Below are 143216 nucleotides of genomic sequence, written 5' to 3' on the forward strand. Positions count from 1 at the left end.
GACTGGCCCATGCACCTGGCCATCCAGCAAGGGACCTGCCCTGGGTACCTGAGTGCTCTGCTGAGGATAGGAGCTTCAAAGCCCCCGGCCGAGTTCTAAGAAGTCCTCGGGAAGGTAGACCAGTTATCACCCCGTTATCACTGAGTGATGGGACTTCCGAAGACTTCTGAAGTCTCTAAGTCACTCTCGGTGTCACTGCGTGTGCGTGCCAGTGAGTGTGCAGACTGCCTTGCTCACCTCTTCAGACTCTTAACTTTCCTCCTGCTCTTCCTTAGCCATGATCCCCAGGGCTGTGTCCTCATCCCTCTGCTCCTCCTGCTCCATGTGCTCTCCTGAGCCACACTGGCCACCCCAGGGCTTCAGGGATGCCCTCCACAAGAAGGTCCCCTTGTTTCTGTGCTGGCCTCCCCCTCCCACCACCTTTTCAAGTCCCCTGCACCTGTTGTCCCCTGCTCAGCCCCACTCGGAGGTACCGCCATCATCACAGACTCCCTGAGCTAGACCAGTCGTTACCCTCTCTACTCCTGGTCTGCACTCCCGGTGCTCCTTCCCCAGGAACAGGAATCTAGCTCATTCCCTGCCTCTGCCCTTCAGCTTTGTTGTTGTTGTTGCTGTTGTTGTTGTTGTTGTTGTTCTTCTTCTTCTTCTTCGACTTTATTTATATGTAAGAGAGAGGGAATGGGAGGGAGAGGGAGAGACAATCTGAATCAACTCTGCATTGAGCACATAGCCCAATGCGGGGCTCGATCTCATGACCCTGAGATCTTGACCTGAGCCAAAACCAAGAGTCAGACGCTCAACCGACTGAGCCATCTAGGTGCCCCTAGTTTGCGCCACTTCTTCCTCCAAAGTCTTTCACCGTCTCTCGTGCTCCTCTCTGTTCCCACGGCCAGTATGGTTGCCTTGGCAACAGCTATCCTTTTCCCTCTTCTGGGGTCCACTTTCCTCTAACATGATGAGGGCTGTTCTCCTGCCACCCATTCTTTCTTCTCTTGCTCTGCCATCTGTCTGTCCGTCCAAAATGCTGTGGAGGGAGCTCTGGGCTAGAGGGTTGCGTTCTCTCCCCCAATCACCGCATCCATTGCCGCTGACCATAGTCACCCTGAGTCTACCATGGTTCTTGAGCTAGGTCTCCACTGATCTCCTGCTTTTCCAGCCTACAGCCCCTTTCGCCTGCTCATTCCCACTGGCCATCAGAGGCCTGACATGGTGCCCATCCTTGCTTCCAGATCCTCTCTCCTCCCGTAGCACTCTGGGTGCCCTGACCTTTGCCCCATCCCTTGGGCTTTTCTTCTTCACCCCCTCCCCAGGGCTAATACTCTGCAGGGCCCAGCCCTCCTCTTCCCACTCTGCCTGCTGCCCGAGGGTGGCTCCCCTTCCTCCAGGACATCTGTTGCCATCATTGTCCTTCTTGGCCATAGAGCTCTCTCCCTAACTGGAACCTGCACATCTGTATACAGGAGCAGGGGAGGAGGGGGCAGGGGCTCTTCTCCATCCCTTCCACAATGATTTTCTCTATTGCCCTCCCACTGCCTAGCTCCTCACACCTGGTGTAGGTGGACTGAGTTACAGGCATCTTCTTGACTCTTTCTGGCCACACCCAGTCCCACCCAGGGCTGTCGGGTCCCCTCCATGAAAACTGGGGACCCTCCTCTGCCTCTAGCAGACCACCAGCTTATCTGGATGCCAGTCCCCAGTCTTGCCCCCTCCCATCCACATCTGGTGAAGCTGCCCAAGCCACCTTTCCAAGTCTCCCATCTGGCAGCTTACCCAGCTCAGCCAGCACCCCACTGCCCTCCTGGTAAAGTTAATGTTCCATATTCCCTCTAGATTTGATCCTCACAACTTGTCAGACACCTAATGTCTGTGTGTCCCATTACATGTCCCATCACCTGTGGGTTCCTCTTTATCTTTTTTCTCATCCTAGTTCGCGTCTGCTGGGTGACTTCTACACACCCACTGTCCTCCCGACCACTCCGCTACCGTGGACACTGAGAATCTCCCAGGTATTGGAGCTGGGGTGGTTCATGCATGTGGATCTATGTATGTGCCCCTCAAATGTGCCATATCAATGTCTCTGCCCCTCTGGGGGGTCTGTCCCTCGGAGCCCTCTTCCCGCCCCACTCCTGTTTTCTCTGTCTCCATCTCACTCAGCCACGCTTCTTCCCACTCTCCAGAGGAGCCCTATTGAATATGCTGTTTGTGCATCACTCTTGCTGCGTGTGTGCATTTGTGCGTGCGCATACATGGACGTGCCTGCCCACCTTTCCTTCACTCCTTTGTGGACTTTTCTCTCTTTCTCTCTCTGTACCCTGCTGTGTGTGTCTGGGTGTGGATGCACAGGTGTACATGCAGGTGGGCCACGTCTCGCCGAGGCATTGTCAGTGGTGGCTCCCACATTCTCTGTCTCTCTCACTGTCATGGACTGTTCACCTGTCTGTCTGTCCATCCCTCTGTCCACAGCATGCTGAGTTAGCTCTGGGTGGCATCTACCTGTCTGTCTGGTCTCTTGCTTTCCCTCCTCTTCTCTCACTGCCCACACACTCCCCAGACAAGCTCACCGCCCCCCTCACAACTGCTTCAGCAGCCAGAACCCCGTCTTTTGTTTCATTTCCCTCAAGCCATAGACTCTGAGCCAGCGTGAGCCGGATCCATCCACAGGAGCCTCAAACCCGCTGCCTCATCCTCATAGCCTGAAACGTGTTTCTTTTCCACCTACCACTGAGCGCCTCTGTGTGCCAGGGGCTATGACAGCCAGGGGCCCCGGTCATCCCTGACTCCTTCTGCTCTGTCACCCATGGCCATCTGTCCCTACTTCCTGCCCAATCTGCCTCCTAGGGGCCGCTCTGAGACCCCTCTAATCCCAATCCCTTCAGCCGGGGCCTCTGGCCCAGGCCCAGCATCATGTCTGGCTCACTGCAGGGGCCTCCGCCGGTCTTCTGACCACCCTCCTCATCCTCCATGAACTTCCAGGGGGATCATGGATCTTCTTTGCTCAAATCTTCCCATGGCTCTTGTGTCACTCAGAGTAAAGGCTAATATCCTCACCACGGCCTATGTGCCTCTGTAGTCTGTCTCCCTGTTACCTCTCTCCCTTCATCTCCTGCTCCTTTCCCCTGGCTCATGCTGCTCTGGCCTTCTTGGGGTTCCTTGAACAACCCATACCAGGTTGCTTAGGGTGCCCTGATGAGGATGTGAGCAGAAGCCAAAATCCAGCCCTTATTCTGTTCCTCTAGGCAGGAGCTCTGGTTTGGGGTTACTTTTGATTAGAAGATAGATCGCCTTTTTCTTTCAAATACATGGATATAAAAGCCCCTTTAGCATTCTTGCCTTCTCACACCATCTCTGTTGTTTTTGGGTCTGTTTCTGTTTACTGATTTTTCTTCTAGTGGTAGGTCATAATTTTCTGTCTCTTGGCCTGTCTAGAAATTTTTTATTGGGTGCTGGATATTGTGAATGCTATGCTACTGCTGATCTGGGATTTTTTTGTTTGTTTTCCTTTAAGAAATGACATGAAAATAAGTTGCTTGCTAATTATTTTAATCATTTTAAGGCTCATTTTTTAAAAAGATTTCATTTATTCATTCATGACAGACACAGAGAGAGAGAGAGAGAGAGAGAGAGGCAGAGACACAGGCAGAGGGAGAAGCAGGCTCCACGCAGGGATCCCAACGTGGGACTCGATCTCAGGTCTCCAGGACCACACCTTGGGCCGAGGGCGGTGCTAAACCACTGGGCCACCGTGGCTGCCTTAAGGCTCATTTTTTTTTTAAGGCTCATTTTTAAAAGAAGATTTGCTTGTTTATTTTAGAGAAAGTATATGTGATTAGCGGGGAGGGGCAGAGGGAGAAGGAGAGAGACAAATCAGGCAGACTCCACACTGAGCACAGAGTTCAATGCAGGGCTCTATCTCACAACCCTGATATCATGACCTGCTTCAAAATCAAGAGTTAGACATTCAACTAACTGAGCCACTCAGGCACCTGTTGAGACTCCGTTTTTTAAAAAGATTTAATTTACTTATTTAAGAGAGAGAGAGAGAGATGAGGGGAGGGGCTTAGGGAGAGGGAGAGGCAGATCCCCCTCTGAGCAGGAAGCCTGACATGGGGCTCAATCCCAGGACTCGGGGTCATGACCCGAGCCCAAGGCAGATGCTTAATTGACTGAGTCACCCAGGTGCCCCTTGAGGCTCATTTTTAAGGCTCTTAGGGTGGGTTCACCGTGGCCTTCACTTATGGGATAGTTTATCTCTCTGCTAAGAGATGATTGAATGGCCCAGATTATCATCAAGCACTCAAGCTCTAGCTGGTCAGCACTTGTAGACATCCTTACCCTATGTAGGCTCTGAGAATTGTTCAGCTCAAAACTCCCCAGTCTTTCTTGGCCTGTCCTTGTGGGGTTTCACCCTACACATGAACAACATTGCATTTACTAATGACTCAAGGGAACTCCCCTCTAAATTTCTGGAACTAGTTTTCTGCAGAGCTTTTTTCAGTCAGGTAATCTGCCCCTCAATTTACAACTCCTTCTGCCTACCTGAACTTTTTGTCTCAAAGATCAACTCACCTCAGAGCCTTTGCATTGGCTGTTCCCTCCACCAGGAACACTGTTTTCGCTGATATCCACATGGCTAACTTGCTTACTTGCCACGTATTTGCTCAAATGTTATCTTCTCAGTGAATTCTAAGTAGGTGGCCCCCTACCTAGAATCACAACCACCCCAACTTATAATCCACATAATCCTAGGCATTTCTCTCCATATTTATTTTCTTTTATTATATATTTATTATTAAATTCTGCTCATTACCTGCTTCCTTCCACTAACATGAAAATTTGATGAGGGCAGGAAATTTTGTCTGCTTGTTCACTGCTACATTTCCCAGTGTGGGTGGCCAGCACAATGGGGGTCATGGGGGATTTAAGTTGAGCTGGGTTTCTATAAGTGTCCGACACATCCTGGAGCAACTGCTGGTCCTGATGAAGGCTAGAGTGGGAAGGGGTGGGACCCAGCCCTGAGCACCTCACTGTCTATCCACGCCTGTGCTAACGATCTCATTTTCCATCTGTACCCACAGCCCCTGACACTTGGCAACATCTGCCCTCCTTGACTTAAGCACACGCTGTTTCCTCTGGCCAGAGTGCAATTCCCTGACTCAGCCACCTGGCACAGAGACCCAGCTCCAGAGTCTCTGCCTCTAATGTTCTCTGGACCCTGTGACTTCCAATCCCTTTTCCACTCTGGGACCAAGAGACTTCTTCCTAAGTTCAGCTCTTTCCATGTCACTCCCTTTCTCTAGCACCTTCCAGAACTCCTCAATTTGTCCCTAGGACAAATTCCAAACTTCTTAATTTGGTGTCATAGCTTTTACTACATAACAAATTACCTCCAAACCAGGCAGCGTAAAACAACAAATATTTATTTTCTCGCACAGTTTCTGAGTGTCAGAAATCCAGGAGCAGCCCGGTTGAGTGATTCTGGCTCAGGTTCTCTCAGGAGGTGTGGTCAAGCTGGGACTCTGGTGAACTGAAGGTTTGGCTGGGGCTGGAGGATCTGCTTCCAAGATGGCATGCTGACATGGCTGTTGGCAGGAGGCCCCAGTTCCTTACCATGTGGGCTCTCCAGGGGGCTCCTGAAGTGTTTGGGGACATGGCAGCTGGATTCCCCCAGAGGAAGTGATGAGAGAGAAGGAGAGAGAAAGAAGAGTTGCAGTGCCTTTTATCACCTAGTCCTCAAAATCCTATATATCAGTTTTGCTTTATTCTATTGTAAGAAGTAAGTCACTAAGGGAGGAGTGTAAAAGAATTTATAGATATATCTTAAAACCACTACACCTGGCATTCAAGACCCTCTGGTATTTAGCCTTGACTAGCCCTCCAGGACTGGATCAAGGTCTTCAGGGGCTCCAAGATTATGGTCCTTCTACCTCAACAATAAATGAAAACAATTGATGAACTATAAAGTATAAGGGAAGTCCACATAGTTCTGGTTTTTCTCATGATGACAATTTTAATAATATTTTAAAATGATCATAGCTTAAGTTATATACAATGAAATGCACCCAATTTAAGTGTCCATTTTGATGAGTTTTGACAAACTCTATAGCAATGTAACCACTACTATAGTCAAGATATAGAACATTCCATTCCCCCAGAAACTTCCCTCAATGTCTCTTTACAAGTAATCTCTCACCATTTGCTGCCTGAAGTAACTAGTAATCCCTTTTCCACCATTATGGATTAGATTGACACTTTCCTGGGGTTCATATAAATGAAATGACGTAGTACACATTGTTTTGCTTCTGGCTAATTTTGCTCAGCATCATGTTTTTGAGATTTTATCCTTGTTGCTGCACGTAATCAATCATTTGTTCTTTTTTATTGCTGAGTACTATTCCATTGTGTAAATATATAAAAATTTCTCTACCCTTTTGCATGTTGGTGAATATTTTGTTCTTTCCCCCATTTTTAGGCGATTATTAATAAAGCCACTATGATGTTTGAGAGCCAGTTTTCGTGGGGACATGTGTTTTCATTTATTCTGGATGAACTGAATGGTTAGTGCATGTTTAACTTTATAAGAAACTTCCAAAATGTTTTCCAAAGTGGTTGTACTATTTTATACTCCCACTAGCAATGTATGAACGTTCCAGTTGCTCTACATTATTGCCAACGTTTGATATTATCAGTCTTTTTAGTTTTAGCCATTTTAGTGGGTGTACAGTGGCAGCTCATTGTGTTTTTTTTAATTTTTATTTATTTATGATAGTCACAGAGAGAGAGAGAGAGAGGCAGAGACACAGGCAGAGGGAGAAGCAGGCTCCATGCACCGGGAGCCCGACGTGGGATTCGATCCCGGATCTCCAGGATCACACCCTGGGCCAAAGGCAGGCGCCAAACCACTGCGCCACCCAGGGATCCCATCTCATTGTGGTTTTAATTTGCATCTCCTAAATAACTAACAATGTTGAGCATCTTTCCACATGTTTATCTGCCATTCCTATATCTTCTATGGTGAAGTATCTGCTCATATTTTTGCCAATCAAAAAAAGTCAGGTTGAATATTGAGCCCAGTATTTACTCCTTCTTTATATATTCTGGATATGGTGTGAGGTCAGTAAGAGTTGAGGTTCATTTTTCTCCCCTATGGATTTCCTATTGTTCCAGCACAGTTTGAGGAAAATTATCCTTTCACCATTGAATTGCCTTGGCATCCTTGTCAAAAATCAATTGACCATATATGCATGGTTCTATTTCCAGACTCTATATATTCCATTTCTCCACAGGCCAATACCACATTGTCTTGATTACTGTAGGTTTTAGCGAGTCTTGAAATTAGATAGTGCAAGTCCTCCTACTTTGTTCTTCTTTCTCAAAATTGTTTTGGCTGTTCTAGTTCTTTGCATTTCTTTATCCACTTTAGAGTTGGCTAGTCAATTTCTACAGAAAGCCTACTAGGATTCTGACTGCAATTGTGTTGAATCACTACATCAATTTGGGGAGAATTGACATCTTAACAATGCTGCGTGACCCCGAACCAGCCATGTGCCATATCTGTGTCCCTGTTTCCTCCTGGTCCCTCTTGGAGAGGTTTCAGTGAGTAGGTGAGCTGAGCAATTCTGGGAACACAAGGCAGCGGGCTCCATAAGTATTTGGGTCAGGGGCCAGGGGGCAGCCACAATGCTCTTCACAGTGTGTGCCAGCAAAAGTTTGCAGGAAGTCCAGCTGCCACTTACTTGTTGCAACACCTGGGCGTGTGGTCTCCCTGCCCTGGGCCTGTTTCCTCATCTGTAGGCCAGAGGAGGCTGGCTTTGCCGGGTAGACTAAACTCAACAGTAGACAAGCAGGAGCTCAGAAAACCATCTGTTTTCTCCATCCGGCCTCTGGGCCGCCAAGTGTGGCCAGAGAAAATCACATCACCACGCTGATTGACGCCAACACAGATTAATTTTCTTCAACCTCAGCTGGGTCTTAAATGCAGTGCAGCAGCCTCTCGAGTGGTCCCCAAACTCTTTCCCATCCCCTCTTACAGCAGCTGTGCCCCCTGAGCCCCACAGCTCCCCCCCGCTCCCCTGGGCCAGGCAGGCGACCTGGGCCCCACTCAGTAGAGAAAACAGAGGCCTTTGTGGGGTGCTGGCTCCTGCCACTGTCCCCCCCGCCCCCCAGCTCCGGAGAGAGCTGCCAGCACCTTCTCACGTCTGAGGCCAGCTGTCCCTTGCCCGTCTCCTCCCGGGCCTCACCCCCCTTCTCCTTCCTCTGATTTCTCCCTCTCTGCTGGCTCTTTTTCCTCTGCCCAGAACAATTCTCAACTGCTCCCAACCCACCACCTCTGCCTCCACCTCTCCCTCTTCTCCTCCAGAGGCTGGCTTCTCCACCAAGCTCCCCCTACCCCTGCCCCCCTCCTGCCTTCCCCCACCCCACCTCCAATCTGGCTTCCAGAAAGCTCCCAGGATCTTGCCTGCCTGCTCACCTTTCTGGGGGCTTCCGATGTGGGCCGCAGTTTAAGTGGCACAACCGCTGGGGACCCCAGGGCAGGATGCAACCTGCCCTTCCCCGGGAACGTTCGGGACCCCATGAGGTTCACCCGGGACACGGGGATAGTGTTACCCGCTGAGGACTTAATTAATTCACCTCAGGCAGCTCAGCCCAACACTGAGGTATTGTTTAAATCTAATCCTTCCACTCGGCCTGGATCCTGTCAATGTGGGCCACCCCCTCCTGGCCCCCCACCCCACAACCCCCCAGCCCCGTTCTTCTTTCTTAACACACCCTCTCTTTCTCCTCTGCCCACAGGCCTCCTCCTTCCCAGGCCCATCTCTGGCTGCCCCTATTGGTCTCCCTCCAGGCCCTCAGGCAACTGTAGCCTCCCTGGCCGAAGACATCGGGGTGTTCCGTGGGGTCCTTGCCAGGGCCTCTCGCTTGGCAGAGTCATGGATGACCCACTGCCTTTCTTCCTCAAATCTGTCTCTCCGGGCTCCCTCCCTGTCTCTGGGCACCTTCTCCTCACCTTCAGCAGCTCCTATTCCCTGGGCCCTAAGCCCCTGAGACTTCCCCTCCCATCTCCTCCCTCTCTTTACTCCCACTTCCGGGGGCCCTTCTTCTAGGGGCCAGACCCATCACCCATCACCACCTCAGAGTCATCAGGCCCCAAGCCAGTCTCTCTCCTTCCTACTGAACTGGCTCTTCTTCTGGGTTGTCCTGCCTCAGTGGCTCTTGCCACTCCTTCTGTCAACAAGGATTTATTGAGCATCTGCTCAGTGCCAGGCACTGTTCTAGGTGTGAGGTTGCAGCACTGGTGATGGGCAATGTCGACTCTCTGTCTCCATCTTTTCAGCCAGTTTTCTGTGCTCCCCAAACCCCATTTTTGTTATGTTTAGTTTCTTAGAGCTAGCACTCACAGTTGTGTGATGGAGGACTATTTTTAGGCTCCAGGACTTTCTTTCCATACAGGTTTTGAGAATCAGAAGTGTATGGGGATTTATGTCAGCCGCCTCCAGCCCTGCCAATGCTGACCAGTGAGGCAGGGTGCGAGCCCAGCTCCCTTATTGCCAGGAAGGGCAGCTTGGAGGGGCCTGACCCTCCAGAGCTCCCTGTGGGATCAGGCCGGGGCTGCCCCCTGTGGGACCTTGTCCGCCTCTTCCTTTCCCATCCTGCTTCCCCATACCTCACCTGTTTGTTTTGGGTTCACTTCTTTAATAAACCAACCACCTGTACCTAAATTCTTGTCGATGCACCGCCTCTGCAGACCCTGACCTAAGTCAGCAGTGACCACACAGCCAAGGACCACCAGCCTCTCTCCAACATCTTTGGAACCATGTTTATAGCCTCTCACTCTGCATCCTCAGGGCCACCCCTGGTGTGGCCTTGTCACTATGCAACAGGTTCCCTCCAGATCCCAGGGTACAGGCTCATCTGCTCTGGTCGCCTCCAGCCAGCCCTCGAGCACACATCTGATTGTGCCCTTTCTCATTCAAAACCCCTCTAGTCGGCCCCACAAAACAAGGGCCTGATACCTGAACCACTGTATAGTCACAAGAGTGGCTAAAATAAAAACAACAACAACAACAAAACCCACTATGAGGTGCTGTCAGGGATGAGGAGCTACCTGAACGCTCATCCATTGCTGGTGGGAGCACCAAATGGCTGAGCCTTTAAAACTGTTGGACAGTTCATTGCAGAGTTAAACTGGAGAACACATGATCCCTTCTTGGACATTTAACTAGTGAAAAAAACTTTCATCCACTTAAACATCCTATATGGATGTTTAGAGCGATTTTATTCACAGCTGTCCCAACTGGAAACAATTCAAATATCTTTCAACTCATGGAGATTAAAAACAACAACAACAAACATGTGGCACACCTACAAGGTAGAGCAGGTCTTAGCAATAAAAAGGAACGAGTACTGAAACAGCATGGGGGGAATCTCAAATGCATTATCATAAGTGAAAGAAGCCAGACCCCAAATGCTCTGTGATTTCCTTTTACATGACATTCTAGAAAAGGCAAAAACATAGGGACAGGGAACACACCAGTGGTGGTCGGTGGTGCACGAGGGAATGTTTTGCAGTGATAGAAATATTTTCTATCTCAGTTATGGTGAGGGCTATGCTACGATATGCATTTGTCAAAACTGCACACAAAAATAACAGTGAATGTCATTCCCTGTAAATCGTGTATCAATAAGCATGACCTTTAAGAAAACCTACCGTGTTGGGTGTAAATTGGTACAACCTGCTTTGGAAAACTGGCAATATCTGTAAAAGTGAAGCATACCCCTGCCCTCTGACCCAAACAGTCTGCTACTAGGACTACCCCGATGGGAAGTAGTGTGTAGGTCCCCCTAAAGATGTGCACAGAACATTCATGCATTTTCCTTTGTCATCACAGAAAATCAGAAACAACCCAAAGGAGAATGCGTAAATAGATCCATTGGCGGCATATTCACTTAAAGGAGCACCTGATGGCAGTGAAAAAGAACAAAGTCAATCTACATGCACGGACATGGGTGAGTCTCATAGATGTATGTTTAGTGAAAGAAGCCAGATACAGGGAACACACTGATTCTGTTCGTGTGAAGTTCAAGAACAAACAAAACCACTCGTGGGTGAAGCTCGTCAGGGTAGTAATCACTTCTGGAGGCTGGGTGCTAACTGGGAGGGGGTGCCCGAGAGCTTTCCAGGGGGATGAAAGCGTTGTGTATCTTGATCTGGGGGGCGGTTACATGGGTGTATGCATAATCAGACAATCACTGAGCTGCACACTTCACTGCTTGTATATGAGGCTTTAACGCAAAACTAAATATATGCAGCACTTGTCAGGTTTTTAAAAAAAATTTATTTATTTATCCATGAGAGACACAGAGAGAGGCAGAGACATAGGCAGGGAGAGAAGCATGCTCCCTGCGGGGAGCCCGACGCCAGACTCGATCCTGGACCCCCGGGATCACGACCTGAGCCGAAGGCAGGCACCCAACCACTGAGCCACCCAGGTGCCCCAGCACTTGTCAGTTTTACTGACTGTTGCAAGTGGCCTGGGGGATAGAAGGTGATCAATAACCCTATCCCCGTCTAGAAGGAGGATGGAACTAGCACCCACGTGGACTGCTGTCACCCGTGGAGGGGAACACAGGAGAGATGAGGTTGCCCAGGAAAGGTAGGCGGTTTCATGAAATCCTGTTTAGCCTAACACACATCTGTCTGCACCCTTGGTCCCGTATGGTCACTAGTTGCCACACCCGTACTTGCTGTGTCCCTGCTGCGTCCCCTCTGAAAACTAACTTCCCCAGATCTGATGTTGGAGACTGAGTCCCACTGGCCCTGCCTCCCTCCTCTCCTTCCCTTCCCGTCTCAGGAAGCTTTCCGGCTGCTGTGCCCGCCTCTCATGGAGGGCCCGGGCAGTTCTGCAGTCACCTGAGCCCAGGCTTTCCTCTCATCTCCATTCTAACCTTCGTGCTCACAGCCCACAGGTGACCGCTCCCGCCTTCTGGAAACGCCCTCCTCCTTCGCCTGGCAGCCTGTCCTCTCCTGTTCTCCCCACCACCCCGTCTGGGCCTTCCCGGTCTCCCTGCTGGGCTTCTCTTGCTGCATCCGGAGACTGGATCTGACCAGGCCCCTGGATCCCTCTCTACAGAGTGCCCTCAGCTTCGTGGACTGTCTCTTCCATCCCTGCCTGGAGTTTTGGGTTAGATCTGCCCCCGGAGCTGTAGACCAGACCACCGAAGCCCCCTGGCTGCCGACCATGCCAGATGCTTCTCAGCGCCCTCCCAACTTGGCTGCACACAGAGTGCTCAGGCTTTCTCGAGCATCTCCTCTTCTGTCCTCAGAGCCACTGGCTCCTCAAATCCTGCTGGCCCTCTGGCTTGTCCCACTGATGTGTGAAGCCGGTCCTTTCCATAACACGCTCTTGTCTCCCACTCACTCTTGCTGGGCCTCCTCACATCTCAGGTTCAAAGGACTCCCACGTCCAGACTCGCTCTGTGCCAGTTACTCTCCAGCCGACAGCCAGAAGGATCTGTACAAATGGAAGTCGTATCTCAGACTCACAGTGCTCCCCACTGCACTTGGCATAAACGCCAACCAGGCCCTATGTGAGGTGCCTACCTGTCCCACCTCCACATACCACTCCCTGCCCCCTGCTCTCCCTTGCAGCCACGCTGGCCTCTTTGCTGTTCCCGGAACACACCAGGCTTGTTCCTACTGCCAGGCCTTCCCTCTAGAGACTCTCTGTTATGGGTTGAATTGTGTTCCCCCAAATTCATATACTGGAGTCATAACCCCAGTAGCTCTGAATGTGGCCTTATTTGGAAATAGGGTCACTACAGGTATAATGAGTTCAGTTAGAATGGGGTCATGCTGGAATAGGGGGAGCCCCTAACCCCAAAAAACTGGTGTCATTATAAGAAGGAGACATTTGGACACACACTCACACAGAAGAACATGTGGAGATGAAGGCGAAGATTGGGGTATTGCATCTGCAGGCCAAGAAATGCCAAAGATGGCCAGCAAACCCCCAAAAGATAAGAGAGAGGCCTGGGACAGACTCTCCCGATCAGCCCTCAGACAGAACCAACCCCGCCGGCGACCTGATCTTGGACTTCTGGTCTCCAGACTGTGAGCCAATGAATTCCCATTGTTTACATTTGTGGTACTTGGTACAGCAGCGCCAGCAAACTAAGGCCCTCCCTCTGCCAGGCATGCCTCCCGCCCCTGTCCTCTCTTGACTCCCTCCCTCCAGTCACTTTGGCCTCTGATGGAATGCCACCTCCTCGGAGGTCCTCTCTGACTCTCCCACCTGAAGAGGCTGGTCTGCCGCCTGCCACGGCAAGGAGAGCGATGGGTGCAGAGGCTGTGAGTGAGCAGAGCCAAGGGCTCTGGGGGCCACCGTGAGGGACTTCAGCATGTGACGGCTGAGGAGAAATCCTGGAAAGGGACATGGAAAGGGAGCCCCGAAAGGCAGGGCATCAAGGGGAGACAGGAGAGGGTGGCATTGGGCACCGAGGCGAGGCTGTGGATGGGGCGGTGGTCGGCAGTACCACTCAGGGCCTCAGTGGGGCCTCACTGAGACACCAAGCAAGGTGAGAGTTGAGAGATGGCATTGGGTTTGCCAGGACCTGGCCACCAGTGGTCTCAAGGTCCCACGGGGAGTGGATCCGGCTTGCAGTGTGGGGGGCAAATGGGAAGTTTGCCAGGACTTTGAGAGAAACGGGAGCTGGTGGGGCATGGGGTCCAGGGAGCCTGGCCTCAATCAGCTTTGGATGGGATTGGGGTCCTTTGCAAGGGCGTGAGGGCTTGGAGATTCAGAGGGGAGGGGTGAGCTCAGGGAAGGCTGGCGGGGGTGGAGGGGGTGGGTGATCTGGAGCCTCAGGGAAATACAGGCCTGCTGATATTGGGTGGAAGGGCGATTCCCGCTTTGGAGGCTACAGGGTCTGAGGCAAGACTATGGCCACCCTATGGCAGGACAATTGGTGGGAAGCGGGCCAGGTGGGGAGGAGGCCAGTGTTCTACAGAAAGTGGACAATGTATGAAATAGTTGCTGGGACCGTGCAGGGGAAGATTCTAGAGAGACAGGGAAGGCTGGTGAGATGTACCTGGCCAATCTGCTCTGCCAGGCAATTTCTTCCCTGACTTTTGGGCCTCCCAAAGTCCAACGTGTCTAAACCCAATGAGTTGTCTCTCACTGAGAATGTTCCTTACCGATTGCCCCCATGGGAGCACTGCAAACACTCACTGTCTCTCCCAGGTGGGAGCCTGGGCACAAGCACCCCCATTGCTCCCATCCTGTCACCCCCACATCTGATGGGGAGCCTCTCCTGTGCACCCCCAGTCCCTCTCCTCCACCCATCCCCGATAAGGCCTCAAGGATTGGTAACAGCCGGGTGACAGGTGGCCTCTGAGGAGGGAGACTGAGGCATTCACCCCATATATGTACTAATTTTCAATTAAAAATGTATCTAAGAGTGTTAATGCCTCATAGCAGTTTCCTGGGTGCCCCCTGCTTAGGGGTCATTGCACTGAACGAGGCTGTCGAAGGCCACTTTCCAAAGCAGGAGGAATGAAGGGCCAGGCAGTAGGGAGCACCGGCCACACACACCCCCCGCAACATGTGAGCTGTGTACAGCCCACCTGTGACCTTGTGACCCAGCCACCTCTACTTGGCTCTCCCAGGATGTACCACCCAAGGCTCAGGTGGGCCCTAGGGCCCAGCTTCAACTCCTCCAACATAGCAGAAGCTAGTCTTCAGGTGTGCCACCGACCTCATGAGCCCCCATGATCTGGATCCATGATGCTGGTGTGTGCTGGGCAGTGGGATCCCCTCAGGCCCATGGGTGGTGAACAGAGTCTTGGGTGGCTGCAGGGGCATCACTACAGATAAGGAAGGTGAGCCATAGAGCCCGAGAGTCCACTGTGGTCAAGGCCCAAAATGGTGGCAGCAAGGACAGGTCATCCATGCAAGCTCTCCCCAAGACCCCTCCATCCATTTCTACAGCCAAACAGATGCAGAGAGAAGTGCTGTCTGCCTGGAGTCAGAGAGTGAGGCAGAGGAGAGGCACCGGGGAACACAGTGACCCCTGACCACGAGCCCAGCCCATAACCCCTTGGGCTTCCTCCTCAGTCCAGGCCTGCATCCTCGTCCTTGTAGTCAGGGACTGTGGCAAGGGGGGGCGAGCTCCCCTTCCCTACTGTGAGGGGGCCCCAGCGCCCCAGGAATGACGGCCCCCCTGCAGGCGGCTTCTTTTCCCCAAGCCACAGGCAGCTGGTGCTCCGGAGCCCCCCTGCTCACCCCCGCGCTGCCCCCAGTCCCTGCCACCCTTCCCTCAGCCCCGGAGGCTCCATTCATGTCTCCTGGACACTCCAGTTGGTTTCGATAATTAAAAAGAAAAAAAAAAAAAGATTGAGCTGCCTTTCAGACATTTCATTTTGTGTCAGGAGACACTTCTTCAGCAGCCACCGGGATTGAGGCGGTTGCCAGGGGCAGAGAGTGATTCAAAGGCCACCCCGGATCTGGCCGTGGGGTGGGACAGACTCCTCAGAGTGTGAGCTGCCACCGGGCCAGGCGGCCAAGGGGGCCCGGAACACCGAGCTCCCCATACTGGGTACTTGGTAGCGGGAGGATGATATAATTTTGTTCCACGCAATGAAACACAGGCTCTTGTCCAAAACTAATATTCCACTACCATTTGGGACCCCCGTGGCTCCAGCTTGGGGGTCCCTCTGTTCCATCACTGGCTCTGTAAGGCATTCTTCCCCAAAGAGCTTCAATGTTCTGAAATGTATTTTCTGTGTGTATTTACAGAAATGGAGAATCCCAAATTGTGAATTTGTATTCTCTGTCTCTGGGAGGATAGGCTGGTTGCCTTGAAGAAGGGAACCTGGGGGACGGGGAGAGGCGTGGGAGGGAGCCTTTTCACTGGACCTTCTTTTGTAGGTTTTAAATATTGAACCACATGAATGCATTTTCTAATTAACATTTTTTAATTAAAAAATCATTTTCATTTAAAAATAGTACCTTTCTGGACTCTATTCTCCTCCCTAGCACTCCTCCTCCCTTCTTCCTTCACAGCCAGACCTTTGACTGCTTCCTTTGTCGGGGTTCCTGTCTCTTCCCCTGAGACTGACCTGGCAAAGATTCTTAGAAGCGTCTGTGGCCCGGTCACCTCCCCTGACCTCTCTGGACAAGGCCTCCCATTGGCTGCCTCCTGCAGGGACAGCCTTCCCCACATCTGCCCTCTGGTCCTGTCTTTCCCATCTCCCTGGTGGGCCCCTCTGAATGCTGGCATGGTCTGGGCCTTCACCTGGACCCTCTCCCACGGTATCACTTGTCCATGAAGCTTCAACCCTATTCTAGACCCAGGGACCCCAGCATGAACCTCCCACTGGCTTGAGGCAAGTCAAGGTCCTTCCCCACATGGTGGCTGCTCTTACACCTCCAGCCAGAACCTCCCCGCCAAGCCCTGGAGCCTGGGTCCACCTGCCCCCTGACGCCCCATTTGCTTATCTTGGGGACCTCACACCAACATGTTTGGTTTGCCTGGCTTCACATCCCTACACCGCTCCTTCCTTGCTACAAGCAAGTTTCTCTCTGTTTCTTTATGTCTAAATGGTGGTAAGTGTGGTAGCAGGTACCTTATAGGATAATTATAAGTATAAATGAATTCATATAAGTAAAGTTCTTAGAACGATATCAAGCATACCGTCAAAGCAAAAATGTGTTTGTTAGATAAAAATGTCCCACACAGAACTCCTGATCTTCCTCTTGCAAACCTGATCCTTCTACAGCATTCCCCACTGCCATCGAGTCCCTTCTGAGCACCAGAGAACCGGGGGTCTTCCTAAACACCACCCTCCTGCTTCTCCTCCTCCAGTATGTGCCCCATCACCAACTCTGGTCCGTTTTACCTCCTAAATCTCTCTCCATCTCCACCCCCTTGCTGGTCCGCGAGCTCCTGAAATTGCTCTTGTTAAGCTCATCAATGTTCTACTAATTGCCAAATCAAAAGAAAATTTTCAGCCTTCATCAGTTTGGAATTTTATGCTACATTTGGTCTTGCTGATCCCTCTCTCCTAGAAACGCTTCACGAGCTCAGTTTCCATGACAACCTGCTCTCCGCTCTGCTCACGTGGCCACGTGGCACTGACATTTCCTCCTCTCTGCTGCTTTTGGAGGCGCCCCAGGCTCTGCCAGCCCCTGAAATGATGGGTTGGAGGTCCTCAGACTTTGGCGGGGCTCGCTCTACCTGTCAGCCTTCCCCAGCCATGGCCATGGGCACAGTGACCACCCCAGCTCTATGTCTCCAGGGGAGATGTCCTCCAGAGAACCGGAGTCCTGGCCCTGCCTCCCTATCGGTCATCCCTCCCAGGTGTCAGCAGGCCCTTCAAAGTCAGCTCTCAACTGTGCCAATGACCCCTCCCTGGTCCACCTGCTTCTCCAGGTCCCAGAGACAGCTCCTTCAAACAAAAATCTGTCCATGGCACTTGACTGCTCTAAACATTTCCATGGCTCCCCATCACCAACAAGGTTAATTCGGGCTCTTTAACATAGCACTAGCTACTCCCTGCTCTTTCCCACCAGTCCCTCTCTCATCCCAAATTCCAGGAACACCCAGCTGCCTTCAAGCACACACCTCATGTCCTGTCTCCTATCCTCCATGACTTTGTTCACGCTGCTCCCTCTGCAGCGTGAGACCTCTTTGGTCTCTTCTACCCTGGTCCCCACTCCTTGAGAAGTCAACTGAGGTATTACCTTCTTGGGGTGCCCACCCTTTCCTGAGCATCCCTTCCCACTAACTGATTCTGAGTCCCCAAGGTGAGGTTATAAACCCCTTTTTGTGTTCTGATAATGCTCTAAGCATTATCTCTATGTTAGCCCAGAACGTTTCTGGTTGCAAGCAATGGAAACCAGGTTTGAAACAACTTAGGCAAAAGGAAGGGCAGGTATTCATCTGGATTCCTGGGAAACTGAACATAGAGATGACAGCTGGGGCAATGTCCCTGATCCCCTGCTGGACCAATATAATTCCTATTTTGTTATTTATTTATTTAACAGTTTAATTGAAGTATGTTGACATATAAATAAATTGCACATATATGAAGTGCAACATGGTAAGTTTTGATACATGTATACACCCATGAAACCATGGGTGGTCAAGATAATCAACATACTCATTATTTCCAAAGATTTCTTGTGTCTTTTTTGTCATCGCCTCTTCCCTTCCCTTTCTACCTACCCTACCCTCTCCTTCCATTCCCCAGGCAATCCTTGATCTACTCTCTGTCACTATATGTTAATCTGTAATCCCCAGAATTTTATACAAATGGAGCCATCCAGTTTCGTCTGGCTTTTTTCATTCAGCAGATTTCGAGATTCATCCATGAGGTGTATTGATAGTTTATTCCTTTCTAAAGCTGACTCATGTTCCATTGTATGGGTGGACCGTAGTTTATTTATCCATTCACCTCTTGATGGATATTTGGGCTGTTTCCAGTTTGTGGATATTACGAATGCAACTACTATGAATGTTCATGTAGTAGTCTTTGTACGGACACACACTTTCATTTCTTTGGGATAAATATCTAGCAGAAGAATGGCTGGTTGTATGACAGGTGTATATGCAACTTTTAAAGAAATTTCCAAATTATTTTCTAAGGTGTTTGTACTGCTTTATATTCCCACCCATGATGTATGAGAGTTCCAGTTCCATCCTCACCAACATTTGGTCTGATCAGTCTTTTTTTTTTTTAATTTTTTTTATTTATTTATGATTGTCACAGAGAGAGAGAGAGAGAGAGAGAGAGAGAGGCAGAGGGAGAAGCAGGCTCCATGCACCGGGAGCCCGACGTGGGATTCGATCCCGGGTCTCCAGGATCACGCCCCGGGTCAAAGGCAGGCGCCAAACCACTGCGCCACCCAGGGATCCCTGATCAGTCTTTTTAAGATTTATTTATTTATTTGAGAGAGGAGAGCAAGTGTGCGGGGTGGAAAGTCAGAGGGAGAGGATCCTCAAGCAGACTCCCTCTTGAACGCAGAGCCTGATGAGGGCTCGATTTTGGGATCCTGAGCTCCTAACTGGAGCTGAAATCAAGAGGCAGGTGTTTAACTGATTCCGTCCCCCAGGAGCCCCTGATCAGGTCTTTTTAATTTTAAACATTCTAATAGATACGAAATGGTATCCCATTGTGGTTTTAATTTGCCTTTCCCCAGATGACTAATGATGTTGAGCATCTTTTCTTTCTTTTTTATTTTATTTTATTTTTTATGTTGAGCATCTTTTCATGTGCTTATTTACCATTTGTAGATCTTTTGTGGTGAAGTGTCTGTTCAGATCCTTTGCTCCTTTTTTTTATTGGATTGTTTGTTATTTGTATTACTGAGTTTTGCCGCTTCTTCATATAGTCTAGGTACGAGTCCTTTGTCAGATATAAAACTTGCAACTATTTTCTCCCAGTCTGTGGTTGGTCTTTCCATTCACTCACCAATGTCTTTCAAAAACCATGTTTTTTAAAACTTTGATGAAGTCCAACTTATCAATTTATTCTTTTATGGATCACGCTTTTGTTTTTTTTTTTTTTTGGATCATGCTTTTGTTGTCACAGCTCAGAAATCTTTGCCTAAACCAAGATCACAAAGATTTTCTCATATGTTTTATTCTAGAAGTTTTAGTTTTAGATTTTACCCTTTAAATTTTTTACTTTTATTTAATTTTTTTAAGATTATTTATTTGAGAGAGACAGAAAGCACACAAGTGGGAGAAAGAGAATCTCAAGTAGGGCGGCCAAGGTGGCTCAGTGGTTTGGTGCCACCTTCAGCCCAGGGCCTGGTCCTGGAGACCTGGGATCGAGTCCCATGTTAGGCTCCCTGCATGGAGCCTGCTTCTCCCTCTGCCTGTGTCTCTGCCTCTCATAAATAAATAAATAAATAAATAAATAAATAAATAAATAAATAAATAACATCTTAAAAAAAAAGAGAGAGAATCTCAAGCAGACTCCACACTGACTCCAGAGGCCGACATGGGGCTCAATCTCACCACCCCGAGATCCTGATCTGAGCTGAAACCAAGAGTCAGACACTTAACCAAATGTGCCACTCAGGCTCGTGTTTTACTTTTATTTTTGTGCCTGAGTAGTTTCAACTGGGTTTTTGCTACTGCAAAGAGAGTTCCTGCTAATACTGTAATCTATCTAAATGGAAAGCTTAAAAATCTTCAGGGCTCCTCACTGACCTTGGGATAAAATCCTAACCTCCCTGGCATGGCTCAATGAGACTGCGTGAGCTGCTCACCCAGATTTCCCACCATCCTTCTTCATTCTTTGCTCTGTGTGTACTGAACAAATGGCAGTTTCTTGAGCTCAATGCCCAAGGCAATTCTTTCTCCGAGCTTTAGGCAGGCTGAACCTCTCCCTCCCCCTCTCCTCCAGCTATAAAATTCTTTGGATTTGAGATGACAACCAGGACCCCACTTGGGCATCTTTTAGGACTTGACCACTTATTTCCCTGCCTTCCTCAAAGCTTATTTGTCCTGAACCCCCTCTGTTATCCTTAGGTTCAGGGTCCCAGCACATATCCTTTCATTAAAAAAAAAAAAAAGTTCTTGTTTCTTTGTTTCCATAGCTGAGATAGTATCCAGCATACCATCTGCACCCTGGTTTCTCACTTGTCTTCCCATTTTGATATAGAAAGGATTTTTCAGAGATTTTTTTTTAAAATCACAATTCCTTGATGAATACTAGTCCATTTGGATATGAAATAATTTGTTTAACATTTTTCCAGCGATTGGTTATTTTGGTTGTTTCAATTTTTCTGTTGTTGTTATAAACAAGGCCACACTAAATCTCTTTGTACATAAATCTTTGTCAATTTGAGATTATTTCCTTTTGATGGAGTGCTGTAAGTGTGATTACTGGGTCAAAGGCTGTAGTAATTTACATTCCCATCAGCAGTATTGTCTGTTTCATCACACCCTAGCCAGCATGGGGTATTCTCATTAAAATTTTTTTCTTTGCTCTGTACTGGGCAAAAAGTGTTATCTCATTGTTGTTTTAATTTACTTTTTAAAAAATAATTAGATATTGGAAAATAGGTTCAACCTATGAGCCATAAAAAATTAATCTCTGTTAATTGAGTGTTCCTATCCCTTCACATTTATCCAGCAGTGATTTGAATTTTTAAAACTCAATTTGTATGGATTCTTAAACACCAAGGATATTAACCCTCTGCATGACATCCTCCAAGTTGTTTTCAACTTTCTTATAAGGTCTAAAATTTAAAATCTTTTTTATTTATCTTTTCTTTTTGAATGCTTCCCTTGCTTTTAAGCTGAGAAGGTAACACTCACACAGGGTTTCAAATGGATATTCACTTGTGCTTTATTCGAGTGTGATTTTTAATTTAAATCTTTAATCCATCTGAACTCCATGTTGATGTATGACTCGAAGTGAAGAATGAAGTGGATTTGCTTTTCCAAACAGCTTAGTGATCTGTCCAGCACCTTTGATTGACTAATCTCTTCTTTCCTTACTGCTTCAGGGCACCCCCTTTTTAACTGTGTGGGGTATGGTAATGTTTTTCTCTTATGCTGTGTGTGGGTGGAATTCCCTCTTACCTCACTCCCTGCCCCACTATCCAAACTTCCTGGATGCACCGCTCTTGGGGGTAATGACATTTATATAGAGTCCCTAGCTTGGCCTTTAGCTGCTGTGTGGGCTTCTGTTAAGTCCATAGCACAGACAACGATCATGCAGACTTTCGTCCAGAGGGGAGCCTACATTATGAGAGCCACTGCCTTTCAGAACTAGAGTTGGGCCTTGAGAAAGGAAAGATTCTGGATGTCACTAAGCTTAGAGTCAAAATTAATGGAAGGGACAAAGAGTTTACGCAAAGACAGTAAGCAGATTGAGAAGACCATTCAGAGCTTGGGCCTCATGAAAGGGTAAATGTTCAACCTGTGGGTAGACGGAGAGAAATCCAAGGGCGTTGACTAGAACTTTGGCGTTGCCTGGTTCCCCAGCAGACTATCATGCCCCAGCCGCTAGGCTGAGTCCCAGCGAGGAATATGATGCGGTCCCAGAGAAGTTTGGCGGATCTCAGAACAGAAGTCTTGAGTCCAACCTGGTGCTTACATGAAATTGGACACAGGCTGACACCCTGGAGAGGTCTTGTGGGGGCCATGGAGCATCTGAGGGTGCCTGGGTGCCTGCCGAGAGCCTTCCCTGGCAGGCCCAGGGAAGCTAGGGAAAGCTGAGGAGGATGCAGAGCTTGTGGAACAGCGGCTGTGGCTGTTGGCACAAGGATGGAATCAGAAGAGGCAAGATTCTACCCAGCATAGCTAAACCGCATGGCTATCTTGCCTGTGACCATGTGCTGGTTCCAGTCCTAGGGCCTGGACCCGTACCTGGCCACTGTGTCCTCATTTTGAGTTATACATATATTTTTAAAGGTTTTATTTATCTATTTTAGAGAGAGAGAAAGAGCAAAAGAGCGAGTAGGGTAGGGTAGCCCCTCTCTACACAAGTAGGGTAGAGAGGGGCAGAGGGAGAAGGAGAAGCAGACTCCCTGATAAACAGGGAGCCGGATATGGGGCTGGATCCCAGGACCCTGAGATCTTGACCTGAGCTGATGGCAGATGCCCAACTGACTGAGCCACCCAGGCACCCCTTGAGTTATGTGTTGATATGCAGGAGGATTGGGTGGACCTCGAGCTCCAGGAAGCCCTCTGATGGACGGCTTCTCTTAAAGACGCACACACTGCTTTCATCTTTCTTAACTCTTGCTTCGGACTCTGGTCTTGGTTTCCTGCAGCAACCAACTTTCGAACAGGAGCTTCTGTGGGGCTCATCCTGGGGTGCAGAGGGGCTGGGTCGCTGGAGCCAAAGTTAGGAGAGTGGGCCATTAACACACCCCAGGGTCTTCCACAGGTCTCCACCCCCCCCCTACCCCCCCACCCCGACCCTGGCTCAGCTTCCTCTTCCCTTGTCTGTAAAATAGGTTGCCCAACCCTACCTGCCTCACGGGGTGTATAACGACCCACCACACGGAAATAATGGTTAGGACCCCACTGTGTAAACTGTAAAGACCCAAGCCCATGCTGGGGTGGGTTGTCCTGGTTCTGTGTCAAGGGCAGATTTCCTCTCCCCATATCCCTTCAGTCCTGCAGGCCAGGCTGCCAGCTACCTAACCCCCTCCCCTTCCAACTCTCCTAACCCTCATTCATTCTCCCCTGCAGGACTTCACACACACACTAAATGTGTTTGTCTGATTGTTTTATCGATCGCAAACTCTTTTTGGCTAAGAATTTTGACCTTCTGTTTCTGACATTTTATTTTAAGCCCCAGAATATATTTATTCAGTGCCCGGTTCATTGCCCCAGTCTGGGGATGATTCCAAAATGAATAAGCCAAAGTCTGGGCCATGGGCAGGATGAAATTCCTGCTACAGGGAAACTCAGTTAAGTCACAAAGGTCACAGACAAATTCCCTGAAAGAAAGTTGGAGAGAGTTTACTCGAGAAAAGGCCAAGTATTGAATTCTCTCTCGGGAGGCGGGATGCACATTATTGCCTAAGATGGCTCCCTCTGGCCCACATGGCCTCCTTCCCTCAGAGGCCTCATTTAGCTAATTGCCTTTGTTCTGCAATGGCTCATATCCCACCGGTGCCTTCCTCTGGGAAAATTAATATGTGAATATTGCTCTTTTAGTAAAACCAAAAACAAATGAAAACTTCTGCGCCCTCTATGTGCTCTTCTCCCTTCCTAGGTAGACTCTGGATCACTACCCCCTGCAAAAAAACCTGGTAAAGGGCCCCAAAGGCCAAGTGCAGGCAAGCCAATCAGCCTTTACCTCCTCCGAACTCTTGACCTCCTCAGCCCTAGCCTGCCAGGGGTCATTCTGTCCTTCTGGAAACTTCTCCCTAGGCTCCTGCAGAGTGCCTCTCTTGCCTTCCCCCTCTGGACCTTCTTTCTCAGACTCTTTTTCCTATATTGCCCAACCCCCTAAATGCAGGACTCAGCCCCTGTCCTCTGCTCATTCCTTTCATACTCTATTCCTTAATATCACCCCCTCCCCTGAGCTGCTTTGACATCCCCTCCACCCTTGAGCCCTGCCTGTGCCTGAAGCTGCTGAGTGCCTATCTCCAGCTGGAGCTCTCCTCTGGGCTCCAGAACCCAGGAGTCCAAAGGCACTTCATACTCAACACACTCAACAGATTGTCCAAAATCCAATCCTTCCCTAGAGTCTTGCATGTCCTAGAAAGACATCAGCCAAACGCCTGGCGTCTTGCTCCTCAGCTCACTTACATATACCCACATCCACAGTCCAGACTCCAGCCTTGGAGACTCAACCTCTTAATGGCTCCTGGGTCCTTTCAGTTGTCTTCACCTGCATCACCAACGTCCTAGCCCAAGCCACCACCAGCCCTAGTCTGAACGACTGTCTCCCTGCAGCCCTTTAGCACCCCAGCAATCCTTGCCTTACCGGCAGCCAGAGATCTTCAACATGCAAATGGGAACAAGCTGCTGGCATTTGTAAACAACACCAAAGCACCGCTCCCCAACCTCCATCGTTCTCAGAAGACAGCCCCACACCATCCAAGCCTGTCCAATTTTTTAGTTCATTTCCAGCCCTGTTCCCCCTCATCCACCAGCCCCGGGCTCCCTGGCCTTCTTTCCCTTTTTCCAGAACAGACCCTGTCCTGCCTACGGCAGGGCCCCAGGCCTATGCTGCTCCCTCTGCCTGCAATGCTCTTACCCTGCTTGATGCTCACTCATCTTTCAGATCTCCTCTGGGAAATATTAACAGATCCTCTCTTCCCTGACTCCAGCCCCCTGGAAGCTCTCAGCCCCATACACCTCTCCTTTGTGATTATCATTGTAATTATCCATGTGCTCCTGTGATTGCTTGCTTCACATCTGCTTCCCAACTTAGACTATCAGCTTCATGCGGGCAGGGAGATGTCTGTCCTACTCTTACCATTTCCCTAACGGTCAGCTGGCACAGAGGACTCACTCAAAAAATATTTGTTGAACTGAGTTGAAAACTTTCTCTTGACTTCACACTTCACTCTCTAGCTTCCAGACAATCCTCGAAACTTTTTTAATTATCTAAACTTAATTATTCAAACTTCTGTAAAAGGGGCGTCTTTGCTGACTATCTCTCACCCTCAGGCCCTGCAGTTGGGGTTCTGCTCTGTCTCACCCCAGAAACTGCTCTCACCCAGGGCTCCGATAACCTCCTAATTACCAACTGCACTGGGTGTTTTTCCATCCCTGGTTTATTGGAATTCTCTGCAGGGCTTGATATTGTTGATCACTCTCGCCTTCTTGAAACGCTTGGCTCTCTTGGTTTCCATGACAACACTCTCTCCTTGTTTTTAACCCGTCTCTATGACGACTTTGTCTTCCCAGTCTCATTAATCAGAGGCTCTGACTCAACCACCCTTGAAATGTTAGGGTCCTGAAGACTCGATATTGTTGAAGATGTCAATTCTCTCCAAATTAACGGACAAATTCAATGCCTTCTGAATCAAAATCCCACCAGGATTTTTAAGTGGAACTTAATAGGCTGATTCTAAAGGTCATATGGAAGAGGAGATCGGCAAGAACAACTAAGAGAATTTTGAGAAAGAAAAACAAGTGGTGGGCACATAGTAGGAGTAAAAGGACTGGATTTGTCCTACTAGGTAGCATCTGACAAAGCAACAGCAATTCAACAGCATGGTCAGGAATAGACATGCTGACCTAGGCAACTCAGAGTTCAGGATCAAATCCATGTCCAAAGGGAACCTGCCATATTCTAGGAAAGGCATTTCAAATGAAGAGCACCAGTCACTAGGAGCACAGAGGTCCTTGTATCTCAACTCTTTGAAAAAGGAACCCGCTGGGGTAGCCTTCCAGACCCTGGACCATTTCCTTTCCTTTCCAGCCCATCCTCCACCCACCTCCAAAACTTGCCCAATGCAGGTACCAGCAGTCCCTTAGGACCTGGCTCTTTTTTTTTCTTTTTTCTTGCTTTTCCTACTATGAAGGTGATACATGCTCTTGGATAGTAAGTATATTGTATATTGTGTTCATTATACTATTCCTGTTCTCTTGTGTTCTTTTGAAATATGTTCCCATAAAATAGTGATACGTGAACATTATGGAAAATTTGGAGCGTAACGAAAGAATGAGGAACAGAAAAATCTTGACAAGAATCCCAGGAACTGCCATGCTATGTGAAAATGCATGTGAAGAGCACGTTTCTTCAGAAATTTTTTTAATGCATTTGTTTACAGTAAATACTTATAATATATATAATCTTGTGCCACCCCTTCACACTGATTATATGCTAAGCATTTCACCATGTTAGTCAACATTCTTTGTAATTATTACGTTTAATGGCTGTCTGATAATCCACTTAATGAATGAAACATAATTTTGTTAACCATTCTTCTGGGGCTGGAGTTGTGGAGAATTTCTTTTTTCTCTTTCTTTCTTTTTTTCCTTTTCTCTTCTTTACCTTTATAAATCAAACCGCAGTGCACATCTTTCCGTACCAGGCTTGGGACAGTGTTTTAGATCACTTTCTTGGGATGAGCTTCCTATAAATGGAACTCCCAAGTCAAACAGTGTGAACCTTTTCGAGGCTTTTCACACATCTTAAGCAAATTGCTTTCCAGAAAGGTTTTGCTCCTTCAGAGTCCTGCCAGCTGTGTACAAGAAGCCCCATGCCACCAGGACAGAGCCAGCGCTGCGAGCCTCTTGTTCTATAGCATTCCTTCGACGGGCGCAAAGCGGTATCTCTCCATCCTAATTTACGGTTATTTTATTATGACTAAATTCAACATTTGCAACTGAATTTGCCTTTTGAACTTCATCTTTTATAAATGGACCCTTACCTCCTTTTATTGCCCCAACATTTCATTATGAAAATTCCTACTGCCTTCTGTGAATGTTTTATTTATGAGAATTTTCAACACAGAAAAGCTTTACATTTCCTATAGTCAATTATGTTTGTATTTTCCATTATAATTCTCTCTATTGCTATGAAAGCTACAATGGCCTCCCTTAATCACAGTTTGAATAATGAATCGTTTCCATTTTTTTCCTAGTGAGTAGTACGCTTTTGTGTGTGTGTGTAGGGGGGGGGGGTTAACTCTTTAAATCACCTGGCATTGGTTTTTATTTATTTATTTAAATTCCTGTTAGTTAACATACAGTGTGATCATAGCTTCAGGTGTACAATGTGGTGATTCAACTCTCCCATATGCCAGTGCACGTCACAACAAGTGTGCTCCTTAATCACCTGGCATCGATCGGTTTCAGTGTTAGTATAAAGGGAGGTAAAAATTGCTTTTTGTTTCCCAGATAAAAATCATTTTCTAGCCCCACTCAATGAGAAACCCTTCTAGTCCCCATTAGTTTGTGATGTCTCTGCTCTCATAAGCCACAGTGGGAAATATTGCAGGGATCTGTGTCTGGGCTTTCTAGCCTATTCCACTGAGATGTCTTTCTTTAAAAACAAAAACAACAAAAAACCCTGTTACTTTGTGTCATATCACGCTGCAATAGCTGTTGGGGTTAGAGCCCTGGACAGCTCTATTTCACATCAGCTCAGCTGCCCAAGCATCTGACGCCCACATTGAACCTCCGTTTGGGCATCACACAATGGATATCTCACGGCACCACTTTTTCACTCATATACCCACTTTTAAATTTTTTTTATTTTTAATTAATTAATTAATTAATTAATTAATTTTTAGTTATTTCTATTCCCTGGAAGTCAAATTGTATCATTGTGCTCCACAGAGAGAGTCGAGTGGCAGGCACGGCCCTGAAGTCTGAAGGTGAGGTCTGGAGACCTGAGTTTGAGCAGTGCCTGTGCCCACTGTGCACCGTGTCCCCAGGACCTCGGTTTTCTGTAAAACGGGTCTGGGGTGGTCAAGTGAAGTAAAGAACATCAACACAGCTTTATTCTCCCCTCAATAACTGTGTACAAGGTGTGGAAATACCAGAATGGGCAGGAAGGAGATGGTCTCTAAGAAATGGACTTCAGGGAGCTTCCAGGAGAGTGACTATGGCTAAGTGCTCTTTTAGGGGAGCGCTCTTCAAAACAGAGTGAAAAAAGGCAACTCCAAAGAAATGATTACAGGGGCCCCGAGGGAAAAGAACAGAATGTGGAGGAAGGGATGGGCAGGGGTCCTGCTCTGGCCAAGGGGCCGGGGAGAGCCTCTCTGAGAGGACATGTAAGTCCGAGAGGCTGAGAGGAGGGAGTTAGGGGAGAGCCTTCCCAGGATGAGAAACAGCTGAGCAGAGCTTCTAGGAGAGGAACAAGCTGGAGCACTTGAGGAACTGAAAGAATTCGCTTGTGGCCGGAGGGCAGTGAGTTGGAGCATCCCAGGGGGACCAACATGGCCAGCAGACCGGGTGGACTGCGAGGAAGGGACAGGATTTTGTCCTCAGGGCAAAGGGAAATCTCGGAAAGCTGCGAGTTTGCAGGACCATGATGTGATACTACTCGGGTTTTAAGAAGTCTGCTTTTACTTCTGTGCGACAAGTAGAGGGCTCCGTGGGGAGAATACTGCCAGGCCATGGCCGAAAGAAGATGGAATGTGGAGGGTGGAAGGTGGCGGAACCAGGTGGTGGCACTGGATGTGGGAACGGTTGGGCTGGGGATGAGACTGAGCTGCCCAGATTCTCTGGGACCGGGTAAGAGGGGAGGGCAGGGAAGTGTCAAGGATGACACTCAAAAGCCAGGTTTGGGAAACTGAGTTGAAGGCTGGGGCTTTGTAGAAAAGGGGAAAAAGACAAGGGAAGAGAGGGATGCCTGGGTGGCTCAGCAGTTGGGTGTCTGCCTTTGGCTCAGGTCCTGATCCCGGGATCTGGGATCGAGTCCCACATCGGGCTCCTTGCGAGGAGCCTGCTTCTCCCTCTGCCTATGTCTCTGCCTCTCTCTGTGTCTCTTATGAATAAATAAAATATTTTTATTTTTTAATTTTTTAATAAAATATTTTTAAAAAAAGACAAGGGAGGAGAGAAGTTCTGGGGAGAAGTGAGCAATCTGATTGGTTGTGGCAGGTTTGGGGGTGTCATGAAAGACATCCTGGTAGAGCTGTTGGCTGGGTAGGTAGGCATGCTGGTCTCTGGACTGGCAGGCGGGACATGAAATTGGGGTCGTTAGTGACCACCCAGGGTGAGAACACAGAGGGAGATAGAAAGTGCCAGGGCGTGAGTCTTGAGGGAACTCACCCCTTAGATGGTGGGTGGAGGAGGCTGAGGAGGAGTGGCCAGTGAGGGTAGAGGTTAACTTGGAGATCTGGTGTCACAGTGGGGTCATAGAGACCAGGAGAGGTGATTTTAGGAGGAGCGGTCGGTCGGCTGTATCAGAGGTGGCCATGAGGCCCGAGTGAGTTCCAGGAGAGAAGGGTATCTGCCGGGTTGGGCAATGGGGTCATTGAAAAGAACGAGGTGGTGGTGAACGGGTGAGATGGAGGCCTGGCCAGTAGGCTGTGCTGCCTCCTGGGAAGAGCTGGACTTGCGTTGGGAGGGATCTTGGCCCTTTCTCCTGTGCCACCCTCCGAGAACATCTGCTGGTCCCCAGCCATCAGACTAGCCTGGTGACTTTTCATCCCCTAGACTTCTACCCTCACCTCACCTACCCCAACAGCTCCTTCTGCCTGTAATCTCCCTCCTTCAGAGTCCTCACGTCTTTGTGCTAAAAAGAAAATTTTCTGAACCTCCATTTCAGGCATTTGATTTCAAGCAGAAGATAATTATTCTGCCTCTACCTAGCTCGCTGTCTGTTGCTAGGTGCCAAAAGGTACAAGAAACGAGGAAGACATGGCCCCAGACACGAGGCAGGATGAAACTACTGCTAATTAGAGCTGTAGTCGGTGCCCAGAGGGCAGAGAAAAAGCCTCCAGAAGAACATGGAGATCAAGTTACCTCGTAAGATGTACATGATTTAATTTTGCCTCTTTCCACCAACAAAGCTAATCCCTTCACCTCCACACTTAATCTCACGATTCCCGGGGCCCCTTGCGTGACCCATCCCTGCTCCTCAAACTTGGCTCCCACAGCCCTCCACCCTCCAAATATCAGCAGGTAAGACACAGCACCTTCCTGGGCCCTGCTGTCCCCCCCAGCTCTCCCTTTCCTCTCTTGCTTTCTCAGCCAGACTCCGGGTCATCCCTCCCCCAGAGTTGCTGTGGCAAAGGACCCCAAAACCAGGTGTGGGAGATGCCCTTCTCTCCCCTGACCTCTGTGCATCGGGCCCACCAGTGGCCACACTGACCTCTGGGCTTCTGAGAACCCCTTTCCTTGTCTTCCCCTCTTTTCAAAGACTCCCCTTCGCATGTCCATGGGTCTCTGGTCTTTGCTCTCACTGTGTCCCCTTTCCCTTGATCTTGTGCATCCCTAAAGCTGTACCTGCCTCCTGGGGTTGACTCCCCAAATCAACAATGCAGCCCAAGCCACATTTGAGCTCTAGACCAACATGCCCATCTTTCTCCTTAGTGACTGCTCTTCCATTTGCAGTCCTGATCTCTACTCCAAGCTCAGAACTCGACTACCAACCATCTACCAATATCTGATATCTTCACCAACATGACCCAATAAAACTCCTGGTCTGTTTTTCTTTTTCCACTTGATTATCTCTTTTTATTAAAATTCTTAATCTTTCTTCTCTGAGTTTGTCCTCATCTGGTGTTTCCTATTTTGAGGAGATGATACCACCACTTTGGTGGGAGACACTTAACAGTTGCCCTAGAATCTCCTCATCACCGACCTCATCCCATTGTGAGGCTTAATGTCTCCATTAGCAGCAGTAATTGCATAGTGTAAGCCACCATCTCTTGCTGCAGTTACCTACTGACCGGTCTCTCCAAATCTGCTCTTCCTCCAATCTTCCAACCCCCACAGAACAGCCCAAGTGGCCGTTTCAGAATATACATATTTTTTTATGCCTTCTTCGTATTGAAACCATTCAGTGATCTTCAAGAAAGATCAATTTTGATTTCTCCAGCTTCTCTCCTCCTGACAGTCATTCTCCTTGGTTCTTGCTAACAGAAGCCACTCCCCATGTGACACAGATTGATCTAATGTCAGTCACAGTGGTCAGGTCTACTTCTCTTGACAGTGATTGGTTTATGAGTGAGTAGTTGTGGCAAATCTGACCAATGAGAGGTGGTGGTGGTGGAGTCTTTTGGGAAAAGTTTCTTAGTTTTTAAAAACAAGTATAAGGAAGAATCACTTCCTTTCATCCATCTACGGACATCATTATAATGCCTGGAGTGGCTGCAGCCATCTTATGACCATGGGAACAGAAGCGCACATACTGAGGAACGGACAGAACCTGGGTCCTTGATTTCATTAGGGTTGCCTCCCGTGGAACTTCTCATTATGTGTGGCAATAAATCTCTTATTGTTTAAATGTTTTCGGGTTGAGTTTCTATCATTTGTTTCAAAATCATTCTTACCAATAAGTGCCATGGCCATGGTGGCCTTCTGGTTTCTGGAATGCACCACTCTCCCACCATGGAGCTTGGTGTATGCTGTTTCCTTATGTGCAACACTCTCCTCATTCCTAATGAACTTCCATTTCTCTGATCCAAGGTTACTTCTTTGATCTAGGAAGATCTCTTCATGGCACTATCAGAGTTTTTGATTACGGAGATCTTTATTTACCTGATTAATATCTGTCTCCCTCAATGGATTGGCAGCATATGCAGGCCAAGACCACCTCTGTCCTTACTCAGCATTGTACACCCTCCTACATGTCCGTCCCAGTGCTTAGAAGAATCAAATCCACCAGTTCATTCAGGGTCCTGGGAGGAAAGAGAGTGGTGTGCTCAAAAGGATTTAACTGAAACCAGTGCAGTGAAAGGACTATTCATAGAGTGTGGCAGGGTTCAGGGTTCTAGTGATGACAGAGGACCCACAGAGGAGTAACAGTTGGAACCATCACCAGTGCTCGCTTCGGCAGTACATATACTAAAATTGGAAACCATCACCACTTCCAGGACTGAAGAGATGAGAAGAGGATGTGGGTTCTCAGAACACATAGAGAAGGCGGTGCCTTTAAGAAGGGGACCCTACCTGTGGCCATAAGTAAAAGAATGCAATCACTGCCAACCCACATCCCATAGAAAGTCACCCAGGGGAACCTTTTTCTTCCCTCCCTCCACTCTCCCCACTGGTTCCTCCATTTGCCAAACTCAGTGAGAAGCCAGGGAGCAAGGAGCCTGGGGGTGTAGAGATCAGCCATCCAGGGCACAGAAGAGGATGGAGAAAGAGAAAGGCTCAAGGAGCCAGTGAGGAACATCCACAACAGTCACCAAATGACCCCCTAGCTACTGCAACGCAACTTTTTCCCTTAGTAATCTCAACTACCCTACAGAACTGGCCAGTGTAGACAATCTTCCCTCCAAGTTGTCAGGATTGGAAAGGGCACAAAAGGGAGTCTTTTCAGGTCTCGCCCTCTCCTCTTGAGACATCTCCAATCATATCTACTTGTTTTCCTTTCAGGTGAGCTCAGAGGATGAATCCCAACAAATCGTTCTTCTTTTCATCCTCTCCCTCTTTGCTGGTGCCCTTTCAAGATGAGAAAATTCTAGTGTCTCTTGTTTTGAAAAATCCTCCTGTGATCACCCACAATCATCCCATTGCCACCCAACTCCTGCCCTAGTCATTCAAGCTTTCTCTAAGGACCGGGGGTTGCATCTCCTCCACCCATTCCCTTTATTGCCCCCTGTAAACTAGCTATTACCCCTCATTCTTCATGCCAAGGTTCACAATAGCCTCCGATTGCTAAATTCAAAAGAGTTTGCTTCTTGCTTTTCTAAGACTCAGGCCATATAGCAAGTTGATTAGTTTCTCCTCGAAACTCTTCACTACCTTGGTTGCCATGGCAACTCCTCTCTGAGTTGTCGCATCTCCCAGGTCCTTCCTTCTCTTTCTCCTTTGTTGCCTGCCCACATCCCTGGGGCCCCTCAAATCTCCCTGTAGCTCACAATTCTGCCCTGGGCCCTCACCTGTTCTCTTGCTACACTCTTTCCCTGGCCATCTCACAATTCCTGAGGTTCCCATTACCCTCTATCCCTGGGTTGGCCCTTCCAATTGAATTTCTTCCTGAGCCTCAGATTCTAGGTCACCTGGCAGTCCCCCCAGCCCCTCAGCTCTACCTGAGACTGAGCCCATTGGCCTCCGTACCATGTTCCCCATTCCAAGAACCTCTCTACCATCCCCACCTAAGACACACAGGAGTCACCCTTCACTCTACCCTTGCTCTCACCCCAATAGCCAACAATCATCCTGTATTTCTGGCTTTGTTTTCTAAAGGTTTCCGGGTCCTGTCCAAACCCTCCCCCACCCCACCCCATCATAGTTTCAGGTAGGCCTCATCCTATCTTATCTAGACCATGACCACAGTCTCTTGATTCATCTCCCTACCTAGACACTGTCACCTTCCAAATCTAGGCTTCATGCTGGCTACCAGTGATTGTCCCAGATAAATCTGAAATGTCACTGATGTAAAAGCATTCAATAGTACTCACTGACTGCAGGATGGTGTCCAATCTCCTTGATGTGGGGGGCACCCAAGGCCCTGAAGGGCTTGATCTCTGTCCACTTCCTGTCTCATTCTTCCTATTCCCTCCTTCCTTTATATTTCAGGCATACCAGATGCCTAGATGCCTGCAAGCTCACTCTCGCTACTTCTCACTTGTGGGGCTTTGCTTGTGCTGCTTCCTTTACTTGAAATGTCCTTCTTGTCCCTTCTACCTTGCTCATTCCTGCTCATCTTTAAGAAGTCAGACCATTGGTCACCTCCACTGGAAAACTCTGTACGTACCTATGTTCCATTATTGCATTTACCATACTGTAATAGAATTTTTTATATACTATTTAATGTGCTTCCCTCCCACTTCCTTGCCGGTCACTGTTTTGCCTAAGAAATGACCCCAAACTCTAGTGGCTTAAAAATGCAATTTAATAGTCCTCATGGTTCTGGGGGTTGACAGGGCTCTGCTGGGTGGTTCCTGCTTAAAGTCTCCCTGCAGCTGCAGTCAGATGGCAGCCGGACTTGAGTCATCAAGGCTCAGCTGGGCTTGCTGGGCAGGAAGGTGCCTTTACACAGCTGGCCGCCAGCTGGGAGCTCAGCTGAAGCTGTTGACTGGAGTGCCCATAAGTGGATTTACCACACAGGATGGACTTCTCACATAGTGGCAGTTCGGTTGCAAGAGGAAATGTCCCAAGACCAAGTATTTCAAGAGTCCCGTGGAGAAGCTACAAAGCTTCTGATGATCTAGTCTCACAAGTCTCATAACATCCCTTCTGCTATATTCCTTTGCCCAAGAAAATCACTAAAGTCAGCTCAGATTCATGGGCAGGAAAAGTAGTCTCTACTACTTGATGTGAGGAATAGTATGTATATATAGGGAGGCAGGAAATGATGGTGGCCATGGTCACTTTCTCCTGATACAGTCAAAGCTTTGGGGGAGAACAGGGGTTATTACAGCATGAATGCAGCAAGATGGTCAATGGTTTCAAATAGTCTCTTGAAACCTACAAAGAGACAGGACATTTAGTTGTGGTTGCTGGCTTTTTGTAAAGAGGAAAGAACCCAATGGACTCAGAACTTGAAATTGATGTCATGAACAGCAAATAGGGTAGAATGCAGAAACTGTCTTTCGGCCTGAAGGGAAATAAAGGTTTCGCTAGCTAGTGAGAAGGGGAATCATATGGAGACATCAGTAATAGTAAATACTAGATCTCCCAAAAGAAGTAAAAGAATAGAAAGAGCTGTTGCCTGGCTTTTAATGGTGTTGACCAGAAGACCAGCTGCCCTCCTCAACCCAGCTTGGACTGGAGAGCCCTGATGGGAAGAAGTATCTGACAAATGGGCTTAGGGGTTCCCCCTGGAGTCCTGTATATCCCCATAGCAAGGTGCTGATGGTGAGGGTTTAGGGAAGTGGGAGAGTGTAGCTGGCGGACTTGCACATGCTTTGTGGTCAAGACAAGGACTCAGCGGGGATGCCTTGGCTCAGCGAATGGATCAGATGTACACCCCAGTGCCAGGGCAAAATAGGAGATCTCAGAAAAAAGACCACCCTTGAGGAGAAGGGAAGTAGTGGGAAGCAGAAAAGCTGGAAGCAGACCAAGAATTTGCTTAAGGGAGACTTAGGTCAAGTCCAGAAGTGATTGCATTTACCTTGAACTAAGTTTGTTTTTGCTGCTGATTAGAAAGGGGCAGGGGTGGTGGTAGAGTGAACTTCAATCTTGGAGAAATAAAGAAGCTATACTTTGGCCAGCCTCTGTTTGTGGTGGTTTCTGGGTCAGCAACCTCTCATTCTCTCTCATCTCTTGTGCTTGCTTGGCACCATGCTCCCTAGTTCTACCTCCAAAACCTCTCTTGAATCCACCTGCTCTCCATCCACTCTTTAGCTTAGGCCTGCAACACTTCTCAGGGACAACCGTGGTGGCCTCTTAGGTATCCTCTGTCCCTCTAGGCTTCTGAGGCCCTCTTCAAACACTTTTCTGCAGACAGCAGAGGAATAACAGGGCATATTCATTGTTTTCTTTACCTAGACCAGCACCAACTCTCCTGGTTAGTCACTCTGCATTCCAACCTATCTGTTTTGAATGGGATTCACCTTATTACACTTTATTGGCCATCACTGATTGGCCAAGGGTGATCGAGCCCCTGACCTAGGTTGGGCCAATCAGAGCCTGTCCCCAGATTTTTTAACTTGGGGGCAGAGAGAGCTCCTAACATTTATAGAACACTCACTACACACCAGGCTCTGGTTGAGCCCTTCACAGACATCATCTCCTTTGACCCTCATAAGACTAGTGTTAATGAGGCTGGTGCTGTTATTATGAAATGTGGTCTGAAGATGAGGGCGCTGAGGACAGAGCAGTTAGACAGTAAGTAACAAGGAGCACGACTCAAGTGAGGGAGGCCTGCTAACCGAACTCCTGAGCTTCCCCCTGGGTCTCTTTTTGGTCACAACTTGAAGGAAGTGAGGCGCTCCTAGCCAAGATGCTAGTATGTGGAAGAAGCGGGCTCCAGAGAGTGAGGCTGGCAGGCCAGGAGATGGGGCAGCCCGGAGACGAGAGAGAGGGTCTGATGGCCAAGTCCATAGCTCCAGGTGACCTAGAGGCCCAACCTGGCCTGTGGTTTGGTTATAGAAGTCAACTGAGTTCTCCTTCTGCCCAAGTGGATTTGAGTGGAGCTTCCCTCACTGCCACAGGAGAACCGTGACTGCATGAGAACAAGCTCACACCTGCCTCCCTGCTCTAGCACATCCCTGATTCATTACCCTTAGGATAAAAGCTCAAATTCATTGGCATGATGCCCTGCGTGTGCTGGCCAGCCAGATCTGTCACAAATCTCCTGCACCACGCATGCCCTGAGCCCATGGCGGTCCTTGTGGGGCCAGGTGAGAGGTCTTTGTTTAGGATTTCACCTCTGTTCCTTCCTTTTCCTGCCTCAAAATTCACCTCTTTCATGTGCCATCTCTTAAAAACCTGGGTCTTGGACTTTTTTTTTTTTTAACTACAGAAATAATTTGAGGACATCTTAGAAGGTTACTGCATACCCAAGGTAACCAGGGGCAGCCACTGGTTACATTTTGACACACTTATCAGAATTGTTTAAAAAAATATTTTTCTATTTATTTCCATGTAACACAACACATAGTCTTTTTAAAAAAAATCCAAGAGAATAGCAAGACTTTGATGAAGAGCAGCCTTCTCCATATTTTCCCTACCCCTAAACTCCCACCCTAGACTATGTGATCTGCTCCTTGAGATCACTTCCCCAACTCTAAAAAGCTCTTAGATCTCTTGAATTAGGAAGGATGCTTTCACCAGCATCTAACAGAACACCTAAAAGTGGCTTAAAGAGTAAGATCATTTATTTATTTCAGAGAATGAAAAGCCCAGATAGAAATCAATGGTTCCAAGTGACCAGGCTCTGAGTCAGTAGAGAGCTTCAACTCCTCGCCTTCCCCTCCTGGTCACAAGATGACTGTCCGAGCTCCATGCATCACATTATCCATCTTTTTCTTTCCTTCCTTCCTTCCTCTTCCTTCCTTCCTTCCTTCTTCTTCTTTCTTTCTTTCTTTCTTTCTTTCTTTCTTTCTTTCTTTCTTTCTTTCTTTCTTTCTTTCTTTCTTTCTTTCTTTCTCTTTCTGTTTCTTTCTTTCTTTCTTTTTTCTTTCTCTTTCTTCTTCTTTCTTTTCTTTCTAGAGAGGGGGAGAGGGGAAGGGGGGAGAGAGGGAGAGGAGGGGTAGAGGGAGAGAGAGAATCTCAAGCTGGCTCCCCTCAGCATGGAGTCCAATGATGCAGGGCTCAACCTCATTACCCTGAGATCATGATCTCAGCCAAAATCAAGAGTTGGACGCTTAAGTGACTGAGCACTCAAGGTGCCCCTCCATGCATCACAGTTTCACCCAACATCACCTAGGCAGAAGGGAAGGGGCAGGGCCAAGAAAGCTCTCCGGTGCATCACCTTAATCAGAGAATAAAATGCTTCCTTGACACTACCAGAAAAAGTTTCCTTTTAAGACCCTAGACAAAATTGGGTCACAGGAGTTCTCTGAACAGCATCTGCTACCCTCTATTTCTAGTTCATGAGATCCACTGATGTCCCAACTGGAAGATTAGGCTTTAGGACACTTGGAGAATACTCCTTCCATCCCTGATTCTCCCAACAATTTTAAAGTACCTCTACTAGTTATCTTTTCAATTTTGAGAAATCCACGTGCCCCTTCACGCCTTGATCCACTGCATGCCCACAGAAGCTCTTGCCTCCCCTCATCATTCCCATCAGCCCTCACCCCCAGGTCCCCCTCCAGGGCTGTCTTCTGACTTCTACATCTTTCCTTTCACATTGTGACAGGTGATAACACTGACATTTTATTCCTTCACCATAATAAAATCCAGGTCACTACAAAAATTGAATATCAATGAAAACTGGAAAGAAAAAGACACAATTCTCATTATTTGAGACAGCTATCACATATATTTCCTGTGGGTACCTACCCGTGAATTTAGAAGTTTTTAGAAAGTCTAGCAAAGTGCACAGTGAACCCATTACGGTGGTTACCTCTGGGGAGGAGGGAGGAAATGGGATGGCAGTGGGTGGCCAAAAGGGACTTCGGCATCATCTGCAATGTTCTATTTTTTAAAAAGGAGAATGTATTCATGTTCCGCTTGTGTTATTAAACTTTAATTTGAAAAAATTCCCATTCATTTTCAGCCAATTATGTCAGCTCCGTGTGTTTGGCAGCGTTTGCATGTTTGTGTCCAGGGAGGAAGAACGTCTATTTTGTGTGTGTGTGTGAATGAACTACAGTGATTAGTAAGTAGATTTTTAGAAAATGTAGCAAGCAAGAGCAAAAAAAAAAAAAAAAAAAAAAAAAGAAGTGCAGAACTTGTTCACAGCAATAAAAATACAGGAATAAACCCATTAGGAAATGGGTAGGTTCCTGATGGAGAAAAGTATTGTAACTGAAGAGATACAAGGCAATCAGAATAAATGCAGGGTTCTACTGAACTCGCAGATCAAAAGGCTCACTATTGTATTGATGTCAATTTCCCATAATTAATCTTGAAATTCACAGAACTTGACAAGCCATTTTAAAAATTCATGTGGAGGAGTTAATGTGCAGAGTGATAGTTCACTTAGATAATTGAAAAAGAAGCACAGTGAAAGGGGGCATTTTACTTAAAAGATATCAAAAGGTAGCATAAAGCCCTAGCAGATAAAATAGGAATATATAGACTGGTGGAACAGAACAGGGGCTTCACACCAACCTAGATGCTGTCACTCAGTGTGTGAGGCAGCTTCACTCTGGATCCGTGGAGAAAGGATGAACTGGTTAGTTTCTTGAGTGGCAACAGTCAGTTGTACATTTGGGGAGTGGTTAGATCATACCTCACTTCGACCTTAAAAATGTATTCCACATTCATGAAAGACCCAAATAAAGACAAATTTATTAGACAAGAATACAGAATATATTTAAGCCATAGGTGTGAGAAAGGCTTAAGTGTGATATATCCATAAAAGGAATAAAGGAAAAGACTGATAAATCTGGTTAGGTCAAAACTGATAACTTCTAAAAGAGCCTACAAAGAGTTAAAGGCAACAGATGAGCCAGAAGAAAATACTCGCCATGTATATATAAGAGATTAATATCTGGGTTATATTAGGAAATTCCACAAGTCAATAAGATAAAGACAAACCATCTATTTTAATGAGCAAAAATAAACAGATAATTCAGAAAAAGGAAAATACAAATGTCAGTGCCCATGAAAATCTCACTTGCAAACATATCTACCGACATATAAAAAATGCTTCCATTCTTCACCCATCAGATTGGCAAATATTTAAAACAGCTGCTTATGGTATGAGGATTTGAGTCCTCTCATATCCTCTTACTGGAAGTTTAAACGATACAGAAATTACGGAGGACACATTGGTAGTATCTGTTAAAACTAAAAATGTGGACACCTTGGGACCCCAAATTCCATTCTCAATCCCAGAAAAAAATTACAGAGCAAGCATGTGCAAGGCTGTTTTCTGCAGTGCTGCTTATGATGGAGGAAAGAAAAGAAAGCAACTGCGTTTGTCCAAGGATCTTAGAGAAGAGAAAATGTGGTATTATCAGAGGAATGAATACAATACAGCTACTAAAAGGAACCAGCAAGAGCCATTTGTATGAGTATATTCTAAAAATATATGATTGAGTGAAATAATTACAGTAAAATCCTCATAAAGTGGGATGATCCATTCAAAATATCTACATGACTACTATACATTTCTATGAAAGGAGACACATAAAGTTGTGGAGGGGGTAGGAAACCAGGGTTTCAGAGGGTGGCCAAAGGAAACTTTAGCTATATTGGTATTGTTCTACTTTTAAAAAGGAGAATGTATTCATGCTCTGCGTGTTTAATTAAAGTATAATTTAAAAAGGTTCTAATTTGTTTTCAGCCAATTATGCCAGCTCCATGTGTTTGGTTATGCTCATATGTTTGTGCCAGGGAGAAAGAACAGTTACTTTGTGTGTGTGTCTGCAAACCAAGCACAGTGATTAGTAAACAGGTTGAAATGGAATAAAGAAAAACAAGGGCCAAACAAACAAAGGAGAGGTCTATTCTCAGGTGACAGCCAAACCTAAGATAAATCCAGGAATAAATTTATCAAGAAATATTCAAGACTTTGACCAGAGGAACATGTAAAACTTCCCAGGAAGACATATAAGACCAGGCCTAAGAGAGGTAGCCTGGCACTGTGTACTGGTAGGAAGACCAAATATGCCAGAGATGCCAATTTTCTTCAAACTTACCCGTAAACTCAAAGTAATCCCAATGAAATTTTTCCTGAAACCCGGCAGACTGATTTAAAAATTCATGTGGTGGGACAAATATGCAAGGATGACCAAGGCAATTTTGCAAAAACAACAAAGAGGGTGGGATTTGTCCCGCCAGTTGGTAAAGCATATTATCAAGCTCAGGAGTAGACAAATAGATCAGTGGACCAGAAAGAGCTCTGACATAGACTCGCATTGGAATTTAGTGTCAGGTGAAGGTAGCAATTTTAAATCCGTGGAGAAATGACAGATTATCCAGTAAATGGTATTGAAAAACACTGGTTATCAGTTTTGAAACTTATTGAAGTTAAATACCAATTTCACACTAAAAATAAGCTTCATACATAGCAAAGACTTAAATGTGAAAATTGCAAAATAATGTAAAATAATGTGAGAAAGAAAATTATAAAAGCTTTAGAAAAAAGAGAGGAAAAATGGTTGTGATCTTAGTGTAAAGAGGGCCTTCTCAAAGCAAGGTTATAAATTTGACATAGAAATAAAAAGCTGTGTAGTAAGAGATACACTACAATTAAAAGACAAATGGTAGAGGATTCTGCATAATGCGTAGGGCAGAAAGGGAAGTACTATCAAGAATACATAAAGAATTCCCATAAATCAATATGAAAAAGACACCCAGGACAAAGATGGACAAGGTGGGGGGATGCACAATACTTTGAACATGACACAACATAAACAGCCAGGAGACCCATGAGGAGACCATAGCACGACCAGTCACTCAGGAATACACAAATTAAAGCAAGAAGAACCCATTTTTTACCCCTGAGGTTTGGAAACTTTAAACGCTGGCAATGGTCTGGAAAAATAAGGATTTACATTTACTTGTGGAGGGAGTTGAAATTGTCATAGCCACTCCAGGAAACAACTTGGGCTACGTCTATTAACACTACAATAGTGGGCACCAGAGAGGCCAGAGTTCCACTCTCAGTACCTACCCCACAGAAATATTTCAGGATGAGACAGGTACCAAAATGTTCTCCGCAGCAAACTTTTTAATTTTTTAAAATATTTTATTTATTTATTTGAGAAAGAGAGAGCACGAGCAGCAGAGTGGGTGGTGAAGGGCAGAGGGAAAGGGAGATGCAGACTTCTGGCTGAGCAGGGCGCCCAATGTGGGGCTCAATCCCAGGGCTCCGAGATTATGACCTGAGCTGAAGGCAGCTCCTTAACCAACTGAGCCCCCCAGGCGCCCCTCTCAGCAGCATTCTTCATGATGGGGGGCGGCGGCGGGGGGAGCCCTGACAGGGTCTTGGATGCTAGAATAGGGAAAACATGGTACAGTCATGTGACGGAGTACCACATAGCTGTTAAAAGAATGAACAAGAGCTGGTATGTCAACAACATGGGTAGATCTCAATAATGTGATAATGAGTGAAAAAATGCAGGATAAAGTATAATCCCTCTGATGTGGTATAATTAATTTAAAATGCTTCCATTAATACTACATATTTACTATGGAAGGCAATATATAAAACTGGGAATAGCGGCACCTCCATGGAAAGGGAAGGCACTAGGATCTCAGGTGGCCAAAGGAAACTTTAGCTATATTGATATTGTTCTACTTTTAAAAAGGAGAATGTATTCATGCTCTGCGTGTTTAATTAAAGTATAATTTAAAAAGGTTCTAATTTGTTTTCAGCCAATTATGCCAGCTCCATGTGTTTGGTTATGCTCATATGTTTGTGCCAGGGAGAAAGAACAGTTACTTTGTGTGTGTGTCTGCAAACCAAGCACAGTGATTAGTAAACAGGTTGAAATGGAATAAAGAAAAACAAGGGCCAAACAAACAAAGGAGAGGTCTATTCTCAGGTGACAGCCAAACCTAAGATAAATCCAGGAATAAATTTATCAAGAAATATTCAAGACTTTGACCAGAGGAACATGTAAAACTTCCCAGGAAGACATATAAGACCAGGCCTAAGAGAGGTAGCCTGGCACTGTGTACTGGTAGGAAGACCAAATATGCCAGAGATGCCAATTTTCTTCAAACTTACCCGTAAACTCAAAGTAATCCCAATGAAATTTTTCCTGAAACCCGGCAGACTGATTTAAAAATTCATGTGGTGGGACAAATATGCAAGGATGACCAAGGCAATTTTGCAAAAACAACAAAGAGGGTGGGATTTGTCCCGCCAGTTGGTAAAGCATATTATCAAGCTCAGGAGTAGACAAATAGATCAGTGGACCAGAAAGAGCTCTGACATAGACTCGCATTGGAATTTAGTGTCAGGTGAAGGTAGCAATTTTAAATCAGTGGAGACATGATATATTATTACATAAATGGTGTTAGGACAATTACCTATCTATTTGGGAATGGGGAGTTTAAAGTCAGATCTTAAGATCCATGCATATAGAATTTAGTTTGTGTATATAGTACAAAGGCTTAAATATATATTTATATGTAAACTATAATTTTTAGAGAAAACATAGGAAATGCTTATGGCCTTCATATAGCAAAGGTGTTCTTAAATAAGACTGTAAAAAAGACATAAAAGTAAGATTGATAAATTTGATTTATCAAATTTTAAATTTCTGAGACAAAAGATACCATATAATTAAGTAACAAGAATCACAGTGTAGAAAACATTTGCAATATACATAACAAAGTATTAGTATTCAAAATACATAAAGAACTCCTAAAGGTCAATAGCAAAAAGACAAAAGAAAAAAACTTTAAAAAAATAGGCAAAGGATGTGGACAAGCAATCCAGAGGAGGAAATATAAATATGGACAGTAAATAGATGAAGACTTCAGTCTTGTAGGTAAATCAGAAAAATTCAAATGGAAACAAGATACTATTTTTCACTCATCAGACTGGTTATACATGTAAAACTTGGAAACAGCCTGGGAAATGGATGCTCATATGCAGCTGGCAGGAGATTACATTAGTAAGGTACTTCGGAGAACATTTTAGCGGTTCCTATTAGAATTCAAGATGTATGTACCCTATGACCCATCAATTCCATTTTCAAGTATCTGTCCCAGAGAAACACTTGTACATGTGCAAAACAGGCAATGTACAAGGATGCTCTCACAGATTTGTCTTAATGGAATGGAACTGGGAACATTTTAACAGTCAATTAACAGGAAGCAAGGAAATCAAACGTGGTGTAATCGGTTATGGCCACCAGTCACCAGCTGCAACAAGCTACACTAGGAATCTTGCAGGGTACACTAACCTGAGAGCAACACCTCCAGTGTGTACACACCATGTCTGTGCAAAGAAACACACACAAAAAGAGAACAGAAGACGTCTTTCAATGGGCATAAGAAAATATTTTAAGTAAATAGCTAAGAGCAGCAGCAACCTCTAAAGGAGAGGAGGGGCCTGGGGCAGAGATTGGGGGCATGGGGCGGGACGGGGGGGGGGGGGGGGAGTCCAGCAGAGACTTTCTCTGTAACACTCTAATTTTATTTAAAGGAAAATGTATTCATGTATTACTTGTATAATTAAAATTTAATTCAAAAATTCTAATTCATTTCTAGCCAATTAGCTCTGCTTTACATGTGTGCTGTGTTCTCATTTATGTGCCCAGGGACAAAGCACATTTACTTTGAGTGTGTCTGTGAATGAAGCAGAGTGATTAGTAAATTGACTAGAATTTGGAAAGCCAGAAGAGGAAAAGGAAAACTCTTCCCACTTGCAAAAGCAACAGAACAGATAAGGTACTCAGGAATAAACCTGAGTTAAAGAGTGTGAAAAACCTTTATGGCAAAGGTGGGTGACCTTTATTAAAAGGCATTAAAAATCAAATCCAAGAGATAAGACTCTGATTAAATAGAGACAGATATCATGTTCACAGATGAGAACTGGCATCCTAGAGGTGTTCCTTTTCCCTTCAATGCAATCCCATTCAAAATTCCAATAAGATTTTTATCCTGGAACTTTGGTAAGTTGATTCTGAAATGTATATGAAAAAGTAAATGTGCAATATGACCACGGTAATTTTTAAAAAGAACAAGGGCCAAGGAGAGGGGGTACTTACCTTATCAGGCAGTAAAAGAAAGCTCTGCTCATTAAAGTCTGGTATTGGCCCAGAAGTAGACAGATCAACAGATCTGAATAGTCTAGACATAGGGAACTGGGAGAAAAGATGGTGTTGGGATAATAAATGGTGCTTAGCAAGCTGGTTATCCATCTGGAAAAAGATCAGATCAGATCTCTGTGTCATACCATACATGATAATACATTTCGGATGGGTTAAAGACTTAAAATTTTAAAAAATACGTAAGTTTTAGATTCAAAGAGAGAATGTACTTATCATTCATGCAGCGGGGGTGCTTACGCAAGAGTGCTACCTGCTTTTGTGCTAGCACTGTGGATTTCATCGCTGTGGTTTGGTTCGATGCTTTAATATCCGGTAGGTCTGGAGTTGGACCACACCTCCACTCTTCTGCAAGTACCTGCAGAGAATCTCCACCTGCACCTCATGGGCCCCCTCTCTTCCTCTTTCTCTCCAGCTTAGCCTGGTCCTAGGAAGGACTGTTACACTAGATGACTGAGGTCTGAACCTAGTTCCCGCCACGTGTGCTGTGTCAGTAAGGCACTTCCTCCTCTGGCTTCGGTTTCCTCCTCTGTTAAATTGGGTAATGCTCTGTCTCATGGCTGGGGGTGGGGTGGGGATATGAAGGTCACTTGGGATGATGAATATAAACATGCATAAGTCATGGAGCTTACAAGGATGGGAGGGGAGCTTGCTCCTCTACTTTTTCTGCACCCATCCACCCACCCAAACCCCTGCCACTCATGACAATGCCCCAATTCTTTCCTGCATTGTAACTTCTGGAGAAGTCCTGGATTATTTTTGGTCAAAAAGTTTGACCAATGACTTCAGATATTTGATTCCAAGGCAGAAAATACCAATTTGGCACCCAAAGAGCTTACTGCCTGTTGCTAGGTGCTGAGAAACACAAAAAATAAGACACAATCCTGGCCACAAGACAGAATACAATGGGTCTAATTAACACTGTAGTCAGTACACAGGTCAAATAAAAGCTCCCAAAAGAACATGGAGATAAGTTACTCTCTGAAAGGTATATAATTTAATTTTGCCTAATTCAGTCCGATACACATTGCCCCAAACGAGTTTATCCACCTCTGTACTTGATCCCAACCCCTTTGGGAGCTAATTTCACACTAATTGTCTCCATCCTTAATCACTTCATCACTCAGGCTTGCTTCCCTCAGAATTCTTATGCCATCATTGCTCTTTCCTTTAACATTAAAATTTAAAAACCTTAGACTTTGCTCCCTCTTCCTTTCTCTCTTTAATCGACCCCCACCCAAGCTGCCTCGGTCAAAGTCCCCAAAAGGTCTCAGAACATGGGCCCTGGTGGGTGCCAATCAGCAGGGCCACCATGGTACCTGGGCAGTTGTACATGGGAGGGGCCCGCAGATCAGCCCTGTCCCCCTGACCTCTCTGCATACTCTGATACTCTGACCCCCCTGATACTCACTGCTGATCACTTCATCCTTCTGCCAAAAGACCTCTCTGGCCCTTTCTCTTCAGTGTCCTAGGAAGATCCTTCTTTTCTTTTACAGCTCCCAAGTGTTGGTGCTTCTTGGGCTCCATTTCTGGCCTCTTCTTCCTCAGCCACCCTTCATAGCCTCAGTATATTCCAGAAACCTAACACTACTTTAATTCACATTTGGGATCCCTCAGGAACTCTGAGCCCATCTCTGTAATTTCTTACTTTGAGCTCTGGATATCTGTATTCAGCCACTCCCTTCCCATCTCCATTTGGATGTCTCAGCTCTGTACCACCAGCCTTGGAGTCTGCCTCTCAGACTTAGTCCCTTTCCAGGGCTTTCCAGTTCTGAGAATGGCATTGCCACCTCACCAGTAAGGCAAGCCAGAAATGTAGGGGTCATTCTGAATACCTCCTCTCCCTGCCCGACTTCATTCCATCAGCACCAAGACTAACCAGACTATGTTGACTGTGTCTAAATCCTGTCTACCATGACCACAAAAACTCCTTAACTGGTCTCCCTAAGTCTCCCTGTGCTTCTTCTGATTTCTCCATAGCACAGAGAGTCTCAGATGACCGTGACATACCAGAGTAGGTCTTGGCCCTGCTCCCCTTGCTCCAGGATGTGGGCAGGAGCTCAGCCCTGGCCTCCATGGGCCCGCACAGCCAGCACTGCCTGCCTTTCTAGTCTCGCTTCATCTCCTTTTGCACAGGCTGTTCCTTTCGTCCAAAATGCTTTTCCCCAATTTTCTCTAATTAACTCCTTTCCCTTCTTAACAACTTGGTTCAAGTGTCACCTCCTCAGGGAAGCCTCCTGGAGTCAGCCTAGGACAGGTCCGCCTGTCACATGGCTCCTTCCTTTAGAGTGCCTGCCCCTGTTGTGGACCAATAAGCGCCACTATTTCATTCGTCTCTTTCTCTTCTTCTACTCCGCAGGCTCCACGGGAACAGGGATTCTGCCTATATCCCCGCTGTTAGGCACACTGCCAGGCACATAATAGGCACTGAGTTAGAACATGTAGAATGAATAAACTTTTGTCATTCAACAATGCTTATTGCACTTGGGAGCTGATGTCTTCCTATAAACCTGCTCGTATCTTTCGTACACCTCTAATCTTTGACCTCTCCGAGTCCTCCTTCCAGACTCCTCAAAGGACTTAGTGACAAAATCGCCTCCCCTTCACATGGTTATTTCAGTTTATGCTCCATTACCCCCCTCCCCACCAAATGTTCTTATTAAGGTCACCCAAAACTTACTAATCATGAAATCCAAAGAAAATATTTTTTTATTTGGATTTATTTATTTATTTATTTGGATTTATTTATTTATTATCTTTATTTATCGGAGTTCTCTGCTGCATTTGACAACAGTTGATTACTTTCTCCTTGGAATGTTTCACTCCCTTGGTTGCCCTGGCAACCCCTCTCCTAGTTGTTTGTCGCATCTCTGAGGTCCTTCCCTTTTGTCACCTGCTCTCACCTTGATTGGCTCCTCACATGACACTGTAACTCATGATTCTACCTTGGGCCCTGTCCCATTCTCTTTCTGGGGATCTCACTCATTCTCGGGCTTCCCTTTTACTCTCAAAGTGGCCTTGGCCCTGGGCCAGTACTTCCAGTCCAATCTCTCCCTGAGCCCCAGAGCCCAGATCCAAGTGCCTGCTGGGCTCCACTTGGCTGTGGCCCTGATCCCTTGGCTATATCTGAGTACACTGCCGCACTCCTCACACTGGCTCCCCATGCTGTGTTTCTCATCACAGGGGCCTTCCTGCCACCAACCCAGGGCCAACCAAGGCACATGGGAGTCACCCTCATCTTTAGCCTCTCTTACCTGACAGTGACTCACACAATTATTTTTGGTTTTTAGCTACTACAAGTTTCGGATCTATTTCTCTTCATCTCTACTGGTATAATTCAGGCCCCTCCCTCTCTTATCTGGAGCTTGGTTTCCTATTATATCTCTCTGCCCCTGGGCTGGTTACTTCTTGTGATGGATGTCTTAGGGTTTAGGCTTTCTAGGATCTCTCATTCCTCCTAAGGCCCCTTGTTATATTTACGGTAGTTTCCTGTTCTCTATTTTATGTGGCTGTGATGAGATCTGGGCTGCTCTTGCACACAGAAGCTAGAGGCTCCTCCTCCAGCTCCTGCTTCTTACCACCCAGGTCCCATTGGGGTGGCACCAGGCTTGAGCTGAGCCAGTTAGACCAAAGCTCTCTTTTGACTTTGACTTCTATTCCAACATGAAAGGAAGAGAATTATTCAATGTCTAGGAGATACTATGTGTTAGCAGACCCTGAATGTAGCATTTCAGATTGTGCTGGGTCTTCACCCACTTCACTGTCCATCACTCTCTCCTTCCCTCCTGCCTCCCCACCCTCAGTCTCTGTTTCCTAACCTGTGAAATGGGGCTGGTGGTAGTTGTGTGCCTCACCTGGGGTGGGAGGATGGGGTTATGAGACAAACATAATGATCCACCATGTAAACTGTAGAGTTCTGCCCACAGAGGATTACAGGTTGTATCTCCTGAGATGCAGACAGCCTCACATCCAAGGCAGCCCCAACCTTGAATTTTATTTCCTTGTTCACTGATTCCCTGGGAATTGTCATAAAACCTTTGTGATGAAACAGAATTCTGAACCTCCATTTCAGGCATTTGATTTCAAGCAGAAGATAATTATTCTGCCTCTACCTAGCTCGCTGTCTGTTGCTAGGTGCCAAAAGGTACAAGAAACGAGGAAGACATGGCCCCAGACACGAGGCAGGATGAAACTACTGCTAATTAGAGCTGTAGTCGGTGCCCAGAGGGCAGAGAAAAAGCCTCCAGAAGAACATGGAGATCAAGTTACCTCGTAAGATGTACATGATTTAATTTTGCCTCTTTCCACCAACAAGGCTAATCCCTTCACCTCCACACTTAATCTCACGATTCCCGGGGCCCCTTGTGTGACCCGTCCCTGCTCCTCAAACTTGGCTCCCACAGCCCTCCACCCTCCAAATGTCAGTGGGTAAGACACAGCACCTTCCTGGGCCCTGCTGTCCCCCCCGCCCCAGCTCTCCCTTTCCTCTCTTGCTTTCTCGGCCAGACTCCAGGTCATCCCTCCCCCAGAGTTGCTGTGGCGAAGGACCCCAAAACCAGGTGTGGGAGATGCCCTCCTCTCCCCTGACCTCTGTGCATCGGGCCCACCAGTAGCCACACTGACCCATGGAAAATCTCACCTCCCTGGGTTTCTGGGATGCCCACTTTTCTGGTCTTCTCCTCTAGCCCTTCTTGCTCAGTCTCCTTGGCAGGTCCTCTCCTGCATCCATTCTTAAAATGCCCATCACAGCTCAGTATCTGGCCCTGCTCTGGGAATTCTGCACCTTCTCCTTCAAGCTCATCCCTAGTTCTCCAGCTATCCTCCTCATCAAAGCCCACAGCTACAATCGCAATCAGTTATAAACCAAATCTTTTGTTCAAATCTCCCGCTGGATCCAAACCCTCTTCCTAGCTCCTTGTGGGCCACCTCCACCTGGATGCCCACTTTTCATTCAACCTGTCCTAAATTGAGCTCAACAATCTTCCTCCAGCCCCTAAGTCTGTCCTTTCTCTTGGGTATTCTTTCATCCACCCAGTCACCCAAGACAGAAACAGGGAAGGCACCCTTGACTTTCTTTAACCCATTAGTCAGCCAGCAGGTTTGTTTCTGTTTTTGTTTTGTTTTTTAGGTTTTTCTAACTTTACCTTCTCTCCATCCTCTTGGCCCCTGCCCTAATTCAGGCCTTGCCCTTTCTACTTGGACCAACGCAATCATCTCATTAGTCTTTGCCCCTCCAAATGTCTCCAAGCAACCAGAGTAGTCACCCTAAAACATAAATCTTACACCTTGGGACCTGGCTGCTCAAAGTGTTTCAAAGGGTCCCTCTTGTCAAGAGGAAGATGACCCAGCTCTTCAACTGGACAGACATGGCACTGTGTGATCTGGTCCCAGCTTCTCCATCCCCTACTTCTTACTTCATGCTCTGGCAACCCTGAACTATCTACGAGCTCATTCATGATGCTGACTTCTGTCTCTGTGACTCTTGCTCATTTGGGCATCTCTTCTAAGAACCCCCCAGATACTCCTATAAAGCCTCACATTTGCACCACCCATCCTAGCTGCTCCATGCTTTGCTCATGTCCCAAGCACATCTCTGGCCTTCTTAGTACACATCATTTTAGTATCTGTGTATCTTACCTCTTTGATTATATGCCCAAGATATGCTATATCTCATTTATTTTCATATTTTAACACCTAGCACCATGCCTGACACAAAGTAGACAATAAATGTGTAAATATATAGGCCACTTGCCCTTTCTTGAAACTTTCATCTTGCTCCTTCTCTTTGACTCTCATACTACTTTTCAAAAAGTTTACACCAATTCACAGTCCCCTTAGCACTGAATAATAGTGCCTGGCCCACTGTATCCTCATCAGCATTTGGTATCCTCAAACTTTCCCCCTTAATTTGTTGGTGAAAACTCATATTTCCTTTTTTTTTTTCCAAGAGAGGAGCAAAGGGAGAGGGAGAGAGAGAATCTTAAGCAGGCTCCATGGAGCCTGATGCAGGGCTCAGTCCCACAACCCTGAGATCATGACTTGAGCCGATACCAGGAGTTGGAAGTTTAACATCTGAGCCATCCAGGCATCACTCCTTATTGTTTTTTATTGTTGATCTTTGGTTATTAGTGGATTATTTTCTCAAAAAAATTTTTAATCAGTTCTATTTCCTCTTCTGTAAGGTCAATTTAGGTATACACTTCTTGGTTGCATTTTTACTGTTAAGGTTTGCTTGTGTCCTTTTACACATATGGATCTGCAAATAGTTTACCCATTACTTTTTGGTTCTGTTTGTGGTATGGTTTGACTTTGGAAATACTTAGTTTTATGTAGTCAGATTGGCTGGTCTTTGCCTGCTTGATGTCATTTTGTTGCTTTTTACCCTAGTGGGGTTCTCCATTCACTCATTAATTATCCAATTCATTTCTTCCCTGGCTTTTAATGGGCTCATATCTCCTTTTTGACTTTTTAAAATAGGTTTTGAACTTGGGTGTGTGTTCTGAGGTGACACTGGAAATGGATTAATATTTTTCTTTCAATAGTCAGAGCCCCAATTTTGGACAAGAATTACTCTCATGGCTCTGACTCTGAGCTAAACCATTCCTGACTGGTTATGGCATCAGAGCCACAATCTTCTCACAGAACATGCCACCTGGATGGGGAATTGGAAGGCTATGAGAAAGTATGATTCCAGGCACAGACAATGAAATAGAGAGAGGACTTCAAGGAATGGAAGCAGAAAACCTTTCTGGAAGCCCTCCCAGGACAGTGTGTGAAAAGACGGTTTACCCGCTTTGCCAATATGAATGGCTGAATCTAGCCAGCACCCACCAGTTCTGGAGGCTTCTGATCCTGCAAATAAGCATGATACAGGGATCACAAGAGAAGGGAGAGCCCAACCCTGCCCCTCATCTGCATCAACCTACCTGCATCAACTCTGCCAGGACATGTTGCCAGTGGCAGAAAAATCTCCCAGCCAGTTCTGCCAAGCTCATCTTCTGGAGGCTGCAGCCATCACCAAGATTCATCCATGTTCCAAGATGTGGACTTGACCCAGACCCTGGAGTCACCACGCCTTCTGTCCAATGACTGCTTAGGTACCAGGGCATCTGAAGGCGATGCTAGAACTGGAAAGCAACTCGAGATTACCTAGTCCAACTGCCTCATTGTGCACATGGGGAAATTGAGGCCCAGAGAGAACATGTGACTCATAGCCACCTGTTGGCAGGAGCATGCCAGGCTGTAGAGCCTTTTACAAGGTTATTCTCACATATCTGAGAAATAGTAGTCTCCGTGATTTCTGTGCATGAACTATTCATCTGGAGGCTGGAAAATATTGTCACTTCAGAGTAGCTAAGGAGACACTGGGACACAAACTGAATTTTCTTACTTGTAGGAAGGACTGGGCCACCTAAGTCCTTAGAAAGTCCCAGATTAGAGCCATCCCTCCATCCACTCCCCTGGCCAGCTAATCAGCAGGTTCCCGGCCAGGTCTGGTCAGGCGATGCCTGGTCAAGAGATGAAGACCAAGTGCCCACCCTCAAGGGTTGTACAGGGTTTTGATGGCCAACCTGAGTTGGGAGCACAGGCAACAGGGAGTCACTGATGGGCTTTGTTTGCCTTCTTCCCTCAGGGATCTTCCCAAGTGTGCCCTGACTCTCAGATCCTGCACCCAATAGATTTGAAGTTTAGTCTTTAATGCAAAAAAATCCTTTCATGAAACACTTGCTTATTGTAACACACTTTCACCCTGTATCTCTAAGAAGTAACAAGGGTAGTGAAATAACAAGGGTGAAGTTCACTGATGGCTCTGGAAATGTTAAAGACTTCCGGTCTGGTGCAGTCCCCTCCTTGGCATATATACAGGGAACAGACGCCTTGGGAAGAGTGAGCAGAAGAGAACAAAGTCACATGGGAAATGAAAGTGGGTGGGGGTCGGGCCTCCTTAGAGGGCTGCAACCACCAGTGTGGGGCAGGGAATTGGCTGAGGGTTTAGCTTTGGCAGAAGTGCTAAGCTGGCCAAGTGTAGACTCCCCACAGCTGCCCAAGAAAAGAGGTGAGAGGCCAGATCTGGCACTCCAAAGATCTGCCTATTGGGCTGCTAGGGTGCCTCCTTCCTGCTGGGCTGAGCTCAAGGACAGCATGGTCTTGTTCTGCATCAGCTTCTCAAAGCTTGGCACAGGGCCTGACAAATGCTTTAGCATGAACAAATGAGCAGGAGAGTTGGATGATCAGATCACATCCCTAAGAGGCTTGAGCCCAATAAGGGTTAGAGGTGGACGGCCAAAGAAGAAAGGGAATAACATTTGTGAAGACTGCATCTTGAGCCAGGCTACGGTGGATGTTAAGATGTCCATTTTACAGGTGAGGAAACAGGCTCCAGGAGGTGTGGTCACAAAGGCGGGGGCATAGGGTCCAGGGCTCCCTGAAGCTCACCTCTCAAGGTCTGTTGGTCCTAAACTGTTCCCCAAGTCTACTCCCACCCACTGTTTGAGTCCCAATACGTTAAAGGGAGACCAATGGCTTCCATATGAAGTCTTCAGCCATTGGTGGGCCAGGTTTCTCCCTTCCCCAAGCCCACTCTATCATTAAAGTTTTTCTCAAGATACTGACTTCTTTCTCTGAAGTTTGGCAGACCAAACTTACCCCTCTTCTGGCTTTTGGGAAGACAGTGGTGAGGCAAAGTACTGGGCAGAGGCTGGATAAACCCCTCTGAGTCAGGATCACCTTACAGTACTTGTTGGGAAGAGCACTTCTTTGCTCTTCCCTCTTTTCAGAGTGGTGACCCTCTCACCCATTATGGGGTGGGTAGAGGGTGAGGGGTGAGCTTTGCACTGGATGCAGGGGACTAGACACCGGTGATAACCTTTCTCTGGCCTCCTTTCCTGAAGCTGTTCCATGGGAGGCAACTTTCCTTCCATCACCTTTCTCCATCCTCCTCCCTCCCCAGCTTACTTTCTCCTCCCTTCATCTCTCCAACCACCATCACTACTTAGATCCACTTTTCCTTGTTTCTCAGGAGCCAGACAGGACAATGGCCTTCTCAACAGCCCTATAGCCTTCACTACTCAAATGTTAGCTGTCCTGTTCCTTGCTGAAAGAATCTCACCTTAAAAATGCTGTTCGGATTGGGTCATCCCCTATTCCCACCAGATCCCTGTTTGTGATGCTTCCAAGTCAGCTGGAAATCGAAGAGTTCCTCGGCACTGTTTGGGGGCCCGCCACTAGCATGTCAGCCTCAGGCCCCTCAGTATCTTCCAGTACAGTTCTTGAAGCTTTGAATAGCCTGACTTCTATCCCCAAAAGCTTTCTGGGGCTTTGATTCTAGGGCAGCCAGCTACTGGTGGCCCTTCATTTGACTTTCAGCCCCATTTCTTTATCTTCAAGAACAAAGATGCTTGATGAGATGCTGAGAAATAACATCTCATTTATTAGTTCACTGCCCAAACATTTATTTGTCCTCAGGTCTCAGCCTGAACATCAATCCTCCCTGGCTTGCATCAGATCCCCCTTTGGACTCCTGTTATAGCACCTGCCGCCATTCATAGTTTTATATGTATTGGTGGGATTATTTACCCAATATCCTACCCTTTTCCATTAGCCTGGATGACTCCTTAATGGCAGGCACTGTCTACTCTGTGTGGCCCTCAGGCCCACTCCTATCCCCTGACTGAATGAATAACAGTGCAGGTTCCCCTGAGGGGTGGGAGAAACCGAGTCACTGCTTAGCGGACATCTGATGAGCAGAAGCACTAGCACTGCCACTCAACAGAGGGTTGAGCAAAGAGCTCTAGGCAAGTGATCTTCAGGCAGAGGGATGAAGTTCAGGAAGGCTTCCTGACAGAGGCATATCTAGGTTCACAGGGTACACTTAATCATAAAGCAGATGCAGGCTGTCCTGCAAGGGAACTGCCACCTTTCCAGAGCTCAGTCACCTTCCTCAAGTGCATCCAGGAGCACTTTAAGAACCTTATGAAGGATTCCCAGTATTTAGGGTTAGGAACTGTTTGTTCCAAATACCACATTTTATCTATAAGGAAGGTGAGGTCCAGAGCAGCGCACAGAGCAGTTCTGACAGAAGCCTCAAGGGGTCTTGTGGTTACCAGGTACCCTGTGAGCAACCATTTCACACTGGAAGCCACAGCAACCAGAGGGATCGCACAGCATGATTTTCGAAGGCCCAGTGCCCCTGTTCTTTTCCCAAAGAGGTATCTACTTTTCATTTTCCTGAAAGGTGTTTCAGAAAGAGAAGGCAGGGTGCTTGCCGGTGCTGCCTTGCCAAGGTGGAAAGCAGCGCTGCCTCAGAGACAGAATGCTGATTTGGCAGTCACCTTGGGGGGGGGGGGAGTGGGCTGCAGGCTCCCTGTGGGAAAGGGCCACAAATCTTTCAGAGGGAGGCCTGTTTGTAACTTTTAAGCGGGCTTGACCTACAACAGAAAGCTGCTTTCTGAGGAAGAGCAAAATAAACAATAATCTTGGCTTCATTTATCATCCAGGTGCCTCCACGGGAGAGTGGGGCCACAAAAGCCTTGTTTGTTTGCTTGTTTTGTTTTTGGAATTTGCAATTGTCTATTTTCTTAAGTCTTCCCCACTAGGCTAGAATCATGCGCTCCTGGAGGGTCAGGCCTGGGTCTTGCCCCGAAATCCCCGGCAAGCCTCATACAAGGGCTCAGTTTTTGCTGAATATATCTTCCTTTCCATGTGTAGGACTCTGCAGCTTGTCAAGACTTTGTTGAACCATGAAATATATCCAGAAAAGAAGAATTCAGAGGTAAAAGCACAAGAGGACCAGACAGAAAATATTCAGCATATATAATCAATACAAGTTCAAGTCTTTGAAAATATCTTTAAGATAGATAAATCTTTGGCAAGTTTTGGTCAAGAAAAAAGAAAGCATGGACAAGCAATGCTAGGAATGAAAAAAAGGGACAAACTGACAATGGGGAAATTTAAAAGGGGAAGGAGAAAATACAAACCTTTATGGCAATAAATTAAAAATCTAGATAAGACATGTGACCTATGAAATCACCAAAGCCCTTTCGCAACGGTTACCTCCATAAACCCTTACAACAGCACTGTGCTTTGGACAGCAGTGCTCACTGAGGTTTTCTAGAAGGAAAAGAGATTGAGAGGTGGACACTCAGCACAGATCCCTGACAAGCTACTCGCTTTGTCTCAAAGGTCACAGCCACAGTACCTGCCACACTCTCGCACTTCCAGCCATCACCTTAAGCCCCTTGGTTGGAAGCCATCCTTATTTATTTTTCCACTTGAAATGCCATAAGGGGTTTCACTTTATTTTTACTTCAAAAGCAGCACCAAAAAAATCCTTGACGATTAGAGCTCCAGCTGTCCTAAGTTGTTTGTCAAGGGATCGGTTACTCAAATCTCCTATGGAGGGAAACAGTTTCAGGCGAGGCCATGGGAGCTGAGAAACACAAATGTCTCATCTCTAAAAACTTTCAGACTCCCTCCTGTTCACCGCCTGGCCTGCCCCCTGCTCCCCCTCCCCCAACCCCACCATCTGCTCTCCAGAGAGCAGATCAAATTTTCGGGCTAAGGTACTCTGGCGCCAAGGACTCAGCCCCTCCACGCTATCCCCTGCCCCCCACCAATGTAGAAATCCAACACCACAACCCAAATGGACTGCAGCCATATAAAACCACAAAGTAAAGTTTATAAAGCTTTATTAAACATTTCAAACAGCTGTGCAACGAACACACCAAAAATAAAAGCTCCAGAATAGCAGTCCAAATGTTCCACAAGTGTGGCCTCATAGTCCCATTCCCTAGATGGACTGCCTCCAGTTCTGTCCTCTGCCTGGCCCACCGCCTTTCCCACTCAGGCAAGAGAAAGATGGATGATTTAGACTGGACGGACAACCATGCCGGTCCCCAGTGGGCAGGGGCCAGGAGAAAGTCTCGTTTGCCAACACTTGTTACTGAAGCGCAGAAAAAGCAAAAAAGCAAGTGACAGTCACAAAGTCTTCCTGTGTATTCTTCGTAACATACAGTCTATATGCGCAGGACTGAAGGAGCTCCTGGCACGAGGACGATGGCCACTGCTCCTCTCTGTCTTGTCTGAACCACCTTGGAGTCCAGTGTGCTGGTCACCCTGCAATCCCCATGCTAAATAAAAACTGTAGCGGCACCTACTATAGCTAGCTATTGCTAAACCTCAAAATCAGAACACGTTCAATAAAGCTTTTTTAAAAGGAATATACACATGTATCTGTATACACACACACACACACACACACACACACACACTCACGGCACACCAAAAAATACCCAAACACCTATCAAGGGGATCATGGCTGTTATGAAACACACAAGGACTCTCCCATTCACTCGGCTGGGGACTGCTACATCTACGTGGACACACCACACCTCAATCCTGCAGAGCATGCACAGGAGACAGAGGGAGGCCCCCCCTCCTCAGGACAGTTGAGAAAGGCAGGAGGAAGGGCAAAGAAAGTGAGCCTGGGCTGGTAAGCATGAACCCAGACACCCAGGTGAAAGAGCAACAAGTATGTTACTTCTTTCTTAAAAACGACGTGGAGAAAATACTGGAAATTTGTGGACAACAAACAGTCAAGACACATTTTTGTCTGGGCTGCCGACTGGGGAAAGGAGGATGAAAAAGCGAGGCTCTCGGGCGTCAGCAATCTCTTTTAAATTCGAGATAAGTGCAAAAATGAGCCCTGTCTTGGACAGGTGCTCCCCCAAAAAGGAAAGGAGTAGAAGAGAACTAAAGGGAAACCAGGAGAGGGACTGAAGGGGGTAACATTCTGGGAAGGGAAGAGACCCTGATAAGGAGGGGTCACAGAGGTGATGAGACTGGCATTTTATCTGCCCAGGTCATGCTGGGACGGTTGACCAGGATGGGTGCAGACTCCTCGCAGGAATGAGGCGAGGGGGGTGACCATCCTGCCAGCCTTAGGGTGGGGGGGGAATCGAGATGGGGACAGAACACACACAATCACAAGACCACCCACGACTACAGGACTCTACAATAAAAGCACCGGTCAGTGCCATTATTCACATTATAAGGATAAAACATCACAGGCCAAGAAAGGCGCCGTCAGGAATGTGGCACCCGCGGGGCTGCGGGATTTGAAACTCCAATGCTTTATGACCTATGTCAATGCCTCCCCTCCCATCTTCTGCTTCCTTGGAAAGCTAACTGAGCAGGCTGTTAGGTGCCCACAACGCCGGGGTTGTGCGCCGATTCCGGAAGCGGGGAATCAGAGCAGTGGTACAGGAAACAGTTTCCCCAGCAGCTATAGCAGATGAGAAACAGTGCTGCCAGGAAAACCAAGGCACAGATTGTGCAAGGCTTCCGCTCCAGGAGGAAGCTGAGCAGGTAGAAGCCCATGAACATGGAGTGGCTGAACCACAGGGCGGGGTTGAGGGGCTTGGGGATGAGGAGGACGGGCAGCAGCCACTGGAGGCAATACATGATCTCTGCTGGGCAGGGCCTTCACCAAGGCCACCGGGCACCGCTGCAGGAACCGACCTAATGGGAGCCAGCGGGCGCAGGCAGCTGCCCTCCGCTTTCTTCAACCCTCACTCTCCAGGAGCTGAGCCGCTGTGCTCTCTGGCTGTCAGCCCGGGATCACCAAGGCAGCAGGGATCCTGAAGAGAAAAGTCAACATAACAGACAGACAGACAAAAAACAGACAGACAGACACACACACACACACACAGAAAAAAAAAAAAAAAACAGGAACAGAATGTATACTTATTTGGGAAAATGGATCATGGTTAACAACAGTAAATGTGAATGCCCTTTCCTCCCTGCCCACCCATGAAGTCTACTCTCCACATCACCGTTTCAGGAAGCTCCTGGGGTATCTCCCCTGGGCTTGCTGGGGAGTTGGGCCAGAGGGCTCTTCGGGCAGGTCTGGCACAGTGGACTGGCTTTGCCTGGGCCCTGCCCAGCAGAGATCATGTATCGCCTCCTGGGGCTGCAGCCCGTCCTCAAGGGGCCCAGACCTCACAATACCGCCCTGTGGTTACCACTGGATGGCCACGGGCTCCGTGCTGTGCCCCCACGAGATAAGAACAGGGTTCAGTTCTGAATCTAGTGTCTGCAACAGCAGGTGCTCAGGGGAGAGTTAAAGCACCACACTGCTGGAGTTCACAGAGACTGGATTTTTGAATTCTCTGCGAAGCTGCAGCGGCAACACTACCAAATATCTTGTTTTAAGATGGCAGCCCGGCATCATTTTGCCAAAACCAGCCAACTTCTTTGAAAGTCAACATAGAAAAAAAAAATCACCATGCTATTTAGTCGTCCAAACTGACCTCGTTTGGATCACTTACACTTTCCATCTGCTGCTGGTGCTGTATAGACCCTGACCTCTGTGAGCTTTTAATTGAAATTAACTTTCTATTCACACAGGGGCAAATGCCAGTTGGCCCCTGAGCTAGGCTAGGCAGCTTGCTGGAGAGGTGCTCTCCAGTGGCCGGCCACCAGTGCGCCGGAGCTGAACTTGCAGACCGCGGTCTTCCCGCTGTGCCTGGAAATGGACCTGCAGCAGCCACAACCCTCTGGTGGCGGCAGCAAAACCCCATTCCTAGCTCCAGCCGCCCAGCGCAACGGGTACAAAGAGCCTCACTGGCTGTGTTAAAACCTATCAGGGCCTGGGGCGAGGGGGGGGTGGCGGGGGGAGCAGAAGAGAGAGGTTGAGAAGATCTGTCCAGCAGAAATGATCCCGGAGCATTTTCCGACCACTTCTCGGAGAGCTCATCTCATCCCTTGCGCGCACACAAAGGCGCCAATCCCTCCCACATCCTTCCCACAGGGTAGATTCCGGGGACTATCACTTTTGCGCCTAGAGTTCAGTGCCCTGGTTCAGTTCCTTTCAATCGTCACTGTTGTAGTAACCGTAAGAAGGGGGATGCAAAGAAATCAGGGAAAAGTTCCGTGCTCAGGGACTCTAGTGAAGCAGAGGACACGGGCTTACAGGCATATCAAATATCAGAATAAGAGTACACTGATCAGGGGCCTATGAAGCCAAGACTCCGGGAAGGGGAAGGGGCATCTTCTTTTTTTCCCCTCTGCGGAGTAGAGGATACCTAAGTTAGGTTTTCCACTCATGCTCAAGGTGGGTCCTGGCGCGTCACTGGACACTGGGCTCAAATTTGCAGGCCACAGCTCCGAGGAGTTCCGTGCCAAAAGGCGTGCATCCCCTACTCCAGCCTTTTGCGCTACTACTCAGGAGTTGTAGTTCCCCTCCATTTTACACTAAAATTTAAAAACGGGCATAGCGGAATCTTCTGGAAAGGGGCTAAGATGGAACTCAGGAGGCGGGGGTCGGTGTGGAAAGAGCAGATGGATTATTTTTTCCTCTCCTGGCGAATGAGGAGCGCCCCCGGCCACCCCTCCTCATGGACCACCCCCCCCCCCCAAAAAAAACCCGCGCATGCGCATTTGGATGGCAGGCGGATACTTAAGGTGCGGCCACCGCGGCTGCAGCAGTGCGCCCAACAGCGGACTCCGAGAGATCGGCGGACCTCGGCGAACCGCGCTCGCTCTCAACCCACCGCTCTCGGAACCATGGCGGCAGTAGCGGCAGCCTCGGCTGAGCTGCTCATCATCGGCTGGTACATATTCCGTGTGCTGCTGCAGGTAAGTGTGCCCAGTTTCTGGGCGGGAGAGGGGTCCCGATGCGCGCCCCCTAACCGGCAGGCCCACGTCTTAATTGCCGCCTCCGGGACCCATCCTACCCTTATTGCCGCGGTCCCTGTTTGCCCGAGTGCCGCGGCTGGCACCGCGTGCCCCTGCGCGTTCCCTGCGCCCTCCTCCTCGCGCAGACCCTTCCCAGTGCGCCCGCGCCCGACCGGGAACAAAGAGTTGGGGCGCGGCGGGCGCCAGCCGCTGACGATCGCCGAGGCTCTTAGCGACCAACGCGGTAAGAAAAACCCGCTACATCCAAACTCGACCCCAGGAGGGAGGCGGGGCACTTCTGTTTTGCGAAGAGACTTTACGATCGTATAGCAAAAATTTTCCGCCTTAAAAAATTGCGCATTGCAGGGAAATTTTAAAAAAAAATATAGCGCTTGCGAAGGTGGAACCAAAAATAAGTTAGAAAAAGGCACGTCTCAGGGAAAAAAAAGCACTTCCTAAAAACCCACAACGAATTAGAAAAAAGTAATTCGCGGGAAAAAATGAATTCGAGAAAATGCGCATTGCAGGAAAAGAAATCAGGCAAAAGCACTTGGAAGAAAAAATGCATTTAGATAAAAAGCGCATTGCAGAAAAAATCAGACAAAGGAACTAACAGAGAAAAATCGGATAAAAGCGCTCTGAAGCAAACAATTAGAAACGGTTCTTTGCAGGAAAAATGGGAGAAGAAAAAAAGCACTTCCAAAAAAGGGCAATTTGCTTTATTTAAAAAAACAAATCAAATAGAGGCAAAGTGCTTTGTAAAAATGAAAAAAAAAATCAAAAGAAAGCACTTTGCCCATAAAATCATTTACCCTAAAAGCACCCCTTGCAGGAAGAATTCCCTGCTAAAGGAATCCTTTGCCAAAGGAATCGCATATTTCCTTTAAGGTGTTCCTGGAATGCTGCATTTACTGGGTAGGATTCGCTTTTCGAAATCCTCCAGGGACACAGCCCATTGCGAGAAGTGAGGTATACCTAAGTTGTGGGTCCAATCAGCTTGCTGCCATGCAGCCTTCAGCACAGTTGGAAAAGCTCCAGCTGCCCTGACTCGTGGACAAGCTGCACCCGCGCCTGCCTCTCTAAGTCCGACAGGCGGGCGGGGTAGGGGGTGGGGCGGGGGCGGGCAGGCAGTGCTGCAGACTAGCTGCTGGTGCCTGCCTCTAAGGGCTGGTCCTGGGTCTCTTGCTGTAGGTGTTCAGGTACTCCCTGCAGAAGCTGGCATACACGGTGTCGAGGACCGGGCGGCAGGTGTTGGGAGAGCGCCGGCAGCGAGCCCCCAACTGAGGCCCCAGCCCCCAGCCCTGGGCGGCCTCGTCACCAGGTGCTCCTGTGCTTCTCAGCCAGCATGGGAGCCAGTGCCGCACAGGAATGGGGAGTCCCCTGTGCTCTCTCGCCAGAGGAGCATTTGCCAAGGTCAGTGAGGGGCCGGTAGGCCCCCGGAGAAGCAGAACCGACAATGATGACAATACCAGATCCCTTCCAAACCCCTTTGCACCCCTCCGACTGCTGGGCGGGGTAGAGGGAAGGGGGGGTGGGGGGAGCATACCCCCGAGATCTGGGCACAGGCAATGCATTCTAATCTGGACCAAGTTGGGACAGTGCCATCCCAGCCCCGCAGCCATGGCCGTGCCAGCAGGCCCCACCACAGAGATCCAGACAACTGCACCAGCCAGCAGAATGGACATTCCAGCATCACCAGCCGAAGCCCTGAATCTTGATGCAGCAGACAAGGCACCAACCGCGTGCCTGTGTGGCGGGACTGGAGGGCAGGAGTGAGGGAGGAGGCTTAAGAAACAGAGTGAGGCCCTCTCACTGTCCCTTGCCTACAACACGTGCATTCCAGCCTTGCTGTCTTTGCTCCCTCAGTACCCTTTCCCCCCTCACTGCCTCTTAAGCCTACCCCAAAGAAATGTGTCACTCAATTTGGACCTATTCAACCAGTAAATGAATGCCATCTTTACTAAAACACCTTCTCCGAGCCCCCAGCCCCTCACTGATCTTGCTTTCCCTGGTCTCACGCAGTTGTGGTCAATATCGTGGTAATCGCTAATTGTACTGATTGTATAAGTGTGCATTAGTTGTGTCTCCCCAGCTAGATTGTAAGCTCCTGGAGGACAGGGACCACCTCTACAAAAAATAAAAAACCAGTACCTCCCCCATCTCGCACAGTGTTCCAAGACCCTGCGGGGTGGTGGAGGTGCACCAAAAAGTCGTCTCTTGTGACTTCTTTTGCGGCTTCAATACGTACTCCTAAGATTGGGCTAATGCACTATTGTGGAGGGGGTACACTACTTGGGAGAGGGAGGGAAGGCAACAAAAGGGGAATAAGCTGGGACCCTCACACACCCAGTTCCATCTTAACACTGTTCTGAGATAAAGAAACACTTCCCCCACCCCAAAAAGAAAGGTCTACATCTTTACTTATGGTCTCAGAATAAAGGACTGCTTCCCCTCCCCAGGGGGGGTGGATGCCTTCACTTGTCCTGGAATAAGGGGCCTTAGCAGGTAATTACTAGGAAAGATGGCGTAAGGTGAGAGTAGCCCTCAAGATGGGGTACGAGAGACCAAGGGGATGATCAGGACTTCAGAACACAAAGCTTTATCTCCAACCAGAAGCCCCAAGGAAATGAGCACTGGACACGGCGGGCACTGGCTTAGACACTGAGAATTGGGAAAAAGGTGTAATATGGTGCCTCCCCTGGCCTCCAAGCCCTATAACTCCTACCAGGACCACTACAAGAGCATTCTGCCCTGCCTTGCTACTCTCCAGGTCTCTTTCCCAACACCCCAAGAACCTCTCTCTAGCTCTCCCCATTAGTGAGTTCTCCACTTCTGGCATTAGCCTCTATATTCTTAGGGGTGCTTACCAGGTCCCTGGCCCTGGGCTCTCCCCTGCCATGTCCAGGGTACGTGGGCAGGTGGGCTGGCAGTTTGGCTCCCAACCTCTTTCTCTGTTCTTTCACTCTTAAATGAGCCAGGACTCCTTTCACATGGTCAGCTGACTGCCTCGCCAAATGGCCCTGCTGCCTGTTCAGCCTCGTCTCTGGCTTAATGTGTCCCTGTCACTACACACCTGTTCCTGGGTCAACACCAAGGGAGGATTTGGAGGGCCATAAATCTCCCTTTTTGCCACTTCCTCAAATCCCTTAGTCACAGTTGTCACAAACACTTCTGGAGCACAAAGCACCTTGCCCCCTGAGCCTGATATTTTCCCTCCTCTAAGCAACCCCTTAAGTTTCAAAACCCAGTGTCAGCACTTTTAGAGGCATCTGGAACTTCAGTACAGCATCAGAGAATTATAGGGGTAGAGGGTACAGACCTTGGCTCTGGTACTGGGCTGTCATCAATCAGCCCAGGCAACCTGGCCAGGTCAACTCCTACCAACCCCTCACCTTCAGTTCCCCCCTGTAAATGGGCTGTTAAGATCCCAGTGAACTCCAGGATACTAGAAACATTCTGCCGGGGCGCCTGGGTGGCTCAGTGGGTTAAGCGTCTGCCTTCGGATCAGGTCTTGATCCCAGGGTCCCTGGTAGGGAGGAGCATGCTTCTCCCTTTCCTCCCCGCTTGTGCTGTCTCCCTCTCTCAAATAAAATCTTAAAAAAGAAAAAAAAAAAAAACATTCTGCCATCAAAGTGGCAATCAGGACCCATGGAGATGTATAATCAGAAACTCCCATCTTCCTTAGGCTGGGTGGCTCCAGCTTCTACTATAGCCTGAAGGTGAGGCAGGTCTCCTCTTGCCCCAGGGTGACTCATCTGCAGGCAATGCCCACACCTCCCTTCTGAAGCCATTATCTTGGCAGGCCTCAAGACTGGAAGTTGCTGTGGTTTTCCACACTAAACCTACATAACTATGAACATTTCAACATGTGTTCTCAGTGAAGACTGCCTCACCTCAGAGCCTTCAAGAGGTGTGCCCACAGTCCCACTGTCCCAGATACTCTAACCTCAGCCCAGTTATAAAGTGGCTGGGTTCAGATAGACAGGGATGGAAAGAAGGGTCTGGCTGTTTCGGACAGAGCATGCTCCCTTTAGCTTTTTGTACCCCCTTTGAAAGGCGAGAGGCTGCTGGCAGCTCTATGGCTTTCCAGATAATCTTGGTGAAGCCCATCTGTGGGACTTCTCCATCCATCCATCAGCGAGCGTGGCATGGTGAGATGACAGACTTCCAGGCAAGGGCTGTCCTGGTGGCCTACATCCCACATGGGTGGGCTTGAGTGTGCAATGTCCACTCCCCCAACTTCATCCCTCAGCCCCAAACCCTCATGTTCTGGCAGCAAACACAACCCACTGGAAAAGGGAGAAGGAATGTGTCCACACTTTCTATTCCTGTGTGGTGCCTAGAAGTCTGGTCCAAACATATCCTGTTTATAAAAATTTTTCCAGAAGCAATACCGTTAAAACATTTTATTCTGATAGTGAGCAATGGTAGAAGTTGAAAATGACTAGAGTTTTATTGCAGGGCCCTTAGTTCACAGGCCTCCCTTCTTCCTAAACTGTTTCTACTACTCCCAAAAAGGCTTTGCCCTCATTAAGACCAAGCATATAGCAGATGAGTTGTGAGGCTACTGGGATGGCTTTGCAGGACTCAACCAACAGGCAAGACTCTTGCACTAATGCCCCAAGAAGGATGTTAGTTAGTGTCTTAGCCTAACCAGTTAAGCTGGGGGTGGAGGGGAGAGGGAATTAGGTAACATGACTTTCAAAGGTGTGGGCTGCTGTGACACTATCTCTGTGGAGTATTTGAACTGTGACTGAAGGAAGGGGTGAGGGGACAAGTTTCTTAAGCTTCAGCTGCAACAGCAGCTTATTACACCTGGGTTGGATGAGGGAACAGGTTTGCTGTGAGCCATTTGCTAGATATCTATTGTCAAACTTGTATCTACTCAGGAGCCAGTAACCTAAAGTGAGATTCTGAATTTGCAGTATTATCCCCAGAGATTTAAACGTGCACAAACTCGCACACAACACACAAAACATTAGCCTAACAACAGTCACTTTTTCCCTGGTGGCCTCTGACTTCCTCTATATGCCCCAGAGACATGTCACCATCTTCTCTGGGAATGATTCCGTTCACCCTCCCCTCCACCCCTTCTCCCTCCCACAGGGCCCATACCCCAGCAGGATCCAGATTCCTGAGCATTCCCAGAACAGGAAGTCAGAGAGGCAGGCAACACATGGTCCTCGGTATAGCACAGTGACAGGCTTGAAATGGAATGCATGTCTCAAAGATAAGAGAACAACAACAAAAAAAAGACAGCCAAACCCAGACTTCCAGATTCCTCTTTGAAACAACATATTACAGATAAAAGGTTAAACTGTTTTTGGCAGCAGTTCTAACAAGACCAATGACAGACAGAGAATTGATCCGGTCACTGGAAACTGACCAGGGCTCTGAATCTTTTAACAGATTTGTTTGACATTAATTAGTCTCTGATCTAAAACAAACAAATAAATAAGATCTAACACTTGGCATTAGCACTTAAGCTGGAACTTTTTTTGTTTGTTTGTTTTTGTTTTGTTTTTTGGTCCTGGCTTTGGTGTTGCCGTCCAGAAGGCTGAGGGGATGGTTGGACCATGTCAGGCAGGGCAAACAGAAGCTGTTCCCAACACACCAGCTCCCTGAAAGGGATAAAGCACGATCCGAACCTATAAACAGAAAGATCATTTCCTCCCTAGGACAGACCCCGGTCTGTCCCAACGTTTAGCGTTGAAAAGGGACGTGGAGGCCTGGCAGAACTCACAGGTTTGGAAGGGGTAGCGACAAAGCAACTGTTCCCCATCCCCCTTTCTTCTTTGTAGGCCACTGGAGTGCCGGGCATTCCGTTCCCTCGGCTGCCCTTGAGGGCCACTCCCCACATATGCTGGAGGAAAGGGATCGGGTGTACAGACTTGACAAAGTTATGAGAGGAGGAGGCACCCGCGACTCAAAGCAGAGCGTCAGCCTATTACCCCGTCACCTCGGACACCACAGCGGGTGCCTGGGGTGGAGACCACTTTCGCCCCCTCTCACCCGCGGCCCTTCTAGGAAAAATGCGACTGAAGTGGCGGGGACAAGTTAGCAGGACTCTCAGAAACTGGGCCCCCTGCCAGGGGCCCCCCGGGGCGCGGAGCGGGGAGTCGCGCTCCCTCAGCCCCGCGCCCCCCGACTCTGCCTGTCGCGTCCCGGGAACAGACAGGCGAGCACTGACTGACCTTGGAGGCCGGAACGAGACCCAGGGGTCCGGGGCCTCGCCCTCAGACCGGGAAAGAACCCCCGCGGCCCGGGGGGGGAGGGGGACGGGGGCCCACACAGGGCAATCACGTGACCCCACACAGGGGTGGCTCCCCCAGGGTGCGCGGAAGGAAACCCCCAGAAAGGGACCAGGCGACGCCTAAGGTGACCCCGAAGGGACAACATGGCGCCGCCGCCGCACCGAGGGCCTCTCATCCCGTCCCCAGGGGGCCGACGCCACGGTACCTGCGAGCCCTGCCATGGCGCCGCCGCCACTGTCGCCCTCGCTGCCGCAGCCAGCCTCCACCTCAGCTCGCCACCGACGCCGCAGGAAGCCGGGGAGACGCCCCCTTCGTCTTCTAGTGGAGCAGGCCGAGGACCCCTTCGGGTGTCGGGCTGCCTCTGGCAGACGCCTGATCATAAAGCACAATTTGGGGTCGTCCTCTCCCGATGTCCCCCAATGTGCGCCTCAGACGGGCCTTTGAAAAGTTTTCTGTGCGTGTGTGAGTAACTCAGGGGACTCGCAAGTCTTCAAGCCTGAAGAATTTTTAATCAGGCGCGCCCCGGACAGCCCAGCACCACGGCCTCATGGTCCCCTCATGCATATGCAGCAGATTGTGATCCTCGCTCGCTGAGCGCCGAGGGGGCGTACCTTAGCCTCCGTAGGTGAGCTCGGGATTCTGGTTCCCTGCGCGGATCCCCCGTGTCATCCGGGCAGGACCTCGTGGCTCAAAGTCCGCCCCCTCCCTGGCCCTTTCACCGAGGGGCCAAAGTTCAGGAGCGGAGAAATCGGGTTCAGAACTAAGGACCTGATTAGGGTCAGGACCCGACTCCTCCCCGGTCCCTCTACCCCGGGCAACTGGTCTACCCCGACTCTCGGCTTCCCCGGGTCTGATGAAATGCCTTCTTCACAGAGTTGTTACGGGGAGTGAATGAGTCAGGATTCATTTATTAGCTAATTGAGTTCCTTGAGGGCTTACTCTCTTAGTGCAGTGCTAAAGGCGAAGAGTGTGGCATAGACATTGCTGTAATCACAAGGCTCTGACAGTCTAGTGGGGGAAAGTGTGGGGGCGGAGGGGGGGAGAGGAACGAAGGTCAGCAGAGAATCACTGTGTTAGTAATATTAACCAAATCGATATGTAAGTATACAGCATGGAGAGGGCAGTGGGGGAAAGTAAGGAGGGTTATGGAAAGTGAATGAGGTCCTAATATGGGGCACGAGGTGGAGGTGGATCCTCCTTGAGAAGCTGGTATTTAGATTGAGACACCAAGGACAATTAGGAGTTGTGCAGGGCAAGAGAGACGGGAAATGTTCCAGGCAGCAAGAACCACTTGTCCCAGATAAGGTGGGAAGGAGCAGGGTGTGGATGAGAGGTGAGCAAGGCGTAGTGCAGGTAGTGCTACCAAACGAATTTGGATTTCTATCTTGACAGTAACGAGAAGCCCTTTTCATCAGGGGAATGATAACAAATTTGGATTTCTGAAAGGCAATCCTGGTTGCATGGCTTGGAAAACACTTGGGAGCAGATGTGGGGGGGCGGGGAGGGAACCAGTTAGAAGGTTATTGCAGCTTTCCAGCTACAAAGTAATGATGACTCAGGCTGGTGGTTCGGAGAGATGGAGAAGTAAAGGATGGAAGATTGGATGTGGATGTGTGCTAAGGGGCAATGGCAAGAACATCTAGGTTTTTGCCTTGAGTAGGAGTCAAGAACCCTTCACTAAAGTGATGAAGCCTGAAGAAGAATCAGATTGAGGGGGAAGATACAGAGCTTGGCTCTGAGAAGGCAAGTTTGAAATGCCTGGGCAATGTCTAGGTGGAAAGGGTCAATAGGCATTTTTATATGAGATGAGCTCAGAAGAGAGGTCTGTGCTGGAGATTCATATTTGGGTAGCATCGGCACATATGTAATGGATGAGATCACGGAGCTGGATGAGTTCCCAAGGAAGGGAAGGTAGATTTTTGAGGAACAGAGGAGGAGGAGCCAAGAAAGGAGGCTGAGAAGCAATGACCAGAGGGATAGGAGGAAAACCAGGTGAGCATGGGATCCCAGAGAGGAGGTTTCAAGAAAGAGAAAGTGCTTAGTGGGGCTGACTGCTGTAGACAACAGAAATGACACCATTGGGTTTGGTTACAAGGAGAGTTTATGAATTGTATTCTTTATTTTGTACGTCCACAAAAACAACCAAACAACAAACAAACAAAAAAAACAAATCGATTAGCTTAAAAAATAAGTAGGCTGCCACCCAATGGCAGATTAATTGAGTGGCTTGGCAGTGTCATCAAGGGACATTCCATCTGCCAGGTTTATTTCATCTCTGTTCTGCTGTCCTTATGATGGTTTCATGCTCATGGTCATAAGATGGCCAGTCCAGTTCCTAGGTCACATTCAAGTCAATATGTCCATTCCTCCTCCAGCTTAGAAACAAACTGGATGTGGCCTCTCTCTATTTTGCTGCCTGCGGACTGAGGGATCAATGCACCCATGCCAGGTACACCCAAAATAACACTGGAAGAAAAGAAGAGTCTCATAGTGGAGGCAAGGACGTGAAGCAACTGAAATTCTTGCATATAGCTGGTGAAAGAGGATACAGCCATTTCTGAAGACCTGCAGTTCCTACGAAATCTGAACATACACCTAAGCTGTGACCTAGAATTTCCACTCCTAGGTATTCAATCTGAGAGAAATGAGTGCCTATGTTCACAAAAAGACTCGTGCAAGAATTTTCATAACAGATTTATTTATAGCTTAAACTAGAAATAGCTCAATGTCCATCAACAGGAGAACTGATAAATTATGGCGCATTCATCCAAAGGAATACTATGTTATACATATAAAAATATAATAAACTGATATATGTGATATGTGGATTAATGTCACATACAGTATGTGTACTAAAAGGATCCAGACACAAAAGCAGTACATATTGTATGATTCCATTCACATATAAAGTTCTATCTGTGGTGATAGAAATCAAAATAGTACTTTCCTGTGTTGGTGGGAGAGGAGTAGAGGTGGGAAAGGAACAAGAGAGAATTTTCTGGGATGCTGGAAAAAGTCTGTATCTTAATCTGCTTGGTGATTACATTGGCACAAATTCATCAAGCTATACCTTAAGATTAGGGGATTTTATGTACTTTATGTATGTTATACCCCAAGAGAAAGAAGATATTATAGAGGGAGGTATCCTGCCAATCCATGGTAGTGGTTTGTGCTGTTGAGCAAGAATCAGAAGGTACTTTTTTGGAGAGACTCTGCCTTCCAGTAACCTCTTGATGCCAGGTCTGGGCATTGACAAGGCCTCTGTGGCCAACCTTCTTCCCACTTGCCATTCATTTATTCTGGGGCCCCAGAAAACTGGAGAAGGTAAGACAGGGCTCTCACGCACATGGGGCTGGCTCCCGGCCAGCTGGCTTGCTTCCTCTGTACACACAGGACTGCTCTCCTCTCCAAGCTCAGTTCTGGTGGTAGAAATGACACCAAAGGGATCCCTGGGTGGCGCAGCGGTTTGGTGCCTGCCTTTGGCCCAGGGCGCGATCCTGGAGACCCGGGATCGAATCCCACGTCAGGCTCCCGGTGCATGGAGCCTGGTTCTCCCTCTGCCTATATCTCTGCCTCTCTCTCTCTCTCTCTCTGTGACTATCATAAATAAATAGAAATTAAAAAAAAAAAAAAGAAATGACACCAAAACCGGGGTCTGACTTGAGGGACCTGGAAGGTCTTTCTGCCCTAATATTTTGCTCAACAGACCTCAACTTCCTGCCAAGACCTCTCCAACCTGCCTTGTTCCACCAGACATCCAAACTCACTTGTGACTTCTCTCTCCTGCTTCATGCTCTCCAAGTCTTGCCCATCTTTTCTGCATCCTGCTTCAGGCTTTTCTGTCTCCACCTCCAAAACCTTGGTCCAAACTACCACCCACTCACCCTTGAAGCAGCCTCTCACTAGTCTCCTTGCTCCACATCTCAGCCAAAGCCATCATCCTCTTCATAGAAGCCAGGATGATCTTTCTCAAATGACCCTGTCATTCTTCCTCTTGAGTGGGTGTCTCCTCTTCTCTGTTTTCACCTGTCAAGAAATTTCTAGGGGATCCCTGGGTGGCTCAGCAGTTTAGCGCCTGCCTTCGGTCCAGGTTGTGATCCTGGAGTCCTGGGATCGAGCCCCACATCGGGCTCCCTGCATAGAGCCTGCTTCACCCTCTGTCTGTGTCTCTGCCTCTCTCTCTCTCTCTCTCTCTCTCTCTGTCTGTGTCTCTCATGAATAAATAAATAAAACATAAAAAAAAAGAAATTTCTAGTTGTCAAAGTCCCAGATCAAATGCCGCCTCCTCCACGAAGACTTTGTATTCATTTAGCAAACATTTATTGAGTACCTAACGTGTGCTAGGCACTATGCTAGGAATGGAGGATAGAGAGAAGAATAGACAAATGCCGTCTAAGGAGTCTTGGGAGATGGTCAATAGAGCAGTGCCAGTGTGTACGTACTTCTTGTTAACTCTCACTGGACTGTGAGCTCCTTGAGGGCAGAGCTAATGTGGGGGTCATTTCTTAGCTTCAGAGCCTAGTACCAGGCCTGACAGGGAGGAGGAAGAGGAGGAGGAGGCAGTCACTGTGGAATAAATGAAAGGGTGAAGGAGTGAGGAAATGGATGAAAGACCTAGCCAAAGCTCTTTTCTTTCCCATTTGTCCTCCAAGCCTCCAGTTGAGCTGGTAACTGGGTCCATGGTATTCTGTTGGCACTGGATAGCAAACTTGGGGTTAAATGATAAAGAATAAGCAAAAGATTATGTTATTTATAGTGCAGTGTTTTGTGAAACCACACTACCTACCTTCCTATGTCATCATTCCATTTGACAATTACTTTTTCTGAAAATCAACATTATTTCTTTAGCAAGACAAGATATGGGAAATGTAACTTGTGACAGAACGACAGTGATTTATTAAATCATCAAAGAAGCCATGTATTACCAAAAGATTTAAAATTTGATAAGACACATGATTACCAAAGTGACCAAAGAAGTAGGCTCTGGGATAGCACAGACTGCAGCCAGAATGCCAGGGTTTTAATCCCCCTGCATTTTTTTTTAGTTGTGTGTCCTTGAGCAACTTACTTACCCTTCCTGAGCCTCACTTTTCCCATCCATAAAATGAGGAAAACATTAGAATCTATCCCTTATGGTTGTTTCTGCCAATTCAATGAGTTCATGTTGTAAATGCGTACAGTAGTGCCTGTCACATAATTAACACTCATGGTTAGCTATTGGTTCAAGTGGATCATACCAGTTATCCCAGGGGTAGGATGAACTGTGGGAGCCCTGGTGAGGAGTTTGCCATCCTTAAGGGAGCAGGACCAGTGGGTTCAAACCCTGGATCTGCTTTCATGACCTTGAGCAGTCCCTGCTGGTTTTGTCCTCAATTTCTCTCTAAGGTCTTTTTGCTCCAGACTTGGAGGCATGTACACTTGGGCAACTGTGCCACTATTTTAGCCAAGTCTGTGGCGACATCCAGTGGTAATTTGAGGGAAATGCCCAATATTCTTATCTAGCGGTTAATGATTGGAACAATAATGGTATATTAAGCTCTTCCTATGTGCTAGAAACTGTTACATGAACTTAGTTAACCTTCAGTGTAATTCTATAAAAAAAGATTGTATTATATTTATTTTAAAGATGATGAAGGGCACCTGGGTGGCTCAGTCAGTTAAGCGTCTGCCTTTGGCTCAGGTCTTGATCCCAGGGTCCTGGGATGGAGTCCTCAGCAGGGCTCCCTGCTCGGCAGGGAATTGGCTTCTCCCTCTCCTTCTGTCCCTCCTCTTGCTTGTTCTCTCTATCTTTCTCTCAGATAAATAGATAAAATCTTTTTTTTTAAAAAAAAAAGTGAGGAAAAGAAGATTCAGGGAGATGAAGTCAATTGCCTAAGGCTACCTACCCAGTTGTAGCTGACAGAGCAAGATCTGATTCCAGGCCACAAGGACCTGAAGTCTTCATTTTTAACCTCTCTGTGTCAGGCCTGTGGATGAGTCCTGGAAAAACATGAAAAATGCATATTCCTGCCTCTATAGAATATAACTATTTTAGAGAGAATAAATGAGGCTTAGGTTCTTGTCCTCAGATAAATTATAAAATGTCTCCCTAGTATCCCTTTAAGAATTCAGGACCTAAAGAGACTTTTCCTTCTCAAGAGACCAAGTTCATCCCAGAAGATTTTGGGATCCTGCCACAGGCTAGCTATGAAGGCTAGATTACAGAATCCCACTTGCCATTCATTTATTCATTCATTCATCCCTACAGCAAACACTTGTTGAGTACCTGGTATGAGCCTGAGCCAGGCTTTACTCTAGGCTCTAAGGATACAGTGGTGAACAAGAGAGTCCCTGATTTCAATGAGCTCACAGTCCAATGACAAGAGAGGCAGATGTAGAACACAAATTACAAGCATGTCACTGTATGGTGGAGGAGAATCATAAACAAGGGGACTAGGTTAGTCTGGGGCTGGCCAAGGAGGTCCACCGGAAGGTAAAAATATTCAACCTCAACTCTGAGGTGAAGAAGGAGTTTTCTGGATCATGAATATGGGTGCCAGTATTAGAGGCAAAGAGAATAGAATTTGAGACAGTCTGGAGGTGAGAGGTCAGGGGTGTACCACAGACCACAAGCAGGTCAGTGTGGCTGGATCTCTGAGGGTGAGAGGGGAGTGACCTGTGTCGTGATCAAATCACACAGGGTCTTTTTTTTTTTTTTTTTAAGATTTTATTTCTTTATTCATGAGAGACACAGAGAGAAGACAGAGTCATAGGCAGAGAGAGAAGCAGGCTCCTGGCAGGGAACCCTAAGCCGGACTCAATCCTGGAACTCCGGGATCACGCCCTCACCCACGGAGCCACCCAGGTGTCCCTCACACAGAGTCTTAAAGGGCAAGGAGAGGAGTTCAAACAATCCTAAAGCAATGGAGAGCCCCTGGAGGCTTCAAGCTACAGATTTGCCTCTTTAAAAGACTACTCACTCTAGCTGCTAATTAAATGGACTGGAGAGCAAGAGGGGAGGTAGGGAGAGTGGTGGAGGCGGCTAGGTAAGTGTCAGGGTGGTGGTAGCTTGGCTCTGGGTGGAGACAGTGGTGATATAGGGAAGAGGGCTAAGTTGTGATGTATTTTGCAGACAGGGCCATCAGCACTTGATGATTGCTTAAATGTGAAGGGTTAAGGAAAAGAATTGAGAATGATTCCTGGGATTTTGGCTTTTAAATCTGGATGGCAATTGGCACCTGGGTGGCTCAGTGGTTGAGCATCGCCTTTGGCTTATGTCCTGATCCTAGGATCCTGGGATCAAGTCCTGCATCAAGCTCCTCACAGGGACCTTGCTTCTCCCTCTGCGTCTGTCTCTGCCTCTCCATCTGTGTCTTTCATGAATAAATAAATAAAATCTTAAAAAAAAAACCCCACATGTAGATGGGGTTATTGAAATGGGTAAGATTGAGAGAAGAGCAGACTTGGGGAGCCTCTCTGGAGTTCACATCTACTCCAGAAGGTAGAGATTCTTTTTTTCTTCTTTTTACCTCTGGTGATGCCAGGAGATTCCCCTGACAAGGAGATGGGAGGAGGCGATGGGTGCCAGAGTGTTGCTGGGAGCCTCTGCTGGACTCTGTGGCACTGCCACTGTGTAGATCAGCATCAGTGCCTCATACTGAAGAATCAACAACAACAACAAAACAGAACAAACAAAGGAAATCATATGGCTTTTCAATCTTTAGTTGCGCAAAAGGATACTCTTGACTTTTCCTAGGAGAAACCAGATGGGCCCACACATGCTTTAGCATAGGAACTTCTTTCCGGCCAATGAGTCCATTGAGGTGGGAGTTTATTTGAGACACATGGTTTGATGTGACTCTGAGCGGAAAATTCCTGCCTAAAGTACAAAGTGTATATTCCTTTGGTGGAAAGCAGGAAAATTTCAGCTAGTTTAAATAAAAAGGCAATGTCTCCATGGGATTTCTGGGCTCAGAAAATTGAGAGGCACTCGAAGAAGCTTGCAAAGTGTAGGAAACCAGGAGGCTCCCTTCCCCAGGTCCTTTGCCTGTGCTGTTCCCTCTGCAGGAATACCTCGCTTGCCTTTCTTCACCAGGCCCACTCAGACTCCTTTCTTAAGGACTTAGTTTTACGGCTGATTCTTTGGGAACATTCCTCTAGTTTTCCAAATGAAGTCGGATGTCCTTGGTAGATTCTGTCCCAATACCAAGTGCTTTTCAAAGGAAAAGCTCTTTTTTTGGTTTGTTTGTTTGTTTTCATTTGTAACTATTAATATAGTTGTACCAAAGAATTATTCATTTGGTCAGCATCTGTCTTCCCAGGTAGACTGTGAGCTCTAAGACCACAGAGACTAAGTCTGTCTCGGGCCCTGGTATACTTCCAGAACCTAGGATGGGGGATTATAGACAAGATATACTGCAGGGACAAACCAACCCAGAATCTCAGTAGCTGATGACCACTAAAATTTGTTTCTCATTCATGCTACATGCCCACTATGGCTCTATTCTCTATTGTGTTTCTCTGGAACCCAGTGGTGTGGAGCAGCCTCAGTAAGGCAAGGGGCCAGATCTCAGTCCCTAGCAGAAGACCAGGCCAAATGTTGGTACAACTTGACCTTGATTGAGCAGAATGGTGCTGGGGTCCCAGCAGGGAACAGGAATTGTCCTAGGACTCAGCTGAAGGGGAACACTGCAGACTTACCCTTTAGAATCTTGGTCAGGCATTACACATGGCTCTGAGATCCTTCCAGTGTTAAAGCTGGGTTTTCAGAGAGTTGAAGCAATTTGCTCAAGGTAACAGCTAGTAAGCAGCATGGAGCATAGAAGAGTGGTTGGGAATATAGGCTTTGGAATTAGAGAGACGTGGGTTCATATCCTGCCTCTGTGACAATAAAATATCAGCACAAATAATGACAGTAGTGCATTATTTCTCACTGAATAAGGTAAGAATCCATGAGTCTATGCTGTTAATAAAGAAATACATGGGAAAGGAGAGAGAGAGCTCTTGCAGCAGAATGCCAGCTAAGAAATATAGAAGGGGTGACGGCATAAGAAAAGCATGGTTTTGCAACTATAATAGCAATAAATGGGCATGAGAAACATCCACAGATCCTGAAACTATTGGAAGTTTGCTGAGGAGAGCAATATTCAGTCTGAATTTCTCCTTCCAAATAGCTTTTTAATTACAAAAGAAAAGCGATTGGTATAGCAGAGACCTGATACACCCCGACCTTAGCTCAGTGATCAAGTGTAACATCACAGTGGTGGGACAAGCCAACACATGTGCCTCTGGATGGGATGCACTGGAGAGGTCATCACATCCCTGGTCTTCCCGTCAAAAGTGTGTAACCTGGATCAAATCATGAGAACACAATCATACAAATTCAAATTTGGGACATTCTGCACAATGATTGACCCAACTCTCCAAAAATGTCAATGGCAAGAAAGAGAAAGAAAGGAATTTAAAGAGGACTACAGAGATAGAACATCAAAATGTAGCATGTGAATCTGAGTTGAATTTGGAATTAGAAAAATCTGCTATCACGGATGTTCTTGGAAAAGTTGGCAAAATCCAGATGTGAGCTATGAACCAGATAATAGTACATTGTTCAATGTCAAATATTTGATTTTAATAGTTATGCTGTGATTATGGAAGAGCATTTCCTTGTTCTTGGACAATATTTAGGGGGAAAGAGGCATGACATCTCTAATTGACTTACTTTTTTAAAAAAGATTTTATTTATTTATTTGATGGAGAGAGAGAGAAAGCACAAGTAAGGAGAGCAGCAAAGAGAGGGAGCAAAGAGCCTGATGCAGGGCTTGACCCCAGAGTCCCCGGATCATGACCTAAGCTGAAGGCAGACATTTAACTGACTGAGCCACCTAGGTGCTCCTATAACTTGCTTTCAAATGATTCAAATATATATATTTTTCTCTCTCTAAATATATATATGTATATATACATATATATATATAAAAGAATAGAGAAAAAATAGAATTTTGAAGTAAATGTGGCAAAATGTTAACAACAGGAGATTCTGAGTCAAGGGCATAAGGGAAATCTTTGCACTAATCTTGTGACTTTCTGTAAGTTTGAAATGATTTCAGACTAAAAGTTTAAAATTTTTAAAAATATGCTTACAAATCATGACTTCTTCATTTGTTCTGTATTTCATCAAAATCCTAATTTTAGCAATGTGAAAAAATGTGTCTTATAATTGAATAAACAAATAAACAAACAAAAAAGAATTGAATAAACACAGAAGTTGTGTGATCAGGGGCGCCTGGGTGGTTCAGTCGGTTAAGCATCTGCCTTTGGCTCAGGTCATGGTCACAGAGTCCTGGAATCCAGCTCCTTGTGGGCTCCCTGCTCGGCAGGGAGTCTTCTCCCTCTCCCTCTGCCTCTACCCCATCCACTCATTCTCCTGCTCTCTCTTTCTCTCTAAAATAAATAAATAAAATCTTTTAAAAAAGGAAGCATGATCAGAAAGCAAGGCAAAGCATTTCCTCTCCCTATGCCTCAGTATCCTCATCTGTAAAATGGGGCTGATAAATCTGACCTCTTAGTGTAGCAGAAGATGCATGAGAAATATCCAGTATCAGGCTGGCACAGAGTAAATGCTTGATAAATGCCAGCTTAAAAAACTGGTAAAGGAAGACGGCAGTAAGGTGGTAGCATGGGTGGTCCTCTGCTTGTACCCCCTTCAGCAGCAGTAACTTGCAGCTGTCCATGGACAAAGGCACTTTTGCAGGAACTTTGGGCTCTAGGCAGGAGTCTGTGGAGCCCCAATAATGGCATGTCGTAAAAATACTGCTTTCTAATTAGATAAGAGTAGGACAGCTGTGAGAGAGAAATCCACAAGACTTCTGCCTTCAGGTCACTTCATAAGAGTCTTAAGTGGCCATTTCCACTTTCAAGACACCAAAATTGGAAATTATAGGCGTAGATAATGAACTGGAATTCCCACCAGTGGACTCCTCAAAGGAAAAGCCTTGGACCTATATCAAAAGATTGGAGAGCGAATACACATTTATATGTTTAAAGTTAGAATAAAACACTTAAGCTTTGCATGTAACATTTTAAGACCTTTTCTTTAATTAAGAGACTAACCTCTAGCCCATACAACGTCTTTGTGTGAATTAGAAAAAGCCACCCCTTCTGCTAGGTGGATTTGCTCCACAGTGAGGGAGGCAAGGGCTGGGTTTCAGTTTCTCACCCCTGGCTGAGTGCCCTTGTAGAGTCTGCAACCTGCTTGACAGTTAATGACATCCCAGAGATGAATCCCCAGTCCCAAGCATAAATAGTTAAGAGGGCGGGGAGTGGGGGTGGGGTGGGGTGGTGGTTGCATCATCCTCCAACAGAAAGGTCCCCGTCAGAAGCCACCTCCCCCATCTTCCCTGAGCCCTACTCTAATTCCAGATCACCTTGACCTCTTTCCACTTGTCACCTCCTATTAATGAGGCTGGAGACTAGGGGAGGAGGGTGGAGGGAATCTCAAGGATTATCAAGGCTACAGACAGGGAGGAGATGATTTCTCAAGCGGGCAAATGGTTAATAACACCCCATGTGTCCCCACACCCTACTTTTACTCTGTCTACCATTCTCAGAAATGGAGAAGAGGGCATTGTAGGTAGTGCAGGGAAGGTGTGCAGAATGAAGGGAGACAAGGTGGGGGGTTGTGATGTCCTCATTTCTTGACCATTCGTGTCTTCCCACACATCCTGTGGCCCTTCCATGGGGACTATAGACTAGCAGGGGCATAGATCCTGAAGTAGACCCAGGAGGACAGAGTGGTTCCAAGGTCCAGAGTGCTGGGGTGGCCCAACCCTCCTCCACAGCTCAGAGCAGGGAACAAGAGCCTCCAAACCCCCTGACCCGAAGTCAGCCCTCAGCACACTGAACCAGCAGACCCCAGCTGCTTCAAAGACATCTCCAGGGTCCCTCAAAGCATTCTATGTGAACTTGGGCAAAGCGCTCTATCTCTTGGAGCCTCAGGTTCCCAGATCTATGGGTATAATTATAGTTCTTCTCTCCTGGCACGGTCGTGACACCTCAGTGTGTCGGTGTAGATACAGCAGTTGGCACAGTTCGTGGCATGGTATGCAGTAAGCACTCAGGAAGCAGTAGTTTCCCTGCGACCTCTGCGATCCCACACAAGCCCCTGTTCCCTAGGAGGGAGCACGCCAATCCCACACAGTCTGTCAACTATAAGACAAATGCTGAAAATCATTTTTGTGGTGTCAATAGTCTGGTTATAAACTCAGAAAAAGAACTTACTGAAAGTATTTTGCACAAGATGAAGAGACACTTAAAAATTGAATTAAAAGACCATTGTGAGTATTTTCCCAAGCCAGACGGCAGCCATGAGTGGATAAGAACCCTTCTCCCATCACTTTGCAGACATGGATAAATAACTTGACACACTCAATGGAAGGATAGATTCTGGAGATTGCTTCAGATGGCTTCCAGAAACAAAAGTTTATTGTACAAAAGTAATGACTTCATTTTGATAAGGAATGAAATGTTACTGTCCAACCCTATCAGAGAGGGAGTTTGTGTCACTCTTCTGAATTCCAGAACTATTTACTGGGTACCATCACTTGGATGCCTAACAGGCCTCTCAAACTCATTGTGTCCCAAACAGAAGTCTTAACCCTTCCCCCACCCCAAATCGACTCTATCTTGTGCACTTTCCTATCTCAGCCAATGGCAATACCATTCTTCCATTTTCTAAGACCAAAAATCTTAGAGTCATCCTTGATTATTTCTCTACAACTGGTCAATCTCTGTGACTCTACTTTTGAAATATCTCCAGAATCCAACCTCTTCTCACCATTTCTACCACTAATATCCTGATCCAAGGTACCATCCCTCTCACCTGGATTACTGTAGAAGCCTCCCTAGTGGTCTCTTGTACTATCCATGCTCTACTATAGTCAATACTCAGCAGCCAAAGTGATTTTGTTAAAAATAACTTGTTACTACTCTCTTCAAAATCCTTGTTGTCCCTTTATTTCTCCCAGAGTTGAATTCTAGATCCTATAAAGCTTTCTATAAGTTACCTCCCGCTACCCTTCTGATATCACTTCCATAGTTTTCCAGACTCATAGTTGTTCCTGAAAGATTCCAGACATCTGCCCCTCCCCCCTTTGATTTTTTCACTAGCTGTTCCACTGCTGGAATGCTCTTCCTTTAGATATTTTCATGGCTTACCTCCTCATATTCTGTAAATATTTATTCAGGTATGACCTATGGAACAAGGCTGACCCTGATCATCCTATCTGAAACTGCAACCTACCTCTACATTCAAATTCTTCTCACCCTGTTCTATTTTTTCCCCATGGCACTTGCCGCCTGTCACATATTTTATAATTTATTTATTTAGTATATTTATTGTTTATTATCTGTCTTTTCCCTCTGTAATAGAAATTTCATGTGGACAGGGATATTTGCCTGTTTCATTCATTGGTGTAACCCTTTTTTCTAGCAGAATGCTTGGTGAAATGGTGTTTGTTGAATGAATGAACCTGAGGACCTTCTGAGTATAAATAGGGATTCTCACTGCTTGATTTTTAAAAAAAATGAGAATGATGTAATTAATTTATTGTTTAGAATTTCATCTTCATCCAAAACCAAGCAGCACTGAAGTGAAGGGCTTATTCTAACTGATCTTAAATACTCCTTTCTCTATACTGAGGAGTGTATGCACTCATATGCTATCCTCTCAAGTTTTAAAAAATGAGTTGCTCAACAGAAGTAAAACTGGAAAATGTTCACAAGTTTGTGGGAGTTAGACAGCAACTTCTTAAATAATGATCAAATCACAAAGGGAATGAGAAAATACTTAGAGACAAATGAAAATGAAAACACATATACCAAAACTTATGGGACTCAGCAAAAGCAGTGTTAATAGGTAAATTTATAGCTATAAATGCTTATACTAAAAAACAAGAAAGATCTCAAGTCAACAATTTAAGTTTACAACTTAAACCTAAAGCTAGCAGAAGGAAGGAAATAATAAAGATTAAAGTAGAGATAAATGACATAGACAACAGAAAAACAGTAGAGAAAAAAATCAATGAAGCCAAAAGTTGATTCTTTGAAAAGATTAACAAAATTGACAAGCCTTAGTTAGATGGACTAGGAGAAAAAGAGAAAAGACTCAAATTACTAAAATTAGAAATAAAAGTGGGCATTACTACTGATTTGAGAGAAGTGCCAAGGATTATGAGTACTGTGAACAGATTGGATAGTATAGATGAAATGAACAAATTCCTAGAAACACAAAACCTTCCAAGCTAAATCGGGAAGAAATACAAAATCCGAACAGATCTATAACTAGTAAGGAGATTGAATCAGTAATCAGAAATCTCCCAGCAAATAAAAGCCCTGGGCCTGATAGCCTCATTGGTGACTTCTACCAAATATTTATTAGCTTATTACACGAAAAAACTTTAGGATTAATAAATGAATTCAGCAAAGTAGCATACAAAATATGCTATACAAAGTAGCATACAAAGTATGTATACAAAGTAGTATACAAAGTCAACTTACATAAATCAGTTGTGTTTCTATACACAAACAATGAACAATGTAAAAGGAAATGGCAAAAACAATTGCCTTTATAATAGCATCAAAAAGAGTAGAAATACTTATGTGTATTTTACCACAATAAAGAATGTTTAAATATGTTGAATAATTAAAAAGTGAATAAATAAAATCATATATACTAGGAGCAAATAATTGGAAATGAGTTTTTTGAAATTCAATTTAAAATAGCACTATAGGGTCACCTGGGCGGCTCAGTGATTGAGCGTCTGCCTTTGGCTCAGGTTGTGATCCCGGGCCCCGGGATCGAGTTCCCTGCAGGGAGCCTGCTTCTCCCTCTGCCCTGTGTCTCTGATTCTCTCTGTAGGTCTCTCATGAGTAAATAAATAAAAATATCTTTAAAAAAATAAAATAAAATAGCACTATAAACCATAAAATATTTAGGAGTTGTAAAAAGGAAAACACTCTGTCTACTCCTACTACTGTGCATAGTACTTTACTTCCGACACCTAAAGTATAGGTTTTCCCATACAACAAGGAATTCTCGAATTCTCTGAGGACACCAGCTGGGTGGTCTATCGTACTATTTACGGACTCTCCAATGAATATGAAATATTAAGTTACAACCTTAACAAAACATGTGCAGGATCTGTTTGCTGGTAATTACAGAATGTTGAGGAGAGAAACCAAAGGAGAGACATACTGTGTTCATGGATTGGAAGAGTCAACATACTACAGATGTCACTTTTTTAATTGATCTATTGATTTAGTGCCGTTACTGTCAAAGTCCCAAAAAGGTTTTTTGTAAACCTAGATAAATTTATCCTAAAATTTATATAGAAAGGCACAAGCCCTAGAATAGTAAAACAATCATGAATTAGAAGAATAAAGGAGGAATTACTCCACCTGATATTAAGATATTGATTAGCTACAGAAATTTCGACTATGTGGTTCTGGCAGAGGAGGGAATAGGGAACTCAAAATTAGAATTATACAAATATGCCTAATTGATATTTGATAAAGATGTTAAAGCAATGCAATGAAGGAAAGATAACTCTTTAAATACACGGTGTGGAAATATTGGGCATCCATGGGCAAAGGAAGGAAGGGAGGGAGGGAGGGAGGGAGGAGGAAGGAAAGAAGGAAGGAAAGAAGGAAGGAAAAAGAACATCACCAAAACCTCACATATCATAGAAAAATTAACTCAAAATGGAGTTAATAAACGTAAATGTAAAATGTAAAAGTACAAAACTTTTAGCGCCCCCCCCCCAAAGGATCTCTTCAAGGTCTGAAGCCAGGCAGAGTTCTTAGAGGTAACCACTGATCTGATTCATGTTACCATAGATTCCTTTTGCTGTTCTAGAACCTTAATGAACAGAATCACATCAAATGTAGTCTTTTGTGTGACATTTTTCACCTGCAGTAATGTTTTTGAAATTCATGGACGTGACTAAATGTGGCAACAGTTCATTCCTTTCCATTGCTGAGCAGTATTTCACCATATAAACACACCACTGTTAGTTTATCAAGTTGATGGACATTTGAATTCTTTCCAGTTTGGAGCTATTACAAGGAAAGCTGCTATGAAAATTTTTATATAAGTCATTTCATGGACATTTGTTTCCATTTTCTCCTGGGTATAAATATCTGGAATGGGAGTGAGTAGATCATGTGGCCAGTTTAACTTTATTAGAAACTCCTCAAATGTTTTCCAAACGGGTGGCATCATTTGACATTCCCACCTGCTAGCTAGGAGAACTCCCGTTGTTCATCTTTCCTAAAATTTGGTATGGTCAACTTTTTTTTAAAATTTTTACTTATTTATGATAGGCACACACACACACACACACAGAGAGAGGCAGAGACACAGGCAGAGGGAGAAGCAGGCTCCATGCACCGGGAGCCCGACGTGGGATTCGATCCCGGGTCTTCAGGATCGCGCCCTGGGCCAAAGGCAGGCGCCAAACCACTGCGCCACCCAGGGATCCCGTATGGTCAACTTTTTATACTTTAACCATTCTGATTGGTATGTAGTGATGATTCATTTGAATAACAAAGATATCTAATACATTAGAATGATAAATAGTACACAGGGATACCAAAAACAAATCTCAGTGGTCCAGAAGTTTGACATCTTAAAGAGCCCAACACAAAGTAATTCCTGTGTGATCAATCCCAGTTTCCCTCCAACCTATTCCCAAATAACCCCTCACCCCCATACTCTGCTCGCTGCAACCCGAGGGCCCCAGTCTAGTGCCAATACCAACTTCCTACCTGCCCTTGCCACCTCCAACTTTACCCCTGATCCTGACCCTCCCCTGCTCCGAGCCCTTGAGATCAAGCCCACACACTTGGGGCTGGCACCTGAGCCCCCCCTCACCAGCCCCAGCCTCATTTTTCATTATGGAAAGTCCGTCTGGCACTTTGTAGCCTCTGACAAGCTTCCAAGAAGCCGGGCTACCCTCTCACGGCCACCGCAGTTTGTCTCTCCCTGGAGATGGAAAGTAAACAAGAGGCTGTTGGGTCCTGGGAGTGAGTGGGTGAGGTGAGATAAGGGATGACTAATGGGCACAGGGTTTCTTTTGGTGTTGATGAAAATGTTCTGGAATTAGGGGAGATGTGATTGTGATGGTCGTACAATTTTGTGAATGTACCAAAAATTACTGAATTGTATACTTTATGAGGGTGAACTTTATGGTATGTGAGTTATCTCTCCATAAAGTGGTTATAAAAACCTTTAAGAAGGCCCTCACTTTCAGGTGCTGACTCTACACTTGCATGACCCTGAGAGCGAGGGCCTCAGATTTTGTGTCCTTCTGTACCCTGGTCCTGGTCCTGGTAGAAGATGGAGTATTTATCCTCTATATTCTGAGCCTCATGGATGGAGGGTCATGCCTGGGGTCTAAGTCTCCTGGCTTGTCGCCTGCATCCAGTCAAGCTTAATGCTGTGGACAGACGACTCCCTCAGGTACATAGACACAGGAAGCCATGAGGATGTGTGGGTCTGATGGCCAGCACCATCACTGTCTGCTACACCCCGGCTTATCAGGCCACTGTCGACCCTGTAAACTCCCCTCCTCTCCTCCCCCTAATCATGCTCATGCTGCCCCAGCCATCCTGGCCTTGGTTTTCTTCAAAGAACACACCACTTTCCCACTTCGGGGCCATGGCACAGACTGTTTCCTCTGCTCTGAGCACTGTCCCCAGCCTTTCTTCTTCTTGCTGGCTCCTTCTCATCCTTCAGGACTCACTTCAAATGTCACCTCCTTACAGAGGTCTTCTCTTCTTGCCCCACCCAAATGGGTTCCCCATTGTTCTTTCTTGAAGTACCCAGGATGCTTTATTAATAGCACTTATCACAATTTGGAAATTATATATTCATTTGTTTGTCTATGTACTGAGTGTCTTTCTTCCCCAGCAAGGTGTCAGATTGAGGAAAGAGGGTTTGGGTCCATCTTGCTCATGGCTATATCTACCATACCTTTCACTGTGCCTGGAATTTAGAAGATATTCAGTAAATGTTTGTCAGATGCTTTATGAATAAAGCCCAGGCTCTGCTCCTCCGAACAAGCACTCCTAGCCAAGTAGGGAGGGAGGTGTCTGGGCAGGCATCTATGTCACCAGATGGTCCCTACTATTATAGGTAGGTGAGCAGAGGGGTGTGGGAAGCCAGAGGAGGGAGAAATTAATTCTGGGAGCTCAGAGAGGAGATAAAATGTAGATAGCAAATACCATTTGAGTTGGCTTTTGAAGGATGAATAGGAGAGTATCAGGGATATATGGATAAGGGAAGAAAATGCCAGGCAGAGGGAATAGCATAGCTAAAAATTTAGAAGCAGGTAAGTGCTGCTGTGATTCCTGTGTGTGTGTGTGTGTGTGTGTGTGTGTGTGTGTGTATTTAGGGTGGTAGGATGTGAATCTGGAGATGCAGGTGGAGCCCTGGATATGAAAGGTTTCTAACACCCAGCTTAGGAGATTGGATTGGTTCTGACCTGTGGTATTTCCTTTAGTATGACATCAGTGTCACTGGAGGGGTTGGCCAGTTGCCTGGATGATTTGAAGTGGGACATCAAGCTCATGATTTCACAAGGATTTAAAAATAGCATATAATTTTAGTAGTTTCCTTTGAAGATAAAAATATGTAAATCGAACTCAAAATCACAGGAAGTCACCTGAAAGAAAAATATTAAGTAAATAAATAGAAGTGGATTCAGGAAGGAAGTTTGGCAAATGCCACAGGATGGTGGAGGCCAGAGCACGGACAGAGCAAGGGAGGCACATGGCAACGCTGGGCTTTAAATGCTCGCTCTCACTGGCCATCGACTGAGGAGAGGTAGGCAGGAGGGCATGAGACGTGGGCCTGAAGAATCCATAGGCCTGGGGTCTGATTGGATGTGAGGGTAAGGGGGTCAGGAGTGGGGAGAAGCCCTGGTTTGGAGCTTGAAGGGACCAGGCTGCTTCTAACAGGATGCCAGAGCTGGCCAAGTAGAGAGGCTGCACCTCTTTCTATAAGATCCACATTCTTATTTACTGCAATGAAACAAAATGTGCAGAATTTTGGCAAAATTCTCTATATGGCCAAAAGTTTCTTTCCCCAAGCCCCCAGTCAGATGCTACAGCAGAAGTGGCTAGGGTCCTGCCCATACTCGACCCTCAGCCCCCGTGGAGGTGGCCAGCACGTAGTGACGCCTCCACTAACATCTTCCTGCGTCTGTTTGTGCTGAGCATTCTCTGGCCAGAGCCACTCAACTCACACACAGCAGTGAGACGGGCCAAGGAGTCCATGCCCTCGACCAGTGGGACAGCTTTGACTTGTGTTCCACGGGTCCCAGAGGGCCCCCAGCTGGACTGAGCCTCAGCAGCCCACGCCATGAACCCCCCATTAACAACCCTGTATTGGCTCCCTTCCCTTCCCTGACTTGCTTCCTCACTCTCAAATTGTGGCTTCCTGGAGCCACCTTCCAAAGAAACCACCGGCACCCAAATCTTTGTCTTGGGCTCTGCTTTCATGAGAACCCCAGAGGGAGACCGAAAAACAAGAAGTACCAGAGTGACCCCCACTTCCTCAACCTCGCCCGGAGCTGCAGGTTTTATTTGTCCAATTGCAGCCCAGAGCTGGAGTAAGTCTACCACTCCTGGCGGTCTTCGTGGGCATGACCAGGAAACCAGGATTGGGGTGAGGGAGGAGCAAACCCCCTTTTATATTGGTTTGATGAGGTCAGCAATTAGCAGCATAAGCTTTGTTTCAGTTATTTGGTGTCTTGTGGTCTCAGGGCCTTTGCATTTTCTGGTCCTGCCACCTGGGGTGTTTCCCCATACCCCCAGCTCCAGCTCCTCTTCCTTAGGTCTCGGCTCCAATATCATCTCCACGGAGAGGCATCTCCGACCACGCTATCCAAAATCTACCTCTTCCCCCTTCATCTTATTGTCTCTGTAGCTCTTGCATTATATCTTTTTTGGAAATCAACTTTATTGAGGTATAAGTTACATACAACAAAATACACTTGTTTAAAGTGAATTTTGACCAATACCTATAACCTGGTAACCACCACAAATCAACGTTTCCATTACCCTGAAAATTTCGCTCACCCATCTGCTTTCTGTTACTGTGGCCTCGCTGTTCTTTTTCTAGCATTTCTTGTACATGGACTGATTTGCCATATACTCTTCTGAGTTTGAATGCTTTTGCGCCGCATAATGTTTCTGAGATGCACGCACATCGCTGCAAGTATCAGTTGTCTCACTTGGTCTTATTGCCGAGCTGCTCCCCCTGCATGGATGTACCTCCCGCTGGTAGCTGCTCTCAGGCTGATGGATACCTGGGCAGCTTCAGTTTCACCTGTCAGGACTGAGGCTGCTACGAACACTCCCGTCCAGGTCTTTGTGTGGACATACGGGCATATGCTATCATTTTTCTTGGGTATACCTGGCAGTGGGATTGTTGCATTACCACCTGGCATCTTGGTTCCCACATGGTTTTTCTCTGTGGTCCACCTTCCCCACTCAGCTTCATGAGGGTGGGGACTTGGCTCACCTCTGGATCCTCATGGGGCCCAGCCAGCATCCGGCATGTGGTGGGTGCTCAGCAAGTCTATGCTGAATGAAGGAATAACAAGCCAGCGAGCCTGATTTCCAAATGGAAGGGCTCCAAGCTAGAGAGCTGCCCGCCTCCTGGTCTGCCGTCCCAGCCGCAGGTTGCTGCTGTGAGGTTCCTGGAGGATCCTGACACTCTCTGCGGAGGCACGACGGCCTCAGGGGAGGGGAGATCATGACATGTCTTGCCTGGGGTCTCGAACCCTGCACCCAGAATTTTCCTGAGGGTTTCCTGTAGTGCTGAGATGCAGCCAGGGAGTCTTGGCCTCTTCTCCCTTAGGAATCCATTTGCCCTTTGTAGGTGACACTTCCCACCACCGGGTGACAGGGTGCCTTTGGCTCGTGGCGTATTTATGTGAGCTCTCCCTCTTTCCCTTTGCCCCACACCATGGTGTGTGTGTGTGGGGGGGCTCCAGGACACGCGTGTGGACACCCGGGCATATGTGTCCAAGCTCTGTGTGAACACCTTGCCACCAGCCTTGCCCGTCTGGGCTCCTGAGACCATCGGAAGGGCCCAAGTGGTACGTGTCCATGTTTACGGGTGCCGGCGGGTACTTGTGTTCCCTTCTGTGTGCCTGTGGCCCTCTCTCCAGCCGCTGGCCCAGGCCCCTGGCGCCGCAGCAACCAGGGGTAGCAATCCTACCCCCCAGGATGGATGGTACAGGCGCTGCCCTCCCGCCTCGCTCCAGCAGGGGGCGCCAGCGCTCCGCCGAGAAGAGACGCCGCCGCTCGGCTCTGCAGCTGGGGTGGAGGGCGCGCTTGCCGCTGTGCTCAGCCGATCCGAGACTCTGAGAGCCTCTAGTCCCGTCGCTTGTTCAGAGAGAGAAACTGAGGCACCAGAAGGGAGAAGGAGGTTACCAGATCTCCTAAACTCCAGTCCCAAATCCCAGCGCACCACACCCCCCTCCAGATTTAGTGTGCGGAACAGAGGGCCTCCTTGGGCAATAGGGTGGGAGTCCTGTCCTCTGCACTGCTCAAGCTGGCTGCAAGGCAGGGGGTGGCCTCGACCTCTCAGTCCCCTCAGGCACCTTCATTAGCTGTTGGGAAGTCCGTGAGCCCAGGGGTGAGGTCTGGAGGGCAAGGCAAGGGGGCATTTGCAGCCTCTGGAAGTTGCCTAATGGGAGGGAGGAGCCGAAGGCCCCATTTACTCAGGGGCAGAATGGGTATGTAGGGAACCAGCACAACCAGTTCTCTCTAGTTCTTTGTAGCTTCATCCTCACTCGGGCTGGAGGCTTCAGAAGTTGCTGGGCCAGCGTCCTGGGGACTCCATCCTTGCACAGACACAGCCAGAGCCACTTCCAGAAGAGACCACGGCTCATTCCTGAACACTGCTCCCTGGATAACAGGATGGTCATCTGACCCAACAGGGTGCATTTTCATTACTCACACAGCCTGACTCAACATGATGGATTGGGTCAATCAAAAATCACCCTCCTGTTCTTCCAGAAATTTATATTGAGCACCCCCACCATGCACCAGGCTTGTTGCTGGGTCTTTGGGATAGAACAGTAAGCAGAAAAACTAAGGCCCTGCCTCCTGGGACCTGGCCATCCAGAGGGGGGAGACAGGCTGTCAAATAAGTAAACAACAAACAAACAAACAAACAAACAATTACAAATTGTGATAAATGCTGTGAAGTAAACCCAGAAAGGGCACAGACAAAGAATCACTGAGGAGGGAGGCTGCCGGTTAGCTGGCGCTGTCAGGGGAGGGCCTCTAATGAGGCAGCATTTAAACCAGGAGCTGAAAGATGAGATGGAGCCAGCCATGCAAAGGCGAGGCAAGTAGAAAGGGTGAAATAGGGCAAGGAAAATGATCAGATTCATATTTTTAAAAGATCCTTCTGACTGCTGGGTGGAGAATGGGCTGGGGCAGGGCATGAATGGAAGCCAGAGACCAGAGAGGAAGCTGTTGTAGTAATTCAGGGGCGAAATGCTGGTGGCTCAGACCTGGGGTGGCAGCTGAGGAGGTGGTGGATTCTGGACATTTTTAAAGTGGGATTAATGGATCTTTTGTCAGATGAGAGGAAAGGGACAGGGAAGAACCCAGGATGATGTCTTTGAACTTAGGTGGCTGGAAGGGGCCCTTACTGAGATGGGGAAGGGTGGGTGAAAAGCAGGTCGAGAGGGTCACAGAGTTTAAGAAGCTTGGGGATCTCAAATTAGAGTTCAGCCCTCCCTCCATGTTCCCCTGCCTTTGGGGGTGGCTTGCAGTTCTGACCTGGAGGTTCCTAACCTCCTGCCTGGCCTCAGCATCACCCTGGAGCACTGGGACGTAGGATTCCTAGGCCCCAAATCTACTCAAGAGCTCCCAGGTGGTGCCAATTTTGCTGGTCTGGGCCCATGTATGGGGGCCCCTGCCTCAGAACTTAGGGTTCCTGTTGCCCCTGGGACTCTGGTGACCTCTGTCCCTTTCCCAAGTGGCCAGGCCCCTGAGAGGCAGTGTCCAAAGAGTCAGGAGGGAGCCTCTGAGAGACAAATGATCAGAGGCTACTGAGAGTCAGAGATGCCAAGGAATGCCAGGGAAGAACAAACCACCTTTTAATTTTGACCTTGTTTTTAAATAGCTCCAGCTACCAAGGAAGACATGAATTTGCTTCCTGGGAAGTGATTGGGAAACCAAGAGGACCTGGCAAGCCAAACAGGAGGCAGAGGCTGGAGTCCTTGCACCATGCACCCGCAGAGGTGAAGGCAGACAAGGCTGAGGCCCCAAAGGCCACTGGGGCCCTGGGTTCACTCCAAACTAAGTCTGTGGGCTGCGGGCATCCCCGTTCATTCCAGACCCATTCCACTAGTAGGTTTCAAATGACCGAATTGTCCCTTGCCGTGGCAGGCTTGGGAGGTACGCAGAACATTCTCTCTCCTTGTCCCTCTTCGTCTGGGGTCATCCCTTACTTAGGTCTCAGCACAAGTGGCACTGCTCCAGGGAAGCCCTCCCTCACCCCCCCCCCCCCATAACTGGGTCACATCGCCAATTGTGAGCACCCACTTGGCACTTTCTCCATATTCACATACATGATCAGCTTTCACCCAACAAGGCAGGCCTGCCGGCGCCTTTTACAGATGAAGATGCTAAGGTTCAGAGAGTTTAAGCAGCTTGTCCGAGGTCACACAGCTGGCAGACAGCCTTGAACTTCTGTGGCTGCAGTAGATCCAGGAAACGTTGCCCCCAAATCCTTTGTTATAGCTGAACACCACTAACAAAGGAGAGCTCGGGATACCCAAAAGGATCAAATGAACCATCTCAAAAGACCAAATAAATATCAGTGCTGGGTCCAGGCACGAGGTAAGGACTATGCTATAGACCCCACGCTCTCCTGGAGACAGGACCCCAGAGGCCAACCTCAGCTGAACCGAGCCCTCCCCATTCCCAAAGTCAGCTGTTTCTCTGTCCCTGGAAATGCCTCTGAAATGTCAATTGTGGGCCACCCTCCCTCCCTCCCCCTCTGCGAGTCATGTAGCAGCTCAAATATATTATACATATTAAAAGAATATATTCTCTGGCAGCCCTGAAGGGGATAATGAAACCTATATATATATATATCTATATATTTATACACAATGGATTGGCTCGAAATGCTCTGAATATCCCTCCAGCTGTGGCAACCCTTTGAAATATGACACTCGAACAACACCTCCCCCACTGGCGGCTGGCGGGAGACATTAAAGATTTAAAAAAAGGGAAGGAAGGAAGGAGAGGAAGGAGAAGAAAAAGGAGACAGCCGCTTTTGCCTTTGGCTGTGCAGCAGCAAACTGTGTTTAAATATTAAAACCACCCATCACCCTGCCCAGCTGTCCGCCCCCTTCTGTGGCCTGGGTACGTACCCAGGTCTCCTGTGGCTCAGAATGGTTGGGATTGCCAGGCAAATCTGACACCCCCTCAACCCCAGGGATGGTGGGGGAGGCTTGGGAGGGGGGTTCAGCTTCAGAACGCAGGCTCTGGGCTGGTCTCAGCTTGGCAGGGAAGAAGGGCCTGATGTGGGTATGGGAGGAGGGTGGGATCTGCCAGGCAGAAAGTGTTGGTTTAGATCCTGACTCTGTCTCTTAGATGCTGTGTGACCTTGACCTTGGGAAGTCTCTTGGTCTCTGGGCTGCCAGTTTTTTTCATCTATACTATAAAAGATTTGGGCCAGATCATGGGATTTTGGGGTCCATGAAGGCTTAGAAATTACATACAGAATTGGTGGGGTCAGAGGGGTTGTCAGGCTCATTAGAATGACTAGTTTTTCTCTGAGTGTCCAGAACATTTATTTCTGTCTCAGCACTGGCACTTTAGGACTCCCCACCCAGGCAGAGCCTGATTTCCTCTATGTCCCAACTCCTGCAAGGGAGGCATTTTGAGATGTTTGTTAATGATCAGAGACACAGGAAGATACAACTTGTCCCAAAGATAGAAATAAAGGTGATCAGAAGTGACATGGGTTGTCTTGCTAGGTGATGAGCTCCTTGCCACTGAAGGAATTCAAACCGAGGCCAAATGAACTCTTTGGGGGAATACCATAAGGGAGATTTCAGCATTTGACAGGGTCTGGCTGTGAGGTGCCTTCCAACCCCAAATTCCTGTGATTTTAATTTTCTACGATGGAAGGCTATATAGGACTTCAACTGTAACAGAGATGGAAGAGTAGGAGAGAGAGAGCCAGCAGTTTGGGTTTCTGTGTATATTGAGAGAATGTAAAATGGCAGGTATGTAGTTTGCCTTCCAGGTCCTTCTCGTGGAGGGTGTGTGGGCATAGGCATCTTGCCATCTTGAGTGAAATGCCATATTTTATTTTATTTTATTTTATTTTATTTATTTATTTATTTTTTGAAATGCCATATTTTACTGTATCACAGCCCCTAAACTCATACCAAATCCTTGATCTTCTGCTCAGCTTAAGAGGCAGAGATCATTTCATTCCTGGATTCACTGAGCAATGGCTGTCTCCAGCAAAGGGTCTCTCTCTGAAGGATTCACTGGGGATGGGGGCAAGGAGGATTGTGACTGCACTAGGTTAGAATATTTGCTAACCTGCTAACTCTAGAATCAAATCTCCAAATAGACTATGACTCCCTTATTGGGATGCTCAGAGACGAAGATCCAGGAGTCTAAGGTTCAGGATTCCAGAATCTAAAGTTTCTAGAACTTGACATTTCTGGGAGTCAACATATCTAAGATTCTGTGAGATAGGAAATCTTTAAGAAGAAGGTCAAGATGGGCTTTCCTATGAGGAATGTCTGTTGGGGGTTGAGATGCTGAGAAGTGGGTATGAAATCTTTTTATTTGTTCTTAAAATGAACCATCTACCCACAGAAAAGAATTGTGTCCCACATGGTCAGAAGAGAGCACATACAGAAAGCAAAGTGATTTAGCTTTTTTAATTTAGAAAATACAGGGTGCGTGGGTGGCTCAGTTAGTTAAGTGTCTGTCTTTGGCTCAGGTCATGATCCCAGGGTCTTGGAATTGAGCCCCACTTTGGGCTCCCTGCTCAGCGGAGAGCCTGCTTCTCCCTCTCCCTCTGCCTTCAGCTCCCCCTGCCTTTGTGTGCTCTCTCTCTCTCTAATAAATAAATAAAAATCTTTCAAAATTAAAAAAAAAACATTTGAAAAAAAGAGAAAAGAAAAAGAAAAATACAAAATGCTTTAAATGTCCAGATAGGACTGGGGCTTGGATAGGGGTCTGATAAAGGGATGGATTCAGTTGCATGCTGATAAACCAGCTCTCCAATAAAAGCCTGATTTGTAGCATTTGTTGGTTTCCATGGTGTAAATATTCCCACAATGGCCAATGGCTGATCTTGACATAATATCTGGAGTCTGATGAAGCTTCCCTGCTTGTGTGGGAGGGGATCAGAGAGCTGCGTTTCCTCCTCTAAGCTAGGGAAGCATGACGGGGCTGAGGCGGGTATTCCTAGCTGCGGGGATGGGAAGGCAGCTGGGAGGTAGGGGTGGTGAGGAAGGACAGAAACTGTTCTTTCACCCAAGACCTCAGCTATGGTGAGACATGTCCATTTCTTCACTCAGATAGTCACTGAAGATTTATGTAGACATTTATGTAGATTTATCATTGTGCCTATTTTACAGATGAGGAAATTAAGACCTAGAGAGGCAAAGCTGTTTGTTTCCAGTTACCAGCAACTAAGATGATAGTAGCTAATATGGCCAGAGCCTTTACTCCGAGCCAGGCCCATGTTAAAGAGCTTGCCTTGGTGCTTAGGCCAGGGTTCCCAGAAGCTGACCTGGAGATAAAGACTCCCATGCCAGAGATTTATTAAGAAGGTGTACCTGGATCTAGGGACTGGTAAGGGAGCATCCTGATCCTTTGGGGACCCCTGGAATATAAAAAGCGCTCCAGAGTCAGCTTTCCCACCACAGCACCTGTCAGTTATTGGCTGTGGCCGCTCTAGGACTACAGAGACTCTCAGGGCCTTCAGAGGGCACGCTCTGAGGTCAGGCCTCTGAAAAGCTTTGCTTATTAGCAGCAAACCCATAGGAGGAGGGATACGGGCACCAAAACAAGTTAAAGGGGCCTGGGGTGGGCATCAAGAGTGTCCACTCCGCTGGCAATGGCCTAGTTATTCTCTACAACAACTGTAGGTGGTATTATCACCCCCACTTTGCAGAAGGGGACAATGAGGCACAATGTGCCCAGCATCACACAGCTAGTGAATGTCAGAGCTGGACAGAGCCCTGGCCACCCTGAGGCCTGGACTCAGCTCCCATGATCTCTTCTGGGAGGAAGGGAAGATGGTGCCTGATGGGGTACGGGAAGGGTGGCCGAAGGTAGGGGGAGCTGGCAGCAGCAGGGTGGTGGCTGTAGGATGAGAGAAGGCTGAGAGATCTGTTTGGACAGGTAGGAAGGTAATTGAAGTAGAGAGAGAGAGGGAGAGAAGGAGAAAGAGAGGAAGGAGAAGGAAAGAGAAAGGAGCATAAAGGAAGTATGAGAGTGGGTTTGCAGGGGAGGGGCTCATGCAGGGCCCTCTCCCCTCCCCTAAACATCCTAGGCCAGTTCTCTGAGTCTCAGTCTTTTTCCCTGTGAAATGGGGTGAGTTGGGGTACCTGTTCCCTCATGATGCTGTTGAGAAAGTTAAATAAGAAAGTGTCCATCAAGTGTTTGGTCCGGGGTGGCCCACAGTGAGGACTGACAATCACAGCTGTTCTCTCTGGCTGGCCAAGAGGCACCAGCTGGGGTGCCAGATGTGAGCTCTGCCTCTGGCCTGGGAATGAGGCTGTCCTAGCCCTGCACGCGCCTGCGTCCTTGTGTGTGTGTGTGTGTGTGTGTGTGTGTGTGTATAATGGGCAGCGCCCCTGTGATGAGACCAGCTCTGGGTGCACATCCCATTCACTGGTGTCTTTCATTCCCCACTTCACTGTGGGGGTTATTTATTTATCCCAATCTTACAAATGGGGAAACTGAGGCTCAGAGCAGTGAAGTCATTTCTGTGTCACCAAGTCAGGGAGGAGCAAGCAGGGTTTGATTTCAAGTGTCCTAATTCCAAGCCCTGCGTGTGTGTTTGCTCATTTCTCTCCTTCTCTCTCTGGGTGTGTGTAAGGAATACTTGACCATCATTCATTCCTTCCTTTATCCATTCACTCATTGCTTAAGTGAGTATGAAGTGCCCCCCCATGCCATGCCTTATGCCCTTCCGCCTGGGGATGTAAAGGAGACCCAGACTGACACTGTCTCTAATGGAGATGAGAGGAAAACAGCCCATATCACATCACTAGTCATTTCAACCCTACTCAGTGCTTCCAAGGAGAGCATAAAACAAAGAGCTGAGCTGGACCAGGGCTCAAGGAGGGCTTCCCAGAGAACTGACATTTGAGTTGAGTAGGAGTTAGTCAAGAGGCAAAGAAGAGGGTGGGGAGGGATATATGTTTTTTCTTTTAAGATTTTATTTATTTATTCATGAGAGACAGAGAGAGAGAGAGAGAGAGAGAGAGAGGCAGAGGGAGAGGCAGGTTCCATGCAGGGAGCCTAATGTGGGACTGGATCCCAGGATTCCAGGATCACGTCCTGGGCCAAAGGCAGGAGCTAAACCACTGAGCCACCCGGGGATCCCCAGGATATATGTTTAAGCCAGGGAACAGCATGTGCCAAGGCCCTGGGGCTGGAGAAGTGTGGATCTCAAGAGACTCTATGAGGAGGCTGGTGTGGCTGATGAGTTGGGGAGATGGGGAGTGGACTGAGGTGGGGAAGTTGGCAGGGTTTGGTCTTTGCCCCAAGAGTCTCAGTGTGTGTTTCCAAATGTGTGGTTGTGTCTGGCCCAAATCCAGAAGGCTAGGGTGGCAGAGGGGCTGGAGGGCCTGGGCAGCAGACTGATGGGGCGGCCTTAGCAACCCGTCCAGCCTCCACTCAAGATGGCTGATTTCCTGACCGAGGAAGAGGGCTGGTGACTACAGAGTCCATCCCATCATCACCATTGTCCTGGGAGCGGGGGAGCTCTCAGGGTCTAGAGAGCTGCCTGGCTGGGGGGATCAAGGATGGTGACTAGAGCTGGATGGGTCTAGAGGGAGCCAAGTACACACCAAGAACAAAGCCGTCTCCTTGGGCCTTTATTTCTGTATCTGTGAAATGGGCCTTTGTGAGCAGCCCCATAAGATGAAGTTGGCTGGACCCTCCAAACATCTGCTGGTTCAAACCCCACTGTATACCCAAGGCCCAACAAGGGCAGTGACCGGAGGAGTATTGCCCAGCAGGCGAGTGACTGCTCAGAGGTCAGAGCTCAGACCTCCTCTGGCGCCTGACCCAGGGCCTCTCAGGAATCCTGGAACATCAGCACGAGGCTCCCGTTCTCTGGGCATCACCCAACAGAATATTCCAGCCCTTCAGGCTGGGATAAGACCGATAGATAATGCCTCCTGGTGTCCTGGCAGATCCACAGGTATGCCTCCAAGCCTGAAATGACATAGAAGTCCCACCACTCCATCTCACAGCCTGTCCATTCTCTGGAATTCCAGGGCCGAGAAACAGTTTTTCCACTCTCCCGTCACTCCACTATTATTGAGTCACTTGGCTATGTGTGTATTTCAGGTGTTCCTTTAAGAAAATGTAGGTCTTCCCAGGAAGTGTTCTACTTTCCATTCTTGGTTGTCAAGTAAGATCAGGACCAGGGAGGGGTGCCTGGGTGGCTCAGCCCGTTAAATGTCTGCCTTTGGCTCAGGTTCTGATCTCTGAGTCCTGGGGTCCCGCCTGGCATCGCATCTGGCTTCGGGCTCAGTGGAGAGTTAGCTTGTCCCCGTCCCTCTGCCCCTCTGCCCACTAGTGCGTGTGCTCTCTCTCTCTCTCAAGTAAATAAAATCTTAAAAAAAAAAAAAAAAAAAAAGATTAGAACCAGGGAGTGGCTGGGACTCTTTATGGAACCAGTTCAAGGTGTGGGCAGGCAGGGGCACCCTGAGGGCCAGCCAGTCCTTGCCTTGGTACCGAGGAGCCCCAGCCTGGGAGAAGGGAGGCACTCCAGTGTCTGGAGGGGTGAGGAGGAGAGAGGGCTCTGTCCGTGCAAGCACCAAAGCTGGGGCTGAAGCAACCCCCCACTGACAACCACCTTCATTGATGTTGAACATCCTAGTTAACAGTGAGCACTCAGGTTAACGGCATACATTTTATGAACAGCTAACATCCCGGTAAACCTCACATGTGCTGCTTAACAAACACCTTGATTGACAATGAACGCTCCAGTCAACAGTGAACACATCCTACTTAACAGTCAACTCCTTTATTAACAGTTAACGCTACTTAGCAACGAGCACCTCAGTCGACAGCCACTTTTTTGGCAGGAACTCAAACGCAGAGGAGACTCAGGACGACGAGGTGCTTTCTGAGGGTGCTGAGGAAGGGGAGGATGCTCAGGCCCGGCTCTGCCCTGGAGGCCTGGTCCGCCAGCCCGCGCCCCCCCCCCCACCCCGCAGCAGCACCCCTCCGCCCACCCCACAGCCGCCCTGGCTGCAGCCAAGCTGAGCTCCACTCCAGAGTCCCAGCTTACAAAGGGAAAGATGAAACAGTACTGGAACGTGAAATGCATTATTCAGCCCCAGCCTAAACACCCCACTCTTCCCCGAGGGGTGCTCAGGCTCCCCTCATGTCAGAGATGAAAGTCCAGGCGCCAGTGGATGGGGAGCTCGCATGTTTCTCCCTTCGCCCCCCTTCCTCTCGGCTTTCTTGTCTCTGTGAGCCCACTCACTGCCCAGCTCTCTGTCTCCCTGTCAGTCTGTCCAGCTGGCTGAGTCTGGCTCACCTCTCCCTGTGTCGCTGTCTACGTGCCTCTCTCATTTCCCACCCCTTCTCTCAAACTCTTCCTCTGACTGTCTTTCCCACTCTTGGCTCTCTGGTTCTCTCCTCTGTCCCCCCTCTTCTGTCTCTGCCTCTCTTTCCCTTCCTCTTTCCCTCTCTTCTCATTCTCCACCTCTCAGCCCAAGCACTACCTCCTCCTCTAGGAAGCCCTCCCAAACCCCCACCCCAGGCCCAGCTTATGTCCCTGTGTCACTCCTAGAGCCATGTTCCTTCCCTTGAGAACTCTCACCTCTATGTGTGAGGTACGACTACAAATCAGAGGGATCATTTAAAGTCAGTCTCCTCACCAGAGCGTAAGCTCTGTGCCTGCTTTTGTCTCATTTATTGTGCTCACTGCTGTAGCCTGGCTGCCTGGGCCTGGGATGCAGTGGGTGTTTCTGGTATAAATGCCTTTTGCTCTGCCCCTCCTCCTCTTCCTGCTGAGTCCTGGCTAGGTGGTGCCCCAGCAAGAGGCTGTCCCTCACTCCTCCTTTCCAACAGCTCCTGGTGGCTCCGGGGTGGGCTGTGGCCCTCAGCCTGCAGACCTGGGACCCTCGCAGCCCCTAGGGCAGAGATCAGGGTCTGCATGATGCTCCCAAGTCCTAAGCCTGACCCAGCCAGCAGGTTCTTATTGTACCTTTGCTGAAGGAGTGAGGGACACAGAGAAAGGAATTTGGCATACTAATCCCTGCCATCCCTGCTCAACATCGTGTGTCCCTGAGCAAGTCACGTCTGCAGGTCCTCGGAGTTTCTCCTTCTCCATCTATGAAGCTGGCAGGGGCCTGATGCATGCCATAGGAGCATGCCCTGTAATCGGTTAAATGCCTCGCTGGCGTCTGTGCCTATGAGATTTTAGGGCAGCACTCCCTGCATCCCCCCCCCCCCCCCCCAGAGCTGAGCCCTGGGGGAATGAAAAAGTCAGTTTGCATTGGCCAGGGAGCTCAGGCTCAGGGACTCGGGGTGCTGGCGCTCTTCAGTGTGGGGAATTGAGAGGCGGAAGAAATTGAAGTTTAAAATTAAATCCATCCATGTGTGCATCATTAAGCACCTATTATGTGCCAGGTGCTGTTCAAGATTCGGGGAGTATAGGAGCAAAGCAAGCAGAACACTGCTTCCAGTTTCCCTGGCAGCCCTTCCACCATCCGGCATCCGGGCACTCGACAGATTTGCTGTGAGCACCTACTGGGTGCTGGGCACACAGTGGACGAGGCCAGCAGGACAGCACCCTCCAGGGGGCTCACATTCAGTGGTCCATTTCAGTTCCCAGCTGGCTGCTCTTCCACACGCAGCATCGCTCCTTCAATCTGGCCTCCAGAACCCAGGAGGGCTTTCTTCTCCCCATTTGTTTGATGAGAACACTGAGGATCAGGTGACCCGCTCACGGTCACGTGTGCTAGAAAGTGGACGAGCCAGATCAAAACCCAGCGCCGGGATCCCTGGGTGGCGCAGCGGTTTAGCGCCTGCCTTTGGCCCAGGGCGCGATCCTGGAGACCTGGGATCGAATCCCACGTCGGGCTCCCGGTGCATGGAGCCTGCTTCTCCCTCTGCCTGTGTCTCTGCCTCTCTCTCTCTCTCTCTCTCTCTGTGCGACTATCATAAATAAAAACAAACAAAAAAAAAAGAACCCAGCGCTGTCCGACACCAGGACCCTGATTATCTGGGGACCTTGAAAGTGACCTGTCCTCTTCCCAAGCCTCAGTGTGTCCTTGTTTGTACAGCTGAGGAGCCCACGGGTGACCTTGAGATTCCCCCAGCAACGTGGGTCAGTGGGAGGAGAGCTGGGGCCAGGGAAGATGTGGGGCGGAGGTGCCCCATCTCCTGTGCCCTCTCAGCCAGGCCAGCTCAGCCTCTGCGGAAGTTTCTCAGCTTTCGAGTCCGGAGGTGGTTCTTATTATTGGCTCCAAATGACTTTTGCATCCATTTATTTGCTGCATTTTGATTTTGCATTCAATTTCCGGTCCATTCACGGTGTCTGCGCTACCTAGGGGATGCGAAATTGAGGCAGCCAGGAGCGCGGTTTGGACACGCCTGACAGCCACCGCTGCTGCTCCGAAGGAGGAACGCTTGACCGGTGCTTGCCTGCCGTGCCTGCAGCACTGGAGGGGCCAGCTGAGCTGGAGGCTGCCCAGCCCCCCACCCCCTCATGGACTCCAATCCCTCCTGCTGGGGGCCGGACTCCTCCACTACCCCCACCCTAACATGCATATCTGAGATGGGAACCTTGCCAGTGCCTGGGGCCTTCAGGAAGATCAGGCTCTGGTTGACACAAAGGATTTGACATCTAACTGGGAATGTGCAGAGGCATCCCAGCTTGACCCCTTCAACTTCTCTTCCCCACCCCCATCCCTGGAGTCTTTCCAACACTCAATGTGACCTTGCCACTCTCCTAATAGAGACCCTTTCTACTCATTCCCATTACCAGCAATCCAGAAAGCAGCATATGCTCAGAGAAGCCCAGCGAATTGCCCAGGGTCACACAGCAGGGTGCCAGTAAAGGCAGCCCAATTGGAGAGCCTCTGATCCTAATCTCAGAGCCTCAGAATCTGGCTCAGAGAGCACCTCCTCGGAGCTTCCTGCCAGCTACACACATGATTCTCCATTCTCATAACCCTGGCTTCGTGGCAGAGACCCCCTTCCTCATCTCAGGCATCTGTGTATTCAGGAAAACTTTGATTATTGCATTTCTGCACTGGGGTGATGCTTTTAGTTTTTACATGTCTGACTGTTTCGTGAGATGCCAAAGTTCATCAAGGGCAGTGGCCGTGGGTCCCCAGCGCCCAGTGTGGGGCTTGGCACAAAGGGTAAACAGAAACTAAGATTATTCTCATCTGGTACCCTGCAGAGATGGTGGAAAGAGCAAATGGAGCAGGAGTTGTATACAGTCTCACGTGGCTTGTGGAGGTGGTGCAGTGGGGAGAGAGAGTTATTGTACAGAGAGGTGACATGAACTGCCGAAGGCCACACACCAATGATCAGTGATGTCTACACTGCCTTTCCTCCACAAAGACAAGGCAGGGGCCTCATCTCCTGAATAGTCTCTGAAAGCGTGCCCTGCTAGCTGGCCCAATCTCGCTCCGTCCCCCCAACCCTCAGCCTTGGGGAGTTTGGGGGAAAGGAGGGTGCCAGCTGGGGAAGGGGGCTCTGATGGAGGCCATATATCACAGCAGCAGCTGAGGCGGAGAGATGGGAGTGATTTTTCTTCATGGTTTGCAGACAAATGAGGTGGACAGAAAATGGATGGCAACCTTCGGCAGTGAGAGGGCCCGGGGCCAGGGGAGCGGCCATGGAGGCCCGGGCAGCGGGGAGCACATCCCCAGCCCAACCTCCAACTCCCACCCCAGGTGGCAGCTGGAACTGGGAAGGAGTGATGGTGGGAGGGGAGGGATGTGCGTGTAAGGATCTGTGCTGCTGTGTGACCAGGACAAATCAGGCCCTCTCTGGGCCTCAGTTTCCCCTCTGGCAGGTGAGCAGACCAGGAACTCTGCAAGGAAAGGCTCTAGAGCTTGACTGACCAGGGTCTCTGGCCCTGCCTTATTGAGGCCTGGCAAAATGTTGGGGCAAGAAGATCAGGGGCCTCCCCGCCCAGCCTCTTGATTCTTTAGCTGTCCTGAAGGGGCCTAGAGGGTCAGGAAAGTGGACACAACCCTGGCAGAGGCCTCGGGAGTCCCAAAGCTAGATTTTCCCTACTTCCAAATCATCCTTAGGCCTTAATGTTTGGAAAGGTTGGAATCTTAGAACCTGAAAAGTTTATTATCTTAGAGACCCAGATTCCTCGAATCTGAGTGCAGTGGGTATAATTCTCCACCCCCACCCAGGTGTGCAAGGAACATCGCTTCCTTTGCATTTCTGTAATACAATGTCATTTCCATTTGGAGGCCCTGTTCTGCCACAGTGGAAGAAACCCAGGCAGATTGGGGTCCCACTTTCATGGGTTTGGAGTACATTTTGGGACTGACACAGGTCATGGGGGGACTAGGTGGCCCTCAGTCATTGCCCACTCATTGGACACACAACCCCTCTGTGGCTGGTCACCACGGTGAGCTGCTGTGTTCCAGGTTCCTCTGGGTCTGGCGAGTCTTCCCTACGCTTCTGTACACACCGGCCACAGGGGTCTCTGTGAGGCCATTTCAGGCCTCTGGACCCAGACTTTTCTTCTCTGGGGCTCAGCCTGGAGCGGGGCACATATAGCCACTGCTCTCAGGTTTTCTAGGCCCGGCTGTGGGTTCTATCATCACCCTCAACCTTAGAACCAGGATGAGACTCCTTTCTCAGAGGCCTGCAGTCTCTAGGGCTTTTGGTTTCCCTCTGACTCTTCTCCCAAAGTCCTGATGAGGGGACTGTGTTAGAATCACCCAGGCTGACTGAGGGCCTGGTCACTCCCTATACTGTGGGTGGGTCTCCCTCCTACCCCAACTGTCTTCAATTCCAATCCCTCCTCTTCCCCTCAGGGCTGTGGCTTTGCAAACTCAAGACCAAGAGGAAACCAACTGGACAATGGAAGTGGGGGTGGGGGTTGGGGGGGGATGGTGGGAAGAATAAGGATAAAAAGATAAGAAAATGGATTCATATTTTGGAAAAGGAACATTTGATGGCATTGAAATATTAGAAGGATACAGTTTGGAGATCTCAGAATCTTAAAAATCACAAAACCAGGGGGATCCCGGGGTGGCTCAGCTGTTTAGCACCACCTTCAGCCCAGGGCGTGATCCTGGAGACCCGGGATCTAGTCCCACGTTGGGCTCCCTGTATGGAGCCTGCTTCTCTCTCTGCCTGTGTCTCTGCCTCTCTCTGTGTGTCTCTCATAAATAAATAAAATCTTAAAAAAAAATTCACAAAACCTAAGTATTACTTAATTCCCATCTATGGGAGGATGGATATATCAAGCATGGCAAATTCGTAAATTGAATCTACCCGTATCCATGTATTGACCCGGTTGAATCTCAAAGCTATGATGATGAATAGAAGGAAAAAAGCAAATGGCAGAAGACTGCTTATGATTTGATACCACTTATGTAAATATCTCCCCCAAAGTGTAGATGTATTCATAAGCCATAAAGTCTAAAAACAAGGAGGGGACCTGGCTGGCTCAGTGGGTGGAACATGTGACTTTTGATCTCAGGGTTGTGAGTTTGAGCCCCACATTGGGTGTAGAGATTACTTAAAAATAGAATCTTAAAAAAAAATTTAAAAATGGGGATGGGAAGGCTACACACCTCTCCCTCTGGGCTGGGGAGAAAGAGAAAGGAAATGACTTGGGAGCTGGTATATGCAGGCCCCTCAATTGTAGTTGTGACACTTCATTTCTTTTAAAAGGTAATGACTAGGGGTGCCTGGGTGGCTCATTCGGGTTAACCATCTGCCATCAGTTTAGGTCATGATCCCAGGGTTCTGGGATTGAGGTTGGGGCTCTCTGCTCAGCAGGGAGCCTGTTTCTCCCTCTCCCTCTGCCTGCCTCTCACCCTGCTTGTGTGTTCTGTGTGTGTCAAATAAATAAATAAAAATCTTTTAAAAATATAACTAATAAAATGCATATATATGTAAATATATACAGAATGTTTGTGTATGTAAGTTGTTTATAAAGCTGTTTAAAGAGTGGCATGCTCTATGTATCCTTCTCTCGCTCACTCTGAGTTGCTGAGGCTCATATTTATTGTAGCTTGCTGCTTTTGTTCATTCATTTTAGCTGCTGGATAGCATTCTGTTGTGTAAAGATGCCAGAGGTTGCAGATCCCCAAGACCTCTCAGACACTGCTGGTGGAGTGCAAATTGATACAACTACTTTGGAAAACAGTTTGGCAGTCTCTTATAAAGCTGGATACTCAGGCATATGTATACCCCCCAAAAACTTGCACATACACAACAGGACACATGATAAGAACGCTTGTAGCTTTTTCTACCTACAATAGCAAAAGCCTGGAAACAACTCCAATGCTCACCAGCCTGACAGTGGATGAATATATTCATTTGCTGATGAAAGAAATTTGCAAAAATAAAAGGTCAGAACTAAAGCAAGTCAGGCATGGTTTTGATAGAAGTTAAACTGGGTAGTGAGTACATTGTTTTCATTATATTATTCTTTCAATGTTTGAAATAATTTGTAATAGAGAGAAATTGTATTTTAAAAAATCCTGAGTTGTAGCATCTTGGACTTAGAAGACCTGTGATCTTTGGTGTCAGGAAGGTTTGAGATGATGTAGTGTGTCTATACCCAAGAGCTCACCCAGATGGCTTCTAGCCTCTGTTTGTGTACTCTCTACAGTGGGGTGGCCCAGAGCTGAAGACAAGATGAACTCAAGGGTCAATCAGGTCAAGAAACAAACATAACCCTCATCTGTAGAAATTGCTCACAGGGATGGAGGTGACCTAGGATGATATAGGGAGAGTTGATAACAAGTCAGGAGAGGGGGCAAGAAAGGATTCCTAGTGGCTGTTAAAGCTGTGCCCTAGAGATAGATTTCTAGAAGGACCCAGATGGGGTCTGCATAGAGGAAAAAGGTGTCCCAGAGCAGAATGTGGTATAAGTCCTGCCTGACAGAGGGGAGGCTGGTAGACCCAGAGCAGCAGGCCTGGAAAGCCACACCTCTCTGGTCCTTTCCCTTCCAGAATTTTATTTTTTCATCAAGTCCTCTATGGTTCACAGTCCAGTCTTCCAGCCCTCTGAGACATGTATGTACCACATCTCTCTTAATATCAATAGCATGTTCTAGGATGCATGCATACCTGAACACATGGACCATGTACCTACATATGCATGTGCCTGGACCTGTGTTCACATGGAGTCCTCTCCATTATCCAGAGATAATTAGTTATGGACATGTGCAGCTTCTCCTGGACCTAGTCCAGGCCACACTGTTGCTGAATGACTCCTAGCCTCTTCCTGGCTTCTCTGTCTCCCATCTCATTCTCTCTGGGCTCCATTCTACAAGCAGAAGGGGGGTAGATCTTTCTGAAGCACAGAATTGATGCTGTCACTCCCCTACATGACTGAATAAATATCTATCATAGATTAATATGCTTATGCATGTGGGTTTCTGCACCAATGTGTGTGCACATGTTTATGTGTATGCATATGCTTTTTTGCCTTTACATATATATATTTTTTACTATTTGATTTGGTACACCTGCACATGGTAAAAACTTCATACAATGCAAAAAGATGCATAGGAAAAGCCAGTGTCTTAAATGGCTGACTTCTGGAATGGTAGAGGAAGGACTTGCAAAAAGCTACTCCTGCATGAAAGCCCCAAGAACATTGGAAGTACACAGAAACACTTTTTTTGTTATTTTGGAAATTAACTAAAGACTTAAAACAATCCAAGGAGTGTTTGTTCAAGAAAAATGGCTGAATCTTGAAAAGAATAGTGAGTTTTATGTTTTAATTTGCCTTAATCTCATCCCTTCTCCCCAGCTACACAGTACACTTGAAAACCAAGGGCCTTGCAAACACAGTAACTGTTAACCAGCAGCCTAGCACCCATTAGAGGGGACAGAGGGGGTTTGGAGCTCCCCAGTACCCTCAGAAAACTTTCATTATTTGACCAGTCTGGCAGCTTACTCAAAAGTTTCGTTTTCAGGGCTTGCTTTATTTTATCTGAATTAGGGCTTTCTCTGTGCAAAAGGTCTATGTCCAAGGACATTTGTTGACAACAATTGGAGGCAATTGTTTAATGTCACAGCTGCCTGATGCTGCATTACCAGTTGGAACAAAGAGGAGACTAACCAAAAATCTTGAAACTGAGGGAATGAATAAGGGATTTTGAAAGTGCTTACATATTCCTAGGAATCTATGCATTTCTATGCTATGTGCTTGTGCATGCCTAGGAAAGACATGACAAGGCCATAATTTTTCATCTCTGGCTGACTCAAGGCTTGGTATAGAAGTGAAGGCCAAGGCAGAATTTAAATTCCCCCAACATATACACAAAGCCCCTTGGCAAAGGCTGTGAGACTTATTGGTTCAGGGCATTTAAGAAAACCTTTGTCCAATCATGAGCAGACCACTGAGCTAACTGAGCAGAGACTTCATTGGCCATAAATGACAAAGGATACTTTACAGAATTAGTCCAGGAGAGTCATTAAGCAAGCAAACAACAGCAGCAGCAACTTAAAGCCCTGGGAGGGGAGATACGATTTTCAGAGTTCTCTATCTAGTAAATCTATCCTTCAAAAAAGTAGAAGGAATTAAGACATCCTCAGATTTAAAAAAAAAAAAAATAGAGAAGTTATCAGTAGCAGACCTGCTTTACAAGAAATACTAAAAAGAGTCCTTTAGGCTGAAATGAAATGAAGTTATTAAGCAGTAACTCAAGTCTGTATGAAGAAACAAAGAATGATAAGTATATAGGTAAACACGGCTGACCTTTGCACAACATGGGTTTGAACTGCATGGACCATTATATGTGGATTTTCCACAGTACAGTACTAGAAATATATTTCTCTTCCTTATGACTTTCTTAGTAACATTTTTTTCTCTAGCTTACTTTATTGTAAGAATATAGTATATATACATGTAACATATAAAATACATGTTAACTGACTATTCTATTGCTAAGGCTTTCAGGTAATAGTAGGCTACTAGTAGTTAAGTTTTGGGGAAGTAAAAATTACACCCAGATTTTCATCTATGGGGGGGTGGTCAGCACCCCTAACCTGCATGTTGTTCAAGGATCAGCTGTATATAACAATATAAATGTAATTTTATCTGTAACTTTTTTCTTCTCTTACTTGATTTAAAGACAACTATGTAAAGCAATAATTATAAAACTATGTTGATGGGCTTATAATGTATAAAGACATAATTTGTATGACAATAGTATAAAGAAGAAGTGACAGAATGGAGCTACACTGAGCAAAGTTTTGTACACCATGGAAATTAAATTGGTATTAATCCAAACTAAATTGTTTTTAAGATGTTAAGTGTAATCACCAGGGAAACCACTGAAGAAGAATTTTAAAAAGTAATAAAAGAAACAAGAGGATTGAAGTGTTATACTGGAAATTATCTGTTTAACACAAAAGAAGGCAGTATTTGAGGAATAGAGGAACAATAAGATATGTGACATACAGAAAACAAAGCAAAATAGCAGATATATATCCTAGTTTATCAGTAAAAAGTAAAAAGTAAAAAAAAAATATATATATATATAACATGCAAGCAGGAACCAATAGAGAGTTGGAGAGGCTTTCATAGATAAACTTTAGGAGAAAAATTGTTACTAGAGACAAAAAGGACATTTTATAATGGTAAAAGGCTCAATTTATCAGGAATGCATAACAATTATAAACACGTATGTACCTAACAGTAGAGCCCCAAAATATATGAAGATAAAAAGCAGAGCTAAAGGTAGAAATATACAACTCAACTGTAATAGATGAAAATTTCTGTATTCTGCTTTCAATAATGGGTAGAACAACTGTGCAGAAGATCAACAAAGAAATAAAAGTCTTGAGCAGGGGATCCCTGGGTGGCTCAGCGGTTTAGCGCCTGCCTTTGGCCCAGGGTGCGATCCTGGAGTCCCCGGATAGAGTCCCACGTCGGGCTCCCGGCATGGAGCCTGCTTCTCCCTCTGCCTGTGTCTCTGCCTGCCTCACTCTCTCTCTCTCTCTCTCTCTCTATGTCTATCATAAATAAATAAATAAATCTTAAAAAAAAAGTCTTGAACAATTCTGTAAACTAAAGTGATCTAACAGACATTTATAGAATACTGCCCTCAGCAACAGCATTTTTCTCAAGTGCACATGGAATATTCTTTAGGAGACACAATGTTAGGTCACAAAACAAATCTCAATGAATTTAAAAGAATCTACATCATGCAACATATTTATATATATTTAAAAGATTTTATTTATCTATTCATGAGACAGAGAGAGAGAGGGGCAGAGACACAGGCAGAGGGAGAAACAGGCTCCACGCAAGGAGCCTGACGCGGGACTGGATCCCGGGTCTCCAGGACTATGCCCCGGGCCGAAGGCAGGCACTAAACCACTGAGCCACCCAGGCTGCCCCAATATATATTTTCTGACCACAGGGAATTAAATTAGAAATTAATAATGGAAAAACTTAGGGAGATCACAAGCACTGAAATTGAATAACACACTACTGAATAATCAATAGGTCAAAGAATAAATCACAAGAAGAATTAGGAAAATGTTTTTAGGTGAATGAAAATGAAAAAACAACATAACGAAACTTATGGGATGCTGCTAAGGCAGTGCCTAGAGGGAAATTTATAGCTGTAAACACGTCTATTGAAAAAGAGCTCACAAATCAAAAACCTAACCTTACATCATAAGAAACTAGCAAGAGAAGAAAAGGTAAACCCAAAGCAAGCAGAAGGAAGTAAATAATAAAACTAGAGAGGAAATAAATGAGCTATCACTTCATACTCATTAGGATAATAGTAATAATAATTTTAGAAGAATAATAAAAGGTGTTGGCCAGGATTTGAAGAAATGGAAACATTCATATGTCGTTAATAGGAATGTAAAATGGAGCAATCTTTTGGAAAACAATTTGGCAGTTTCTCAAAAGGTTAACTCTAAAGTTACCATATGGTTCAATGATTCCATTCATAGGTAGATATCCAAGACATATGAAAACATATGTCCCTACAAAAACTTGTTCTTGTATGCTCATAGCAGTATAATTCATGACATAAAAAAGGGGAACAGCACAAATATCCATCAACAGATAAACAAAAGGTGGTGTGTCCATACAGTGAAATATTATTAAGCCACAAAAAGGAACGGAGTATTGACACATGTTACAACACAAATGAACCTTAAAACCTTACGCTAAGTGAAATGCCAGACACGAAAGGCTACATACCATATGTTTACTTTCACATGAAATATCCAGAATAAGCAAATTTCTGGAAACAGCAAGTAGGTTAGTGATTGCCCGGGGCTGCGAGCAGAGAGGGACTGAATCATTTGTATGGGGTTTCTTTGGGACAGAGGATGAAACTGTTCTGGAATTAGATAATACTGATGGTTGCCCAACTTTGTGAATACACTGAAAACACTGAACGTCTACTTTGGAAGAATGAATTTTATGACAAGTGAACTCCATCTCCATAAAGCTGTTATAAAACACATTGGTGTCCCTCTTATGCCATTTCCCTAGGTTTTTGTGTATCATTCAAAAGATACTCTAGGCACATGGCAGCACATATGAATATATCATATTCCAATAAATATTAAGACTCTGTCAACGATGGCATATAACAACATTTTATGTACCAGAAAGCAATCTGAAAATTCCTGCTTCTTTTTACTGGAAGGCATTAGCATGCTTAAAATGCACCTCTTAGATGCAGGGCATACAGTGTGTCTTTTTCATGTTTTTCAACTTTAATGATTTCTCGGTCTTTTTATTCTTTTTCAGTTTTATTGAGATATAATTGACATATGTCACCGTATAAGTTTAAGGTATACAGCACAATGGCTTGACTTACATGTAGTGTGAAATGATTACCACAATAAGTTTTAGTTAGCATCCATCGACTCCTAAGGATACAATAAAAAGAGAAAGCAAAAAAAGAAAGAAAACATTCTTCTTTTCCTTGTGATGAAAACTCTTAGTATTTAATCTTAACAACTTTCCTATATGTCATACAGCAGCGTTAATTACAGTCATCACACTGTACATCACATCCCTAGTGCTTATTTATTTTGAAACTGGAAGTCTACCTTTTGACCATTTTTTCCAGTTTCTCCCCCCCCCCAATCCCTCTGGTAACCACAAATAAGTTCCCTTTCTCTTTTTCTTTTCTTTTCTTTTTTTTTTTTTTAAAGACTATTCATTTATTCATGAAAGACACAGGGAAAGGCAAAGACACAGGCATAGAGAGAAGCAGGCTCCCTGCGGGATGATCCCAGGACCCTGGGATCATGCTCTGAGCCAAAGGCAGATGCTCAACTGCTGAGCCACCCAGATGCCCCTCTGTTCTCTTTTTCTATGATTTTTTTTTTGTTTTGTGTGTGTGTGTGTTTTTTAAGTCCACATATAGGTAAGATCATACAGTATTTGTCTTTTTATTCTGACTTATTTCACTTACCACAATGCCCTAAAAACCAATCCATGTTGTTGCAAAGGCAGGATTTCCTCTTTTGTATGGCTGAAGAGTACTCCATTGTATCTATATACCACAACTTTCTTACCCAGTCTGCCATCAATGGACACTTAGGTTGTATCCAGTTACTGCAAATAATGCTGCTGTGAGCACGGGGGTACAAATATATTTTGGGGTTAGTGTTTCTATTTCCTTTGGATATATTCCCAGAAATGGAATTGCTGGATCATATGTTATTTCTATTCTTCATTCTTTGAGGATCTTCCATATTGTTTTCTTTTTTTTTTTTTTAAGATTTTATTTTATTCATGAGAGGCACAGAGAGAGAGGCAGAGACATAGGCAGAAGGAGAAGCAGGCTCCCTTGTGGGAAGTCCGACGCGAGACTCGATCCCAGGACCCCCGCATCACACCCTGAGTTGAAGGCAGACACTCAACCACTGAGCCACCCAGGTGCCTCTCCATATTGTTTTCTAGGATAGCTGCACAAATTGACATTCCACCAATAGTGGAGAAGGGTCCCTTTTTTTTTTCACATCCACACCAGTAATGCAGGGCTTGAACTCACAATGCTGGAATCATGACCTGAGCTGAGATCAAGAGTTGGACACTTAACCATCTGAACCACCCATGTGCCCTTCTCTTATTTTTTTGCTGATGGCCATTCTAACAGGCAGGAAGGGATATCTCATTGTTTCATGAGGTGCTTTTTTTTTTTAACCCCCCCCCCTTTTTAAAAGATTTTATTTATTTATTCATGAGAGACACAGAGAGAGATTGAGAGAGAGAGAGAGAGGCAGAGACACAAGCAGAGGGAGAAGCAGACTCCATGCAGGGAGCCCGACATGGGACTGGATCCCGGGTCTCTAGGATCAGGCCCTGGGCTGAAGGCAGGTGCTAAACCGCTGAGCCACCCAGGTTGCCCTTTCACCCCTTTTTGTACATGGTTTTGAAAGCAACTGGGGTATATGCTGTGGGTGGTGGACACCCTGAGCATCCCACTAGTATTCCTGGCCTACCTTGTAGGTGCCCTATGAAGAGCTCTCGCACATGCTATGGTTTTCTGTGTCTCCTCGAACCACATTTCCTGGGGTGCTCAGCCTAGAAGTGCAGGAGAGTTAATGCCCAGGAGCCACATTCAACCAATGAGGGTCAATAATTTCAGAGAACCGACCTGAATTCTTTGCCCTTCAGTGGCATAACATCAAAGTGCATGCCACACAGTCTCCCAGAGCCTTGTCTAGCAGGCCTGCACCCCAAGTTCCCCCAGTGACAACACACTCACTAACACACCCTCCTCTCCTGTCTTCCTTACTGTGCTTTCTGGGATCTCAAAGCAACTACTTGCATCTAAATCCCCGTCTTAGGGCAGCCCGGGTGGCTCTGCGGTCTAGCACCACCTTTGGTCCAGGGCGTGATGCTGGAGACCTGGGATGGAGTCCCACATCGGGCTCCCTGCATGGAGCCTGCTTCTCTCTCTGCCCATGTCTCTGTGCCTCTCTCTCTCTCTCTCTGCGTCTTTCATGAATAAATAAATAAACAAAAAAGAAATAAATTAATCCCCGTCTTAGAGTCTTCCTTTGAGAGAACACAGATCTAGATGCTGTGTGTACATGTGTGAAAGTGGGTGCACACATGTTCATGACCCTGAATGTGAATGTGAAGGAATCAAAGCATGAATGCTGCACTTTGTGGGAGCCCTTCTGTTAGAGAATTGGTGTGAATATAGAGAATCGGTGTGAAGGTACATGTCATTAACCCACTTGTGCGCACTTACACTGATGCAGATGCATCTGTTGGGCACTCATGCACACCAGTGTCTATGTGCATGTATATATTTGTCCTGTGGTGCCCAGATGGGCTCTCAGAACTGTTTAAGGACATGTTTATGCACATGCATGTGCCAGTGAGGTCAAGGGGGTCCAGGCAGGGCCCTGATGCTCTCTGGTGATTGAGAGCCTCCTGTTGGGTGCTACTGGGGAGATGGGCAGGGTGTACACTGTAATAGCGCTCATCTCCCTCTCCCTCCACGGTTGCCTCTCTGGAGACAACCTCATCAGTCTGGTCTCAGATGTGTGTTCTCTCTGATGAGAGACAGCTGGAGCAGCTGTCAGGGGCCTTGCCAGTGATAGCGGGAGCTTGCCTGGCACCTGTCGGCAGCACCTAATCGCTGTCCTGGTGACGGCTGCTAGGGGGGAGGGAGAAGGTGATGTGGGGCAGCTGTTCTTGGGGCCCAGGGCTCTTCCCTCCACTGCTCCTTGACACCTCTACATGGAAGGGGGAGCCCTGGTTCCTGTACATCTGGAACCACAGACCCCTCCCCACTCCACCTTAGTGGATTGATCTCAGAGGCTTTGTCTCTGGCCTCACCACCCTCCCCCAACCCCACTTGCTTATGCTTCCCTGCACTTCCTACTCCCTTCCCTCCAGGGCTTTGGGGTCCCTCTTCTGCTCATTGAACTCATACTGGCAAGGGCTCCTGTAACCCCTAGCCTACACTTGACCCCTGACTCCTTTACTTCCGGTGTGATCCTGAGCAAGTCATTTCACTTCTCTACAGCTTGGTTTTCTGGCCTAGAAACCAGAAATACTAATAGAACCCACCTCGTGGGGTTGTTCGTAAGAATGAATTGTTATCAATTGCCATAGGAGTGAATTATTTGTTCATTGCTATGAATGTTAAAAATCAATTGCTCTAAGAATTAATATCTGTAAAGGACCCACCACAGTGCCTGGTACACAGTGAGCGCTCAGTACTTAGCTGTAATCGCTGTCGTATTGAACCAACATTTCCGTGTCTGCCCTGTGCCAAACTTCATCCCAGACACTGAGGGCCTCAGGGAGTTCAGAACTGGGCATGCTCTGGTCCTTAAGCACTCAGGGCCCAGTTGGGGGCTGGCGGAGGGTGGGGCTGGAACCATCCAAACAAACGACTCCATGGAAAGTACCAAACATTACAAGATGGTCAGAAAAAAGTGAGGTGTTCAAGGGCTCCCTTTGACAGATACCTTGATGACCTGGAATGCAAAAATAGGATGATAATTGTTATCAGGAACTCCCTCTGTGCTAGGCATTGTAGGTAAGTTGTCTGCATTGTCATTTAAAACTCACACTAGGCGGGCAGCCCCGGTGGCGCAGGGGTTTAGCGCCGCCTGCAGCCCAGGGCGTGATCCTGGAGACCCAGGATCGAGTCCCACGTCAGGCTCTCTGCGTGGAGCCTGCTTCTCCCTCTGCCTGTGTCTCTGCCTCTCTCTCTCTCTCTCTCTGTGTCTCTATGAATAAATAAATAAAATCCTTAAAAAAAAAAAAAAAAAAAACTCACACTAGGGGATCCCTGGGTGGCTCAGCGGTTTAACGCCTGCCTTTGGCCCAGGGCGCGATCCTGGAGTCCTGGGATCAAGTCCCCTGTAGGGCTCCCTGCATGGAGCCTGCTTCTCCCTCTGCCTGTGTCTCTGCCTCTCTCTCTCTCTCTCTCTATGTCTATCATGAATAAATAAATAAAATCTTTAAAAAAATAAAATAAAACTCACACTAGCAGTAGGTAGTAGGGACAATTATACTGGTTTTGTGGATAAAGAAACTGAGGCTGAAAGAAATTAAGACACATGCCAAGATCACGGGAGCGGGAATTTGAATTCTCAATTACTTCAGCTCTGAAGCCCCGCAGTCTTCTGCACTCTGAGGAGAAGGATCTAAAGTGGCAGAAGTAGGAAGAGAGGGTGGGCACACAACATAGGCTGCGCACCAGTTCTGGAGGTATGCCGGACCCCACTCGATCACATGCAATCCTCGTAACTAACCATGTGAGATTGACATTTTCTCTCCATTTTTCAGGTGTGGTAACCGAGGCCCGAAGCAGTTGAGCATCTTGCACAAGGTCAGACAGCTAGAAAGTGGTAGCGTTAGTGCTCTAGGTGTTCCGATTCCCAAACCCATGTCATATCTCTGACACCAGGGGTGTGGCCTGGGAACAGAGAAGTGATTAGCCAGTGTGGCTAAAGATTTGGATCCTTGAGGGAACAAAATATAGAGCATTCGGGGCTGGATTGCCGAGGGCCGAATGCCCTTTCAGGATGTTCATATGGTAGGCAATGGGGAGTCACTAAAGATTGTAGAGTAGGGGCATGGGCAGGGCCAGAGCTGCAGTGTCCAATGATAAATCTTATTGTAGCACCTAAGATGGATTGGACAGGGGTGAGAGGCAGCAGGAGCCCCATCAGGAGACAGCACCAGGTGATGCTGACTTAGATGACAAGTGATATGGACAAAGTGGCCTTCCACTGGGGAAGGAAAACAGAGAGCTCAGAGATGAGAAACATCCAGAGGCAGGGCCATTAGCCTTATCAAAAAGCTGATTGCTCTTAGCAAAGTATTTAATACGGTTTCCCACTATTAGGGCCCAAACCTGGGCTAGCAAGATTATTAATTCTAAAGATAATCATTAAGCTGGGCGGATCGTATTTTAATATATGGCAACAGGCGAGCTATTGTCATTTTTCCCTTCTATCTTGATTGCGGGTCACCCAATTAGAGCTGGCTTCACATGCCCCTTCCTGGAGGTAGTGAGATAAGGCTTAATGTCCTCAAACAAGAGCTATCGGCTGTGACGAGAGGCCCATAAATATTAATAAATCTATAATTAGTCCTGTGAAAAGGGGGATCAATCCAGGAGAAGGTTCCACCCATTAATGCTAGAAATCACTTTTGCCAAGTTGCTGGGGAAGCAAGGCTCTTCTGTTTCAAATGCCAGGCTGTTCTTTGTTCTAAGAGGATGCATGCTGTTGCCTCTGCTAGCCTCTTATTCACATCTTCCTCTGAGATAGTACCTCAGGGGCGATGAGAATACCTGGAGGGCTCAGGAGGGGAGAAAGGCTTTCCAGAGGTGATGAGAGAAGGTTAGGGCCCGCGTGATAGTGTCTTTAATTATTTTAATGTTTAACCTAAATTGTCCTTGTATTTCAGAATCCCAATGAAGAAAAGACTTATTTTCCATATAAAATTACAGTGGGCTTGTGTGGTAAGGGAAGCTTGTAGAGCTGTTAAGTGCTCTGAGATATAAACACATGTTATTTGCCTATTTAAATATTTTTATTTGGGGCACCTGGCTGGCTCAGCTAGTAGAGCATGTAACTCCTGATCTCAGGGTCGCGAGTTTGAGCCCCACATTGAGGGTAAAGATTACCTAAAAAAATAAGTAAGTAGGGGGATCCCTGGGTGGCTCAGCAGTTTGGCGCCTGCCTTTGGCCCAGGGCGTGATCCTGGAGTCCCGGGATAGAGTCCTGCGTCGGGCTCCTGGCATGGAGCCTGCTTCTCCCTCTGCCCGTGTCTCTGCCTCTTTCTCTCTGTGTCTATCATAAATAAATAAATAAATAAATAAATAAATAAATAAATAAATCTTTTTTAAAAAAATAAGTAAATAAGATCTAAAAAAAATAATAAACCACACATTTTTATTGAGGTCTAATATACACCCAGTAAAATACAGAAGCCTCTAAATGCACAGCTCAGGAACTTTTTGCATATGTACACATCCATGTAACCAATACCCAGATCAACATAGAGAATGTTTCCATCACTTTAGAAGGTTCCCTTGTGCCCTACCTAGTCCATATCCTCCCAGGAGTAACCCCTCTTCTTGACCTCTGGTACACTACCATAGACACAGTTTGCCTATTCTTGAATCTTACATGAATGGAATCATACGTATGAACTTCTGGGCCTGCCTTCTTTCATTCATTATTGTGTTTCAATATTAGAGGCAAATTATCTGTCCTTAAATAATTGCCTTTTTTTTCCTTAACACAGAAGTAACACTTGCCATTAGAGAAACGTTACAAAGCACAAATGAACAGAAAAGAAAGCAATAGCTATCAACTTTGTACCTGAGTACTTCTAAGAGGATCCTCTCAAATTTTTTTTATTATAATAATGAGACATGCCCATTGTGGAAATTCGAAAACAAAAGACCCTTGGTTGCAGTTGACAGAAACCCAACTTCAGCTGGCTTGAGCAAGACTCAATGTGTTGGCTCAGGTAACTGATAGAACGAGGGACTCAAACAATGTCTCTCTCTCTCTCTCTTTCTCATCTTTCCCAGGTGTGGCTTTGTCTATGCAAAAAGGCTCTCTCCTTGGCCAATACTATGGCTACTAGCAACTCTAGATGTAAGCCCCATTTCAGCAAAGTTAGCTGAGAGCCTTTCTACCAGGGCTCTATGGCAACGCCCTGGCAAACTCTGACTGGCTGTGCTCAGGTTACCTGTTGCCTTTGGACCCATAACCATGGCTAGGCTGATGGGGATTCTGAGTGGCCAGCCTGGTCATGGGCTGGAGCAGTATCTCGACTACAACTCCTCCAGAAGCCTAGAGTTGGGGAGGGAAGGGGTTCCCCAAAGGAACCAGAAAAAGGAAGACAAAAAGAATGCTGGGGAGACAACTTTAGGGGACCTTGTGTGCTGTCTGCCCTGTGGGGTGGCAAATGCTTTATCTCCTTGGTGCCGTCTAACCTGCCTGTCTTATTTCTCTATCCCGCCCTTTGTGCCTCCACCTCATATTTTTCAAGGTCAAAAAAGATTTGGGGCTTGAAAAAGAGGCATCATGTGGAGAATACAAACCTTAGCAGTCTAGTCAAAACTAGCAGACCATGAAGTCCTGCGTATATCAGGCTAGCCTGGCTGCAGCCCCAGCATCCGGCCCAGAGCCTGGTGCAAAGAAGGTGCTATTAGCTGTTATTTGACTAAATGGATAGAAATGATAACAGCATTTCTCGAGCACTCACTGTGGGCCAATTCTCTATAATTCTCTAGACATCTTGCTTTATCCTGTTAAATAACAAAGATTCAACCAAGTAAATTTGAAGATCTAATCGGCTTTATTCAAAGATTCATGAATTGGGCAGCATCCCATCTAGCAATAGAAAAGAGCTCCAAAGGGCTACAGAAAGGGAAAAGGTGTGAAAAAGCAGAAGGAGGAAGTCATAAACACACAAGCAAAAAGGATTATTTCGGGTAGGGTCATCTCCATTTGGGGGATAAAAGGGTTTTATTATGCGGATTACCTCACTGATGCCACGACGACGACGAGCAGTTCCAGAGTGACTGGTTAAGATCACAGTCCTGGGGAAGGTGGAAACTGCAATTAGGTTAGGTATTAAGACCACTTCGGTGATGTGGGCCAAGCCCAAGTAACTCCGTTTTGGGCCTGTAAGGTTCTTTTTTCCTTTTTTCCTTTTTTTTTTTTTAAGATTTTATTTATTTATTCACGAGAGGCACACAGAGAGAGGCAGAGACATAGGCAGAGGGAGAAGCAGGCTCCCTTTGGGGAACCTATGCAGGACCCATCCCAGGACCCCGGGATCACCACTTGAGCCACAGGCAGGTGCTCCACCACTGAGCCTTCCAGGCACCCCTTTTTTGTTGTTTAAGATTTTATTTATTTATGGTTTTCTTTTTAACAATATGAACAACTGCCTTCTGTGCTATTATTTTAATTGTTATATTAACAGATTTGCCCTTTTTGTCACTATTCACTCTTGAGTGTCTAGGGTGTGCAAGACGGGCAAGACATTGGCTCTCGTTAACTGAGCTTACCACTCCCGGATGGGGAAACTGAGGCTTATAAAGGCGTTGCAAGGCGTGGGGCACGAGGCGGTGGGTGCGCTTGGGTGGGGGAAGCCCCCGGGCTCCATCATCTCAGAGGGGCCCAGATCAGCGGTGAGAGAGGCCGCTGGAGCTTGAGGGCTGCACGGAGGAGGGCCCCGGCAGCTCTTCCCGGGGAGTCCCGACCGGTTTCAGCCCGTCCAGGGCCCGCGGGGCTGCTCCGGCCGGGCCCCCCCTGCCCTCGGCGCTCCCCCAGCCGCCGGCCTCCCTGCCTCCCGCGCGGTGATTGACGCGGTAATTGGCGCGCGTGGGCCCCGGGCTAATTGCGGTCGGGCTGCGGCTGCGGGGCCTCCCCGCGGGGGGGGGGGGGGGGGGCGCTGCGCGCTCTCCCTCTCCCCCCTTTCTGTGTATGTATGGGTGGGGGCTCTCCAGGGGCAGGTGTCGCAGGGAGGACCCTTGGACCCTCCTATTTCTCAGGGATGGGAGACCCCAGGCGGGGGTGGGGGGCACGGGGAGCCCCGCGATTGAATCCCCGCCCCGGTGCGTGAGGTGAGCTCAGGGGAGAAGCAGCCCCGCATCTGCCCTGGCCCTGCCCTGGCCGTGCAGCCTTCGCAGGCCCTGCAGTTCTCCCCCGCAAGTCCCATTCTCTCCGCTCACTCCCACACTCCCGCACGGACTCTCAACACTCATTTATTGAGTGCCTTCTGTATGTCGGGCACGGGGATGGAGTTGAAGAGTTGAGATCTGCAGGCACGGTCCCGACCTCAGGAACCGAGCAGCCAGAGGGGAGAAAACCAACAAATGCAACTACTAGAGAGGTGCCCAGAGAGACATCTCCCAGAGATGTGTGGGAGATCACACCTCCAGGGGCTGTCTGGGCAAGGGACTTGGGAGCTGAGGCCTGAGGGAGGAGATACACTGGGGGTGGTGGTGGTGGTGGTGGTGGTGTGTGTGTGAAAGGGGCAAGGGAAGGCCTCCTCTCCAAGGAGGGGAGGTGGGCAGAAAGAGTCTTGCTGGACAGTGGTCCCCTATTGTGCATGTCATTCTGCAGCTGGCTCTGTTGGACTCACATGTTCCTGGGATGGACGAGCCATGTTGATACAGAACCCCCACTGGACAGGTGATTTCTTGCAGACTGCCAAGTGGGACTTGGCTAGTTTGCAGAGGGGCAAGAAAGCTGGTAAGGCTGGAGGTTCAGTGCAGACAGCTGGCGTGGGGAGGGGAGGGCCACAAAAGGTGCAAGAAGATCTACCTCGCCCTATAGATACCACCTCCCCACCCACACCCCCCCACGCTTAACAGCCTGTGCGAGTCAGGGAAAGGCGGCTTGGGCAGAGACAGGAGGTAGCTTCAGTTCTTGTCTCCACCCAAACTCAGTGTAGAACTTAGGGGAGGTCCTTTTCCTTGTCCCAACTGTAAAATGGGTATATGTGTGAGAGTAAGACAAGATCAGTGGTTTCCCACTGGGCTCTTGTTCTAACTCTGTTTTCTTAGATTCTGAATTTGTCTATTTGGCATCCATCAGTCACAGAACCAAACTAATGGCCAATGTTCTTTACGTCTGCTGTGGGGTCCAGAGCCCATGCTCTGAAGCACCTCCTACATCCAGCTGTCACACGCACCAAGCCAGTATTTCCCCTGCCCTAAATTAGCCAGGACCGGCTACCAGACAACGAAGGACAGCCCCTGTGGCCCAAGCCCACTGGAATTATGCAGACTAACCCGTCCTGAGCTGTCTACTCTGGCCTGCCTTGCCCTGCCTGTGGAAACTCCAGTAATGGCCATGGCTTATGCCTCCCCCTCACTCCTCCTGCCTCTTGCTAACCCTGGTGCTTCCTCATGTGGCCCCGTGTGGCATGGCATGTTCCCTTCCATCAGGAGCCACGAGTAATAAATTCTTCTTTCAGGGGCATTAACCTCTCTGTGTTGTCACCCAGTCATCTTTATAAATTAAGACCCGGCCACAAGCCAGTCCCTCGGAGTCAGGTGGTTATGGGAAGTCCCCTAGGGCTGCCAGGGGAGCCACGCAAGGAGGGGCCAGCTGCAGACAGGGGGCTCGAGGGGGTGCTTCAGGTCTCCTCCCTGGCCTCCACCAGAGCTGCTTTCTGAAATACATGCAGCCGCCACATCAGGGAAAAGAGTTTTCCTGCTCCTTAAAAAAACAAAACAAAACAACACAAAACGTAGTCCTAAGGACTCATCCAGCTCAAAGTTTTGTCTGGCTCCCACTCTAGTGCTTCAAGTGACATAAATCCTTCTGCTTCTGTTTGATGTCATCAAAGGGGCTCTTCTGTTATTTGCTTCAATGCATCGGGAGGTCTTGTGGGCCAGTTATTTGTGGAGGGCTCTCAGCCCCCCTCACTCTTCTCTACTCTCCTGTTACGGCTGGGGCTAGAAGCCTGCACATACATTTCCCAGATCAGCTCCTCAGCCAGGGGGAGTAGGTCCTGCCAAGGGGAGGTCCTAGCAGGAGATTAAATATAGTCGTGGCAGCAACAGACAGCTTCAGCTGACCACGGTAAACGTGAGTTCCAGCGGTTACTCCAGTAGTGGCCAGAGAGGTGGCTCCTACCGATGGCAGCCCTCGGCCACTCAGCAGTGAGCACTGGCCTGTGAGCCCTGCTCCAGGGGTAGCAGCTTTTGGATAAGTGGGTCTTATCTTGCCTCTGCTCCCTGACATCTTTGTTGTAAATTTCATGCATTCAATTTCTCTCTGTTTGAAATATCTAGTTTCTGCTTCTCTGGACAATAACTGATGTGCTGTGTAGCTCGGTTAGTTCGAAAGGTATGAAGAAGACCTCATGCTCACTTGCACACGAGTGCCATCTTTGGTTGCATTACTAGGGGTCCAGGGCCTGGATCTGGGAGGGTGATATCTGGATTTCCTCTGTGCCAGTTGAAGTCAACCTGGAGGATGGAACTGAACTGGGCAAGGTTCTGGGGTTCTCAGGAATCCTGAGTGGGCAGGTGCACAGTGTGGTAGCTGGTTAGAAGGTCAGATTCTAAGTCATCTTTTCTTATCTGGATGACAGCATCAGCCTCCTCACTGGTCTGTGGCCTCCTCTTTGTCCTCTCCAGTTAACTGTCCACATGGTATGTCTGGGGGTCTTTTAAAACCAATCAAACCAAGGAACTTCCTTTGCTCCCCAAATTAAAACCCCTCAGTCGTTTCTTTGACTACCCTCTCCCCAGACTGTTTAGCTATTTCCTTTGTGTTCCTATGACCCCCTGAGCTTCCTCCAGCTCAAAACATGGATCTTTGAGTTGTCACTGCTGGTTGACACTGAGAACCCTTGGGGAGTGGGATCATGGGTGATGTGGGCCTGTGTCCCTAGACTCCACAATTTCTAGCATTTGTTGAATGAATGAATGAATGAATCCTTACTCATAGGCTAGACAACCAAGAAACACTTTTTTTTAAGTTTTTTTTTTTTTTTTTTAAATTCATGAGAGACACGAGAGCAAGGCAGAGACACAGGCAGAGGGAGAAGCAGGTTCCATGCAGGGAGCCTGATGACCCCAGGCTCACGCCCTGAGCCAAAGGCAGACACTTAACCCCTGAGCCACCCAGGTGTCCCAGACCATGAAGGTCTTAAGAGGACACCTAAGTTCCTTCTAAACAGAGAATAGAGGAGACAGAATAAAACTTTCCTTGCTTCCTGTAATCCTCAGCCTTGGCATTCAAGGCACTTCCTGGGCTGGTCCTACTGACCTCCCCAGCCTTGTTTGTGCTTTCTCAACACAGATCTAGCCCTTTGCACCAAATAGGATTTTGGATTTGGGCTCAGCCAGATCTTGGCTGTATGAAATTGGAAAACAACTTCACCTCTCTGTGACTCCGTTTCCTCATTTTTAAAAGGGCTTAGATGATCTGCCTCCCAGGACTTTCGTGAAAACTCAAAGTGACAATCCTGGGGAGATTTCAGCAGCAGAGGGGGTCCTGGGGTTGGACTTGCTCTTTAGAGCTCCAGGGGTGGTGGTGGGGAGGACGACCCAGATGGGGCCAGACAGGGACAGGCTGGTGCAGGCTGGTAATTTACACAGCTGTCAAAATCAGATCGTTAATGCTTTTGGCCAATGGCTATTATAAAAATTTTAGAGTGAGATATAAAATACAATCTAATCTTCAGAGTAAATTATAAAGCACGAAGCAGAAACAAATGAGACAGATGAAACAATGTCATTGAACCAAACTAAAATTTTCCCAATGACGACCTCTGGGCTGGATGAGAAACCACTTCCGCTGGGTCCTCAGAGCGTGGGGGTCAGGCGCTTGGAAGAGTCACAAACATATGTGTGGTTTCCAGGGACTTGAGTTACCAGATTCAGTCTCTTTTGTTTGAAAATCAGTTTAGAAATTATTACAAAAGTAACATATGCACACAATTAAATATTCAATTATTACCAAAGACAGAATGAAAAGTCTCCCTGCCCCCGCCCCAGGCTCCCAGTTCCCTTTTCACTGATAATAATTTATCTTACCTGGAAATTTCCATCCCTTTGCGAGTACAGGCATATACAAATAATTCCTTCCTCGCCCACACAGTCAATATTTTACACCTGCTTTTTTCACTTAATGTTATACCTGGGAGATCTTTTCATATCAGTTCTAACAGCTGTGTAATAATCCAGTATATGAATGACCACAATGGACCATAATGCAGACCCCACTGAAAAGTAGGCTGATTCTTTAGTGTGTCTGTAGGAGAAATTTCTAGAAGTGAGACTGAAGGATAAAGGGTTCTGACATTATTTATGTTGACAAATGTTTCTCAAACACCCCCGAGTAGGGGACACTGTGAGAGCTTCACTATGATCCTGCTGGATCGCTTTTCCTGGTTGAGCATGTGTCCCCACAGCTACTGTGGGCTTTTTTTTTTAAATAGTTTTTAAAAATTATTTATTTATTCATGAGAGACACAGAGAGAGAGAGAGAGGGGCAGAGACACTGGCAGAGGGAGAAGCAGGCTCCATGCAGGGAGCCCGACGTGGGACTCGATCCAGGGTCTCCAGGATCATGCCCTGGGCCGAAGGCGGCGCTAAACCACTGAGCCACCCGGGCTGCCCAGGGCTTTTTTTTTAAAGATCATTTATTTATTCGTGAGAGACACAGAAATGGACAGAGACATACACAGAGGGGGAAGCAGGCTCCCCATGGGGAGCCCAATGCAGGACTCGATCCCAGGACCTCACGATCATGACCAGAGCCAAAGGTAGCCGCTCAACTGCTCAGCCACCCAGATGCCCCTGTGAGCTTTGACTCTAATAGGTCACACCTCTCACCTTCTTTGGAGGCCAGTACTTAGGCTCCTGGCCACTGCCTTGCTCATATAACAAATCTTAAACAAGACATGTCAAGATAAAGGATTCCAAAGAGGGTTCCACAGTGAGGTGTAGCATTTTGGAGCTACAGTCACACTTGCTCACTTGCCCCTTGGTCAGTACCCCTGAGAACTCCCACCTCTCTGTCCTCAGTTGCACCTTCCCCCTACTTCACCTGTGTGTGTCCCTTCCCATAAGGCCGAGATCCTATATTACCCAACCCTCTCGACTGAAAGAAGCCCCTTCTGACCTCTCCACCCAGAAGTGATGCGTCCCTCCCCCTGAGCACCCTCAGCCCCTGGGTCCTGCTCCGATGGCTGTTCTGACGGCTTTTACCCAACTTCTCATTATTTCTGCTCAAGTGTTATCTCCCTGCCTGTGCGAAGAGCTCTTTACAGGCCAGAATTCACCTCCCAGGCGAGTGCTTCATACAGACAAATCACAGGAGATCCTTTGTGGATGAACAAAGGCCTAGGCCTGGCCCAGGTGATTGTCCAGGGAGCCATCCTGAACTCTCTCCCTGCCATCTGCCCCCAAGGCCTGCTCATCCCCCTCCCTAGAGCTCCTCAGCTACTGTTCTAGTTCAAACATTGTCACCTGTGCTGACAGTTAAGGCCCATCCTGTTCACCTCAGCTTCCCCCTTGCCACCCGTTTCTTGATGTTTCTGCTGCCCCCTCTCTATCCCAGACACGCAGAGCTATTCTCAGTTCCCTAAAAATGCTAATAGTTACCATGTTCTGGGGCACCTGGGTGGCTCAGTGGTTGAGCGTTTGCCTTTGTCTCAGGTAGGGTCCTGGGATCGAGTTCCGAGTTGGGCTCCCCGCAGGGAGCCTGCTTCTCCCTCTGCCTCTGTCTCTGCCTCTCTGTCTGTGTTTCTCTTGAATAAATAACTAAAATATTTTTTTTAAATAGTTATCATGTTCTGAGCCACTTCCATGTCCCTAGACTAAGCATTTACAGCCTCAGGATGTCTGTGCAGGAAGTATCATTATCAGCCCAGTTTACAGGTGAGAAAAGCAGGCACAGAGAGGCTGAGTTCATACAGCTGGTGCATGGTGGAGACAGGTGCTTTAGTGCCCTGCCCCGGTGGTGGGGGCGAGGTTACCTGGAGACAGATCCAAGGTATCTTCTGGCCTTGCCCAAAAGTATTGTCTGGCCTCCTGGAGGGTGCTGAGACATCAGGGCCAGGAAGGACATGCGGGGAGTTAAAGCCCCAGGGGCAGCCCTCAATCAATGAAGGAAAGATTCCAGCCTCCTCGCCCCCTCCCAGGGATGATCCCAACGCGTTCTGCACACTCGGTGAGGTCTCAGCAGAGCTGAACTCCGGGCATCCACAGCAGTGGTCCACCCATGAACACACCCTGTACTGGCTTCCTTCTCCTCTGGGGGGGGGCGGGGTGTCTCACATCCCCATGCCCCCTGCTGTGCTGGGATCACCTCCTGGAGACACCGCTTGTGCCCAAACCCTTGTCTCAGGATCTACTTGGAGGAAAACCCACACGGAGCAGCAGCAGAGTGGGATTTGCACTGTCTGCCTGTCTGGGGCTGCTTGCAGGGCTGCCTGTTTCCCAGCTCCATGCCCCTGCCCATCCAGCCCCTGAAGCCCTTTCTGGAATACACTCCAACCGTGCTTACCTCACCTTCCTTTAAATGACCCAGCTTAGATCATTTTTATAAGCCCATCTGTCTGCCGCCCTTTCCCCCAGCTAGAGTTGGCCACACTCTAACATCCCAGTGCCCTGATTTTCGGGCTTCTGGCTCCCCTACCACCCCGGGAGGGATCATATCTTACTCATCTTGGAAACCCCCAGGTCCACCCAGGCCTAAGTAACAGAGCAAGGGCTCATCTGTGTTTAAATCGCCTCCATGCACAGAAGGCTCTTCTTCCCTTGGTCCCTCTCACCCCTTTTTACCTCCCTAACCATTTTACATCATTCCCACAGGGCATACCATGGTTTCCATCTCCTTGCCTGCCTGCATTGGGCGACCGTGGTGCCTCGGCCTCTCCCTCTCTGCTCATGGTCTCTTTCTCTCTGCAGATTTCCATTACATGTTATCACACTAATTTATTTCTATATGCCCCTCCCAGCTGGATTGTGAGTCCTTTGAGCACCCCCTCCCACCATATCTTATTTACGGCTATATCCACACTATGTACCTTGCACAGTACCTATGAGATGGTGGGTACTAATAAACATCTGTTGAATGGGTGAGTGAATTAATTACTTAAAACATGCATCCCCAGATCCCTGAATGGAAGGATATAGGAACTGGTATAAATTGCTTAGGACTCTTTGTGTTATAAATGAGAGAAACACATCTCAAGGTGACTTGAGGAAAAGAAGGCATTTTATTGACTTAATCATTAAGATGCCCTATGGACTTCAGGTACAGCTGGATCCAGAAACCAAATAAGGTCATCTCCTAATTCTAGCTTCTCTCTCTCCTTCTCTTTTTCTCTCTCTTCTCTCCCTTTTCCCGTTTCCCCTCTCTCTCACTCTGTTACTCTCTCTTCATGTCGACTCTGCTTCTTCTGGAGTTTTGATCAGATTTTCCCCTACCACAGGCAAGGGCAATTACAAGACTAGTCTTTTGGGGCCTCAATTTCCCTTATTTATAAAATGGAGAGGCAATTCAACCTTGTGATCTCTAAGCCTCTTTTATAGCCTTATAGTCTTAAAGAGGGTCCAAGATGGGCAGCCCTGGTGGCTTAGTGGTTTAGTGCCGCCTTCACCCCAGGGTGTGATCCTGGAGACCTGGGATCGAGTCCCACGTCCGGCTCCCTGCCTGCGTGGAGCCTGCTTCTCCCTCTGCCTATGTCTCTGCCTCTCTGTGTGTGTCTCTCACGAATGAATAAATAAAATCTTAAAGAAAAAAAGAGGGTCCAAGATAACTTTTCCATTTTTACTAAGGAGCACCTGAGACCCAGAGAGGTAAGTAATTTATTCAAGCTTACCCAACGAGTTAAGGATGGGGCTGGCACCACAGCCAAGGTCTCTGACCTTCATGGAAAAGAGGACAGTGTCATTTTGGACACAGAGAGTCCCAGAAAGCAGGGACTTGATATTGACTCAGAGTCACTGACCTCTTCCTGACCTCATCCTGACCTGTGCACTAATGCTTAGACTCAGGCGCTTCTACCCCTGTGACCCCAGACCTGGATTTGAAAATCAGCTCCCTCACTAGCAGCTCTGAGCCTGGCCTGGCAAGTCATTTCCCCTCTGAGCCTCTGCTCTTTTCATCTGGAAAACAAGAACTCCAGGAGGAGATGAGAGTCAGGCTCTCAGCACAGAGCCTGGCATGAGGCAATAGGGAGATAACTTGTCCTAGGAGCATCCTGGTTTTAAAACTTAAAGTCTCACTCCTCAGGAATCTGTAGGATCCAGGCAAACTGGACAGTCCTATCAGGGAGCACCCATATCTGCAGCGGGGGGGGGGGGGGGGGGGGGAGAAGTATCCTCAGAAGACCCCATAAATCAGGCCCAAATAAGCCAGATCTCCCAGGGAGATGGAGGAGTCTAGACAAGACAGTGATGGGAAACATCTTTCTGGGTCTTTAGGCCCTTTACAGTTCAGAGCAATTTGCACAGAAATGAGGCCTGAGGTGCTGAGCTGCCTCCCTCAGTTCTCTAGACATTTAGGGGCTCTTACAAACTCTGACTCTACAAACATGTAGCTAGAAAAGACTCTGACCACCACCCAATCTCACTGAGCATGCTCACATTGTACAGATGGCAAAACAAAGGTCCAGAGAGAAACAACAGGCTCAAGGTCTCATGGCAGCCTGTCTCCAGCCTGGTTGACTTTGCAGATGTGCTTCTGGATACCTTCAGTGAAAATGCACAGTGTATGCCTGTGCTGGGAGTGCAGGCTGGACGAGACCAGTGAGTGACGTCAGGGTGGCGTGGAGAATGAGCACAGGCTCAGGGCCCAGCTCTCCAAGCCACACACTTGCTGAGTAACCCCTCTGGGCCTATGGGATCCCCCTGGGAAATGCTGGTGATAATCTCGGCTGGCATGCCCCAGGGGCTGTGGTTTAGGACTAACAGAGAACACTGGGCAGCACGAGTGCTCCTGTGGCGGGCAGAGCAGGAAAGACCCTCCGAAGATTGCTGTAGTGTTTCTGAAATCTTGAGCATTCCCGGAGCTCCCGGTGGTTCCCTTTAGGTATCACCTGCACCGCAACTTCATATTGTTCTTTAAAATAATGTGCTTGCAAAAAACTTAAAATTATTTTAGAGGAATCATGTCACATCACTTGTCTGATGTACTAGTTGTATATTTTTCTAACACTCTAGAGTAAATTCAAAGCTGTGCAAATAAAAAGGTCTGATCCCCAAATACACAACACCTAACGTGTACCCCCTAGCAGCACACACACAATGCTGATCTTATCCTGTCTCTGCCCCTGCCAGGTCGGATTGTATTTTTTTTTAAATTTCATTTATTTATTCGAGAGAGAGAGAGAGAGAGAGAGAGAGAGAGAGTGAGAGGGTGCGCAAGCCAGGGGTGGGGGCGGGGCAGTGGGAAGAGCAGAGCGGAAGGGAGAAGCAGACTCTCTGCTGAGCAGGACCCGGGGACCATGAGCAGACCTGAAGGCAGACACTTAGGAGCCACCCAGGCACCCCTGCCAGGTCCCTTTGGAAATTGAGGTCCAGAGAAGACCAAGGACAGAGCTGAAGTCACATAGAGAGTCAGCTGCAGAGCCAGTGCTGGATCCCAGAGTCCTGACACTCTCCTGTTCCCACTACTCTGGGGTGTGAGCCTGGGCCCAAAGCAGCCACGGCTTTTTCTACTTCTGGCTACATGTATAGACGGTGTCCTCCCGTGGAGGGAGCCTTCCCTTTGACTGTCCCAGGCCAACTCCTGTTCATCCTTTGAGACCCAAACAAAGTCACTTTCTCTAGAGCATCCCAGGCAGGCAGAGTGAGTCTGACTCCCTCAGATGATGCCCCACCCCGGATTGAAGTGACCTCTTTGGGGATCTCTCTCTGCGATGAGACAAGGAGGCCTGGAAGGCATCTCTGCTGGGAATGTACACCCTGGGGCTGGATACCCAGGAGGCCCTAGCAGTGCTGGTTAATTAGGGGGTGCTGAGGATTGTGGGGCCCAGAGACCTGGGTCAGTCTTGTCTGGGTCCCAAAAGGGATAGGGCCGCCGGGCTGGCAGCTTGTCCCAGGTGATGAAATAGTTCAACCAGGGACCCCATCACTCCACCAGATACATTTCAGCTGCTAAGAAAGAAGTTCAAGGGCTCACCTGGGTCCGTTGCTTAGCAACAGGAGGCTGTAAATGACATCGCTCCGACACTTTAACTAACCCCTCCATGGCAGGCAGAGGATAATGAAGGCAAAGGCAGACAGCGAGACGGAATTAAAAACCAGACCCAGGAATGAGAGGCAGGTGCTGGGGAGAGTGGAGCCCACGGCAGAGAGACGTGGGAGAGAGAGACACTCGGTGGCTGCTCTGCTCCCGGGAGCCCTGCCCAGGAGTTCTGGGTGTGTTTGCTAGCTTTAAGAGAGGATTTCCTGGGCTTCTTCCCAACAACAGGTTAGTGCTTCCAGGGCGCTGTGCCTGTAATTCCCACAGCTGCCACTAGGACAGCAGCCACTGCAAGGGTAGTGACTCACAATAGACCAACTCCTTATAGTCCTTATAGACCTCTCGTAGAATCTCTGAGTCCGCAGGGAACTAGATGAAGTGGAGGGGGCATTGATCAAGAACCGTTTTACTTTTGTTAACTCATGTGATCCTCATAATAGCTCCATGATTTAGGGAGGTATTTCTTTGTATTATTTTAAAAAGATTTTATTTATTTATTCATGAGAGACACAGAGAGGCAGAGACATAGGCAGAGGGAGAAGCAGGCTGCTTGAGGGGAGCCTGATGCAGGACTCGATCCCGGGACTTCAGAATTACCCCCTGAACCAAAGGCAGACACTCAACCACTGAGCCACCCAGGTGTCCCTAGGGAGGTGTTTCCAGTTGACAGATGAAGACATTGAAAGCCATCTATTCAACAGATATATATCGAGCTCTTTCTGGGGCCAGGCACTGTTCTAGGTTCCGTGTATACAGCAGTGAGTAAGGCAGACAGAAGCCCCTGCCCTCAGGAAGCTGATATTAATAAACGAGAGAAGTACATAATTAGACAATGACAAAGTCTCTGCAGGAAATGAGCATGTGCGTGCATGTGCGTGCACCTGTGTCTGCCTGCATGTGTGTGTCCGTCTGTGTGTATCTGTGTATTGACCCAGAAAAGACTCAACAACGAATGTCTGGCCCTCCTCTGAATCTGCAGACTCAAATCGGAGGCAGTGTCAGCCTCTTTCTTACCATCCTGCCTCTCTCACCTCACCTTGCCTCGCCTCCGGCCTACTGCCCGTGACTGACCTGCCGGGAAGGCAGGTCCTTGGAATATTGGCAGGCCTCCTGGGTGGGTGGATGGGGATCTCCACTGTGGGCCTGGGCAGGCTTTTCCAATGCAAACGGGGCAGCTCTGCTTTTATTTGCTTTTTTATGTTTAGTTTCCACAAAAGACTTCTTTTGAAGAAGGTTTCACACATTGCATTGAGCTGAGATCAACCTACGTGTCCATCAATGTGGAGAAGAGATAAATAAACCATGGGTTACTCATACAGGGAACCATACACAGCAGTGAAAATGAATGAAATAGAGACTTGGGGATGAAGTTCACAGCCTAACATTGTTAAAAAATAATAGGTTGCAGAAAGATACACAGAGGATGATACTGTTTATATAAAGTCTAAAAATGTAAAGCAATACTGTTTGAGGGGGGATGGGTGGGAGCAGCCCTCGGGGGAACCAGAGAGGGGACTTAGCCTGGGCAGGATGACAGCCTCCCAAAGGCACCTCGTGGTGGAGCCCACGCTGGGAAAAGCCTGCCCCAGGGGTGGTGAAGTCCCAGGCGAAGCTGGGGGAAGCAGGCTTTGACAAGTCCTCTGTGGTCCCTGGCCGGTGTCTGGTGCTCACGAGAGCTGGAGACCTCTTTCAGAAATGGCTGAGGCACACACGGTGCCAACGGCAGGCAGACCCCAGGCCACTTCAGGTGCCCGGAGCGCAGTGCCACACCGTCCTGTAGGCCCCCGATCCCAGGCCCGGCACTGAGTCTCCGGAGTGTGCAGCGAGGGGGTCTCCTCCGCCGTCTCTCTAAGGGAAGATTGCTGGTGTCCTGGCCTCCACTGGCCTCCCAGGTCTTGGGGGTGATCTCTCCTCTCACCATTCCAGCTTCTTTGGGATTCTCAGTCTTACATGCATCTCTCCTCTCCTTCCCCTGCCAGTTTCTGTCAACACTTACTAGCTTTTCTGAGTGGATTCCTGGCCGCCTCCCTCACCCTCACCTCACCTCTGGTCTGTTCTGTGCCATTTGCCTCCTTTTTTTAGCAGAACGGTCACTGCCTTTATAAAGTTTGTAAAATCAGTAAAGTCAGTGGCCTTCAAGAAAACAAAAACAAAAACAAAAAAATCCAGCAATACTTGAACTGCTTGAACATACACACCAGAGTCAAAGTATAAAAACATGCACATGAATACTCAACAGCCAGTTTTTTTGTTTTTTGTTTTTTTTTTTAGGATTTTTCTTATTTATTCATAAGAGACACACAGAGAGAGAGAGAGGCAGAGACATAGGCAGAGGGAGAAGCAGGCTCCCTGCGGGGAGCCCGATGTGGGACTCAATCTCAGGACTCCAGGATCACGCCCTGAGCCAAAGGCAGATGCTCAACCACTGAGCCGCCCAGGTGCCCTCAACAGCTGGTTTTGGATGGTGGTTACCTCTGGGGAGGCAGGGAGGAAGGGATGGGATGCAGGAGGAAAACTCAGGGGATCTCAAAGTTCTGCATGATGTCCTATTGTTTAAGCTACAGCCTGGACACATGGACATTCACTACATAATTGATTATGTAATTTGTATGGTCAAGATCATTTTTGGTCACCAGTCTAGAAGGAAGATTGAGGGAATGTTAGGCCAGGGTTTCTGTCACAGCCTCCTAGTGGTATGGCTGTGGGCTATGGACAAGGGCCCTCACTTGCTGGATCAGTCTTTAGATCTGTAAAATGGCCACAAAGAACTCTTACCTCATGATCTATCTCTTTCCTCTCTCCCTCCCCCCTTTTTTCCTTCCTTTAGATATTCATTGAACATCTACTCTGTGGAAGGTCCTCTACAAGGTCCTAGAGATAGGGTCCCTCAAGGAGCTTACAGTCTTGAGAGAGAGATGTGGATCAAAACCAATAAATTAATACACCTTGCAGACAATGGATAGAGCTGTAAAGAAAATAAACAAGCTTCAGTGACGGATAATAACCAGAGACTCCGACAGGGGAGTCAGGAAGGTATCTCAGAGGAAACCGGAGGCAGTTAGCCTTGGAAGGGGCAGGGGCCAGGAGGCAGAGGGGGCGGTGTGGGCAGAGGTCCTACAGTGCGAAGGCACATAGAGAGCTTGGCACATTGGAGTAGCAGGGAAGCTAGAGAGCGACAGGCAGAGGAGGGAGGCGTGGCGTGAGAGGCTGGGGGGAGGGTGGTGGGCATCATGAAACACCCGCTTGCAGAGCACATACCACGGCACTCGGCATGCATGGTCAGAAAATGCTGTGGCCTTCCCTGCACTTGTTCTCAAGGCTGTGGCTGGGGTGTTGAAATGGGCGTCTGAGGGCAGGAAGGGGCCCCGGAGCCCTAGACAGCCTCCCAAAGCACCTGTGGTAGACTGGATTAGGCTTCAACTATTTGCTACCCTCCCAAGTACACACGCAGTTAGATGTCTACACCCTTGGCCACTTTGCCGTGTGGCCACTGTGACTTGATGTGACATTGTTCAGCTGTCTGACTTGATTTGGCCAGTGGGATGCTAGCAGCGGTGCTGCAAGCAGAGGCTTGAAAAGCGCTCCTGTGGTCGGGCTTGCCTGCTGTACCCCTGCCATCGCCACAAGAGCATCCCCAGCCTGGCCTGCTGGTCCCGAGAGGAGGAAAGAGCAGAGCACAGCCACCCCAGCTGACCCATGGATTTGCAAGCTAATTAAATGTTCCTTGTTGTTTACCACTGAGATTTTTCTGGCTGTTTGTTATGCAGCACCCAGTCCCTTGCTCTAACGGTGTCCCTGGATGCTGGGCCTTTCTGGCCTTACCCAAGCCCAGGAGTGTGGGAAGAGAAATGATTGGGCTGAAGCCCAGGATTCTGGATCCACTGAGGCTGCCCTCTAGGAATTGGGTAAACCCTTTCCCATATGGGTCTTTGGTTTTCCCATCCATGTAGTGAGACATCTCACCCTGGTTGCTAAAGCCCTCCTAGCCATATTGGCAACAACCACAGGGACTAAGAACTCAGTTTATCCAAACAGAATCATGTTCTCTCCCTGCTTAACCGTCCGTGGCTCCCCGTGGCCTTTAGGAAGGACTCAGAGCCCCCTAGACTGGCATTCAAGGCCCTTCATGGCCACCCCTGCCTACATGGACAGCTCACCTCCTGCCATCACTCTTTGCGCTTAGTCAAGTCTTATTATTTCCAGTCTCCTTATCATACTGTGCCTGTTCATGCCTCTGGGCCTTTGCACTTATGATTCCATCTGTTTTCCAAGTCTGCCATCGCGTTTCTCTGCATATGTATGTTCTAATTTTGTCTTCCCAGCAACACCACAGAGTGGGCATTATCCTCTTCATTTTAATTATGAATAAACTGAGACTCAGAGAAGTAAGTCGACTGGTCTCAGGTTATACAGCCAGTAAGTGGTGAAGCCAGGACACAAATCCAGGCAGTTTGACTCTCAGCCACTAGGGAAAGAGACAATAGGTTTGGACACAGGTCTGTTTCCAGAGCCCATGTTCCTAGTCACCTCTCCAAGCCTCTCTGCTTGCAGGATTCCTATGCAAGTGCATGAACTATATTCATTCAATGCACAAATGTTTGGGGTGCCAGGCACTGTGCCAGGGTCTTCATGAACAATCACTTCCTGAATCCTCTAGGAGGTCAGCATTCTTACTGAGCCCATTTTGCGAACGAGGACAACTGAGGCCCAGAGAAGTGAAGTGAAAATCATGCAGCCAGTAAGTGGGGTGACATGAGGACACACACTCGCCCAGGCAGTCAGAGGCCCAGGCCCAAACTCAACCTTTTGGTTACAGTGACTTTCAGGTTCCAAAAGCTTTAAGATCCAATTCAAAAAACACCTCCAGGATGCTGAATGGCTGAATCCTGGGGGATTCGGAGCTCTGGCCTATCCACCAGCCCCCTTGCCCTGGGACTTCAGAGCTGACAATGCAGGATGTGATATGGTTTGGACAGAAGTCAGGTGCCAGAGGACACTGTGGGCATAGCCCTTAGATTTTCAGGCTGAGGCACTGACTCCAACCCCCACCCCACCTCATCCCCGCCCCTTGGGCCTCAGGCTCTGAATCCAAACAAACACAAGCCAAATGACTTTCACTCTGTCCCTTCCAACTCAATGATTTTGGAGGAGAATAAATACTGAAGCCACTGGCATGAATAGAAATTAATATAGAGCCGTGCTAACTGCACAGGGATGTTTTTTGAAAAGAAGAAATTCTCAATTTAAAATCTCAACACAAATAGACTCTTATAAGGTCAAATGAAAGATAAATGCCTCTGGAAAGCAAAGAAGTCATCATGGGAGCTGAATTCTCTCTTATATCCTCTGCCTCCACCTCATTCTGCCCCTCATCCACATTTCTCTCTACCTCCCCCCCCCCCCCCCCACTCCTGTCTTTGCTTCTTTTCTGGTCCGTCGCTTGCACTTCTTGTCTGTGTGCTATCGTGTGTCAATTTCTCATTTTTGCTTCACTAGAAGAATCTGAACCTCAGGAGAGTAGTATGACCTTGGTCAAGTCGTTTTTCAACATTGTGTTTTGGTTTTCCAATCTTCATAATAGAAGTATAATTACTCCTTGCAGAGGGACACTGCAAGCAGAGCAAGACAGCCCTTCATAATGGAAAATGATGCTTCCCACCAGTGATGGGCAGCCTCTCCTGCCCTCTGGGTTCAACCTGGAGGGTGGGCACAGATTAAGAGTAGGCACCATCTGGTCACCAAGTGATGCCAATAAAGCAACCGTGGTGAATGGTCTTTTGACCTTGGCCTCTTTTTTTCCCCCCTGACCTTGGCCTCTTTCAGCCTGATTCAGCCTAGAGTTATCCTAACCAGGTTTTAAAAACAGGAGTAGCTGAGAGATATGTAAGGGCTTGGTGGGGAGTTGGTTCTTCAAAAGTGAGATAAGAGCCACAGTGGATGGGAAAATAATCATAGGACAAGTTTAAGCTAGAGTCAGAGGGACTGTGATTAGCAGAAGGAAGAGTCCTTGACACCTAAGGGGAAAAAGCTGGTGGGAAAAATCCTATTGGAATAGGAGGTCCTAGGCTATGATCTCTTTAGGGCAGGGATCACATCTTTCTTTCTTTCTTTCTTTCTTTCTTTCTTTCTTTCTTTCTTTCTTTCTTTCTTTCTTTCTTTTCTTTCTTTCTTTTCTTCTTTTCTTTCTTTCTTTCTTTCTTTCTTTCTTTCTTTCTTTCTTTCTTCTTCTTTCTTCCTTTCTTCTTTCTTTCTTTCTTTTTAAATGTGTTTATTTAATTTATTTATAATGAGCTCTACACCCAATGTGGGGCTGGAACTCATGACCCCGAGGACAAAAGTCACATGCCCCATCGACTGAACCAGACACCCCAAGGGATCACATCATTTTTTGTTCACCGTATCTCCCCAGGGCCCAACAGAGGGCTTGACTCGTGACACATTGGTTGAGCAACTAACTTAATGAATGAGTGTATGTATCCTGGCGCCCCTGAGAAAGACTAGACACAGTTTTCCCCGGAGCGCAGAGCCTTACGCACAGCATGTGCTCATCACCCATTGGCTGAATGTGGAATATGTGAGTTTTCTGGCTGCAGATTTTGCTCTGACTGCTCACATATCGCTTGAGAACCTAGTGGATATGAAAGGGGGAAGGGAACAAAGTGAGGAGGCCACCCTACTGACACTTGGCCAAGTAGCTCAGGCATCTCTGCCTGGTCACTTTAAGGCATTCTGATGCCTGGAGGCAGAGGGTTGAACTGAAAATCTGACAGTAGCTCATGTATCATCTTCTTCTACCAGCCGCCAAGCCAGTGGACTGGGAGAGAAGAGGACAGGAGTGGTGCAAAGACTGGAACTAATAGCTTTTTGGTCCAGTAGAGCACTTAAACGGGAGTCAGGAGTCCTGGCTTCTAAATTCCAATCACAGCAAGAATGTCAGGAAAATACCAAGAGCCTTCTGACCAAAGGATCTTATCTAGTCGTAGATCACACATATACTCAGATAGGTCACAGATGGATCACAAGACCCAGAGATGAGCTCCCAGGGAGGCAGCCTCTGAAATGGAGATCGGCATGCCTGCCGGGTGCTTGCTGGGGAGCTCTGTGACAGTCAGCCCTTGTGGATGGAATGGGGACCGGGCAGAGGGAAGACTGAGCTGCCATACTGCCTCCACGGAGGCCCTAGCCAACTCTCTGGATGGTTCTGAAGCAGGGGTAAGATTTCAGAGTGGTCCAGAGCTGGGGTGAGTCCTTCATACGCTGCCGTATGAACCAGTTATTGGATGCAGGCTGCCCACCTTGAGTGAAGTAGCTCTCTTTAGCTGATCCCCGGCGGGGACCAAGAGCCAGTGGCTTGCTGTCAAAGGCACCCCCATTGGCGAGATAAACCCTTCAGTTCTGAAGGGGGCTGTGGGTGTGCATCAGAGCATCTGCCACAGCATGCTGCCTCCATGGACGTGAATCCTCAATGCATCCTGCACTTTAGATGCCCTTAGCCAGTTTCACAGACGAGAAAACTGCATTTCGGAGGGTGCCTCACTTACCCCCAGCTACACAACCGGTAACGGAACAGATGTGGAGCTGATTCAAACCCCGGGTCCTTTTGGCTGTTAAGGCCTCATATTTTCAACTCTACCTCACTGCCTTAGAGTCATTCACCCTGCCCCAAATTTTAACTATTCACTCTGAAGACATTGACAGATAGCTTCCTCGCCATGAGGTTAGGCCTCTCCACTTGTAAAAAGAGGAGGTTAAACTACCTCTGAGATTCTTAAGCAGGGGTACGTGAACCCCATAAAATAATGGGCTAATTTTGGTATGGATTAGCAAGGTTTGCATATTTTTCTGGGTTAGAGGGTCCTAAAGAGTTTTGACTCCCAAAAGAGGTTGAGACATACCAGACCAGAATGGTCTGTGGTTCTCTTCAGCACACACATGCTGGAATTCTGCACCCTTGGGAGCTGAAGGACCCTGGACGGAGCCAAGACCTGAAGCCTTCTGCAACAAAATCCCACCACTTCTATACTGACCCGAAGAATGGAGGATGGAAGATCTCGGAGTGCCCAGAATCAGTGGGATAGAAGTCAGAGCCTGCAGTAGACACAGATGGCTTTCCTCCCCCATCTCAACTTATTTTGTAAAAGAGTCCCAAATGTTGCAATTGTCCTCACAGTGACATTTCTCCCATCCTGGGGGCCTCCCGGTCCTCTCCCCACCAACAGCGACCAAAAGGGTATCGAGCCGGGCAATGGAGTACCCCAGTGACAGATTAGCCCTGCCAACCACCGACACAAAACCATTTGGTGTGGGGAAATGATAGATGCTAACACTCATTTTAAACACAGGCAACTGAATTCCTGCAGACAGGCGCCGCGGCTGGAATTTAGGGCACAGCTGCGAGGTTCAGATAAGGTGCAGAATCAGCCCAGCATACCGCGATGTTACTTAATAATGAAAATGTGGTGATTGATGCTGCTGTCTCCAGGATATAACCTCCCCATTTGGAGGTTTTCAGCTCCCAAATCATCCATTCCACCGGGTTGGGTTTTTTTTTCCCCCCTTTTCCTTTCTTTTTTTGGAAAAGCGACGTGGGAGAGGGGTGGAGAAAGGATGGGGGCAGCGTAGGGAGCTCCGGGTGGCACCAGGCAGCAGGAAGCTATGATCCTAAAGAATTTGGAGAAGTCCAAAGAGCTGAATTTGAAAGCATTCAACTCTGGCCAGCTCACCTGAGACAGAAAAGTTCAACAGCAAAGATTGGGTAAGACTGGTGGCCCTCAATATACTTATGACCAAGGTTTCCTCTGCTGCCCGCCCCCTCCGTGTCTACAACCTCACAAAGTGTATCAGAGGTTTTGATACTAACCTCAACTTCCAGCTCTGTCCTGAGCGACAGGGGAGATGGGCCACTTACCCACTGCCTCCTGAGCAGTCCCCTGAGGAACCCTCTGGTTGGGCAGGTTCCAAACTGAGCTCCCCATCCTCCTCCTCAACCCACCTTTATTTGCTCACTTCAGTGAGTGGCCCCACCCCGACAGACAGCTGGGCATCGTTACCCTGACCCCTCCTTCTCCCTCACCTCCCATGTCCAGCCCCCCAAACCTGCCATTTTTATCTCCTCTATCACTCTCTCTTCTTTATGCCCATAGCCCTAAAATACAACGCTCCTGGATACGAGTGATTTTCCTAAACAGAAAGACACCATGTTACTCTGCTTCTTAAAAGCCAACAGTGGCATCCAACTTCCGGTAGGACTAAGTCCGGATTCCTTATCTGAGCACCCAAAGCCTCTCCAGATCTGATCCCAGCCTATGCCCACAGCACTTCCCTCCATGTACTACACACTCTGCTGGAACCACACAGAAGACATGCTTCTCTCTGCATCCTTGCTCTTGTACACCTGTTCCCTCTGTCTTGTGTGCTCCCTCTGCTTCACCCACCCGAAGAGCACCTGTTCATTCCCCCAGACTCAGAGGTTTTCTCTTTTGAGAAACCTTCCTCACCACCCTCCCTGATTCCTGAGAGTGTTGGTTTCTTGTGTGTGTGTGCACGTGTGTGCACGCTATTACAACCGTAGTCACCCTAGAGTGCAATAAGTAGCTGTCATTACCCCACCAGCCAGAATGGGGTTCAAATCCCTATTCTACAATTTGTCAACTGTATGAACTTGAACAAGTCATGTACGTGGTCCGACCCTCAGTTTTTTTTCCTATCATATGGGCATGATAATTACCTGGTTGTGAGGATTACCTGATAAATATAAAGTGTCCAGCACAGATTCAAGCACACAGTGGGTGCTCAATGAATATCAATTCCTAGTCGGGACATGTCATTAACCTAGAGTGCATGGAAGACTTAGGAAGTGCCTGTCTCAGGCCGTCCTAGAGGCAGAGCCTGAGAGGGATTTGGTACATGGGATTGACTGACAAAGGGCTCTTTGAAAAAAATCAGTAAAGGAGGGAGGGAGGCAGGAGAGAGAAGGGGAAGGGGACAGGCAGAGATGCTACCCCAGATAAGGTCTACCCTTGGCCTGGCCCACAGTGGGCACCTCACTGTTGTCCCTGACTTAAGACAAGGGGGCCAACCTTTTGCGCAGCATTGTCAGCCATCATTGCCGTGGGCTGCCCCAGGGTACGAGATGGAGGCTATAACCCCCAGGGGAGGTGGCCCTGGTCAGCAAGGGCAATTTTGCAGAAGGGAGTAGCTTTCGAGGAGGCATCAACCCTTCAGGAGCAGCGGGGGAGGTGTGCCTGCCTGGGAGGAAGGGTCTGGATGGGGCACAGCAGAACCTACCACAGTGTCATACTTTCAGGAGGCTGAGAGGTTCTTCTTCACGGAATGAAGGCAGGGTCCAGACTTCGTAGCTGCCTCAAGTTTCACTCATTTGGTAATTCATTTAGTCATTCAGAAGATATTGATTGAGCATCTCCTGTGTTTTGGGGGCTTTACTAAGCCCTAGAGATGCACTGGAGAGCAAAAAAGGTGCCCTTAGGGATCTCATAGTCTAGCGCAGGTGACAATGCTCATCCAATAGTCACACAAAAAGACAGAGGTCCCTGAAGAGAAGGAACTCAGCTTTGTGAGGGTGTGTAACAGAGGGACCAAGCTCCACCTGTGGAGTTAAGGAAGGCTTTCTGGAGGAGGGACTTCTGAGTATAGGTCTGAAGGATGAGAGGTTACCAGTGAAAGATAGATTTGTGATTAGGTGGGGTAGGGGAGATGTGTGGCTCTCTTCCTACTTCTTCCTTTTTTTTTTTTTTAAAGATTTTATTTATTTATTCATGAGAGACACACACAGAGAGAGAGAGAGAGAGAGAGAGAGAGAGAGGTAGAGACACAGGCAGAGGGAGAAGCAGGCTCCACGCAGGGAGCCCGATGCGGGACTCGATCCCGGGACTCCAGGATCACGCCCTGGGCTGAAGTCGGCGCTAAACCGCTGAGCCACCGGGGCTGCCCTTCCTACTTCTTTCTTATAGTTCTGCTGCAATATAAGGGAGAGCCACGGCCTTAGAGCCATTGTCAGTCATTTACACTGGAGTATGAATGAAATTTAAAATTCTTTTCTGAGAAAAGAGTTTGTTGAAAGGGAATGAAGAGAAACTCTTGGGGGGACTGAATACTTTGGAGAAAAGTTATTTTTTAAAAAAGTAGAAGGGGGGAGCTGGGCAGAAAAGGAAAGTAAGAGTTTTGAGAAAAATGTGCTGATTCTGCATCTTGCAGCAGCTGCCAACCTTCTCTCGTGGCCTCTCTTCCTCTCTCTCACAGGCCATGGAAGCTGGTGGGAAGAAGCTTGGTCTGCCTTTCTGGAAGCCAGAGGTGGCAGCTGCTTATGCAACATGATATGGAAGCCTCCTCTCTGCCCCATCCCGCTGCCAACATGCCACCGCCCCAGATTCCCCCCATTGGCACCTCAAAGCCTGGGCTGGGAGTCCCAGGAGCTCCCTCTGGCTCTCTCCTTCTGACCTTGGGCACGTCCCTGCCCCTTCCTTTCTTGCACACAGGAGGGAGTTGGACCCGACTCTTCTGAGGTCCTGGCAGTCCTCGATATTTGTTCCTCCCTCCCTCCCTGTTGCCCCGCTAGGGTCACAAATTCAAGCTGCTGACCTGGAGGCCCCTCAGGGGGGCTGGGGGCACCTGAACAGCTGGAGCCCAGGTGGGCCCCTTCCTTAGCTCTCTGCCGGCAGAGGTTGGGGCCCAGGACCTGGGGGGAGGCAAGGGCGCTGGAAAAGGCCTCGGGCCCCTGTGGCCCTTTAAATGCTGCCAAAATGACTCCTGCTCCCCAGATTGCTGCCTGCGGCTGTCAGACACGCGTCAAGGTCAGGGTGTGCATCTGCCCCAGACACAGCAATAATGGCTTCTAATGGACTGTAAACAGGTGAAGTTTGCCGCAAAGATGCTGCCACCGCTGCTCGAACAATAAAAGCTCCTCTTTTTTTTTTTTTTTTTTTTTTAACTCTCTCCTGGATTGAGATGGTGCCATGACTGCACTGTTTCCAGGTGGCGCCTTCTCCAAAGACTTTCCTGCCTGGCATCTCGTCCACCCTTAGCAACAGGTCAAGAGGAAGGATATTATCACGTCCGCTTTACAGGTGGAGGAAGGCCCAGAGAAGGAAAGAGACTGGCCTGGGGTGTCAGGGCCATGATGTGCACAGTCCAGACCAGAACTTGAGGCTTGTTTCGTCTCACAGCCCACGCTGCGATGAGACCCCTCTATACCCGTCAGCAGCCCGCTCATGATTTGCATTGGCCTTTGCTAGGAGCTGCAAGAGACAGAAAAAGTGACCTTGGAACCCAGAGTTCTAGAGGGAAAACTGAAAGTCTTTGAATCAGACCCTGAGTTCCAATCCTGATCTGCCTTTTACCTGCTGTGTGACTTGGGGCCCATCCATTACCCTCTCTGAGCCTCAGTTTCCTCATTTCTAAAATAAAGCAATAGGATGCACGAAGCGCCTGGCACAGAGGTCTCGACAAAGGGCCGGCCCCTCTGGGCTCCCCTCCTGAGTAAAACTGAGACATCTGAGGCTTCCTGATGGAAGTGACCTTATTTAGCACTGGGGCTGACCGCAGTCACCCAGGTCCCCAAACCCACCGCTCCTCGGGACAGCGTCCCCAAGGTCACCAGGCAGGTCAGAGCAGGCCCGCCCTCTGTCCCTGTGGGCTGGGGCTGAAGGGCAGGAGCAAAGGCAGCCAGGGCCATAAATAACGCCAACCAACGAGGAAGCAGTAATCCGGCAACCATTTCCCGTCACGCTGCTACTTTTAGTGCTGCCAGCGTCACTGGCGAGGCTGCGGCGGGGGCGGTGGGACGGCTCCTCCGTGGTTTGTTCTTGTTCGGAGCTTGTTGGATGCCAGGCAGGGAGGTGAAGGGTGCAGGGCAGGGGTGGGGGAGGGGCGCGGGCCCACCCACCCTTCCTCCTTCCATCCCTCCCAGCTGCTCTCTTGCCTCACCCCTCCGCTGGGGACACAGCCCTGATCATGCTGCTACCCTTCTCCTTACCCCTTGGCCATCTGACGAGCTCCAGCCCTTAGTCGCTTATTTTTGCTGGGGCCTGCTTCTCTCCAGCAGGCTGTCCCCTGTCACCAGACTCCCCAAGAGCAGAGAATTTTGTGTTTTGCTTATGACCCTATTCCTAGCACCTAGAACAGTGCCCCGCACGTAGTAGGTGCTCACAAAAGTGCAGAATGCATTGACTCAGCCACTTTTTATCTCATACTCCATCAAACCACCTTTTTTTTTCATAAGATTTTATTTATTTGAGAGAGAGAGAGTGAGCACGAGAGAGGGCAAGCAAGAGCAGGGGGAGGGATAGAGGGAGAGGACGAAGTAGACTCCTCGCTGAGCCAGGAGCCAGACATGGGGCTCAATCCCGGGACACTGGGATCCTGACCTGAGCCGAAGGCAGGTGCCTAACCCACTGAGCCACCCAGGTGCCCCCATTCGAAGCACCTTGATGCTGATAAATGCACTTACCACTCCTGAGCCCGGGGTTAAATGCTGGTGGAATCTCAGTGGACCACGCAGTCCTCTCCCCCTCCCCCCCATGAAGTTGGGGCACTCATAGCAAAGCGGCACAGCAGAAGAGGTATGATTACTCATTCTGGACTCAGAATGCCTGGCCTTAAATTGGCCGGCCTTGGGAGGATTTCCTATACCTCTGAGCCTCGGTTTCTTCATCTGTAAAATTGGGGATGGCCAGAGGTATAAGGCATCAATGAGGGATGTATTCAAATGTGCTTTAGCATAGCACCAGCTACCAGAATGGCTCAGCAAACAGTGGATACTGCCCTACGATGACTGCTACGTGTGCTCTGATGACAGAAGAAACCATGTGCTGTGGGGCTGCTAGGAATTCCTGCAGCTAGTGATCCTGATGGGGGGAGGTCCAGGATGCAGTCCCTGAGGAAGCAGCATGTAAACAGGGGGTCCAGAAGCTCTGTGTCCCTGTGTTCTGGGTGGAGGAAACAGCAGGAGCAGAGGCAGAGAGGTGTCAGAGGAGCTGTGGGCTCCTGGGGTATGTGTGTGCCAGTGCGGGGAGGTCAGGTGGAGGAGGCAGGGGAGGGGAGTGACATCAGGGATCCTTGAATGCTGAGAGGAGGAGTTTGGACCCTATCCCAGGGGTGTGGGAGCTACTGAAGGGGTTTGAGCAGGGGTGGAACATGGCAGATTCTGGGATTTTAAACATCTATATGAGGCTGGGGGCATGGGACAGTGGGACAGATGGCGGAGAGGGCTTCTAAACCAGGGGCTGATATTCCAGGTGGGAGAAGCTGAAGCTCTGCAGAATGCCAGCGAGGCAGCCGGGGTCTGGGACACTCAGACCCACATTCCTACCTCATACATCCTGGGATGTCACCGGCCCCTGCCCCTATTCCGCAAGAGGATACCAGGCAAGGGAAGGGGAAAGAAAACCTGGAGTCTCTGCCCTCCTCTCCAGTCAGTCAATAGGCCTCTCTGGGCTTGGGTCCACGCCCACCTAGCCAACCTCAGCTCCGGCCACTGCTCAGGAACTTCTGGAATCAGACACACACCACGCACCAGACCCAATTTAGGCATCTTCACAGGCTGACTCGGTCCTACCTGCCCCCTCTTGCTCAGGGCCGAGCCTGGCCTCTGCCTTGTGTCTCATCCTCCAACCCCACGGCCTCAGCCTCCCCAGGGTGAAGACCAGCCTTCAGCGTGGCCTCCATCAGGCTGAGCTGCGGCAGCTGACCCTTGGGTCCAACCTAATCCAAGGGAGGCTCTGGCTCCTTCTGTCATTTTCGAGTTCAGATAAAGCACCAGCTGTAGGGCTTGGGGTCCAGATGTCCCGGGGGCTTCTGGGAGGTGCCCAGTAGTGGCACCCATGGAGCAAACTGGGAATCCTTAAGTCAGGAGAGAAGGAGAGCCACGTCCTCACAGACTGTTCCAAAGGATAGAGGCTCCATGAGGCTGGTGCAGGTGTCACCCACACAACCCAGCACCCTGCTGCATGGCTCACATCTGGGCAGTTCAGGAACATGCCACCTTGTATTACCCTCCTCCCCAGCTCACTTCCATCTCCCCTTCATTCCTGTGGCCCTAGGATTGCACCCCCAGAAAGTTCGAAAACTTTGCTTCTGCCTTTGGATTCAACTGCAACTTCCTTTCATCTTGCTGAAGGACCTGGGACAAGTTAAGGAACCTCTCCGAGCCTCAGTTCCTCAACTATAACTGGAGGATTGTGGCAGCATCGGAGAGCTTGCATTGCCCGGGCTGGGGCCCCACTTCCTGGGAGCAGACACTGGCTCATGCTGTTTTCCCTGCTGGGAGCACTCTAAACATCTCCATTGGTCCTTCATGTTGACCTTTGGTGTGGTCTCCTGGGGAGGACTCTCTGCTCCGCCCCCCCCATCCTGGGCTCTCTTCTGGATTCCCCATCTTCTTGGTCTTCTTGGCTTCCTCCCTGATTTCACTGCACCGTTCACCTCTCCTGCCAGACCTAAAACTTCCCGAGGGCAGGGCTGTGGGTTGTGCTCCCCTTAAATGCACTAGTACTCAGTGAAGTGCCTGGAATAGGGTATGTGGTATGCAGATAGTGAGGGCACTTCCTTTTCTTGAGTAAATGAATGATTAGCTGATTTAATTCTTGCTGTCACCCTGGATTATAAGGATTATCATCTCCATCAGATTTGCTGATCTGTCCTTTGCTGCTTTTACCTTTTTAATTCCTTCCTTCTTTGGATTTAT

General features: G+C 47.9%; 2 protein-coding genes and 1 long non-coding RNA gene across 12 annotated transcripts; 2 read left to right on the forward strand and 1 right to left on the reverse strand.

Moving 5' to 3' along the window:
• Nucleotides 1–11310: 11310 nt before the first annotated feature.
• On the reverse strand, nt 11311–67186 carry LOC112673925 (BLCAP apoptosis inducing factor). Of its 8 annotated transcripts, none has more exons than XR_007405479.1 (5): nt 66946–67186; nt 66540–66706; nt 48260–58042; nt 25226–44498; nt 22418–22852 (listed from the first exon to the last, which is right to left on the reverse strand). XR_007405479.1 is itself a non-coding variant. In XM_049100365.1 (2 exons), exon 2 carries the CDS (start codon nt 57864–57866, stop codon nt 57603–57605), a length of 264 nt encoding a protein of 87 aa, XP_048956322.1. In that variant the 5' UTR covers nt 57867–58042; nt 66540–66689; the 3' UTR covers nt 56076–57602. The 8 variants fall into 8 exon arrangements, 1 of the variants encoding a protein (XP_048956322.1); XR_003145124.3 differs by lacking the exon at nt 66946–67186 and having other exon boundaries at nt 25226–43573; nt 44346–44498; nt 66540–66675; XR_004808783.2 differs by lacking the exon at nt 66946–67186 and having other exon boundaries at nt 25226–44260; nt 44346–44498; nt 66540–66675.
• On the forward strand, nt 59865–62289 carry NNAT (neuronatin). Of its 3 annotated transcripts, none has more exons than XM_025470031.3 (3): nt 59865–60041; nt 60969–61044; nt 61272–61501. In XM_025470031.3, exons 1-3 carry the CDS (start codon nt 59970–59972, stop codon nt 61499–61501), a joined length of 378 nt encoding a protein of 125 aa, XP_025325816.1. In that variant the 5' UTR covers nt 59865–59969. The 3 variants fall into 3 exon arrangements, with proteins under 3 accessions (XP_025325816.1, XP_025325814.1, XP_025325815.1); XM_025470029.3 differs by having other exon boundaries at nt 59868–60041; nt 60969–61049; nt 61272–62289; XM_025470030.3 differs by lacking the exon at nt 60969–61044 and having other exon boundaries at nt 59869–60041; nt 61272–62289.
• On the forward strand, nt 66841–69152 carry LOC112673924 (uncharacterized). The gene is made up of 2 exons (XR_003145123.3): nt 66841–66959; nt 68710–69152. It is a non-coding gene; the product is annotated as an uncharacterized LOC112673924 (long non-coding RNA).
• The last annotated feature ends 74064 nt before the right edge of the window (nt 69153–143216 follow it).

This window comes from Canis lupus, chromosome 24, assembly GCF_003254725.2.
Source record: "Canis lupus dingo isolate Sandy chromosome 24, ASM325472v2, whole genome shotgun sequence".
NCBI classification, from domain to species: domain Eukaryota; kingdom Metazoa; phylum Chordata; class Mammalia; order Carnivora; family Canidae; genus Canis; species Canis lupus.

Coding starts and splice junctions, on each gene's coding strand:
- LOC112673925 (XM_049100365.1), bottom strand. CDS start 57,866: ATGTATTGCCTCCAGTGGCTGCTGCCCGTCCTCCTCATCCCCAAGCCC.
- NNAT (XM_025470031.3), top strand. CDS start 59,970: ATGGCGGCAGTAGCGGCAGCCTCGGCTGAGCTGCTCATCATCGGCTGG. Junction 60,042..60,968: donor TATTCCGTGTGCTGCTGCAG/GTAAGTGTGCCC, acceptor ATTTCCTTTAAG/GTGTTCCTGGAATGCTGCAT. Junction 61,045..61,271: donor GACACAGCCCATTGCGAGAA/GTGAGGTATACC, acceptor CTCTTGCTGTAG/GTGTTCAGGTACTCCCTGCA.